General features: G+C 44.4%; 3 protein-coding genes and 1 long non-coding RNA gene across 9 annotated transcripts; 2 read left to right on the plus strand and 2 right to left on the minus strand.

The window, feature by feature from the left end:
• The first annotated feature begins 42,291 nt into the window (after positions 1–42,291).
• LOC128146374 (uncharacterized) lies at positions 42,292–53,217 on the plus strand. The gene is made up of 2 exons (XR_008236741.1): positions 42,292–42,372; positions 53,009–53,217. It is a non-coding gene; the product is annotated as an uncharacterized LOC128146374 (long non-coding RNA).
• Positions 53,218–69,197: 15,980 nt separating this feature from the next.
• SDF2L1 (stromal cell derived factor 2 like 1) lies at positions 69,198–73,575 on the minus strand. The gene is made up of 3 exons (XM_052797354.1): positions 73,242–73,575; positions 72,255–72,451; positions 69,198–70,241 (listed from the first exon to the last, which is right to left on the minus strand). The coding sequence occupies exons 1-3, from the start codon at positions 73,558–73,560 to the stop codon at positions 69,963–69,965; spliced, it is 795 nt and encodes a 264-aa protein (XP_052653314.1). The 5' UTR covers positions 73,561–73,575; the 3' UTR covers positions 69,198–69,962.
• Positions 73,576–85,319: 11,744 nt separating this feature from the next.
• Positions 85,320–100,915, plus strand: YDJC (YdjC chitooligosaccharide deacetylase homolog). 5 transcript variants are annotated; one of them, XM_052795939.1, is made up of 7 exons: positions 85,417–85,584; positions 86,203–86,375; positions 95,047–95,206; positions 95,953–96,052; positions 97,033–97,210; positions 99,359–99,710; positions 100,530–100,915. In XM_052795939.1, the coding sequence occupies exons 2-6, from the start codon at positions 86,218–86,220 to the stop codon at positions 99,708–99,710; spliced, it is 948 nt and encodes a 315-aa protein (XP_052651899.1). In that variant the 5' UTR covers positions 85,417–85,584; positions 86,203–86,217; the 3' UTR covers positions 100,530–100,915. The 5 variants fall into 5 exon arrangements, with proteins under 5 accessions (XP_052651898.1, XP_052651899.1, XP_052651896.1 ...); XM_052795936.1 differs by having other exon boundaries at positions 100,562–100,915; XM_052795938.1 differs by lacking the exon at positions 85,417–85,584 and adding an exon at positions 85,320–85,382 and having other exon boundaries at positions 99,359–100,915.
• Positions 100,916–104,027: 3,112 nt separating this feature from the next.
• Positions 104,028–121,310, minus strand: UBE2L3 (ubiquitin conjugating enzyme E2 L3). 2 transcript variants are annotated; one of them, XM_052795942.1, is made up of 4 exons: positions 121,184–121,310; positions 112,444–112,539; positions 108,315–108,501; positions 104,028–104,846 (listed from the first exon to the last, which is right to left on the minus strand). In XM_052795942.1, exons 1-4 carry the CDS (start codon positions 121,208–121,210, stop codon positions 104,692–104,694), a joined length of 465 nt encoding a protein of 154 aa, XP_052651902.1. In that variant the 5' UTR covers positions 121,211–121,310; the 3' UTR covers positions 104,028–104,691. The 2 variants fall into 2 exon arrangements, with proteins under 2 accessions (XP_052651902.1, XP_052651901.1); XM_052795941.1 differs by lacking the exon at positions 121,184–121,310 and adding an exon at positions 120,445–120,501.
• Between the last annotated feature and the right edge of the window lie 586 nt (positions 121,311–121,896).

Consider the following 121,896-nt stretch of genomic DNA (forward strand, 5'->3'; position numbering starts at 1 on the left):
TTTTTAAAATTATACCTACACAAGAGGCTCTTCCTTCTGCTGGCTGTCTCTGCCACCTAGCCTAATCCCAAAACTTTGTCTGTAAGTAGCGGAGTTGCTGTGTCACTTGTTGTGGCCCTGGCCTTTGAGCTGTGAGTCAATTTTGCATTATACATTTTGAGCTAACACCCACGCTTGTGCTGAAGTCCAAATTTGCCTTGCATCTCTACTGTTTGGAAGTTGCTTTGGGTCTGGATCCATGCCATAGCTCCCTTGCCGCCAGCTCCAGGCACACACAGAGTCCAGGGAAAAGAGCCCCTCTTCTCAACCAACCCAACTGCTTATTATAAAACCTTTTACCTCTCTCCTACAGGAGACCAGCAGCTCCCTTGCTCTTTACAATTAGAAGTAAAACCAAAACCATTCGGGTAGAAATGTGGTAGAAAGGAAGGAGTCTGACATTTAGTGTTAGCAACTGACTCTCCTGCTTTGAAGCTCTAAGCAGCACATTGCAGTCTACATTGGTATAAACTGGCTTCAAAAATCCTTCCAGATGCAGCCTACAGAGCTCAGCATCCTCTTCCTGAAGTGTTAACTGCGATATACACTGAGAAAGAGTCCCTGAATTTTGGTTCCTTCTGTAAAGCTCATGGTAGTGCCTGCTCAGCCTCCTCACCTGCCCTGGGCTCTCTGCACGCTTTTGCCTGGTCCCAAGGCAGCTCCATCGTTCCTGCATCTTTTCTCCCCACTTCACAACACTTCTGAACAACTGCAGCACGGTAAAGCATCCAAATGGAGAGATTTCTCCAGCATAAACTGTTGAGGATTTGGTTAACAGAATTGCTGCATTGTGGCTCTAGCAGCAGCGCTGACACCTTTGTGAAACACGCCCTATCAAGACTATTTTACTACAACAATGAAAACTCTTTACCTGGGTTTTCTTCTACAGCTGTGGCTACCTAACTCCACCTGGATAGTAAAGGCTGTACAACCTCCATTCAGACTACCTTCAATGAGTTTGTGAGCCCATAAATAACATCAATCAGCAACTGTTTTTGAGGTAGGGAAGTAACTTGACAGATTCTTTCAAAGGAGAATTAGGTTCCTAATTATCTGTGACCTTGCGTGTTTCAGAATCATTACAGCCCTTACAGGACATCACTTGTCTTTACTCTGTTCCTGCTTCCTTTGCATTCTCTGACATTTTTCCTATTGATTTTCAAAGAAACGGATGGGGTCACGCTGTGGCCCTCAGCAGAGAGGAATCCTCAGTACCTCTAGCAGCTCATAATCAGAGAGTGGAATGAAAAGCCATATATTGCAGGACCAGTTAAACTCTGAGCCCTGCACTGCTGCGTGGGAGATTGAGGCAGAAACAATGTCCATACTGCATTGGGGTGGACTTGCCAGTTAGGGCAATTGCCTGAAAAAATGGGCTACCACCCCGGGGAGCTGCTGGGATAATTCAGCCTTCCTGGGACCCTGATTGTGCTGCAGTTAAACCCATGCCTTGCAAAAGCGGTCAGGCACACAGCCCATATTTTCACGGATTTCCCAATTGCTTGCTACAGGTACTTGGCAGGAGTATAGCTGTAGCTCTTGCAACAAAATCTTAACAGAGCGGAGAGCTTTGTGCGGTGACAGGGTGGTGTGACTGGTCCCAAGTACTTTGAAACTGCAGCCATGTTTGCAATTTGATAGCTCTGGAGGTATTTTAACGCACAGCCTGCTGCCATCATTGTATCACCTGAAGGTGAGGGGAGAGAGGCTGGATGAGCCAGCAGCAATGTGGTATTTTACACATACATTAACTATGAGCTCAAGCTGAAATCAAAGAACAACCAGCTGTCAAGAACATTTCCATGGGAGGTGCCTGAGGTCATTTTTCCATAGTTTTCAGAATAACTCAACATCACTGCAGAATTGTCTGGAAAATATTGTGTCCAAGACACTTACTCACTTTCCATTTTTGAGCCTCCATGGGCGGAGTGATGGAAGGGGTTAACTGGGCGAGAGGAGCGTGAATTCTGGAGACATTTTCAGATACCTGGGGTACCTTCGGCTCCACAATGTTGACCTCTGACTCTCGAAGTTTATCAGCACATTCACTAATCAGGGGTGTTTAATGGAACAGCCACACGGATTCCTGGCATTCTTGAAACGTTATGACCCTGTCAGTTGTATGAAGACTAAAAGTCTCTTGCTTTTGAACTCACTAGAGTTTGCACTGTCTTAGAAGCCTTTGATAAATACTTGCTGGATTTCTTACCTAGCTGCTCTAATCTGCCCAAGGTCATCATTCCAGAAAAAAAGGTTTTATTTTGTGTGCATTCATCACTTAAATGGATCGAATCAATGTTTTCTCAAATTCTGGAGTGGAAAAAAAGCATTGTGTACCATGTTTATGAAAGCCAGCAGATAAAAGATTTATTTTCATGTTACACATGGGTTTTTTTGTATTCACTGTCAGTCTCTAAAGACCAGTGAAAAACAAATGTCAAATATGTTTTTCCACAAAAAAACCCTAACATTACTTAAATACACCTCACACAAGTACCCAAAGGTTTTATCAACAGAGTCCATGTGCATGTTCTTTCGTCACAGTTCACACCAGAGAGTTTAAACACCAAGTTCTGGATTCAGCTACAATCAGAGATCCAAGCCTGGCCGGAGGGATACGTGACCCAAACCTTGTCCAGAATTTAAATGGACCCAAATTCAAATCGGTCGAATTCCCCATGAATGAGGTACCCAAGTCACTTTTTAAAATTAAAGTAGAATTTAACGGTCACTTTGAGCACTTTAAAAATTTTACTTCAAGTTCAGGATACAAACATAGTACATCAATGTCCAAGTAAAACAGCTTGAATTTTGAGCAAGAAATATTTTTGTTGATTTTCTTGTGAATAAGCTCCATACAGAGCAAGCCTTGCTGGCACAGGTAAGACTGGATAACTCGTCAGTATAAGAAAGCCTTGTAATCAGGGTACTGGCAACAGGCAAAGAAAAGATGCTGGAAATATCAAGAGTTAACAGGTGACTTGATATGGGTGGCTGTCTCTGCTACAAGGCTTTTAAAAGCAAACAGTTCACATAATTTATGAATGGTTTCATAGGAAGGCTCGCATTTATCCCAAGGGGCCATGCCTTGGCATAGCAGACCTCCCAGGAGACTTTTCAGGTGGCTCTTCCTTTATCAACCTCATTTTATTACTCCTAGTTCTCTTCTTCTGCAGTTTCTCATGATATCTCTCGATATTTTTAAACTCATCACCTATTGGCAGTTTGTCATTAGATTACATTGTTCAGCTGAGCTACACACCCTCATTTTGCGACGGACAATGGCAAGAGCCTGACCCTTCACAGGGCAGAGGAAAAGTATATAAAAAGAACTGAGGGGGTCAGATTCTGCACACGGTGGGAGCTGAGATGCTGCTGTTAAGCCAAGCATTGAGTAAAAGCATCTCACTTGCAGGCTAACATAATGCTCACCCGTTGTGCCACACGCACCATCTTCCACATCTTGGCTTTTACCTGATGTTGTGAGGAGCTGAGGAATGGGGGTGCACACTGAACAAGATTATTTCCCCTGTACTCGACCTCACCAGCACCCAGGCAGATGCCAGCTCACACGTGGTGCAGCACAACTACCTCGTGTTTCCTGCCGAGTCCCCTTACGTGGGCTCAAAACCTAGGAGGAATTTTGTAGCAATCCTTGGGATGTCGTGCTCTCCTCATTACCTCTCCTGACCTAGCAAATGGGGGGCAGGGTGGGAGTGATCTTTGTATCTAGGTCAGATCTTAATCTTTTTTTCCTTTACTGCAGAATCACTCCCTCCCATTCCCCTCAGCTCTTTTTCAGGTTTGGCTTTCAACTGCTGGTTGAGCACTCGTCTATCATTCTCTCCTTCTGCCCTCTTCAGCCCAGGGCAGAATCATTTGTACTGAACAGGATGGCACTTTATTTACTGTCTCACGCTTTTCTTTTTCACCCCATCTATCATATCCCCACACCTGACTCGTGTAATACAATGAGATATTTAAAACCACAAAAACTGTGCAAACCAGATTTTTTTTTTTTTTTTTTTTTCTTACCTAATAGCAGAGCAGAAACCAGCTGGGGAGCCACTCATGTAAAACTGACTTTACCAGTGAGACTCACTTACCCGTTTCCAGCCTCGTGTTCCTCTGGCCGATGAGGCCATGGAGCAGGTGCAACCACTCTATCTTCAGTCCAGCAACTGCTTTACCCAGCATACAAGGCCATGGAGGGGGATTGGGCATGTCACCTAGCAGTGCCCTGGGCTCAGAGGCCAAGGGACCTGTCAACTTTTGCTCCATACAGTCCTGATGTTGGGCATATCTCTGCCGCCTGACCCCTCATCCTGCTCTGAACCGTGTTACCACGAACACAACATTCACAGTTTCGAGGTGACTGGTCCTGTGTTGGCCCACACCCTATATGCCAAGCCCTGGGCAAACCTCCTCCTTGCAGCCTTGATTTTCCCTTGGGTAAGCGGCAGTCCGACACAGAGGCTATTGCTGATAAAACCCTGGCACACGCCACATAAAGCTTTGAGTAGAGCAAAATATAATCAACAATTTAACAAGTATCAAAATAAAACTCAAAAAAATTACCACAATACAGGAAGTTGCAGAGCAATGGCAGCCACGGGAGGAAAGTAGGAGAATACCACAAAGCCCTTGAAAGGCTGCAGTGGCCGGGCAGAGACACGGCTCTTCCTGATCCCTCTCTCCCCACAGAAGGAGGAAAACTCACCTCCTCCGGTCATCCAGGGGCCCAGCCTGCAGTTAGTCACCCATTTTGGATGACTGCAAATACATTAATTTAGCCAGCTAGCTAGAAGAAAAGCTTTGAAAGAGGTATCAAATAAATCATGGAAGCCCCATGTATAAGAGCAGGCAGCGTGATGTAAAACCTCGGCACGGGCCAGCTGTGACGTTTTAACCCACCCAGGCGCTGGCACTTGAGAAATGCCAGAGAGAAAAGTTGTAGAGATGATTGCTAACTTGTACAAGAACTGCTGCTACGATCATCCTCTTTATCTACCCCTCTCAGGGCAGAAGGGGCTGGATGGGCAATCCCAACCGCTTTTCTTTTTCCCTTGTGCTTGTGGACTCTGATCCACAGCACGCAGCAGAGCCAGGCTGTGGGCACACATCCTCTCCCAGCTGCCAGTGTTTCAGCTGAGAGGTAGTTCTCCTGGTTTGCCCTCATTTCTCATCTCCACAGCCTCCTCCTGCATTTTAGAGAACATTGCTATTTGAGAGCTGAGCATCTTGTGTGGCATTCAAGAGGAGATGAGTTAGTTTAAAGCAGCAGAGCTGACCTGGCTCTTCTAATTCAGACTACGCCACAAAGGGAGCAATCAACTCCAACAAAGGGAAGGACAGCAAGTAGATCAGAGCTGGGGAAGGCTGGAAGACGAATCAGAGCAGGGATAAATCTACAGACACAACCGCTAACAGAGCCCTGGCTGCCAGACTCAGACTCTTCAATCAACAGAGACAAGTAGGTCCCATATTTTGACCACATACTTATTTGCTGTTGCAGTTTCTTTGGTGTGTGCGTACAAGGATGTGCCAGTGCCGAGCGGCAGGCAGGCTAGATGGTCAGCTTGGACCTCAGCCCATCTCTCAAGAAATGCATGGCTGAGCAGGAGACCTGCAGGGCAGCCAGGTCCTGGCTGGCATCTACCCCTCCCATCTCATCCCTCTCTCAACTGAGTGCTGCTCTCCTGGTAGAGGCTGTACATTGAATGCTTGGTAATGCTAGGAAAGTGCTGAGTTTTATTCCTTCACATTTGTTCTTTCCTCCCCAGTTCACTTTAGGGGAGGGGCAGAAAAGCAAGCTCTAGAAAGTGTTTGGAACCTGCCAGTCCCTTGGAGGCTGAAACATTTTCCACTCACATGAGTGTTACTGGTTTAAGACTATAGGGCAAATTGCTCATTTATGGCAAAATAGTGAAATGTTAATGTGCCCGTACCCCTGCTAAGGCTGCAGGATACTTTGGCTACTGGTCAAATTTTAATCATCCAAGCTTAAGTGAACAATTTAGCTGAAGTGAACAGTTGGTTTCGTGCTTCACTTACCGAAATGCTCTGAGCTGCGAGGCTCCCTGTTTGCTGTGCACTGGATGTGGCTTGCTCTCCATGCGTGCCACTTGTGTTTGCTGCTCCGATTCTTGTGTGCACTGTTAAATTGGAGCGGCGAGGGACTTTAAGGTAGACAAAGTAATAGCTGGGAACTTCAGTCACCACCCCAACAGTTGGCACTCATGGAAAGCACCACGATCTCTGAGAGTTCTGCAGAGAGGAGGCTCAGCTGGAGGATGGCTGGTTGGGTCCAGCTGCGCACTTGAAGGCAGAGGCTGCTTCCACAGCTTCTCTGCTCCAGCACCTGCAGAGTTCTCCCTCTTTTGCTTCTTGGATAAGAAGTTATTTTTGGCTGTGTTTTGCTATATTAAATATTAGCTCTAGGCTTTCCCCTATGTACTGTGTAATCCTGTTCTGTGTGGGTTTTATATATTGTTCTTTTGACATTATCACTATTGCATATTAATAAATTAAACTTTCAATTCATGTTACTCTCTTGGGCCAACGTATATTGCTAGGGGGTGAAAAGAAGGGATTAAACTGGCTTAAGGTGTTCTGCTCTTGTACCATGTTACAGCAGATGTGTAAGGATCAGCGAGTTTTCTTGGCTCCGAATTGTTATATTAATAGCAGAATTGTGGGGTCATAATTTTTATTACACTCTTTTAATAAGCTATTGATGCAGACACATTTTACACCTATGGGGAAATATAATTATGCTGGAACTGTAACATTGGATGTTCTTAGCAGAATATCAGAAGGTATTAGGAGGAGAACAAGCCTTCACATTACATTGAATGAAGTTTTAGAAAGCCTAGGGAGGAACAAAGGTTCAAGATAGAGAAAGAGGAGTACTAACAACCTGAATGTCTCTAAGTTTGGGCTTTGAGTTACTAATTAGCATAGCAATTGGAGAGCTGGTGGCATAGACTGAATTCCTCAACAGGAACATACACAGGTGCATGATGTGATGCTGCATATGGTCAACAAGCTCCGGAGAAAAGCCCCCTGGTAGAGTATAGCTTATGCTGGGGCTTCAAGACATATATCGCATCTCTGTCTTATCAAATGCAGTGGCAAGTTATGGAAAAGTGAGGCAGAAAATGAACCAATGTCAGATGCAAGAGTCCCATCAGCCAGCTCCAAAACAAGGGAAGAGCTAACGTTGACTGAAGGACTGTCTTTGAGATGGGGTTTGATGAAGTAAAAGAGATTAGATATTCTATGAAACCCCTCATAAAAAGCAGAATTATAGGGTTGAAAGCCGCAGAATAGGAGAGGCAGAAAGCTCTGAGGTGGGCAGCTACTCTGTGTTAACTCCCATGCACCAGATGAGCCAGTGCACATCCAGCTGCTCTGCAAACGCAGCCTTTGCCCAGCCACCTCCACTTCTTCACTTAAAAAAAAGCCAAACAAAACAAATGGAGCTGAAGCCACATACTTCCCCCAGAAACCCCACACCCTGTCAGGCTATAGCAGTGTGTCTGCTAGAAAAGGAGTCTTGTTTTGAACATATTTGATAGCTCTTACAGCCATTCTTTACTCCAGTTTATTTTGTGCTCGGGCAACCAACACCACAAGCCCTGCATCTGCACTGTCAAATATATTCTGTCCATGGCTTAAAGACACTTTCCCCAGAGGATCAGATGTTCCTGTAGCCTCATAATCATACAATGTCTAAAATATGTACAGTGCCATAAGTAGACAAATACAACTTATTTTTACTATGACTATTGCTGTTATTTTAGATCCTGTAGCACTACAGATGTGACAGGCTCTTTACAAACATTAAAGGAAGTCAGTTCCTTGCTCCGAAAATCTCACCAAGAACAGAAAGCTGTTGCCTTAACTCTTTTATTTTGTGGTTTAGCACTTGCCACCACACAACAGCTGAGATACAGGCTAGTTCTCCAGAGAACTTTGCATTTGTCCCCCAAACGGTGACTCCTGGGTTATGATTCCTGCTTGAAGCCCTGTCAAATGTATCTTAATTTGTTAATAGTTTTGCTCCATTAGGCTGACTCTGCTAAGAGGCTATAAAAAGTAATAGTCCATTTGTGAGTTTACTGCTATTAGCTGCAAGTGTTAATTCATGCGCAAAAAACTATATAGCTATGTACGTTCAGCCAATAATGAAGTAGAGGAGATTGCATAGTGGGTGAGGAAATTATTCCCATTGTAGATTTGGTGCATATTCATCTGTAAACAGTCACCCCTCCTGCCTCAAGAAAAAAGTGTTAACTTCTTGGTTTTAATCACACTCTGTCAGTTCTAATTGCTTCACAAACAACATCACAGGGTGGGTAATTGGGCCCTTCAGCTTCTCCGTCATAACAACGTGACTGCTCAGGAGAGGAAAACAATTCCTCACCCATTCCAAAAGCTAAAATAAAGCAAGTGATGGAAAGGGAACCTTCTAATTTCTGTGCAAGTCCTGACCTACCTGTGCAAGGTAACACATGTTAATGCTTAATTAACCAAGTAAGAACAGGGATCTCCCCAACGAGCTACTTGTCAGGGGATGCACAGACAAAATTATTGCATTTGGAAAAGTACAGACTCAAGCCTCCCACCTGCTTTCACACCCAGGCAAAGGAAGATGAGCTCATTGCCACCTTCCACTGCCCTGTTTGTCAGTGCTTTTCCTTTCCCCAGGACATACAGAGAGGAAAATGAAGCCTAGCAGGTGCTGGGCAGTAAATTTTTCTGCAGAAGTGCTCATTGCCTCCGCAAGCACCAACACAGCAGCCACCACTCTCCTGCCCCAGCATTGCCTGCCAGCACTGGGCAGAGCCTAGACAAGGGCCACCAAAGTGCCTTTGCAGCAGATCTGCAGCAGCATCAGGTCTTTCAGCAATACCCCCAGACAGGCTGACAGCACCAAGCACTGCTTCTCTCAAGTAAGCCCCTAACTGAGCCCTAAATGTTAGGGATAATTTTTTTCCACCAGCAAGAACAAAATTCTGCAAAACTAATATCCATCAAGGATACCAATTGAACTCAATGTTCCCTAGTCTTGTAGAGCAAAGAACTGTAGTTTTCTGAGATGGTTCCTGATCATATGCCTTTTCAGGATTCCAGAGAATGAGGAAAGCCTGATAGCTCAAAATCCCATTGCTGCAGCAAAATAATTGCTCAAACACATTGCAAAACTGCATCAAGGAAAAGCCCCAATCCCGCAAAGTGCATCCTGTGTGTGCATGCAACTTCACTTGAACATACAAGCCATGCTTCTTGAGAAGCATTTTGTGGCTTTCTGGGTACTACTACATCAGAACTGTAACACTAAGAAATTTTTGCCTGGCTTTAAATAGGAAAAATAAATGTGGCTGTGAAGATAAGATGAATAGGAAAACAAAAGAACTTATCATAGTTAAAGCAAGACTCAAGTGAGACCACATGGAATGAGACAACAGGGAAGCTGACCAAAGAAAAATATTACAAAAATGCAGGTCATATTTGATGGAACAAGATCTTGAAAATCTGAGGATGTTTGCAAAGCAGTGCTAGTTCCTGTGGGATACCAAGTACTAAAAACCTGCCAGAATTTGTTATCCTGGGTTAAAAAAAAAAAAAAAAAAAAGCTAACAGTGTTTCTAATTATTTTATTTTAAAAGAGTGGCAGCTCCCTCTGCAAAGGTCTCCAGGAGAAGAAAAGCAGGTTGAGACTATGGGTGTCAAGAAAACAATAACGAAGCAATACGCATGCAAGAATCTCATGCTACATCACACAGAGCAGAGAAAGCCCAAAGGAGCTTAACATTACTTTGTCTGTCCAATATATGGAAGCAGGAGACAATAAATCCCATTTTAGCATATATCTGGAGAAATGTTTATAAGCCCTAGGGAACTTATTCTCACCACACCCTATGAGAATGGAGAAATCAGGACTAGTTTTGTGACACAGTGGTCTGCAGTGGCACGTAGACACCTATTTTCTGTGCACTAGAGCCTATTTTATGGTCATATGCATATAAACTTACGGTACCTTCTCCCATGTCAAATCTGCCCTGACTGAAACTGTTCCAGGAATATTTTGTTTAATGCTTAGTCCCTGAAAAACAATATTTGCTGGTCCAAACTTCTTGCTTGTTTTTATTGGAATGAATTTTAAGAGGGTAACTTTTAATGATGTTTTCATTGAGTTCAACCTTGTTTGCATTACGTCACACCAAAATGCACTGCAGGAAGGTTCTTCATAATGCCATTATGCTATTAGTGATAGTGGGACAAATTGTGATATTTAAGTATCAACAGAAATAGCTTCATTGCCTTTCAGAAGAGATGGAAAAGGGAAGAGAAAAGGACAATCAGCTGATATGTCAAACATCCATATACAAATGATGATTCAGAAAGGGGATGTAATGGTACCGAGGCTAATGAGACACTACAGATAATATGAGAGACACAAAATTGAGTTCACTTTACAATCTGAGTGTATTATAGAGCTAATCAAGAGGAAGGAGGAAAACAAATCATTGCTTGTAGATGTTGAGGGGGGGGGGAAGTCAGCAGATGACTCAGTGCTCTTGGGTCATTCCAGTTTCAATTATCCATCAACCTGCCTGGAGAAGTTTGAAGAGCACTTTTAAAAATGTTCTAAGTGTGCACTATACTTTCTTGACTGAAAAGGCAAAACCAGGACAAGGAAGTGGGATATATTTCTAGATCTGCCATTTACAGCTAGGGAAGAAACAGAGCAGAAGAGGGAGTCTTGACAGTAGCTGATTAGAGAAGTAGTTGTGCCTGCTGCAGGGAAGCATGCATTCACATCAGCTAATACTGCCCTGTTGATCAAACTTTTTTTTTTTTTTAATAAAAAAATGTTTTCCATGTAGTAGTCTTTTAATAACACAAAGTATTTGGTTTTAAGTTTAAGGTTTACATCTCTTCATCACTCTGCTTTCCCTGTATGGGAAGGAACATACGATGATTTTACACTCTCTAAAGCACTCCCCTGCTAGTCAAACCTATGAAAGCGGCAAGCATCCGGCAGTCAGTCAGTGGAAAGATTTGAGAAACACCCACCCAGGATTCATATCTGAATACTAGAAATGAAAATGAGCCAGGCTCAGGGTGCAAACTTACTGTACCTCTGGGAACAGTACAGTGAAAACCTGACGTTTCTTATTGCCTGCCTGGGTCCCGTGCTTTCCTGAAAACTTGTTCTTAAGTGCTGAAAGCTAGAAACTCTTTTCATGCTTTGCTTTCCAAATTTCACAGAAGCAAAGAGACCATTTTGCAATTTCTGTAAAAAAGTATGTGATGCTGTCTGATTACATTGGGTATCAGCACTGGGAGACTCTGGGTTTAAGTTCTTCAGAGAAAACTATTCAAAAGCTTCTGTAACTGGAACTGATTCATCCTCTATAAAGTTAAAGAGAAATTCACTAAAATATTGTAGCCTCTTGTAGACAATGCATTATATCAGCCTGTGTGTTTCGTCATAATGTATTCCAAGTGATATGTGATGACAGCAAATCTGTTACCCATTAAAAAGGTGCTGAACACCAGCTTGTCAGAAGACTTCTTCCACCAGTATTACTCCTCATTAGCTTTTGAAACCTAGAAGTTACAGAACAAAGTTTGTGCTAAAGGCTACCACTAATATTATCATGCTGCTTTAATGCTGAAGTAATCAAATATGTGAAAACTATATTGCCATATCCTAGCACCACGTTTTTATCCTAAACATTAGAAAAGCACACACATCCTGGAGAGAAAAATGTTTGCAGCTGACTGATATTTATCTGAAAAGCATGATTTCCTCAAAAGCAGCTTGATGCATCTTCCTGCCTGCATGTCTCACACTGCTGGGGCTCTGATTCAATACTTGCATACTCTGCAAGTGGACACTAAGGGGTGTAAATTCATCAACTTCTACTGAACTCCATATTCACACACTGTTGTAAAGTTTGGTCAGAATAAGACTCCAAGCTTTGTTTATCAGTATAATTCTCTTTTCATGAGCTTGGAAGGGATTTTTTTGTAATAAAAATGCAGGGATTTTTTTGTAATAAAAATGCAGGGAGGCAGAATTAGTTTTATTCTCTAAAAAAATTTAATGGGTGTTACTTTTTTTTTTTTTTTTAAGAGGAGGAATTGATTTGTATTTAGGCATCAGGCATCAGACATTTTCCTCTGATTGAACTGAGTCAGGTGCATTCCACCCCAACCTTTGCACACAGAGGTTTTGGAACTAACTTTTAGACCTTTCTCCTTACATCAGCTAGCAAGACATCTCGGACATAGCCAGTTAGTCCTTCCTCAGGGAGTTCAAGATTCATAACAAAAGATTCTGCACATCAGTCATTTGGAGAAAAATGCCTCCATGCCAAAGTTTTCCAGTCATCTTTGGACGTTGTTTCTGTGCCTTAATACATCTGATGAAAAGCCTATAATAGACTTTTGTAGGATCTGTTTGGGGAGATAGTTCAATGCTATACATCAGAATTTGTGATGATTTAGAACTATTTTATAAAACAGATGAAGACTGACAAAGAAATTAGTATATCTCAGTATGATCTTGTTCCAAACGATGCTATTGAGAAACATCACACTGGAGCTTAATAACATGGAAGCAGAAACTTGTGGAATTCAGAGTTCCCTGGCAAAGCCACAGTCCCAGGCTGTGCAGAGGGCAGAACTGAGATACTGAATATCTGATAGAGAATATGATGGAACTCATCTGGTTCCATCTGAGTGGTCTCTTCCAAGTACTTGGGCAGTAAGTTTCTTAAGGTATACACACGATTCACAGGTTTGCTTGGGGCAGGAAACTTCCCCCCCCCCAAATTATTCCAGAAAGTATGTTATTAGAGCAGTCCATAGTCAGCATTATTCAGACTTCTCACCACCAGATATACTCACCTACCCTATAAAGGACTGAAGCCTGCCCATGTAGCTGTGCACAGCTATAACAGTAGGAGTAAGGTCTATCATGGTAACAGAGAAGTGGCTCTCAGAGCTTTATCTGCTTCCATGAAAAAAAGCAAGCCTTGGAAGAGATCCTCAGAAAGCTTTCCTGGTCAGACACAGCTATTCTTTGTTCCTGAAAAGCAGCTATTCTAAGACATCTCTTTCTAAGGACAACCCTGTGAGAGCGCATGGTAGCTTTCCAGTATTGACATTCTTTTACTAAAGGTAAAAGAACTTTATCAAGTAGTTGGGCTTTCCTGATCCCTTAAATGATCACTTGCAAATTCCTTCATATATTTGTAAAGGTTTTTAAAGAGATCTCTTTAAAAGAGGGAAGCACCAATGGTAGAAGACCTCCCTGCGGCAGGGCTCCCAGAAAGAAGATTTTATGCTTCTGTTCCCCAGTAGTCACCTTCAGCCTTGCTCTTGCCTAGGAAGTGTTGGAGACCTTCGCTCACATCTCAGAGTACAAGGAAGTTCCAGCATCATTTTAAAGGGTGGGAGCTGAAAGCAGGCACCACCTACAGATAGGACTGTTTATGCTGATGCAGGATGAATGGATGGAGATCTCCATTAATTGTAACCACTGCAGTAAACCTGGAAGTGTTTTCTTGTACAGAGAGATAGCAGTGCAGGCAAGGAGCTCAATGGGAGCCACGCTATAGCTGCAATTGGTTCTTTGCAAGGAAGGTTCCTGCTATTAATATCATTGCTATCATACCAGATAATACAGTAAAAGGCAGCAGCTTGCAGAAAGGCTTAGGCTAGAGTAAACTGAGGAGTACTCTTCTGATTACAGTGTGGGGTAAAGTCCACAGGGTGTTCTCATATCTCTGCAAGCTAAACATTCATCGTACACCAGGACAGTTCTGCTATTTGTATTGCAGTAACACCTAACAGACCGACCAGGAGTGGGGCTAGATGCTGTGTAAAACAGTAAGAGTCGGGCCTGCGCCTGCCTCAAAGAACAGGGACAAGATAAAGGTTGGGAAATGGGAAAAAACTGCTGTCCATCACAGTGTGCTGGGTCAGATCCTGATCCCTCCAGGGAAGACAGGTGTCCTGTGATCTGCCATGAAAGGCAGATGAGCTCCCCCTGAGAAGACAGTGATGCCGCTTGGGGCCAGTCCCACCCGTCCCTGGCAGTGCTTACGGTGGCAGAGGGATGTTGCTTGTCTCCACAAAGTTTTGAACCCTTCAAAGAAGTGCAGCTGTTCTCTTCATGATCTACTTTCAGTTCCTTCCTGTGAAGCAGCCCTGTGCAGCATGCAAGTCAGGGATGGAGAATTCCACCCCACCCACCCACCCCCCACCCACTTGAGCCCTTTGGAAATGGCTAATTTACTGCAACACGGGGAGAGAAAGAAAGGATAGTGAAATGCAGCCCAGCCTGGGCCTCAGAGCCATCTCAGGTTCAGGAGGGAAGGAAAGCACAAAGAGCTCAGAGACCCCCCAGTCTGGCTTTTTGCAGGACCTCAACATATCAGATTGAAATGGGCCTCTTTTTGCCCCTGGCTGTTCCTATAGTTTAAATGCTTTAACCTTTAAAGGTAGCATTCAGGAACCATGGTACTTAAGTGTTAAAGCTAACTTGGAGTGTATTTTTGCAAAGGGGAAGGAGTTTTACAGGGGCTTTTACCTCCCAGACTTGCATTTCATTTCAGCATAGGTCATGTGTGATGTTGGCTCTGCGTATTACCTGCCCATGGTCCCTCGTCTCACCAATTTCCTCAGTCTTGTCCTGAGAAGATCAAAGATTAGGAGCAAAGAGGATTTAAGGCTTCTTTCACAGTGGTGCTGAGTGTCTGCTGCTCCTAGTAGTTTTGATAGAAAGGGTGCTCAGCACTTCTGCAGGAGGTGGAAATTCATCTCTATCAGTGCTGCTCTTTGCCCTGGTCTTTAAAGAGTATTTGAGACACTGGACAAGAAATGAAGAAAAGCCTTTCCCTATCAAAAACCATCAAAACTGTCCTCAATTTTGTTGATACCAGCCCTCTAACTACAGCCCCTGTTCATAGCAGGCCATGTACAGCCTTTCTTCCTCTTGAAACTTTTTTCTTGTTCTGCCATTAAGTAAGCCTTACCCCCATGTCAGAAGTGTCACTTTCTCTCTGCTCATGTAGTTGCTCATTCAATCCCCTAATTCCCATTTTTCATCTCCCTGTCCTTTTCTCTCATTTCACCTCCACTGTTATTTTCTATTTCCTTTGTTTGCTCCTGTACGTACAGACCTGGGAAAAGGCGCTCTCTTGACATGATCAGCCTTCTGCCTCCTCCTTCCTGTTGTTTTCTAAACTTTGCTATTCTTCCATGTTGAGTGTCTTTTCCATTCCCCCCATGTGACTTCAAATATCTCCTTTCCACAAGCACTCTCAGGGATACCAGTGACCTCCTTACAGCCAAGCCAAAAGGGGATCTTTCTCTTTTTACACCTGTAGATCACATCCTCCTTGGACACAGGTTAGCGTTCCTTCTTTCCAGACCTCCTCAACTACTCATTTCCCCTTTCCTTGTCTGATGCTCAGGCTTCAGTAATTTCTCTTCTGTCCAGCCAGTACCCTGGCACTCCATGGAGTTCTGTCCATCTGCTATGCTGTATTATACAAATTTTTTCTGCATATTTTAACTACAAACAACTATCTCTGCAGGTGACCCCCCACTCATCTAGCAGTGAGAAAGGAGCTTGTTTTCTGGGACAATTCACCCGTTACAGTCTGTTTGCTGAGATCACCCACAATGGTATTGAGAGGATACATTTTGTTGTAAGGATACCTCTACATTAAGAACAAGATGCAATCAGTCCTTTTCATGCTCTGATTGCCATTAAAATAGTGAGGTTTGGGGTTTGCAAGCAATTACCTGCATTCCTTATATAACATGAATATAGCAAAATTTCAGCAGCAATCTCCCTAGGACAGAGTAGTCACTGGATAATAGGCGGCTGCCTCTCAGCCTGCCTTGCATTTGAGAGCAGGGCAGAAAGGTGAACATCTCTATATGCCATTACAAAACCAGGCTTCAGTACGGCATAGCAGCCAACAGCTTTTCAATGTTTCCATGACTGTATATCACAAAGTGCGTAACTGAGCATGCATACTATGCAACCAGCTCCACCCGCCAGGCACCCCAATTTCGGCAAAGCAAGAGCAAATATATTTCAGGTTTCTAGGTAATTCTCTAAAACTGGAAAACAACATGTGATACCTCCACTTAACCAGGTATAAACAAGTCAAACCTACTGCCACCAACACTTTAGCAAAGCCCTCTTACTCCTGTCACACCCCCATGATTTTACTATCTTATTTCTCACTTCTCTGGGCAGAGGAAGCCAAAGCAAGAGATTAACTTTATTAGAAGTCAAAGCAAGAATTATTTTGGGGGTTTAATTGCACATGGACATAGCTTGGAGTCAGGTCCCCAAAAAACACAAGACATTCCCCCCATTATTATGGTGGTGGAGCAGAGCCTACAGGTCTACCTCTTCTTCCAACTGAGAAATGCAGGCATCAGACTCACAAGCAAAACACAGGAGGTAAGACATATGCAAATTGCTTCTGAAATAAAAACAAAGATGCACAAAATGTCCTTATAACAGAGTAGCCTTAGCCCCAGCTGAGTTCCAGGTTAACCAACCCCCAGCGCTCACCAGATGCCTCAAAACTCTCTTTAAGCAGCTGGGCTCTCTCTAGAAAAGAGCAGAGGCTGTATGAACTCGGCACTGCTAAATGACTCCGATGCTTGAGACAAGAGCAAGCCCCACAGCCTTGGGATCCCAAGAAGATGCAGCAGTCGGCCAGAAAGCAAAGCAGCCTTAAATATGCATTTATTGCCTGTAGATCTGCACTAGATCACTAGTAACAAGCTTAAATAGGTTTTCAAATCAAAGGTGGTTGATTGCATTTTTCTGTGGTTTTCCTTTTCCTCTTTTTTTTTTTTTCTTCTTTAAGTAGCATTTTACAAAATAACCTTCATCTTTCCTAAATTGTTGTTTCCCGTCTTTCTCTCCTGTTGGTTAAATCTGGGCTGAGGTCTGATTGCTGTAGGACAGAGGTATGTTAGGAAATTTGATGCAAAGGACAAGAAAACAAAAATCAGAGGTATTTGGTCTGAAAAGAGGCTTTGTCCAAGACATAATTCTTGTGTGTTTAAGGACAGAGTAATAGATTTGGAAGGATAAGTCATATATCTTAGGATTTTCTTCCCTGCCCCCTTTGATTGATTAATTCCAGTCTCTTCAGATCTTTGCCTGTTCCCACAAACCTGGAATCTCAGGATTGTTTGATTAAGTCATGGTTACCATGACAATAAAAGTGCCTCTGGCCAGTTTGACCTTTGACTGGATTCAATTCACTGAGAGAAATGGACAGAGACTATAGAAAAAGCTTCAGCTTCATGTCCACTACTGCATAAAACGGGCTCTCCCGCACTTTCAGTGAGTGAGCTGGTCACCCTTTTTAAAATATAAATTGGGCTGGAAAGCTCTGGAAAGCATTTCTAAGGTTTTGGTTACTAATTTCTTTATGAATATCACTTCAGATATAAAATGCACACAATCATATGGTAGGAGACCTATTTTAAAATGTGGTGTTTAGCACAAGAAAAACAAAAGCTGAAACCAGGCTTCACATGCCTGACATACACAAACAATTTAAAATCACGTCATACACATATCCATCAGACATTTTATAGATATTTACAAGTATCTAGCCCTTTATAAATATGTAGACATGTATAAAAGCAGATTTCAGACTTAAGACTCATTTCTTCTGATCGTGCCCCACCCCCACGCTGCAGGCATTGTGTTGCTGTTGCTCATATAGATAATTATTCCTTTTCAAATACTTTCATTGTAAATCCATTTCAGCAAAAATAAGGGGGGGGGGGGGGGAGAGAGATTTCAAAATTAAACCTGTTATGCGATTTGTAAATGGGGCTGACAGAATGACAGCCGAGTGGCCGTTGCAAGGCAATTCATGCATGCAAGATTGCCAGATCCCTGGTGGGAGAGTACGCGGTGCCCGCGCACGTGTGGGGGCTCCACTTGTGCTCTTCTCCTGGCTGCTTTGCGCTGTGCAGTTCCCTTTATTTTATCGCTTTTCCTTTGCAAAGGAGGGAAATCTTTTCTGTAGTCTAGCTCAGAACAACAATTAAAGACAGCTAAAAAGAGGCCTTGCTTCTGGAGTCGTTGGCTCCCCAAAACACAGTGGGTCAACATCGTGGCAGACAGAATCAATGGCACGGGCCATTTGGGAAGAGTGGGCTTCGCTGGGCACGCCACAGATGGAGCAATGAACATCCCTTCCTCGGTATATCCAGCCAAGGTGAATGTTAGCCAACGAAATGGCACGGAGCCAAATAAAAGGAAGAAAAATAAACCCAGGCACTGTAAAAACAGAGCAAAAAAGAGTGTCTGGGCTGAGGTAATAGCTGCTTTGACCTTACTTGGGTAATAGACAATGCTAGTTTAAAAGACAGACTGGAGCGGGCAAGCTGGAACTTAGAAATTAATTTTCCCAGTTTAAGGTTTTTTTTGTTTGTTTGATTCATTTCTCATTTACTGTCAGGAAGTTCTTCCTTCTTTTCACCTAGTTACCTTGAATTCTGAAGTCATGGGAGGTAACTGAAGGGGATTATTTGAGCCCTCCCACATAGGCTCTTGGATGTAGAATCCTCCTGCTTTCCGTGCTGGCTGACAGGACCATATTCTGTCAAGTGGCACAACTTCAACAAGTTCAGTAGAGAGCTGTCATTGTTATAGGATTTTTGTTCCCAGATCAAGATTGGAAGAGATATTTCTTTGGGAGGGGATAGGGAATGGAGGATTTTGTCTGGTGCTTTTCTGCCCCCCCCACCCCCTTTTTTGGTGAATGATAGTGGGGAAAATGTCAAGAAATGTTTGTAGGAAAATGATCAACCTGAAGAAAATCTCTCCCTACTGGAAAAGCATTCTTGAGATAAGATTTTCAAAAGCACCTACCTGACTTTCAAGGAAAATAAACTCCTAGAGATCGTCTGACTTTGGAAAAACATATCTGAATCTTACTTCCATATTTCATAAGTGAAACTCTTTGATTTGGATGATGATGATTTCACCTCTGAAGAAATAGCAGGCACCCACCTCACTGGCTCCTTCACCATCCCTCGCCGCAAGATGGGAGAACATTATTAATGTAGAATTTGCCTGTTCCATCTCAGCCTTTCCCTCCCCTCATTCTTTTGATGCTGAGTGCTTCCAGTTGTGCCAGTCTGTAAACTCTCGACAGTATTTCATATTTTCCTTCAGTCTCTCTCTCCCTCTCTGTAAGATTTCACCAGCCTATTAGTGTTAGAATGTGAGTGTTTATTAAATCCAGATATCTATTTATCTACTGGTCTATCTTTATGCAATTCATATACATGCATGTCTGCTGAAGCATGGTGCTGGGTATAATGTTCCATTAGAGTGAAATGTTTATGTAAGGAAAACTGAGGAGTTTAGCTATTATAAACCTGGACACTGTCAGTTTACTTACAAGAATATCATATACAGTCCCTGGCCAACCTTAAATTGAGACCCTATCACAGCTCTCCTTTCATATCTGTCCCTTTTTGTCTTAACTTGTGGCCCATCACAGACAGATCATGGATTAGTTCAGATGCAACAAGAATCTTAATATTAGTGAGTACTATGATTATTGGCAAGACATTGTGTCTGTGCAGGGTGAGCATCAGACCATTTCTTTTTGTCCAAGAGGATATCTATTCCTACAACCTTGGAAAATTATCACACAAACTGTTACATCTGTCTCTCCCTCATAAATAAATCTACACACAGCTACTAACTTTTTTTTTTTTCCTATTGAATAAAAAATTACATGGCAAGCCCCTGGTCCTCATCCATCCAAGGTAAGCAGTGATTTGAGGAGGGCTAGGGAAGAAGCAAGGCTTGCTGGATGAACCAGGGATACTTCCCACAAGGAAAGCAATTTGGAAATACCTGGCTTTTCATACAGGCTAGATTCTCCACTCTGGGAAAACATGCTTTATTTTTAGATCCAGTAAATAACAGGATGTTAGGTGATCACCAAAGACAGGGACTTCTATGTTTAAAACCCTGCCAGCCAACTGTACTCATCTCCAGAGTAACCCTTAGCATAATCACAAACAACTGGTGTCATTTTAAACATAAGTGTCTGGCCATGGCTAGCAATGATATTAGCTGAGGAGAGTAAGAACCAGCCTCTTTCCCCTCTTGTCCCTGTTGCCAGAGCCTGCTGATCGCACGGTGGCTCTCGCTCCCGGCAGCGCGATGCTGCTGCCTGCCCGTTCTGCAGCCCAGCTCCCTCCTGCCTCACCCCCTGAAAGGCAGCAGAGCTCTAATGACCTCCCATGCACTCACATCTAACAGATACGTTTTTGAAAACAGAATCAGACCTCACACATCTATGACCACTTTAAAAGGCTTCTCACCGCACCTTCTGCTCTCTGTTCTCTACACTCAAGTGGAAGAATTGCACAAATATCCCCCCTCTCCCCGCCCTCTTCACCTAGCTCTTCCCGACAGCAAGAAAAACTTAGCAGAGCCAAAGGAAAGCTAAAGAAATGACTCTGGGTCCCGTCTGCTCAGGGAACGATTTCCATATCTGGCTTTTGCTGCTGCTGCTAGAGGACTGGGTGCAGCTTTGCTATCACTTCTCTCCCTCTGTGTCCTCTGTTTTCCATGGCTCCATGTGGGGAAGGATTTTGTTTGCTGAGTCAAGCCAGTCAACAGGAGAATCTTTCCATCACCACGTCCCAAAGACTGTCCATCCTTCCCTCTGCTGAATCAGTCTTGGTTCACCTCTTCTCTCTTTCTTTATTACTTTGTTACTCCCACCCATCAGATTTATGGACTATCTGTTATTGACTGGTGTGGGCTGAGTCATGCGAGGACAAATTTACAGGGATACATTAGCCTGTATGTGTCACAAATGGTGTATGATCAGAGGCTGGAGACAAACACATGCATCACTGACATGTTACTGGGACTTGTTCAAAATTGCATTGGTTAGTGTGGATACTCAAAATTGTGCAAGAGCATAACAGGCTTTTTCTCCACACTAAAATAAACAAACCACCGTGGTAACAAGTCACAATATCACACCTTAGCCTGGTATACCCTCATACCACCTCCGGGACAGAGAACTGAGACGATGTGGTATACCTCTGAACATGTAAATTGATAGCAGAGCCAAAAGGTCTACTCAGTCCTTAGATAAGCCAGTAATACAGTGGAAACTAGTTAGGAGGTTTTTAGCGTTCGTTCAGAAAAGCCACAACCAGATAAAAATCATTGCTTTGATATAAACTCAGTTGCTTTGATATAAACTCAGTCTACAAATTCTTAATTCATAACAGTTTGATAGGGCAGCCCTCACATTGAGAAGTTTTACACCAGATCACGTATCATCTGTCTGTGCCATTTACTTGGTGCTGTGCCAGGTGTAGCACAGCAAAGCCAGCAAAAACTCTGTCGGGTGCTCTGGGTAATTCAGCAGGACCACGACCATGTGGCCATACCCGATTTGGATAAAATCTGGGCTGCCAGGAGGTCTGGCAGCGCACAATAACACCCGAGTTACCTTCCTTTACTTGCTCTCATTGTGACTTCTTTAAATAAATAGTTGCAATAAGTTATTTTGCAAAAGTAAACCAAAAAGACAGCTACAATCCACTTACATTCAACTAGGAGAGCACAATACAATACACCTTCCTTCATGAGCCCCTCTGCTTTGTTACAGTCACCTCCTTTCCAGCAGCCACCTCTGGGGCTCTCTCTGTTCAGTGCCACTCGAACCCAAATGGGTTCTTGGGAAACGGTTTACATTCCCCAAATGAAAAGCTGAGGTACCTGTTGCTTCTTACGGTACTCATCTCTTCCACCAATTATTCCCCCACACTTTCACAGTCATGTTGCCTGCCCTTTGCTACTGTTCAGTCATCTCTTCCCTAATGCCCCTTTGGTGACTAGAAGAAAACAGAATAAGAGGAGATGATTCATACAAACTAAAACGGGGTTTGAACTTCCTTCAGTTCTGCATTTTTTCTGAAACAAAGATGGGGAAACTGCCAGTCCAAAGCAGAGCCTCCTCAACCACTGCATTCCTTCACTGCCACCCCAACATTACCCCCATTTTTGGGGGGAGCAAGGAGATTCACTGTTAAGAAACACCTGAGGTGATGAGTTTTCTGTCATTCTGAGGCCAAGGAAAGCCTCCGGCTTGGCTGGATGCGAGGTGGCAAACTTAATTCTCTTCTCTTAACTGCTTCTTCACTAAATCTACACTGCCTGTTAATCTCCTGCATCCCTGTAGAAAAGTCACGACTGAAGACTCAAGTTGTCAAAACACCACTTGTCTTTTCCACCAACGCTGGTGGAAGCATGGCTGCGCTCAGCCGAAGCAGAGTTGAGCTAGCTCTTAGAAGGTCCCTGTTTCCAATTTAGCACAGCTCCCAGGAGGTATTACATTTCCTGGTGCAGAGCAGAAAACGCTTTGAGATCCTCAAGCACAAAGCCTTGTTGTTTTATTCATTTGTACTGCTGAGCAAATTCTCTTCTCAAGGCTTCCAGTGGGGAAATTTCCTTCAGTTTCTCCATAGCAGAGTCCAGATTAAAGCTACCTTTACCCTTTTAATGTCTAGAAAGCTGATTCCTTCAAAGACTGGCTTGATTTCCTGTATTCCTGGAAGATCTTTTTAATTGCAAGAAATACTCTGTTCCTAATTACAAAAGCTTTTGAGCTCATCCTCTATTCTGTTGTGTTGTTGGCAAAGACCCTGGAAGAGCTCTCCAACCTGAAACTTCCAAGGAATCTATTAGGAAACCCATCACAGCTTCCAGATAACATGCTGCCAGCTTTATTAAAAGAGCAATGCTCGAGCAGGCTCATACTCGCATTGCAGTCATTCTTGGCACTCCTGCAGTCTCCTCCATCCAAGTATTCTGCGCCGCTCATTCCGCTAGCTGCCTCTTCCTACCATCCCCACAACAAATGTACACAAGCACCTTCCAGGATCACCTGAAGCACATGTGTTTTACAGCACTTCACAAATTGCACTTTATAAAGACTCTCTGATATCATGCCTGCTTTTCCAAGAGAGAAACCGAGGCAGGGAGCTGAGCAGAGAAGCAGCAGTCTGAGAGGTCTTTGCACCAGTGGACGAGGGCAGGCTGGCTGCCTTGTGAACCCGCGACAATCTCTGTGATGTTCAACATGTCTAACACAACTCTGTCCCTAAGCGCTGTGCTGCCGTTAACCAACCAGATCCCAGTGTTTTTCTCAAATTTTCCCCAGATTACAACCAGGGCAAGTTTGCTGCTGCTTCAAAACAATGTTTCTCTGATTACAACCTAGGCTGACAATTATAGTGATTTAAAACCAAACTAATTGTGAAGTACTTTGATCATGCTTAGCACAACTTGTGGTTTGTAGGCTGCAAATAGTTGAAAGGAACCCTTGGGTTCACAATTTCCTTGAATATAAATTTTATTTTGATACATAAGTTATGATTTTAATATTACAATTACCCTTGTGTTTGTTTTCCCCCTCATCCCATTTCTTCTTTGAATATTATTGCAGGTATAATTTTCTCTACCTAAGCTGAATATTTACCACACAATTTGTTTTAGCTTAAACCTAACTTTCCTTATTCATTTGCTTTTATTAAGAAGAATTTTCTAAACTATTTTTTTTTTACTTTGGTCTCAGTCATAAAAGTTTTTGTTTGGTTTGTTGTTGTTGTTCAAAGAACATGGGTTGGCAATGCAAATCACTTTCTTGCAGGGCAGAGAGGCAGGCATCCAAGCAGCAGCTCAACTGACTCCAGACCTGGGTTACTGTGAGGATCTCTGCTGGTATTACAAAAGTCCTACCGGCGATTTGGACCGCCCATGCACAGTTTTTGTTAACATAGTATGGGCAATAAATCCTTCCATTACTCTCTCCTTTCTTTGCATTGTTAAGAGCGTAGGGCATTTGCTTTTGCAACAGTGACAAGCTGCATCGGTTGGTTGCAGCTAAAGCTCCTCTAAAGGCTTCTTGCCAAGCACTGTACATGGATCTATATTTCAGTTCGCATTTGTCTGCAGCATTCCTTGAGTACAACTAACAAGGTAGCGCAGCTACTGACCCTCTTCAGTGAAATGTTACGTTTGCCTCCACTACATTCTGCTGCTTCTGCCCATTCCTGCAACAAGGCTCCATCCTGGGCCGCTCTGGACTTTTCCCGTCTCCTGCCCAGTGCGTGCTTGCTTTCAATGTGATTTCAGGTATGAGTGGCTGGTTCAAAGGGAGGTGCACATGTTGGCCCCATCCCCGAACTGGCGCCTCTCTGCCTGGGAAACCTGAGAGTTTCTGTCCTTGCTTATGAACCGTGACATCTGCGCATTCCTCGGGCGCTGACCCCCGGGGGCCAGAGGTCACCCCAAGGTCAAGCAGTTTCCTCTTTCACCACCAATAGAGACCTTGACTAGAGGTAAATTATGTTGCAGTTTAAGGAAATAATTTGAAACACTCTTGTAATTATAATAAATTTTGCTGTTTACATTTTAATCTTCAACCCTTTCACCCTCTGGTTCTCTTGTTTAAGAAAAAAAAGTGGGGAATTATATATTTAACAGAAAAACTCCTGCCATGGTGGACAGTTGAATAAATAACTGAAGTTCCAAGAACACAACAGCTCCAAGGTCTTTGTCTCCCTTCAGCATGAGCATGCACTTTTGTAAGTGCAAGATCTAAGTAGATCTTCAGATAAGTATGTTCGTGCAGTAAGAATGGAAACATAATATTGTGTTAGGAATGTCACGTGATTCCCAATTCTCCATGTTGAGTAACTGTAAAGTTACTTGAAGAAAAATCTCGAGCACCTTGCTCAGGCAAAATTCCAGTTGACTCCAATGAAATTTTGCAGTAAAACAGACTTTGAATCATGGCTATAGAAAGAGCAGCTGTTTTACTGAGCATACATTGTCATTTGATTATTTTCTCTTGCTGCTCACAAGTGCTGATGGGCTTGGAAAAATCTTTCATTCAGAGGAAAACGCTCAAATAATCACAATAAAGTCCTGTTAGTTTTCAGCTGGGTACCATGACTCCATCTGACATTTTAAAACAAGACCCTGCACATGTATGACCATTCCTCATTTACCTGATAGACACCATCATCTGAAAACTGAATTTGGAGCGACACATGGAAGAAGCAGAGCAATTACAGCAGTAAGGTCTATGGTGATGTTAAGAGTTGCAAGAGTGAACACTTGAGGAAAGCAGAGAAAACAACAAAACTACTTGGCACAAGACATGAATTCTCAGGACTAAAGCATGGGGCTTTCCTTGCAAGGATACCTGAACTTTGTGCCCATCACCACTCTGAATGAGAACGAACCAGAGCTTCCATCTGTAGGTATCAGGGGTTTTGCAATCCTACCTCACTCCAAGGAGCCTGCTTGTGCGCTACGTAGCAGAAGCACAACACAGTAAGGCCAAGGGAGCAAACAGAGCAAGTGCAATTGAGAGCAGTGTGCTGTAATCCTTGTTCTATCACAGACGAGATGTGTGTCCTAGGGCAGGCAACTTAACTTCTCTCTGCTTTAGCAATGACACTTGCAAAGCAGATACAACAATCACCTTGATAAAGTGCCTTGAGATTTACAATTGCAAGCTGCTACTCTTAGCAATATCGTGTCTGCGTTAGGTATTATTACAGAGTGCCACGCATTTTGAGAGCCTTGGATAACAACAGCTTATGAAGAGATAAACTGTGCATTCAAAAAAGAAAAAAGGAAATACAGAGAAATAACACAGGCTAAAGGTACTCACTCACCAGCGTAACAGAGAGGAACCTGCAGCAAGGAACAGTCAGAATAAGAGTGAAACTGCCAAACTTAAAATCTAACCCCCAGTACAGCGGGGCTTTCTGGGGAGGGAGTTCCTGTAACGGGAGGCTCAGTGCAGCTGGATAAGTGCTAAGGGGGTTTGTTTGCCTGCTGTAATGAATAGCTCACTAACACCAGGTGATCCTAAAGCATGGGCAAGATAAGGCACAGCACTGCTTAATGGAAAGAGAAAAGAAGGAACCACCGACCAATCAATTTTTTTTTAATCTTCGTGTACTTGCTCCTGGGCTGGCTCGGTCTCTGCCCCAGGAAGCTCCTGCCTGCCTGTCGATGCAGTTCTCTGCAGGGGCAGAGCCAAGGGGCAACTTCAGTTCCTCCCTTCCCAGAGCACAGCCCTGTTTGGGGCAGCAGTAGAGCTCTGGCTACCCCGCTGCTGACCCCACCCCGCACTTAATTCTGTGAGCTATGCATTTGATGGATGCACAGGCAGCTGCCTTGCTGTCCTCAACTGAAATAATCCTGTTCTGGTCTGAAGGGCTAACAGTGACAGGGAGCAAGAGCGGACCTCTTCCTCCGCAGGAGTATGGGAGGAAGGTGTCTCTTTTCTGCTTGAGAGCACAGGGAACAGCAAGACATTACCCTGAAATGTGGCAAGAGTCTATAGCTGGCGAGTGCCGTCATCCTGTTGGCAGGGCATGATCTAAGCCTCTTCATCCTTCTTTTTTCCTTCCTGGGGAACCCTTTGCCTGACAGCTGGAATAGGGTACCAATATCTTGGTCTCCTGTCTTGGCACAAAAAAGAATCCTCTTGTAGCAAGCACTGAGGACAGTGTCCTGTGCCTTTGAATAGATACACTCCCTTGAGACACACACGCAGCCTCCAGCTGAGCCAATGAAATCTGTACGCTTGTGTCCAGAACTGGAGTTTCAATCCTCACAGTGATCCACATCAATGATTTCAACAGAAGATGCTGTTGGCTGGAGAGGAACTGGAAACTCTCCAGACCTCAGTTCTGGGCTTTAGTGGAAAGTCTATTTCTTTAGCACTCTGGTGCACTTGTGCTGCACCAACACAGCCTGATAGTGTAATTCTACCTGCATTGAAAGTCAGCAGCAAAAGTCCCACTGCTTTCAGATGGAAACTGTTCCAAGCCCTTAATCTTAATTAAGTGTCCAAATTAGAAATGAATCAGCCTTCCATGTTCTAAGAGTTGAAAACAGTGATATTCTATGCCTTCCTAAAATATGACAAATGAACCATTTCTAAACACAGTGTATAAAACAAGACTGTACAGAAAAGCATTGAGCTGGTACACAGACAGTAAAACAGAAACTCCTTCACACTGGATGTTACTGCTAAATCTGATCAGCTCCCAGATCTGACCTTACTGACAGTCCGTACGGAGTATGGGAAATGAAACTTGGCTTCTGCAGTCCTTGCTTTTCATTCATAATGCCCACCTGTTGCTGAGAGATTTCTTAAAAGCAATCTCCATCTCTCAGTGCAGAGGACCTCCCAGCAATAGCTGGAGTTTGACTACAGGGACTGAGAGAGGTTTCCCCATCCCTAGTTTCTGTAAGTACATTAAACTAGATCAGTATCTTGTTTCGGGAGAAACCTAGGTAGATTACTCTTTTGATGTACTGTGGCCATGCCGTTGTTCCTCTGATGACAGGATATCACAGAAATCATGTAGGAGTTTCCGTGGATCCTCCCAAGGAGTAGCAAATATCTGTCATTCCTATCAGTAGTACTCAGAGACTCGGCAGCAGTGCGGATCCGGAGTCCCACTGCACAGATGTACATCAGTGGAGACAGAGTCTGACTCTACATTGCAATGAAACATTTTATTGTTTAACTTCTATGAGGTTTTAGGAAACAATGTAAAGCAAGGGAAGGCAAGTGAAAACCTGTCATTAAATAGGCTGGACCACATTTTTGTCCAGCCCTTGGCTGAACCCAGAATCCCTCAGTTACTTTCCCCAGAGGAGCCAGTGTCTCAGTCAAATTCTAGAGACAAGTTTCTCTGGGAATTCAGTCACGGGACTCCTGTCCTGCATTAGCTGCAAACATGAGACAAAAGGGTATAACTGAAATCCAAGAAGCCTGGACTAAGGACACGCCAGATTATGAAAGCATCAAGGTACTGTGATCATTAGCAATCTCAGTGCCATGTGTTAACAATACATATTTACGCAGATCCATGTTCTGAGGATCCTCTAATTTATTTTCCTGTTGACCAAGAGAAAATTTATAAGATTCATGCTCAAAACTTCAGCTCCCTCTCCCATTTTCTCTCCAGAGTGGAGAGCTGTATGCCCCCCCACCCAGCTAACCAGATGGCATAAATATGAGGAGTAGAGATCAAGATGTTTACTTTGCCCAGCAATACGTAAGTACAGGACGGATCAGGGTAAGACTTATCTGTGATTTTATCCTCCCAGAAGAAAGCAAATGTCCTCGTGACACACTCACAGGAATCCAGTATTGCTCCGAGCATTTTCTCTTCTTGCATCCAAACATGGATGATCATGCATGACCAAGTTGTAGTCACCTCGCAAGAGGGATGTTCTGCCAAGGGGACATGGATGAAGGGACAGGAGGAGAGATGGGGAAACATTCCCCTGCAGAACCTCTCTGCCCAGCTCAGGTCCAAAGTGCCAATGATGGCTGTCCAGCACAGGAAAGGCAAACCGAGCTTCTCTCCAACGAGTACCCAAATTCTTGCCCTTTCTTAGGAGAAGAGTTTTAGAAACCTGCTCCTTCCTTCTGTGGAGACATTTGAAGTCTTTACTCTCCATGTAATTGTGTGAAAGTTTTTAGGCTGGTCTGGAAGAAATGCTTCCACCCCTCCTTCCTGAGCATCCGTGTTCTTCTCTTACCCACCCTAGTTTTGATTCTTTTCTTACAATTGATTACTGTATCTCTGACTTTCACTATAGTGATTAGAAGTCTAACAGAGAGGTTTTTGCACCACAGGGTTAAAGACTTAATCCAATTTATTCTAGCTACTTTGTCTTTCTTGAAATAGCAAAGTTAGCTATTAAAATATTTTGGTAGATATTCAAGCAAACCCAAAACTCAGCTGGTGCTTAGGTAATCCTGTGGACCACAGGAGAGCATTGTGGAGAAGCGAATGGAGAGGGTAGCTGATTCATCTTTCTAACCTCCCCATTTCTATAAATGTCTGGTACTCAGATGAGAAGCAAAACATGCTGCCTGCTATCAATGTGCTGTCCTGGTCGCCTGTAAAGCAAAAACTGTTGTGTTGGGATAAACTCCTTGCCCGAGCTTTAAAGCAGTCCCATGAGTGGGAACAGTCGGTCCCAGCCAACAATAGAAGGAAAACCAGAGTGCAAGTTATGCACCCTGGCACAGAGGAGCAGAGCCGACATACCTCATGTTCTCTTCTGTCTGACTCCAAATGGACACTTAGCTGTTTAGCCGAGGCTGCTTGCAACAATAAAAGGGGTCTAACCCGTGTGGTGCTTGTCCAGTATAAACTTTAAGCACTCTCTCCTTTATTGAAAGAGCTAATCTTCTCCTGAATCGGTGCAAGCTATTTGGGCTCTAACGTTTCTCTCACTCACTCTTCCTGCAAGCCACAGAGTTCAGGAACCCACTTCTGCTTCTGTTCAGGCAGCGCAGATTATTCATGTCTCTGTTGCCTGACAACCCTTTTTAGCTCCTGTATCCCCATCAAATGTAGAACTTTTGTTCTGTTGTGTACGACAGTGCTGTCAGGAACCAATGTGTCCTGATGCACTTGACATCTAAAGAAGGAGGGAAGCACAAATTTTCATAGGAACTGAAGAAACCACAGCAGAGAAAGGAAGGATTTCAGTCACATCTCATATACAAGGGTTGCCTTACAATGAGCATGTAAAGCACCTGGCACCAGAAGCCCCCGCCTGATCCGCTGCTGGGAGGCATGGTGGCAATGCAGGAATAGCGGAAATCTCACCAGGACAGATATTTATGCGAGTGACCCGTTCAGCCAGTGAAATCATTTTGAACAACAAGACAGCATTTTTCAGTCTGAAGAAATAGGTGCGTTCACCCCAGCCACTATTTATTTTATAAGTGTCCTGCCTATAATGAAAGGAACAATCTTTCTTACCGTCTGCCTTACTGAGAGGCACATTTTGTGTGTCAAACGGTTTCAGAGAGCTAATGGCAAAGTGCACATTACTAGCCCAGCAGTGAAAGCATTTGTAAACATCATCATCATCATCAAAGAGGCCTAGAGCTGCAAAGGCTGTTTTTTGCCTTGTGAGTTTATGTCTGTAAATGACTAATTGGTAAAGTTTTATCTGCAGAAGGTGGTTGGTGGTGGAAGAGATTTACAAGAAAGAAAAGCAGGAAATAATTCATCTTGAGAAGTTAAATCTAATCTAAGATGTTCGTGAAATAAAATGGGCTTTGACAACAGGTCTATTTTCTTTTAAAAAATACATAAAAATACAATTTTACTTTTCATGAAATGAGAAATGGAAATGCACAGCCAGAGGGTGTAAAAAACTAGAAAACAGGTGAGAGTGAGACTGTATGTCTCTGGCTGTTAGACCACGCAGGAGACACCACGCAGGAGTGTTTTGGGATGGAGGAGTTGAGCACTTGCACCCACTTGCTGCACTTGCCATTAATTTATTAAAAACAAACAAGATACTGGATTTCAAATGAAGCAATAGCTCAACTGTGGAAAATAACCACTTGCATTTTATTGCTTTATTTAGTATAACCCTCCAAAAATTCTTCTTCTTTGAAATAAAACCAAAAAGAAAAAAAAAATGGTCTTGTGGCTGGAGAGCAGTGTTTTCCTTTAGGCCATGAAGTTGTTAAAATCATTTCAAATGAGCTTGGTGTTTAGTCTTCACTGCAGGAAACATTGCTCTACCTGTCTGAAATAGCTCTTATCAGGAAAATAATGCTTACTACCTCTGCTGAAAAATCAAGGGGTGACTCTTTAAAACAGTTATATGACCTTTAAAAAGTACACAAAATAAAGGAACAACAAGGATGTTGGAATCCCCATTAGTTAAATGGCCTCCTAGGCTTTCATTGGATTATGGATGTATTTAACTAATAGAAAACATCGCCTAGTCCGATTCCTGTCTCAGAAGCAAAATAGGGATAATTTAGTATCAGGAGTGATTAATGTCATTTACTTACCCGTTTTGTTATAGCTGTTACTGAATTTAAAATGCTACTCACAAATTAAATATTTTACAACCGTTTTGTTCCTAATTGGTTGCAGATCACAGATTTCCTTTAAACATAATGGCTGTTTAGGTGGTGGGGTTTGCAATGCACATTGTTTTTTCACAATCACTTTTGACATTTTGAGAATTTGTTTAATTTTGATTAATTTCAGTTAAATAAGATGAGCGTGTACGATCTCTTTGGAATGGTCTGTTGTTTCAAAGTGTGGTTTAAGTGCGCAACATCCTTTAGCTTATTAATTTGCACACTTTGCCATATACATGTTGGCCTTTAAGAGTCTGAATTAATGTAGCTTAAAGAGATGTTATCTTGATTGTTATTTGGATCAGGATAGTTTAACATACCCTTAATAAAAACAAATACCCTGTCACATAATGAGACTAAAGTTTTTAGGGATTTGTTTTGATGATATCTTTTAATGAAATGTTTAATTCAAATGAGAAATAGTGAAGCAGAGAGTGCACATCCTCTGTATGAGCAGCGGAGAAAAGATGGTTACTTTCTTCCAGCAGGCTAACGAATAACAATTTTAGGATGCCAGTGACTTCTGGAAGTTGTACTGAAACCAAGATAGGTCTGCCAAGAGCCAGGTAAGAGCAGTAGACAAACTTTATACTGTATTGGGGTCTACCCCTGTTAGACAAAGCTTATATGCATACTTGGAAGAAACCTTAATAGTTTGTTTTAAACATTATCAAGGTGTTCTTACTGTGTGATTTGTGGTTTGTTTGTTTGTTTGTTTTTTAAATCACAGTTGACCTACACCTTTCTTCTCTTACATTTTTACATGGGAAAGAGAACAACTGTCTGAGCTAAAACATAATAATGCCTGAAATTTCCATTGCCAGGTTTTAACAGAGCAATTTTTCTCTTAAATTCTTGACTTTTAAAAGGATTTTGGTGGTGTTCACAGCACCAAAGTACCTTCCTTCTAAGCTTAGGTCAAAAAAATGTGCTATCTCTGGTTTCTGCCACAAAGTGCAAGCCTTCCTCTTCACTGGTAATATTAAATCAAGTATCTGGAAGAATTGGTGAACTGATTCTGCCGTGCAGTCCCTTGCACTTTTCTCTAGTTCACTGTTAATATTGTCCACACAAAAACCAACTCTTCCTTGATGGCACTGTTAATTCCTCCCAATCTTTCTCTGCCTAGTGGAACTGCCCAGTCATGAAATCCTTCAAACATCCTCCGACCATTTGAATAGCGGTCCTTTTCTTGCCTTCCTACAGCAGCCTTGCCACGTGACATTTGCCCACCTCAAAACGTGTGATGTGCTACAGCAACCATGCGCAGGCTACATTTGCCCCTTCCTTTCCAAATTCAAACATTTGCTCCCTGATGATTCAAATATTGATTTAAACAGTCTTTGATGTCATTTGGGGAAACGCATTTGAATGTTTTAAATGTGGACTCCGTCCACTACAAGGAATACTCAGAGGATTGAGACAAACAGGGACCCTTTGCACTTTGTTAGCTAATGTCATATTCCCTGCAGCATTTACTAAAATCATTTAGTCACAAAGATAACATTGTGGATAAGGAATATTTTTAAATGTTTTGAAAAGACACTGTTATCTGTTTGATCTTAACAGATGACTTCTACAATCTAAATTCCATCTTCACCAATAGAAAAAGCTCCTATTCTGTAAGAGAGTGTTTATAGTGAACTGTATCTGAGTTTGTCCTGGGTTTGGTCACAGGCTCCTAAGAGGTTTCAGCTCTCATTGAAAAATTAGTTCTTCTTCTGGGTTGTTATTTCCCAGGTATAGATTTCAATTAGCATGAAGAAGCTCTCGTTCTCACATAAATGTTCCCAGCTACAAACTGGTAGATTTAACCAGGACTTCCCAGCTTCTAGGTGGATAAACACCAAAATTTCATTGCTATTTTTCCCCCATTGACATGAAAGGCATACATAAACATGCTTAAGAGCTAGCAGTGTTGACTGAAATATTTCTAAAGGGTCTTTTACACCTTAAGCACCCACCACTTTCCTGTGTTTAAATGCACAATGTCTGTGAGATATTAACCAAAGAAATTCTGTAATTGCAAAGATTATTTTTCAGGGCTTATTAATTAATTTATTTTCATTTTCCTCTTGTGCGAACAAAGTCTTGCTTAACTAGTTTGGTACCTTTCATTATAAGTGATGAAGAATGTTAGATTATAATTAAAGGTAGGTGCTCTGCTTGGTTAACCAGAGGTGCCTGGAAACTGGGTGTGAACTAACAAGTGATATTTTAAATATAATTGAACCTCTAATCCTTGATGGACTTGAATAATTGGCATACAGCTTGAGAGAAAACAATTTAACAAAATGCCAATATTAATTGTTTTGGATTTGTGAGAAGAGCAAACCACACAAGTTTTAAGGTAAGGGGAAATTAATCTTGAAACAAAGTTTTTAATAAATGTTGTTTAAAATTAAGCCTCACTGGTGCTAGTGAGCAATACAAAGATTAAATTTAACTTTGGAAGCATTCACTAAGGCTGCAAGCTTAAAACAAAGTTGTATTGGTTAACAGCTAAAAGCAATGGAAATGAGTTTTCAATTCATTTCTAGTATGCAATTCAGTAGCCATGCCAAGCAAAACTGTGAACACTTCTTTCTGCAGTTTTCTATTTCGTTTTGAAAAGACAGTTTATGAGATAGTCAAACTAAGAGCACAGCCACATGTTCACCCCTCTAAAACCCCCAAATTGAAGCTGAAGCTTCGCAAGCCTTTTGAACTAAACTGGTTTTTTGATAATCAAACCATAATTTCATAATTCCATTTGTATAGATCAGCTCCTTTTAAATACACCAACTGCATCTACACAAGTGTTTACTGGTGGGATTTTAGAGTTAAAAAAGGAAAGGCTGTTTTCAACATTCAGCAGAGAAACAAATAGCTCTGCTAACACTACGTACAGACTGCACTCACACCTCAGACAACACACAACTATTTTCATGTTTAGCACATATTTAACAGATACCGTAAGAAAAAGAAAACCTTTATAATGATTTATTTTCATATTAAATTCTTAACTCAGAAGTGAGATGTGACCCTTAGATAAATGTCCCATAATACCCTGCTGATTCCTCCCGTTTGGTTAGAGCTAACAGAATCATATTAATTGGCAACTCTGCTGGGGGGGTAAAGAGGTGGGTTTTTTCTTCAGTTACTTTTCTTGAATGTCAAACAGATTAGTGCACTAAAATGTCTGGGAGACAAACATGCTGCAGATATCAAACAAAAGAAATTCCAAAATTGTTTGTGAAGGTGAATTCAGTGAATGAAGGAAATAACTATGCTTTTACCATGCTCTCTGAACTGCAGGTCATACACTTTATTTTGTTTTAGGTTGATTCTTCTTTTAACTATTTGGAAAAAAACTAAGAGAGAGATTTGGAAAGAAGGAAAGAACTGATCCCAGATTTTGCTTCTGATTAAGTTTTGTGGATTGTCTTTATTTAAGAAAAAATAACCTGAATGTTCCTCTTGACACTAAAACAAAGAATGAGATCCTGAAATACTTTCAAGTGTAGGTTTTGTCACTGTAGTGCACTCCTAAAAAAAATCTTTCACAGCACAACTGTCTCCTCTCCCTGCCTATCTGAAAGAACATTTTAATTGTTTGGTACAACAGAATGATCCCTTAATTTTTGTTCCAAAAATAGTTTAAAGTACAAATCCACAGAATTTTGGAGATGAGCACATCCTAGGTATTTTAGGAAGGCATTATATTTTGTAAATATTTTGTTTTAAAATGTACCTACAAAACCTTGTACAATGGTGAAAGGATGAACTTCCTGAAATTAGCTAATCCTAAAAAAGATTCTTTCTATTTAAAATTTTGTTTGCTACTAAGAAACCCTGGGTTCTCTAAAAAGCAAATGTCCTGGAAACCTTCTTATTGCATATTCTGGACAAGATAGAAATAAGTGTTGCATATTAGTACGAATTAATTCAAAAAGTTTGTGCAGTTTGCTCTAAATAAAAATAACTAAATAAAATTAGGAGGCACTTGAACTATGATTTCAATAAATTTTTATGCTGAACTATCTAAAAGACGTGCTCTTTAATTTTAATAGTGAGTATTGGATAGAAAAAAATAATTTAAAATACTCTTTGTGGTTTTTTTCCGTGTACAGCTCCACTTAAATTATCTCATTCAAAGTAGTGCACTTTTGAACCAGTAAACTCATTCTTAAGTTAGTGTTAAACTGATAAACTAATTTCAAACAAATGTAACTCAGTGCCAACACATAATTTCAACAAGAAGCAGAATTACAACAACAAATACCAAACAAACTATTTGACTGTTTGAGCCTGTGTGAAATCTGAGAAAGGTGGGTTTCTCAAACAATTATTATAGGAACTTTGGGTTGTTTGTTGGTTTGGAGCCTTTTTCTGTTCCATTCAGTGACGTTACATTTTACTGATGGAACACTTTCAAGCTGGGTTTTCTTTTAAAATTTTAGATTGAAATGAAGCTTCAAGGCACAGCTATGAATTTTCTTTTAAATGATGACTAAGAATTACTTGCTTTCTAAGGAGAGAACATAGCTATTCGCTTTTATACCCATGCCAAACCTCTGCAGTATTTCTTTGAGCTAACCTTTATCCCCTTTCTGGACTTGTATTGGTCTCTGCTAGAAAGCAAGTCAGCTGTAATTACTTACAGGTGAGTTATTCCATACTAATGAAATAGCTCTATGAAAACGATGTTATTGAATTGAAATGTAGATGGCAGAAACACATTGATTTATTTTGCATGGATTTTTAAACGCTTAACAATCGCTCTCTCTCCCCTCAGTGCTAAAGAAATCAAGATCCAGCAGAGAGAGAAGTGAACATGAAGTTTACTTGTAAGTTAGACTGGTATCGTTTCTGCACGAATTGGGGGCAGAATGAAAAAGAAACTTGGTTCAATAGTTTCCTAGTAAAATGTCTCAATTTTTTATTTCCAAAAGCCTGGTGCTGGGCACAGCAAGGCACAGCACCCTTGCACTCCTACCTTCCTCCTGACACTAACTGAAAGATGAATTTGTTTACTCTGTTGTGCTTTTTTTAAAAGTGTGAGTAACTCCACCCATAACTCTGCAACTTCCCACTCACCCAGTCCTTTTTAACCTTTTAAGCACTGCTCCTGACCCTCCATCCTCGCTGCCACTGGAGCAGGCATTTTCAAGCCACATCCATTTTTATTGACCAGAACCAGACTGAAACCTCCAGCTCCCAACAGCAGCCCCCTCCGAAAGTGCCCCCAGCAGCTGTAAAAATAGGGGCTCTTTCCACACCGGCCCGCAACTGCCTTGGCCTTGCGTTGGCAAAAAGGAGCCAATTGCCCCTTGCATTTGTCTGCAGGAGGGGGTTGCTCTTAAGGGGTTCTTTTCCCCCCTCTCTCTCCTTATATATATATATATATATTATTTTTTAGCGGGGGAGGGACGGGGTTTTGTTTTGTTTTTACAGCAGCCATCCAGAGCTCTGGGTATTGATTTTCGGGCACATGAAAGGGATTTTTTACAGGCCTTCCCTGTGGAAGGGAGCAGCAGTAAAAGGTGATACCACCCACTCCGAAGGAATGCTGTGCATGCAATTAGGAGCAAGCTCCCAGCCAGGGGGTTAGAATTCAAAGCAAGGCAAAAGCTCCCCACCTCCCACAAACAACAAATCCATTAAAACTACCAAAGCCATCAATACTAATCAATGCATCCAGGGGCCATTAACTGTTTCGGTGCTCGGCTTCCTCCCCCCCCCCCCCCCCGCCCCTTTCTCCCTCACACTCCTCCCTCCGCAGCCGCGGGGGCCGCATCCCACTGATGAAATCCGTGTCCGTCCGTCCCCCCCGCTCCCGATTTGGGTCGGTAGCGTTTTGTTTTACCACTTTTCCCCGCTCCCGGAGCCGGTCGGGCACTCCCGGCTCTTCAACCAGCCTCATTAAATATCATTAAGCGCAAACAGACTTCAAAGGGCTGGTCAGGAGCTGGGCTCCGGCCGCCGGGTAAAACTCCCCGGGGCAGCCCCGACCGCGTCCTCCCCGCCGGCCCCGGGGCAGTCTCGGTACGGGACTGGGTGGGACTGGGTTGGACTGGGCTGGACTGGGGGGAGGCAGAGGCTGCAGCGAGGCAGGGCGGAGGGGTAGCAGCGAAGTGGTTAATCAATACCAGGGGCTGCAGGCAGGGGAGGGGCGGGGTGGAAGGGGGATAAAAAATGCAGAAAGGAAGGAAATGGAGGGAGTGAGAATTAGACTCACTATAAAACCTCCTCATTCTGATTTACAAAAGAGGGAGGGGGGAGAGATGGGGGACGAGGAAAGAGCGGGGGGGGGGGGAGAAGAAAACGTGAGCCAACAAGCACAATGCCCCTCTTTCCTGTAGCGAGGATGTTTATTGGGGTTTGGGCTAGAGCTGGTTTTAACTACGAGTCCGCAGACGCGGTGGGATCCGAGGGAAAAATCACATCCATGTAAAACCTATGGAATTAAACTGATTTTTGCATTAGCTGTGTCTCTCCTCTTTTTTTCCTTTTTTTTTTTCCCCTCCCATCCAATCCCTCATTCATAACTTGCATTTAGTGACTGTTTTTCTCATTCATGTTCCCCTCCCTCTCGGACACTGTCAAACCGAGCACAAGAGCCTGCTTTGTAGAGGTTTGATCAGCAGAGATTTGAGCTCTTTGGGCTGGCTGCATTTTGGTCACATTCAATCACTTTTGAAGCTATCGATTGGATATGTTTATGGAAACACGTAAGGTATTTTTGGCCATCTGCTAGCTAGGAAATGATTAAGATTATTTATTTTTAGCAAAAGGAACGAGGAGATTTCTCTGCCTTTCTTATTTTCAATCCTGCAGATAGGAAAATGTCCTTAAGAAAATATTGCAATTTTATCACTTTAAAACGATTGTTCTGTCTAAATAAAGATGTGTGTGGGGGGGGTGAGGTTGGGTGTGTTTTAAACTTTTAGAAATCGTTTCTGACAGCTTTTAAATTACTAAAACTTCAGAGGATGCCTTTTTGTTGTGAATGGTGCTTTTGTTTATATTTTTTTCATTTTAAAAATCCTTCAACAAACTGCATTTGTTGAAAAACTGTAAGAATCTGGGGAAAAATAAAGAACAATTTAAATTTCAGTGATATGTAGACACATAGATGTGGATAGAGATACACATACATAGACTGATTTTAAACTGTTTTATTCTAATGTGTCTGAATCAAAGCCCATTCAAATAAAACTTTTTTGTAAACTACTTGGGTAAAAATGTGGTGATGGTGAAATCTCACATATTTTAGGGGCAAGTTTTAGGGTCATTCAAATCAGTGTTTGGATAAAGGATCCATTAATTTTTCAAGTTTGTGTGTTAAAAAAGAAAAGTCAAGGTAGCCATGCTAAATGAGAAGAGAATTATGATTTTAGATGAGCTCAGAGGTGACTGATTTCCAGCCTCTCTGAAGGAGTGGTAGTGCTTTTTTTTGAAGTTGAGGCAAACCAAAAGTCCAATCTGTTTAAGTTTAAACATTACTAGTCAACGCTGTTCTGTGAACATGTTATGAATCTATTTGTTCCTGTCTCCCATGGAGTTTTATCAATTCGTTTTGAATCCAGCCTTATAGTTTTGTCCATAGGAGCAAATGTTTGCAGCTAGGGAGCTGGGAATAGAAGGTAAAACACAAAAATCAAATCTATCCTTCCTAAATGTAGCAATCTTCCACAAGGATGGATTTTAAAGTTAATTTATAACAGCCTCTGTAAATATCTTTGGAAACTTCTGTGAAATTTTTCTTGCCCTCGTCTCTTCTCTTTGTTTCTGTCTGTCATCCACATTCACAAAGCATATGTATGTTCAAGATCCAATTAAGAAGGTTTTATATGAGTTTGTACATGTGTTTTCACACAGATGATAACGGTGAAGCATGTTACTGTGCTGTTCGTGTGGGACTACGTTAACCTTGCAGATGGGAAGAGTGTTATGAAAGAAATCGTAATTAATAGCATTAAGAAGGTGATTAAAATAAAAACCGCGTTATTGCAGCAGGGGTCTCATTAAGGAATAGTCATGCCTGTCTGCCACAGATTTAAGAACTTTCAGCCACAAGGCCTTGAACTGAGGCAGCTCCAGTTTAAGCAAACGCAGCGGAGACTCCACCCCCAGTGACATCAGATTGAGTTACACTGCAAAAACACCCCAAGATCTAGAGGGGGAAAAAAAAAAAAATCAGCTTTTCTCTCTCCCCTCCTTGATGTTTAAAAATGATAAAAACGCCATTCTTCTCCGGCATTGGACGTTTGCAAGGACCCCTTCTTTAAAGCAAACTAACAGCAGAACAAATGTCTTTTCTCAGTCTTCCTTTCCAAAGGGAGGGGAGAGCACAACTGCACATTTGCAGCAAAACAACACACACACACGCACACACACAAAAATCTAAAGAATTCCCCAATGTCCCCCAGCCCCGAAACACAAAAATTAAATCAATCAATTCGGCATTATAGCAGAGCAATCCTCTTTTCACAGAGCAGGAAGGAGCCCCGTGGAAAGGGCTGTGGTACACAGCAACAGATCTGGAGCTGGGGACCAAGGATTGGCAATGGGGACCTTTTATTAACTTTACTTGCAGTTTGGCCAAAATTAAACTGACAAGCCCGTTTGGAACTTGCTGTAAAGTTACACATTTTTCACGTAAACATCCAAGGCAGTTGCCTTTCTCTAGGATGTGTCATTTCCTGTGTAGCTATAATAATATATTAAGTAAAGGGATAGCAATAAATTTACATATTTACATATATATAGATGCTGTGCATAGGAAAGATAGCAGGATGTTGCGTCTCTACAACAGCAGAAATCAGCAGAAAGCGTTTTGTTAAAAACTTTGGGAAATGACCACACTGAAATAAGAAACATGCTTCAAATATTCTTGGCATTCAAGACAAGGCTGGCAAGGAAAGATTTACGGACAAGTCAGTGTGGGACAGGAAAGCTTCTATGTTTAAAGATTCGGGGAGGTGGATGTCATGCTCAGGACACAGGTCACCAAAAAGAGCTACAAAACCAACTTAGTTCTTACCTGCTCCCCACGGGCTTTATTTTACTCTGAAACGTGCAATGCTAAACATTTAGCAAGGCAGTCATAAGGAGACTCTCTGGCGACCGATAGCAAGCTGAAGAAATTAACTGCAGGGATATAGGGGCTCACCTTTGCTCCAGGAAGGACATCTTTCCTTTTGCTGTAAGATATCTACTTTTTTTCCAGCAGTAAAGTGTCAAAGCCACAAAGGAAGCGATATAATTAGTGCTGGTACCTACTACAAACTGGGATCTCTGAAGAGAGACCAGTGCAGCTTTTCATATGTCTACCATTTTGAAATCAGAAAAACATTTTCTAACAGACAGAAGAATCCCTCTTGAATCCCCCCTGGCCCTTTTGAATTCACGCCCTGCCTTACATCAAACGCTTTTTTGCTGATTAACTGCACAATCAGGTCCCTGCAGATCAGGGGAAGAATGGAGAAGAGAAAAGCAACCTCTTTTCCAGAGAACAATACCATTATTTCAGCTCCATTGGACAGGAATGTGTGATTTCACAGCCCACTGCCCTTCTCTCCCATCTCCAAAAACACTGCCAGAGATCCACTGCTCCAAGTCCCCACCCATTAGTACCCAGATCCAGCATTTACAACTTGGGTTCAATATTTGTGCGTGGGGGGCTACGCACATATATGCATACATATATGGAGAAAATATCCAAATCATAACGAACTCCCAAGCCCAAGAATAGATACAAAGGAAGTTTAGTTTATTTTTAAAAATAGCTAATATCCTTCTTCTTGTATAACGTAAAATTCTAGTTCACACGCACACAAGTTATATTTTGGGGTTGGATTTGGTATGAAGGTAGTTAACAAATGAAAGGAGAAGATATTTTTAAATGGAAATAATTCCACAGTTTAGAGAGAAATACACTTTTTTCAAAGACACATTACTTAATAAAATACCAGTAAATACAGTTGTTAAAAAAAAAAAAAAAAAGCCTTTTTACCCACAAAAGTGTATTGCTTTCTCACAGCTTACCCGGCTCCTTTGCTGTTAAGTTTGCCTCATTGGAGTATGAAAACATTTTCATTTTACAAACATCTGTTGAAATCAATTGTTGAAGAGCTGATTCCACAGGAGGAACTATGTATTTTAAAGGGGAAGCAACCGCACAGTTGTGAGTTTGTTAGTTAACAATATGGCAGAAATCTTTTAAAAAGAGACACTCGCCAAGACATTTCCCCGTGAGAGAGACTCTCTCCCAATGACTCTCTCAGTCTTTGTTTATTCGTTTTTCAACCATTCCTGTGTTTTACAATTTGCAGGGCAAGAGAAATACTGGCTTCCCTCCCTAGCCCTTAAACTTTGATATCGCCTGATTTCAGCTCAACCGCGTGTACCAAAGGAAAACCTCTTGTTGTCATGAAAGTGCACCGAAGTGACCTGGTGGGTTTTGGTCGGTCGCAATTAAATCCCCTGCTTGGCTCAGCCCGCGGAGAGCGCGGCTGCGGGAGGGGAGCGTGGCCGTCCACGCTGCTGCCCGCCGGTCCGGGAGGGAGAGGAGCCGCCTCTCCCGTGGGCACGCACCCACGGAGCACCCGTCCCCCGCCCCCCCAGCAAACGCTCCCCACCTACAGCAATAATTACTTATTCTGAATTTGACAAATGTAGCGATTTGTTTTGCCCGGACAGGGCTTGCGGGAAAGAGGGTCGAGCTTTGAAACCGAAATAGACATAAAATAGCTGCAACCTCTTGGGCAGAGCAGCCACCCCCCCCCCCCCCGACCACACCTCTCCGATCCGGGACCGCTGGGGATCAGTTTTGTTCCCCCAACACCAGCACTGCCGAACAAAAGGGAGAAAGAGAGAGAAAATAATATTTGCTCAGGTCCCCCCTCTGTTCGCCTTTGATTTATCTGTTTACAACCGGGACCCCCTCAGTTGAAACAAAAAATCAATGAAAATGTAGTTGGAGAAAAGGCGGGCAAACTACTGAAAAAAAAAAAAAATTTGTGAATGGAAGAATGTGTTTGTGCATTCATTGTTAAAATAAAGAGCGTGCCGTGACGCGAGCAGCCGGGCGCCAATGGGCGAGGGGATAATATTTTTAAATATCCTCCCCGGGAGCCAATGGCGGAGGCGGTGGCAAAGACTAGCGCAGGGGCGAGCCAATGGCGGGGGAGGTATGCTAATGAGGAGTTGGTCAGGCAGGAGCTGAATGTCAACTAGTCAAAGATGGAGGCTGGAGCGGGGAGGCCATGAGGTTGGTACTGGAGGATTTGCCCACGTTTTGATCGATCAGGGAGCCACGCCGAGGCGCGCCCGGGGCGGCGGCGGCCGGCGGCGCGGGGCGGCGGGAGGCGGCGGCGGGGGGAAGGTGGTGGTGGCGGCGGTGCGGGAGGGGGCGGCGGGGGTGCGCGGAGCCGCGCCGCTCTCGCCGCCTCTTTTGCGCCTCTTTTGGCAACTTTCCCCCCCGCGGCGCGGGGATCCGTCCCTCCCGCCGCCAGGTACCGCGCAGCGAGCGGGGCCCGCCGGCCCTGCCGCCGCCCGGGGGCCGCATCCGCCTGCCCGGGCGGAAATGGCGGGAGCTGCGGGCCCCGGGGCGGGGGGGGTGGGGGGGCGCGGGGTGACGGCGGGGCGCGCCGCCGCCGCTCTGACAATGGCCCGCAGGGCGAGCGGCGGCGGGCCGGGGGTGCGCCCCCCACCCGGGGCAGCTGCGGGGGGGGGGGGGGGGGGGGAGCCCGGCGGAGAGAGCGGGGCGAGGCGGAGAAGTAGGAGGGGGGGCCGGTCGCCGTCGGCGCCCCTCGCCCTCCTCCCGTGCGGGGGCTCCCCGGCGGGGCCGCGCCGCCGGCCGGGCGCTTCCCGGCGAGGTTTATCCCCGCGGAGCTGGGGCGGGAGCCTTTTCCTCCCCCCCCCCCCTTTTTTTTTTTTTTTTTGGTAAGTGCAGCGATTTCCCAAGTGAAGTTCTCGCCGGTCGGTTTGCTGTTCTGGCGTGCGATCGATACGGGGTGTTGAAAGGAGCCGGCGGCCGGAGCCGCTCCGGGCGGCCGCGGGGCCGGCAATCGAAGCCGGGGGCGGCAGAAGCGGGCAAGCGCTGGCCGTGTCGGCCGACAACGGAGGGGAGAGGAGGGGGGACGGGTGCGGGGGTGCGTCCTCCGGGCGCGAAGTGCTGCAGAAGTACCGGGAGAGGCGATCGCTGGCAGGCTTGGCTGAAAATCTCTAGATAGTGGTGAGCTAATTTTTTTTTTTTTTTTTTCTTTTCCCTCCTCTCTCAAACATTTCACCTATGCAAACGCTTCTGAGAAATTGAGTGGGATCCCACGAATCAAATTCTTTTCGCCGGAGCCGAGCCCGCTCCCTCCCCACCCCCAGCCCCGCGCCGAGGATTGTGTTTCAGGGGAGGGTTTGCGTGTGCTGCCCGCGCTCATTGTGCCACGGAGCTCCCCGTAAAAAACACTATCCCCGTTTTTAAACGTAGCAGAGCTCCTATCTCTCTGGATACCACGTAGAACTGTTTTGCTAAAAGATCCTGTTTTAAGAACCCCCCTCTTTTTTTGCTTAAAACCCCCAAAGAGCGAGGCAATAAGTCACATGCTATCTCCAGCCAGTATTTATATTGGCTTAATATTTAAATCTCGTAAAACTAATGCTTTGCTTAAATAGTCCAGAGTTTTTGCAATAAACCAGGGTGCGCAGCCCAAAGTGTTTCTTTGGCATTCTTGCACTTTGCCCCAATTCCGCTCCGTTTCCCTCCAGTGTGTGGTCTTCGAGTTGTGTAAGGAAAGCTCGTACCCTCAAACACAAACCTGGGGCTCTGGAATTAAAAAAACTTCCTAAACTTTAAAGCACGTTTTTTCTTCTAGTTTTCTTTTTCTTTCCTTCCTTCTTTCTCTCTTTTCTTTCTTTCCTTTTTTTTTTTAACATTTCCAAACTAGCCTAGGTTTCTGGATTAGGGATAAATTATTGTACAAAAAAAAGGAGGAAAACCTAAAATTAAATCAGAAGATAAGAATGATACAGTTTAAGGTTCTAATTGGGTTGGGACGTTTCCAAATCAATTGGCTTTCTGTTAATACTACTCTGAAAATTTGACAACTAGAATTCATTTAGTGCATTTTCTCACTCAGCCCAAACTCCCCCAGACTTGAACCAGTTTAATTCATTTTAGCATTTGGTACGATTCTTACTTGTCTATACAGTTTATGGAAAGTTGTTTTCAAGCTTGGATTTCTTTGCATAGAATTTCTTTGCATTGTTTGAAGTTTGAAATCAAAGTATTTTATCATTTCTCCAGTGATTCTTATTTAACAAATAGTTACATTTTCCAGCTTTAAGTTTGAAATGCTTTAGAGAAACAAATGGTAAACAGTTTGAAGCCTAAGGACTAACAAGTTGACTTTTAAATGTTACTTATTGCTAAAATTATTTGGAATGTCTGATTTGTAATGATTAACTGGTGTTTTCTCCTTACTACCCATATATTCTTTTTGAAAAAGGAAAAATTACAATAGTAGTGATTTCATGATGCAAGTAGATTATTTTTAAAGGTCTCTCACACCTGGGTGGCAGTTGTTTCAAAAGCTTGTTTAGATGCTTGTGTAAAATAGCAAGACTTCCTTATCAATTAAAAATAAAAATAATTTAAGCTACCAGCAAGCATGTATGTAATAAATACCAAATATTTTACCAGACGATTCAGATGAAAGCAATAGAAAGGATATGAACTTCTCCTCCATTGTGTCTTTAAGATAATGTTTAATCCAATTCACTACACCTACTTTTGTAAAATACTGGGGTGCTGAAATGCAAGGAGGACAATCCCAATTCTGGTCTTATGTTTTCACATGCTCTAAATGCAATACACTTACCATTGAGAAGAAAAAAAAAAAGTCCCTAAAACAGTCTTATCTAAATTCTTGCTGAAGTTAATTCAAGATGCAGCTGTGAAATATTAAAATCTAATTTTAAAGAATGACATTGAAACAATGTGGTTGTTGAAGAAACTCCTTTTTTTTGAATGTAACAAATTTGTTTTAGAGTAAATCATGCACAGAAGGCCATCACTTGGAGAAGTTTCTAACTGATTTATCACTTATTTTGGAAAGTCTCTGAAGTATGCTGTTGTCCAGAGCCCTTTTTCTGTTGTACTACTGGCAATTATGATGAGCAGTGCAATATTAAAAGGGCATTGGCTGGCAGAAACATGACCCCCTTTAGCAGCCCACCCTCTTCAGAGTGGGCAAACAACCCTAAAATAGATGCCTCCTCCAGTGTATTTATGCACGTGTGTGAAATAAGGTTTTATACATGTGGGAGTGGTTTTAAATAAGGAGAGAGATTCTGGGTTATACATTTTTATATGTCTTTCTATACAAAGGGGCTGGAATAATTTCAACACATCCTATTTAAAACACAAGCTCCAAACATTTCTGGGAGCTTTCAAGGCATCACATTACCTGCTTTGTTTACCAATAACTTGTGAGTAATTCATTATTAATTTCTACACATTTCCATACAATTATCTACATTGAAATTTTATAATGATTTCTTTATAGTTTTTCCCCCTTACAGAAACTTTCCCCTATATGTTTAAGGTGGTCCCTATCAGTGTCTATAGGGATTCAATGCTGTTGATTTGTTTCTAAGAATCTGTGGTGTTTATACTGTGATTTTTGAGTGGTGACACACACAGATACATGTGAGGTTGAAGCACAGACGCTAGGTATTTTTGTACACGAGTCTCATCATTTCTGTAACATTTTCCATAGCAAATCAAATCACTGTGTATTTATACCATTCTATACACAGACACACACCACCAGCCTTTTTCATCTGTACTGGTCAACCACTATAAAATACACAGCACAATTAAGAAAACTTCTGAAGGCACAGGAAAGGGCTGACACTTTCTGTGATTTATTTAAATTGTGTAGTTCAGATTCATTGACTGACCAATTTGGTTTTTATGGAAACACATATGTTTGGGGATGCTGAATTATGTCCCTTGTTCTTTTATTCTCCATTACTGTAGCAAAATATTTTGTTGTATAAAACCTTTATAACGTACCGTGCCTAGGTATACTGGGCATGTAGCAAAAGACTTGAATGGTTTGTTTAACAAGCCATACTAACAGTGGTCTTTCTCTCTCTCTGTCTTTTTCTCTCTTTCTGTCATTTTTTTAAACTAACTTTTTGTTGTTGTTTTTTTACCTTGTCTAATTACGGTTGCAAATAAACTTTGTCATGCAGAGTTTTATTGAGGCTAAACATAAAAACGTTATTGTGGTTAACACTGTAATGTAACAGTCCCTTACAAAAGGATGCAGGGACAGCTGTGCAGAACGTGACAGTGGCTGCTGGTATCGCTGGCTCTGACAATGTTGCACTACTGTCTGCACAAATAAAGCAGTGCAATAATATTGTCAAAGCATTTGGTTCCAGTCCTAATACATCCTTTATGATCAGTTACTGTTGCACACCCAGCCCCTGACATTATGGGATTCTGTAGTTATTTAATGCATTTTAGTAGGGAACCAGCCCCCTGCTCTGATTCCTTCCCCCCACCACAAATGCTCGAGCAAGCGTTAAAATGTCAAGATCATGTAGAAATTGCCTAAAAAAAATCCCTACCCTTGTGTGTGTTTGTTTGTTTTGTGTTTAGGTTGAGTGGTCTGTATGGAAATTCCTTGGGTTTTGTTCCCCGTTTTGACTGCTTCAGTGTACAAAATGGATTGCCCTTTCTGCCACTAGCGTGGGTTTGTGTGTCCAAGTTGTAAAATAAAAAGCTGGCCTATTCACATTTTAAAGCCCTCTTGTCCTCCTTTAGAGCAATCACCACCTCTAAAAATATCCTGACCAGGTTTGAATATTTTCTTGCTACTGCTTTAAAAATCAGAGGTTTATGAACCTAAGGATGTTATTGTTGTGTATAGAATTCAGTGACTTTAATGTATACACATGTATTCACAGGCAATTTAATTTTTGCTTCCTATTGATGTATTTTTGAAGTTCCATCGTATTTCCCTTTTAGAGGAATTACTGTTAAGATTAAAGCAAATTGATACCTTCATTTTCATTTAAAAAAAAAAAAAGAAAAAACAAAAAAAAAAGAGTAGAAGGCACCTAAATAATAATCAATAGGTTTTGAAAGACAGTCTTTCCCTGCACTTCCCAATAGCAACATGGAGCGAGTCTGAGGGACGCCGGGATGGTGTAGGCCTAGGAACAGGAATATTGCATTCAGAATTGATCTTTAAATAACAATATGTTGGTGACTGTCACTCGCGGTGTAGTTGGAGGCAGATGTGGTATTTTCGCTTGCAGCTGCTAAGAAAGGGGTTTGGAGGGCTGGGGGATGGGACCTTCCTCTCTCTCTTTTTTTTCCTGAAGCCTTGAGCTGTTACCTTGGGAGCAAAGGGTGGGGGTGGGGAGAGCCGTCATATTGGAAATCAAATCTAGGTAAAGGAGCGTTTTCAGATTGCACTGCACATCCCAAGCCAGGCCGGGGTGTGCTAGTGAGCAAGCCATGGGGAGGCAGAAAATGGAGGACCACATCCTGGGGGTCGGTGTGCATGTGTCCCATTTTAGAGGGATGAGGGGAAGCTGAATCCTCAATAACGCACTCCACTTCTTCAGTGAACGAGGGAGCAAACAAAAGACACCTTTTCAGTCCCTCTATTTCTGGTGAGGAGCTGAAGCCTGTCTCCCTTTCCCGCCCAGAGGAGAAGGCTAAGCCTCCACGCCTGAACTGGAGGCACGGTGCTGGTGGCGGATGCGGTGCAGCTCCCAGGCCTCGGTGGAGGTAACCTGAGCCGGCATGGCTCCCTTTCTCTAGAGCTTTTCTTTTCATCCATCTCTCTGCATTGTAGCACAGTTGCCATTTTTGTGCGCTTTAAGGAACGGGGAGGCCTGTTTAGCTTTGGCACTGTCCCCTCCTCCTCCTCCTCCTAATTTTTGATTAATTAAAAAGTAGAGGAGAGTGAAACCTGTAAGGGATCTGCTGGGGGGGGGGGGTGTCTTCCCCCCGCCATCAATAGGAGCGCAAGAGTGACCAGAGTGGAGGCGAGAGGGGCCCTTCGCCACCCCTGGCCAAGGAGGACGGGCAGGCGGGTGGACCAGCGAGGAGCTGGAAGCCACCCCGGAGCAGGGCAGTGCTTTGTTCTGTGTGTGTGCGTGCTCGTGGAGCCCATCAGCGAGTGGAAGTAAGTGCTAGCGAAAGCCTTGGTGGGGCTGATGCTGGGCTGTAAGATGGCCTCTCAGACATGTGAGCCTGCCTTGTTAGGAGGTGGAGAAATCACAGGGGGAATAGATGCATACTTGTTTTCCTGCATAAAGTTATGTCTTTAAAAATAACATGGTCACTACACTTGAAAACCTCCCCTGGGCATGGGGGGGGATTTGAGGCGTGCGATACAGGGAAAGGCCTGTGCGGTGACAAGGGCCATATCCCATTTGCGGAGGGTGAGGGGACACCTTCTGAGGCCTCCTGGCTCCGGCTGGGGCAATGGAGCCCATGGAGGGCCCTTCACTGAGCACCGGCTCTCTTAAAGGCAGGCCCCGGGGATGCGGGGGGGCGAGGATGGGGTTCCCTGCAGATTTGGGCCTGGGATGGAGGTTACACATTCCAAACCCTCCCTTCCTCACTCTCTCTTTCTCTCTCTCTTTTTTTTTTTTAACCCTGCCTGGCTGAGGAATGTAACAGCACAAAAAAAAAAAAAAAGCACTGGAGTAAAGCAAAAAAAAAAAAAAAAAAAAAGAGAGGGGGGGATTCGGAAGCAAAGGCCCCTTCAGGAGTCTGTATTTGTGCAAGGGAAACCATTTGCATGTGTGTGGAGATGCCAGAGTTTGTCTCCAGTTGGGTCGGAGGGGGAGGGCGCGGGAGGAATGCGGGGAATCAGGTCGGGCTGCGGGGGGAAGGGCTCCGGCAGAGCCTCCATCCTGTTGTTGCATAAACTTGTTAAAAGAACCCCTCCTCTGTGGAGGCAGCACACATAGGGTATTAGTGTGGTGGAGGAGGCCAGACCTGCGCCCTGGCTACACAACCAATTGGAGCGGAAAGTGAAATCAGATGGTTTAAGTTTTCAGAGGGATTTTTTTTTTTTTTTTTTTTTTAGGGGGACTTTTTGAGTCATTGCATTGAGTGCTAGATCTGTGTTAAGGTCGCTCCTGCTCTCGCCGCTCTTGGGTGGTTTGGGGAAGGGAGGCAGCCGGGCGGGGGCAGGAGGTGCCGCTTCCCCTCTTGCGGTGCCCCTGGCCCCGGCCGTAGAGACGTGGGCTTGGGGCCCCGTGGAGAAATCGCACCCCTTACCCCTGCAGGCAAGGGGACGGGCGGTTCGTGGGCGGCTGGGGTGTGTAACGAGGGGAGTCTGTCCCCTGCCCTGGGGGAAGAGCTATTTGGGGGACCCCGAGATCAGCCCCACACGTGCTCCTTCCCCAGCCACGGCAACTACAAGACCTTTCACTTGCCCTGCTGTACAGGCAGGGCCAGAAGTGGGATCGGCACTTCCAAGGTGATAGGATTTAGCCCTATTTTGCTCCTGCATTTAGTACCACAAGTCTTTTTTTTTTTTTTTTTTTTTTTCCATCAGACAGCAGAGCACTGGTAAACACCATGCAGAAAAGCCGTATTGTGGGGTTACAAAGTCTAGGCTGTTTAAGGAGCTCTGTCATTCCTTTTAATGGAGCTCACTGACGCAGATCTGGCTTCTGCCAGCCGAGGAAATGTTGCTGCTGAGAAAAGGGTTATTGAAACCCACAAACTAAATATTATAAGCAAGAATCAAATGGCAGGACGTTCTGGAGTGTAATCCCTCCTGATTTCAGGAGAAGGGGAATGTATTGATAAGGGGCTGTGGGTGACAGAATCCCCAAGCTCTGTGGGTGAAACGCACTTGGGAAGGTGGTGTTTTCAGAGAGGATTATCAACCCTTACTCTCTGGAGTCTCTCACACCTGGACAAGTTGACTCTTGCATGGAAGCAAGAATCCCCTTTTTCTCTGGATGGATTTGTACAAGCTTGCTAGATAGACTTAAGGAGCCAGGACTGGAATGCTAAGAATTTTCTCTCTCTCTTTAAAAAAAAAAAAAGAAAAAAAAAAAGAGAGAATTAAAAAGGCAACACTTCCCAGTTTTAAAACAATGATAAAATTATTAAATAGGATGGAAAACTCTAAATCAGCTCTCAGCCTACAGCTGTTTCCAAAGTGTTTGCTCTGACCTTTGGTAATAGTGTCAATTCTGCTGCAGAAAATATATTGTAGACTATATAATGTATTTAATTGCAAGATGGCTTTTAAATGGTCTCCTTTCCTCAGGCGAGTGAAATGGCTGTGACCAGGGAAACAAGGCTGGACTGAAGCTTTGTTGCCCTTCTATGTTTTGTGAGGTTGCAACTGAGATGAAAATTTAAAAAACCCGCTTGCCCCAAGTGGCATCTTTAACCACAAGAGAAACAAACAAACAAACAAACAGCAACAAAGGGAAGGGGAAACGGCTCCCTAAACTAAACCAGGGAAGACAAGGTCTGCTCTCGCAAGGAGCAGAGGCCTCAGAGCTCCAGAGTCAGCTCACTAGTTTCTTTATCCCAAAGCTTCATCGTAAGGACACTTCAGTCTATTTGTCCGCTACCATCAGAAAAGGGGAGCTTAAACATACAGCAGTGACTCCACGACAGTGAAAGATTCCCCCCTTCCATTATTGAGCAACGTATAAAGTGTTATTTCCATACTAATCTGGGTGACATTTCCATTTAGTTTCTATAACTGTGATTAAAGGCGAGAGAGGTTTCTAAACATATCTAGAGATGCTGAGCCTCCTGGTGTATAAATAGCATGCATTTCATAATCTCTAACCCCCATATACATTCCAGAGAGTCTCCCTGCTATAGGACATAATGCAACCCAGGCTTTGCATATTGTTTGCAAACTGGGAGAATATTATTGGAGATTGAGTCAGTCTTATTTTTCTTGTCTTGTTAAAAAAAAAAAAAAAAAAGGAAAGTGTGGGGAGTCCTGTGCCAATACACCACTTGGAGATAAGGAAATTTTTGAGACACATCTAGGCTCTCAGCACAGATCCAGAATCATAAAGACAAAGTAACTTAATTGCCTTTGCTTGGAACTTAACTTGTGGCTGACACTTCTAATCACATCCCTTACCCTCTCCTGCCAGTTGTAGCTTCTGCAACAACTGAAATTCTTAAGTTGTGTAGAAATTGTCAAATCGTGCTTCCCCCCCCACTATTGATGCATTAGTAACGTCACTTGATGTGCAGATTTTATGTTTCCACTGTAAACTTGCCAGTGGGTTTGTCTCCTGGGCCATTGGAGAAGTTAAATTGTGTGTATTAAGTATAAGTCTTGTTTGAGATAACATCGAGGCTGAAGAGTGGAAAAGACATGGTAAACAATAAACAAAATAGAGACTGGACGGGAATAGATGGAAAGGTAAGGCTGAGCCTGGTTGCATCTTTTTTTATGTTCTCAGTCTAACTGGATGCCTAGGTTGCAGGGATTGTTGAGAAGCAGTGGTGGGATTAAACCTGAGGTTTTGCCAAGGTAACGAGAATACAGAAGTTTCATAAAACTCATTCTGAGCTGCTTACAGCAATCTCTGTGAACATGGCCTTTTAATTAGTGTGAGCAAAGGTTAATACAAATAAATAACATCGAAAAAAGATCCCTGTTTGTTTCCAACAAGCATCACAAAGGATGGGGAGAGGGAGAGGTTGGGACAGATTGGAGATTTTGTTTATCAGTCCATTAGAAAAAACAAACAATTAATGGCACTTCCCCTGTTCCCTTTTCTTTGGTGTGTCCTTGGTTTTCGGCTGCTTTGGGCAAGCCAGGCAACATCAAAGGGGACGCAGGGCTGCCTCACACCAGCATGCCAAACGCCAGGGATCTCTAATGGCAAAGACCAGATCAATGTGGCATGCATAAATTAGCCAAGAATCCATGAATTAGGGGATTGTCTCTCCATTACACTCCTATTTAATCCACTGGAAAGCAGGCTGAGGAAAGAGAAGCTTAAAGTGTCAAAATCATGACCTGGTTTGGGATGGCCTGGGAATGAAGTTTCCTTCCTCTTCCTCTGGACTCTCAAGTGTTCCTACGTGACAGATGCACTGGGGCAGGTTAACTGGGAGCCAGATTGCAGAGGAAGAGTCTAGTTGGCAAAGCAGCCCTGAAGCTGGAGGTGTCTCAGCCCCTCCCTGGGAATCATTTCTGTGCCTGTTAGTGTGTTCAACACTAAGCCAGCCCCAGCTGAAGATTGCGCCTTCCAGCCTAGGACAGAAAAGGTGCTGGGGAAAGGGGAGAGGAGAAGAAAAAGCCAAACAAAACAAGCTAGGGCAAAACACGCGTGCGTCTCCAAACACTGTTTAATCTGCGTGCATTAATGTGAAGTCAGTGCTGGAGAGCCAGCCCTGGAGATCCTGTTTCGCTTTCTAATTTTTGGTGTGTACTTAATCCCATGATTTCCAATGAAGGGAGGGATATTTTAAAACACTGGGCTCTCCAAGTAGGACAGCCTTAGAAAGGAAGTTCTCTGAGGGCTTGATGCCTGTTACTAAGGTTCAAAATACAACTATCAGTTAATCAAATAAATAGCACTTCGCAGCCTCTAACAGCTAGGCAGCTGATTCACTGAGGTTATTAATAAAGGAGAGAAATTTACACAGAAGAACAATGTGAGAACTGGGGATAGAGGTATAGAAACCTGAATAAAACCCACACTAGAGTTAATATGTCCTGGGAGAAAGGGGTAGTGCCCATGCACAGATTCTGCCGGGTCAGAGATTTACTCCATTCCTGCATCCCCACTCTCCCAGGAGCACACGGTGCTGTGATCCATAGGGCAGTGCACTGCTTTCTAACTTTTTACCCCTTCCCCATTTGCAGGCATGGAATGAAGCTCCCTCCAGTCACCTGCCGCAAGACACATTATCCAGCTTCCTAACCTTAAGGATGAGACCCTATCAATATTGCCTCTGCTTTTGTGATCAGGGTAGTAGTGCAATATTGCTTATAGGGTCTTTTCTTTTGAGGGTTATTCTTCACGGAGAGAAGAAAGCCACAGCAGGAAAAAAATAATCCTGTGTGCCCATCGAGTTAAGGGAAAAGTTGTGAAATGCCGAGCGTTGTTAGATAGGCAAGTAATTGTGCGGAGATGTTATTTGTGACAAATAATCGTGCTATTGTGGTGACTCAGGTTGCGAGTAATGGGCGTATTTTCGATGCTATCACACAGGATTCAAAACGGCCTCCTGTTTAAAATGCACAAGCGGTGATTGAAACCGGAGAAACCCATCACGGCTCCATTTTAAAATAGTACGAGTCCCGAGATGTTTGAAGGGTGCCTATTTTACATAATGATGTAAACACCCACCAAGGGATGGGAGGAGATACATAGCCACACTTGCTGTTTCTGTGCCTGATCCCAGCCCGAAAACCAGTGCGATGCGAAGCAGAGCACAGCACAAAGAGGCCGAGGCTCTCATCCCAATAACCTCCTCGAAACAAAGCTCATGCCTCTGCCTGGCGAGCACGGCCCGCCAGCTACAGCGCCGGGCTCCGCGGCCGGGCCGGGCCGGGCTCCGCCGCCCCGGGGGCCGTTCCGGGGTCGGGCACTGCCTCCGGCCCTTCCCGAGAGCTGTTCACCGAGGTACGTGGGAACGGAGCAGGGATGGGGGTGTTAAATCTCCTCTCCGCTTTGTGAGGGATCAGCTGGGGGCTGACAGCAGCCGGGACGGCCGAGTGGGTGGCCCTGCCTTCCATTTCAGGTGGTCCCCGCGGTCCCTTTCGGGACCTCAGGGGCCCAGGGAAAGGGATGGTGGGAGGGGACTGGGGGCCGGATCAGGGCGCGGCGGAGCAGCCGCCGCCGCCGCCGCGGGGCTTTCCGAGCCGGTCCCCGGGAGACGCGGGGCCGCTGCGGCGCGTCTGCCCGCGGCGGCCGGGCTGGGCTCGCCTCGCCGCCCCGGGGCCGTGCGGGGGAGGGCCCGGAGCCCTGTGAGGGCACCGTACCCGCTGCCTCCCCGTTGTCCGGCTGACCCTGCCGCTGCCCTCGGTTTAAACCCCCCACCCCCCCCCCAGCATCATTCCGGGGGGAGGCGGCCAGCTCGGGGACAAAGCCAGGACACCCCCCCCTCCCCGGGCTTTCCCTCCGTGCCCGCAGCCCGGCGGCCGGGCTGCAGGCCGAGGGGCGGCTGCTGGGCCAGCGCTGGGACCACCGGGCGGGCTGCCCCTCTTTCCCTGTTGCACTACTGTCACGGTCGCAGCGAGCAGTGCAATAATGAAAGGGCGTCAGTGCGCCGGGGAGCGGCGAGAGCCGGGGACGAGCCGGTGACAGCGTGCGGGGACGGGACGTCCCGCCGCCCCCCGAGAGCCACCTTAACGGGGGGGGGGGGGGGGGGCTTTGGTTGTGCAACTTTCTTTGTTTAAACACGCAGCGGCGGAGAGCGTGTGCGCAGGGGCAGGGCAAGGTGAGCGGCTCCGCGCACCGCCCTGCCCCGGGCCCGCGGCGACCGCCGGCCCCGGCCGCGCTCCCCCCCCCCCCCCCCCAGCCCCCCAGCCCGGCTGGCCGCGGAGCGTGGGGCAGGACGCCCCTCCGCTGTACCCGGCCCACACCAAATAAATAAAGTGACTCCCACGTCCCCTGTCGCTGCCTTTTCTTCCTGGTGGGTTTTCTTGCAGGTCACCAGCCCCTCCCCGCCTCCCCAGCAGCCACACGCAGATAAAAATCCATCCTCGACGTGTTTTTGTCCGGCGATCCGGTTTTTGTGGGGAGAGGTTGAAACCACTAATAGGAAAGCGAGCGTCTTCACTGTGGAGCCTGAAAAACGGGCTCCTGTCATGCCCTAGTGCTGGGTTCAGCAGTAGGGGAACACGGGTAGGGAAGCGAGTGCGTGGGGTGGGAGGGGAAGGGTTTGCAATAATGGAGATGAGAACAGCGCTCTGCATCTGGGAGCTGTGCTGGGAAGGCCAGGAAATAGCCCTTTGATTATTAGTGGCCGTGGTGAAATGGATACTTCTATAAAAGAGGGCTGGGGAGGGGTATTTCCTTTAGCAAAGGACCTTTCCACTCTGGCCTTTTGAACCTGCGCTTCTCCCTGGCACTGTTTCTGCTTCATCATGACTTTTTGCAGAGGAAGGTGAGTGCAGAAAGCAGGCTGGCTGTAGGAGAGGGATGCAATCTAATCCTGATGAACAGGCTTTTACAGTCTATGTTTAATTTCCTATTTCTTTTGGATTCTCTCTCTCTTCCGTCTCTCACGTGCACAAGCAGATATAAAAGCTGAATCCTTCCCTGCGGTCTTTCTCCCAGGGAAAAGTCAGCCCCCTCCCCAGCTTCACCTTCAGGCTTTGCGCACACAAAATGGCTGCAGCAGCCTGTGGGTGGGCATGGAGAGCTCAGGAAGCTGCTTTTCTTTTTCCCACCCTGCCTGCCCAGGAAGCCCTTCTGCTTTTATTTTCTGTGGCATTTTGCTCTTGCATAGCTCTGTGCAAATCCAAGGGGGTCTCCTATGTGTAAGCTATGCATGGAATGGGAGCTGGGGAGGGAAATGGCCAGTTTGCATGAGAAGGGGACCTGTCGGGCCCCAGTGTTTATTTTTTTGCTGACCTTCTGGGGATATGGTCAGTGAGAGCTGTGACAGCTGCTGGAAGCGGCAGGGGCTTTGAAGATTGTGAAGGTTGTGACCTCGAGGCCCCTTTCCTCTCTCTGTCCCAGGAGCTGCTGAGTCAATCAGGGAAAAGGGGAGGTGAAATGGGGGCTGCTCTTTAGCCATTTTTCAATCGGTGAATGAAACAGGAAAGGACAAATGCAAGAAGAAAAAAGAGCGATTACTTCCACTTTGGTGCATTACTGAGAAGGGGGAATCTCTCTTTGGCAAAAGATTATAACAATAATGGGAAACCACTGTGCTCCTAAGATCCAGCACCTTGAATAAAGGATTTAACTGGGCAAGGAGCTGATGGCAGATCAATAACAGTAAATTAGGGGGAAAGCCTACAAACTCCTCTTGGTTCAAAGCAAGAGGAAATCCACCTCTCATTTCCACCTGATACCAGCTCTAGATAAAGCAGCAGGAACATGTTCCCAGTTGGCCCACTAGTTCCCACCATCTCCTTGACCCCACACTAACACATCTTCATCTTTGCTGAGCTCAGCTGAACCCTAATGGCTGAGGTTGCAGAGGCCACCGAGAACGGCTGCTCCACACATGCCAAAATAAAGGGACAAAGTACATTGTGCGGGACTGTATCCTTGATGTGCGTGCGCTTTCAAATGGCACAAGCTCCCTTGGCAATCCACACTCCTGGGCAGCCCGCGAGAGGGCTCTCACCCAGCCCCAGAGCCCTCTCTAAGCCCAGTGAGTGGGGTTTAAGTCTTTTTCACTTTCTGGATAACATGATCCTATGGATCTTTCCTTTTAAAATAGTAATCAGAACAGCAAACAGAGCGCCTGGCTTCGGTTGACCAATACATAACAGAGGCAAAGAAGGCAAACAGCAGGCTTTTCAGTTAGTTTACACAGGGGGCACTTAAATACTGTATTGGTTACATAATACCATTTGGGGGTTGGGGTTTTACACATTCTTCTACTAAATATATCTGTGAGATTTGTTTTAAAGTGATCAACATAAATCCAGCCACAGCTTTGAGGGGAAAACTCCCACAATTAGACCTAATACCACTAGGTAGCTCATAGCATATTTACTAAAAACCAAGGCACAATAGAATTTCTTCCCTAGACCTGCTGGTCAGTACTGCACTCGCTCTGCTGCAGTCGAGGGTGTACGCTGCCTCTAGAAGGGCTGCCATAGACAGTCACTTCCCTACAGGAAGCATAAGCTGCTGGTTTTTAGGGCTATATCCTGCCACCGCTCCACATCCAGTCCTCAGGATTCATCCCAGCACAGACTGAAGACAGGATATGTTCTGGCAATTATAACAAAGTAAGTGCTAAGAAAGAGGGTGAGGCACATTAAAAAAAAAAAAAAAATCTAAATCCTAGCTGTGATTGATTAGGAGAAAGGTATTCACTGTTAACTCCTCCAGAGAACCCCATTCACATGGGGTACCTGCAAGTATATCCCCTTCCTGATAAGCCCTCCGGTAAGCATCCTGTTCCCATCCAAAGGGAGTAGCAGGTGGCCAAACTGCTCCACGGGAGGCTTGACAATGGCATTATCCACCCTGCTTTTCAGCTGAAGCCTGGCTCAATCTGTACACAACTTCTGAGACTCCAGCTAAACCCTTCCTGGGAACTGCAAGCTTCCCCAGGCAAAGCCTGGATCTAGCAGCCCTGTGTCCTTGCAAAGGACCCGTCCCTCCGCTCAGAAGTGAACAGATGGGAAGAAGATTCTCAAAGCATCAGAGCTTTAAAACCATGCTCTTCTCTTTAGTGTGTTGTCACCAGAAGCTCCACGGGCAGAGATCTCTGCCATAAACAGAACAGCGGGTGGGCAGCTAATTGAGAATGGAAGTTCCTTGGGGCAAACCAAAATAGTCTTTGTGGCACGGCATGGAACTAGGTACGCTGCCTGAGCTCAGCATCAAACATTGACTCAGTAAAAATCCTGCTTACTCACTCACCTGGGAGGTGGGCAAGCCCTTGTCTTGTAAAGCTCCTTAGGTCTTGTAAACCTCCTTAGACACACAGAGTAATCAGGTGACAATGATAAGCCGCTGTGCACAGTGCAAACTCGAATGTACCACTTTGCATGGGTGTAATAAGTCAAATATTTTAAAGAGTCACCCTGCTACTACTACAACAAACGGCAGACTCCTGCCTCCCTCAAACACTGATCTGCTGAGAAACAACAGCTTTACCAGGAGTCACTACCTCTTTGCAGGCAGTTTGCCCAATTAAAATCAATGGGGAGTTACACTGAGTGCGAAAGCCACCATCACATAGCACTAGAAGACAAACTGGTTTGTTCCTCCACTGTGAATCCCCATCATATTTCAGAACAAGTTTAGGGTGACAGCAATCTGGTTTTACACAGCCCACCAGCAGAAAATTCTGTTGCTTGTTTTCCTTTTACAACAGTTACACCTTTATCACATCTCTAAATTATTTTGAAAAATTCAAAAAAAAGGGAGGCTCTGCTCCAAGAGAAGCGGAAAATGAACGGCTTCCCACTCTGAAGAAAAAGGGGATTTCTGAACAGCCCTAGAGAAGTATGGAGGCCACCTTCATGTGCAAGCTGTTACAGACACCTAGTACCAGCAAAGCTAAGGATTCTTCACTGCCCACCCCCAAATACTAAGTAATTCATGTAGGGCATTTATGGCAGCATTTGGAGCAAGTGAAAGGGTCGTTTTGGTGTTCCCCTGTTGAATCTCTGGCCAAATTCTCTGATCAGAATCGATCCTTTCTTCCCCATCTTTCCCTCTTCACGCACAGACATCCCCACTGAAAGGTAAGTACTTACAAGAACAAAAAAAATTAAAACCAAACCAACCACCACCAATGCCCGCCCAAACATCTCTCACACATACAAAAAACCCAAACCAAACCAAAACAAAAAAAACCAACCAACCAAAAACCAAAAAAAAACCACAAAAAAACCACCAAAAAACCAAGCAGGAGAGAATTGAAATAGGGGCGGGGGGAATCAGCATAATATTTAGATCGGGAAAAGTGAAGCCGAACCGTTTTCTATTTGTACCCTGTGTAAGGCAGCCAGTGGGGTAAGGGGTCTTCTTTAAAGCCTCGACCAGCTGAGTGGCTCTTGGCACTACAGCAGGAAAACCCTTCGCAGGTGGGTTAAAGCCAACAGCTTGCCTGCCTCCCCCCTCCTGCAGAGGAGCGGTGAGGGAGGCGGGGGCCGGCGCGGCTCCCCGGGCCGGCGGTGCCGGGAGGGACGCTCTCCCCGGGCTCCGCTCCGCGCCCGCTGCCCCGACGGCAGGGCGAGCATCCGAACGGCCGGCGAGCGGGACGGGCAGCGCCGAGCCGCGCTGCCGCCGGCGTTAAGAAAGGGTTTCCGTGCCGGGGGCTCATCGTCGGTGTTCGGCGAGGGCCGGTGCGCCGCAAAGCCGGCCGAGCCCGACAGCTGCTGCAGAGCGAAACCGACCTCCGCGAACGGATTGCACGGGGATTTCGGAGGGTCTCTGGCTCGTGGCTCTTGAAAGGACCCCGTTGACAGTCAGCCCCGCCGCTTCGTTCGCACGGCTTCGTCCAAAGGGAAGGCGTCCAAGCCCGAGGAGCTTCCCCCACCCACCGGGCTAGAAGGGTGCAGAGGGCGGCCCCCCCCTTCTGTCGGGGAAGTCGTGCTCGAAATCACCGCCTTCCCCTCCGTGGGAGGCTGACGCAAAAAAATCACGTCCACCGGCCCTAGCAGAGATGGGGAGCGAGGCTCAGGGCGGTGCAAAGGGCACATCGACTAAAGCCACTTCTCGACATAGACATCTCGAAATATTTTTATTAACTTGGGGGCACACAATAAAATGGATTGGGGGGGAGGGGAGAGACGCAGCAGGAGGGACTGTTCAGCAAGTGTTGCTCAGGCTACTCACTCACACATTTCCGATTATTTCTGCCTAAAACAGCCCTAAAATCCAAGCACATCCTTCCCCGGCTCTTCTGTATTCAATCGTAAACCCTCTGATGCGCAGAAATGCCCCGAGAAAGCAGCCTGGAGGGACCCCGCCGCTGCTCCGACCGTGCCGCCGGGAGAGCCCCGCCCGGGCACCCCGGGGGGGCTCGGGGCGACCCCGCCGCCGCGCTGGGTGTCGTCGCGCTTCCCGCAAAGAAGCGAGCGCCGCGGGTCTCCCACTCGCAGCCGGTCGGTCCTGGAGGCGGAAAGGCGGAAAGCACCGGGCGGAGAAGGGCTGCGAGGAGCGGGGAACCCCCGTCACCCCGCAGTGCCGAGCAGGGGGCCAGAGCAGCCCCGGCAGGGCACCCAGCCTCCCTCCGGCCGGGCTGCGGCGGCAGCGGCCGTGCCCCGGCTCCCACCTGCGTCCGCTCACCCCGGAGCCCCTGGGCGGCCGGGCAGGGCCACGCAGAAGCTGCTGCCGTCGAGGGACAGGGTGGCCGTCGCCATTTTAACCTGCTTCGAGCAGGCCCACAGGAGAGAGGCAGCGGGTGATCTTCCGCCACTCTGCGGAGCTGCGGGGGAAGGACGTTGGGGAGGGCAGGGGTTCGTCTGGACGGCCCAGGGCATGACACCCAGCCTTCCTGCAGGCTTCCCGGCCACCAACCCCGGGTCGCAGCGCTCCGCTCACAGACAAGGCAGAGAAAACCTGTAATTTTCTCTTCCAGGTGGGACGAAGCGATACCGACACGTTGTTTGGGATCACTCGATTCTGCAGCTACGAACCGAGTGCTGGTCATCAGTCCCAGTCCAGCACCTTAAGCATAGTTCCACCTATTCCCACCAAAAGATCCTTCAACTTTAGCTAACGCTTTACTAGGATGGATCTTTTTTAGGTTAAGTATTAAGCCATTATTCTTCCGGTGTGAACCATAGTGTTTCTTCAGGCATCAGATATAAGAAAATATGATTAGTGTCAGGGTGGTTTTCTGGCAAGAACGATCTATGCTGGGCAACTTTCCTACGGAGAAGAGCACAGAAAGCAGCCTAGAAAGAGACGACCCGTTCTACGTTATTCTTTTCCCTTCAAAAGCACCTTTTAATGTAGCATCCCACTCAGCACCAGCCTTCCCAGCACCGCCCCGTACACCCAGCATCCCTTTCCCGGCGAGGCCGGTGCCGCGGCACGCAGCCGGCGCGGAAGCTCCGCTGCCGGTGCTCCGCCGAGGGGTCCCGGCCAGGGCCATGCTACGGGGCAGAGCAGGAGCTGCCCCGGCGGGCAGGGAAGGGCTGAGGATGCTTAGGCACCCTCCTCCGGCCAGCTCTCATTGTACATCCTCTCCACGCGTGCGCCCTGCCCCACGCAGCCCCCGCCCGCCTGCCCGGCCCCCTCCCACCGCCCTTCGCCTCCAGGTCCGCGCCCCTGCCCTGCTGGGGACCGCCGGGCTCGGAAACCCTGGTTCTCCGCATATTCACTTTGTTCTGATATTCTTCTCCACGTTTGGGACCCCGCTTTCCCGTCCCCGCAGAACACGAGCCGCCATCCCTTAGTGCTGCGGGGGAACACCGCCCAGGCGGGGCTCGCTCCCTGGCAAGGCTTTCGGGCGGCGCTGGGGAGGAAGCTATAAAAGCTGCATTGTGAAACTTCCAGTCTCGGGAGGGTTTTCGGGCTTTTCTCCACAACCCACCACAGCTCTCCCGGAGGAGGGTGTCCCTTCCACTCCAGTTGCCACTTAAAAAAAAAAAAAAAAAAAAAAATCACAATTACCTCTTCCTTTTTGGGTAGGGAGGAAGGAAGTTATGCTCTCCCAGCTGAGAATTTATACCCTACGAAGCAAACGCATCTATTCTGGCCAGTCCGGTCACCCCCCCCGCCTTGCCGAGCAGCATCCCCCCTGCGCTCCAGCGCCCGGCTTTAGCTCCAAGAAAGGCAGCTTTCCAAAGGGGCGACACGAAGCACTTTTACCCCCAGAGCTCAGACCGGGGGGCTCCGAGGCTGCTGGGATTTTTTAGCAAGGTTTCAATTAATCACTCGCACTAAACAGCCTCTCATCTCCTGAGGGAAAACAGTGGCCATGTGGGGAGACAGACAAAAATTTCAACATTTTAAGCTATTTTGCCCCGGAAACTGAAGTCTCTAAGCTCGACTGACAGCCACCCTCACCACCGTGGGTTTGTATTGCTGAGGAAACGCAGCACAACATAACCGTTTTTTGCTGTGCAGCTTTATAGAAAATTGCCTCCAGCTCGACAGTAATCATCTCCACACTCGCACCCAGCGAAGGCAGAGGTAGTGTGTTGAAAAGTATAATATTTGCAAGAGAGACAGCAGATGGTGCTCCCTTGGGTGCAATTTCAGAAGAAGCCTCGCATTCTGCACTTTCCAATATCTGTTTTAGCCGCACAGGTTTAATGCAATAACAACCTTTTTTTGACGATGGAGTCGCAAGCCCAGTATAAGATGCTGCTGTCACGAATCACGAGCCTTCCCGTTTTGAACAAGCGGGGAGGATACAAGTGGAGTAGACCGGTGATTGAACAAGTGCCTATACGATTATTTTATCACACCACACCCCGTGTGCCCGTCGAAGCCAGTAACCGAGCTAGATCAGTCTGTAGTAGGATGGGAACTGCTGGAGGTGCATTAAGGCGTGTTTCCCTCACAGTGCCAGCAGCCGGACAGGGCAGTAAACCCGCTCACAAGCCCTACAGCAACACGGTTAGAGTCTCCTTAAGCACGGAGCCCTCCGGACGTCCTCGATGCGGGACAAGCGCTCGGGGCGTTCGGCAGTGCCCGTGTGCCCCTCGGCTCCCTCTCCCGGGCAGGTACTGACGCGCTGCTCTGTTTTCTCGGCACAAGGAGGCACCGCTCTCCTTAATTCCCCAGCCCGGCGCCTCTGTTTGTAGCCTTTCGGGCTCTTGAGCTACTGGGCTTTAAACTCGCCACCTGGCTAGAGGCAGTCGGATGGAGGCGACGGAGGAACCGGGAAGGGACCCCCGCTCTCCGCCGGCCCACCGGGCACGGGGCTGCGGCGCTGCCCAGCGCAGCCCCCTCCCTGGGCTTCAGCCCCGCCACGGCCTTGCGGCAAAGCATCACCGCGCCCAGCCGGCGAGGAGCTCTCTCCCACGGGTGCCGTGTCGCGCAGCACCCGTCCTCCCCCCGCCCCGTCCTCCTGCCGGGAGCCGGGCTCTGCCCACAGCCCCCCGGGGCTCCGCCGGGGCCGGTGGCAGGCTGACAGCGGCGCCGGCACACGTGGCTCGGGGCTGCGCACATGAGGTGGGACCTCCCCGCTCCCCCCACCCCCTCCACCCCGCTGCAGCAGGCGAGGCTGAATAAAGAGACGACGACGGTGCCCGGCGGAGCAGGCAGGAGCCGAGGGAGAGGAGAGGGGGTAAAGCGCGGCGTGAGGACAGTTTTGGCTACGGGAAAGCGGGTCTGGGAGGAAGACTCCTGCCATCACCCGAGGATGGCCGTTAGCAGAGGCTGGCTCGCAAATACTGGTACCCGGGATGGCAGAAGGCTTCTATTCAAGATCATCTTTGCGCTAGACATGAAGGGATATGGGCAGGCGCTGAGAAATATCAGGCAGATGCTGAGAAACCGAAGTTGCACTGCCGGGCGGATTTGCAGAAAAATCTACGGCCGTTTGGCAAATAAACGAAGCCCTCGGCAGTAACTGCGCCGGCAGGGAGGGGAGCTGGAGCCGCCAGCCCGCAGTCCCCACCAAGAACGGCTGGCAGGGCACGACGTGGGCGACCCACGCAGCCAGCGGGAGCTGCAGCCCCTCAATGACGGGGAGAAGCCGACGGATGCAGCCTCCCACCGGCTCGCAAACCGATACCGTCTCGGTAAGAGATGGCAGCTCGGCTTTCATCCTAACGCCAAAGGGAAGCCACGGCAGATGGCACAGGATCGGCTCCAGGGGAAGCGGTCCAGGCAAAAGCCGAGGGGAGCCGGGTTACGCTAGGGACAAGATGTGTTCACGTAAGTATTACCACTGACCTGCAACGTATCTTACACTGGCTAGAAACAGATTGTTTGATTTTAGCTTTTGTTTTCGAGATCTCGCAAAATGCAACGGGATTGCTGTAGATGACGGCAGGAGAAGAGAGCTCCCTGTTTAACGATCCTTTTGTGTCTTTCCTGCCCCCACTGAACGAAAAGCGGTATTTAATTTTATGATACAGGTAATTGCCTTAAACGTCTACTGTAAGCAAACAGACTTCAGCCTTGGCCGCGCTTTATCGATCCTATAGAAAGATAGTAAACAGCAACGCCTAAAGCATCGCTTCATAGCCTACGCTAATGTTTTAAACTTCCCTTTCAAATAACCGAGTAGCACACGACTTGGCAGAGCGCACTTAACGCGAGACACGGCCGCACAGGAGGTCTTTACAGCAGCCCATCGCCTTAGCATTGTAACGCAGGGGAAGCGGATGTTATTTGTTCCCCCACCCCGAAGAATACACATTTGCAGGCGATCAAAGCTACGCTGCTGAAACATTGCTGAGCTGCCAAAGGCTCCCGATTCCCCGGGAGCCGGCCGGCAGCGGCGAGCCGGCTCCGCTCGGGCAGCGGGCGCGGCAGGCGGAGGAGCAGCGCTGACTAGCGGCCGTGCCGCTGCCGCCCGCCCGCCGCTGCCGGCCCGCTCCCTCCGGCTCCGGCAAGGCTTCGGACTCTAAGACGGAGATATGGAGAAAGAGGCACCTGTCCCTTTTTCCTCAGAACGGCCCTGCTCGCATCTACGCCACCCAAGTTTTTATACAGGTCATCTAAAGGGCTGTTTCCTAGAGAGGACAGAGTAGTCATCTGGATTTAAGTGAGTAGAAGACAAACTTAGTGGTAAGGGCTCTCTGTGGGGCACCTGCAAGCCCAAGGAGCAGTGGGAAGGCGTTTGCAGTCAGCCCGACCTTCCAGCATGCAGGGGCCGGGCAGGTAGAGATGGGGCTGAGAAGGCAGCAGCAGCAGAAAAATAACATCAGGTACCTATTGTGTTTCACGTTTAGCTGTGGTTTGAGTCACACTAGATTCACCCCAGATACTTCAATTTTCAGTACAGCACACACCTCTACTACTACTCAGTACTCTCAGAAAATGACACTTAGGTAAATAAATACATGACCATCATGAAGATCAAGCAAAGAACCTTAGGTCCAAGTCCAAGCTCAACAGTCTTCCAGACATGCAAAGCCAGCACCTGCACATTATTTTTATAGTTAAAAAAAAAGGAACTAATTAGGCAGCTTTATAGCTTGCACACATTCTGATTAATTTGTAATGTGTTTCCTGAGGGTTTGGTACCCTTGAGATGTCATACAGCTAACACTTCTAACCCTAATGAAGCAGGACACCATTTTCCCAAAGGATTGAAGGCAGCTGAATCCCTCAAACCGCAGCTTGAATCAATATCAGAGCTGTCATAAAAGGATTCCACTGTGAACTTTATGCTAATTTAGCATTACTACTATACCAAATATAGTAAAAAGTTTTTATTATCAGTTCAATTTGCTGCAATTTAAAGAGAAGCATTGAACCATGCAACTGCTGAAGTCTACTTTCACATTGCTCACTATATTCCCTCCTTGTCTCATACACACCCAAGGTAATTCAGTACTGTCCTCAAAGGAATTGGTTGACCATCTCTCAATCTATTCCCACACATTGCTGAAATTATTGCAAGTTTGATTAAAGAAACAGATTAGAAGGAGCCTAACCCTGGTGTTCCGTCTTTTGTGTAGAGTAAAAATAAGTTATTAGGTATAAATACTCAAGGTCCTGCTAAAGTATTTATAAACACGGGAATACTGAGACACTTAGAATGTCAGTGGGAAGAGGGGACAAAGTATAATATTTATTCCTCTAAGTATTTAAAATAACCTTAGGATCCTAAAGTTCATTACTGTTTGTGACTTGCATACATAATAAACACTACATACTCTAAGGTAAGTTTGAATTGCCTTGTTTCCAACGCAACTCCAAGTAGGTAAGGTTGAACATTTTATTCCTTCTTGAGGAAGCAAGCCATCCCCTGTGCTTCCTACACCACAGAATAGAATCAAGGAGACCATGGGAAGAAAGCACTTCCTTAGCTCCGAGTACTCCTATTTAAGGGTAACTTCTTTTTTTTTAAACTGTTTCCTTAAAAAGCTTAATGACACAACCATGGATGCTGTCTTGTAAGCCCAAACACATGGGTTCCTGAAAGACAGTTGACGAAACAGCCATGTTATAAAGCAATTAATTATCAAAGATATTTGCATGGTGGCCCAGAGCTGGATTCCAGGAAGATGAGTTTGAAGAGAAAACTGCAAAATCAAAAGGGCACAGATAAGAACTCAAAACTAGGAAAGAGGGGCAGGCAGCATCATCGCACTCTGCGTACACAAATCTCTCACAGGCTCTTAGCCAATTCCCCAGCTGCCAGCAGGGAACCTAACCAAAAAGCCAGCAAGCATGCCAACCAGGCAGTCAGGCACCTAGCAAGATGCTGCTGCTGGAAGGAGATATATCTAAGGTTCACCCTCTGTCTAGTACAGGTGTGAAACATGGTGCGTCCACAGTGACAGCTAGTGCTTCAGTGCTGGAGAAGAGAGGCAGGAAAAAAAGAAGGTTCAGCAAAACAGGCTTAAGAATACTGCCAAGTAAGCATCACTGTTACAGGGTTGTTTTGATTGTAATTTTTTTCTTTTGTTTTGATTTCTAAAAATATCTGCTAATTTAACTTAATAAGAACAGATATACCCAATTAGTATTCCCAAACATAATAAATTAAATGAAAACATTGGTTTATCTTTAGCCTCGACATTCAGAATGAAGAATCAATGAGCAGTACATCTCTTCTAGCACTTTCAAAGAAAACCAGTTCTCATTCATACTGACTGAGAAGTCAAAATGTGTGGCAAGTGTTCATATGTTGAGCAGTTATACAGAGCTTTAAAAAGCTTCAGGAAATAAGTGAACATGTTTGTAGACACACACACTTGCCTCCAAAATTAACACGTCTAAGGAACTCTTTGTCATTTTACATTGAACTAGATATATGCATATGTGTAAAATGCAGTATTTGACAAATTATTTTTAAGTACGTTTTAAAGTAGGTAGATTGTCTTTAGCAGTTATTCCCACTACGAACAACTATACATAAGGATCCCCCTAATTCTTTTCCCCAAAGCCTTTCTAGTTTATTAAAGGAAGAGTAACAACACTGGCACACCTTTTCAAAGAGTTCTTGTAGTAGCAGTGAGCAAGAAATTGGAAAGCACCTGTCAGTTATTTGAAAGAATTATTTTCTGCTAGCATCAGAAACCAAAATAGTTTTCACTTAACCTTGAAGTGTACAGAGAATTTTGACAAGAGGTATTACAAAATCTAGTTTATCGCCTTAAAATAAAGGGAAAGATGCAAAACAGTGTTCCCAACTTTCATATCTACATTTCTCAGTATTTCATGTTTTACCCAAGAGTCCCAATATCTTTAGGCAGATGATAAGTGTCATATGGAAAACAAACAACAACAAAACCAACAATATAAAAACTGGGGTTCCCCAAGTCTCTAGTCCTCAGCTGTGGGGGAAGGACTGAAAAGCTGAATTGTAAGCAGCCAAAGTAAATAAAAACCACCTGAATCAGGTTCTGAAATCTCAGTACTTCAGTTTAAAGCATAAGGTATGACATTAAACAGATACTAATGCAAGTCTTGTGAATCTAGAAGTTATACAGAAAGGAAAGCACATTAGCACAAGCCATCACTTTTCACAGCTGTAAGCTTTTGCACTTCCTACATGAACTTAAGACTTCTGTAGTCTGCATTTAGCATGCTACGAGTATCAATAGTTATTTTAGTACTAAATTAGACTTTTCCAAAGTAAGATGTACTTCAACTGGCCTTATTTAAGAGTCTTTCAGCACAACTTCTATAGTGATAAGAATTAGAAAAAAGAGAAAAAAAAAATCGATTGTGACACATGCGCAAGTGAAATATTAAGGCCAAGTGACTTTTATACTTTGGTCAGAATCAAAAGTGAAGGCAACTCAGTTCACAGGAATATTGTTGAATATATCTTTAAATAAGCCATTCATGGATACATGTGTATGGGGAAGCTTGATTCTTTAGGAACAGAAGGTACAAATTTTGAAACAAACTTCTTTGAAAACAAAGAAGTTCTCAAAACTGAGATCATAGTAGAAAGTAAGCAATAAGAATTAAAGTCAGTTCTTTCTCAGCCTCACCAAACCAATTTGGCTCTAATCCAGAACAAAAAGAGGAAGGTCTATTGAGATCCCACTCAAGCATAGTGAAGACAACTGATAAATACCTTTGCTAGGGACAGAAACATCCAGGCGGAGATAAACATTGGGTGGCGATAGTACCTGGCACACAGGCAGAGATGAGCCACACAGCTCTAGCCCTTCTCAGCCAACTCAGTATTCCACAGGTGCACATACACTAAGCCCACATGGTTTAGGCATAAAGCATTTAGCTCTTAGTGACAGACAAGCCATTGCCAAATTTGTTTCTTCCTCCTGCCAAACACTACCACTCTTTTTGTGTTTACTCATATACCAACTTCAAAAGAAAAGCCCTCCTTTTTAATAAAGGAAAACCAAAGTCAGCTTGTTTATGCAGGTTTGGTTTGCTTTTAAATAGTTATCCTTTATAGCTACAACTTCAATACCAATTAGTCAGGAATATCAGTGAACCTGAAACATTAATCACAAAGAAGTTTACTTCTAATACAAACCAGCAAAAGCCAGCTACTTCCTCTCCAAAATACCCGTAATCCTTAATACCCACATGCAACTAAGACTCATAGAAAAACAGTCTTACCTTTTTCTTCGAAGAAAAATAATCAGGTACACAAAACAACTGTTACAGAGGTTCCTTGTTCCATACGCTATGAGGATCTTCACTAGTAGTAAACCCGTAAATAAAACCTGAAGTTATTCTGTACAGCACAACTGCATGAGGTGCAGAGCATGAAGCACATATCAGTAGGTACGTTTATAAAGCTTAACTGCAATTGCCTGTTGCACCTTCTCAACACAACACTCCAACACTGCAGCATGTGACTGGAGCTGTAAAAGCAGTAAATCAGTTTCCTGCTTCTTTTAACTGATTGACTAATTAAGATCATAATTGGTAAACTATTTACACATGGAGACAAGAACATCTGAATTTTGACTTTTCACACTGATTTTGTGAGCTCTTCTCTTTAAAGTGAATAGAAAATGTATGGTACTTTGAATTTTAATCAGTATTTCCAGTAACACTGTGTAACAAACATTCAAGCATTAGTGTTTTTCTCTTTTCACAGAGGGAGAGGAACACAGAAATTCATAACTTGTTCGACGAAGGCTCCTTGCTAGTACTCCAGAGCATACCATTCTGTCAAAAATCCAGGACCAAACCATTGTCTAAGATTCTTTTTTCTCTTCTTCTGGATTCACACAAAACAACCCCACATGGCTATATGCCCTACTATTTATTCATCTGGATTCTCATACTGATCTTGCAGAATGACGTGCAAGTACAACATAAGTCAAATTCAACTTCCTTCGCATCACATGGAATTTTATAAAATTCTTATATTAACTAAACAAACAGTAGCTTTCTGCACCAGTTCATAGAGCTGAGCAGTCTTACCATTTGACAATTAGCAGTATTGCCACTACCAGAAATATGAACTTATTGGAGAAAGAGAATAAATTAAAACTTTGTCTTCTTACTCCAACATACAGTACACAATGAAACTCGTGAAAGACATTGGAAGCAATTTTCAAATGGACCACATTTTTTTTCTGGAAGGCCGAACAGCTGACTTCAAGCCATTCAAAAGACACCGTATTTGAGAACTATTTTTCCCTTTCTAGACTTACTCCATCTCCTCATTAATAACATTCTCTCACTAAGAAGTAGAAATCAGTTTCCAAATATTTAATTATAATTGGAAAAAGATTACAAAATACAAAGTTTTATTGTACTTGGGACTACAGAAATGTATTACTTCAGTTTTTCCATTTCCTTCCAATTAGAGACAAAGGAAGAAGCAAAACAAATGACAACAAAAACTAACAGATGTACAAACTAGTTTCACCAATTGAGCTTGAAATTCAGAAAGGATTTTGCCAAATAAATTTCAATGGCTGAACCTGGCCGATGCCATTCCCCACAGAAGTGCTGCATTCCTAGAATGAACTAATGCCCTTCAGTAATACAGAAAGTCAGTCACTCAGGCAAGGCGGGACTTATAAGAGACCAAGGATTAGCATCTCCGAACATTGGAGTAAGTTGAAACATTTTGGATCCTCTGTCAATTCAGAGCTCATCATGTTTTGCAGGGTCCGTACTGGGTTTGATGAAGACTCCCTCCATTGCTTTCCAATAGTTGTGATGATTAGCAGTAGGCATGCCATGAACTTCCCGTTGGCCTCTAATGGGATGGCCATACTGTTCCCCTGTTATTGAAAGGAACACCTCAGTTCCTACGTGCTTGAAGCGCACTGCATCCTCCCGCTCCCAGTAAGTCCCACTGCATTGCACAATCCATATATCGAGGTCATCTCCTTCGCCATCATCACCAAAGGCACTTACTTCCTGTTAGAGACACAAACTTCCTGTAGTGAAAATGTAAGCAAACACCTCCAATACAGACACAAAAACATCAACCACAAAGTCAGCAGAGTTGAAAGGCAAGGATGGAGAGGAAAGAAAAAGTGTTGTTGCACTGCTTTGCCAACAGTTATCAAATCCAGAAGCAGTAACTTTCTACCACTGCAATCTGAACAAAAAGTGCCAACAAACTCCAACATGTAATCTCAGCAAAAAGTGCCAACAAACCCCAACATACATTACAAATGAAATGAAAGAGGACTTGAGCACAGAGATCAGAACAATCCTTCTGAGGAAAAATTCAAAAGAAATTACACTAATGCTGATGCAAATTTTCCCCACTCAAAAGAGTTCGTAACTGTAGACATTTAGTTTTGTAGTATGACCATCTTCATAGTTACCATTGCAACAGTTTTTTTCAGCATGTGTTTTTATCACAACATCCCAACAATTTATCTTATTAAGTAATCATATTCCTTTTTTACTTAATTGTACCAGGCTTACAATTGGGTCAACAACTATTCTGGTTTACACTCTTTCTTCAGATAGACAGCTGAATAGCCTTTAAAAAAAATAAAGACAACCAGTAAAGCAAATGAATTCCTGCTAAAACAAAAGTCAGAGATTAGATTTCATTATGCACCAAAAAAAATTCCAAGCATTTCTAGAAACCAGATAGGCTAAGCTCCAACTGTTTAGGACTCCAGATAGCCTTTAATTCTTAAAAATCTGGTAACTAGAAGGGATGAACAACTTGAAAATAGAACTGCAATAGTTTGTATCTAGCAACCTAAAATTTTAGGGTCATGTTAATTCACGTTTATGTAGTCCAAAAAGTGTAAAAGACAACATACTAGTTGAAAATCCAACTTCTGTTAAGAATATGAAATAAAAGTTTGTGTTCATAACTACATCATATTTCAATAATGTCATAAGTTACAGTCCTATCATTCTCTGAGAAGTCATGCAAACTTTCCTTTTGCTTAGATACTGTGCAAACACATAGCAAAACCAAAGAAACACAATGACAGTTGCTGAAGATTTTTACATTAATGACAATGTTATACAAAATGTCTAAACTGATAAATGAAAGCCGGGGGAAGGTTTTAGAGTCAATCTGTTCTTTAAATCATTTTTCTAAAATGCTATTTTTCCATCACTTCTTTTGTTTTAATAACCAGATCACCTAGATACCCTACACAAAACTGGACCTTATTGATTCAGCCACTTTAATCATTGTAAAAGACAAACCTTTTTCACAAAGAGTCAGGTTTTCCAATTTTTTAATGACCTGTCTACATAGCCTGAAGAAAGACTAAAAGGACTACTAAGGACAAACTTCTGACAAGTTTGCATTATTTATTTTAAGTGAGATTTTCAATCTTGATAAGCGTTTGTCCAAGAACAGGACGGGGACCTAATTACAGTTAGAAATTACACTCTTCTAGCTATGTACAATACAATAAATAAATACTATTGTGAGAGCAGATTAATTTTTCCTGTGGAAGGAGAACAGATAAATAGGAATAGTGAATTAAAATAGGTATAGTGAGAAGATGACTGAGACCAATAGATTGGATCGCTAAGGAACTTGGATACAGGAATGCCTAGTGTTATAACACATGATTAGTTGCCTTGCTCTAGAGCAATCTTCACAATGTTGAGGGAGGCACCCAGACTCCAACGCCTTGAAAGTGCTAAACATTCAGAACAGTCTTCCCAGTAGCAATGGTGCAGATTAAAAAAAAAATGCAGATTTGTTAAAACTACTATGAAATACCAGTACTGGTGCATATTAAATTTTAGCACTGTCGAGAAGTTAAATACATTATTCCAAGATGCAGAAAAGAATATACTTGAACTCTGGATATGCATAGACATACTCTTTCTGGCAGCTGGTATGCAAGCCTGATTCTTCAAAAACATGAAAAACTGGAGAGAAGTACTGTCAGTAGCATGCACTATTTATACAAAAGCTTAAGATTTAAAACAACTCACTTGGTTATTGGAGAGCGGTGATGGGAAGTGATGCGTGTGTAAATTTTTTCCTGTGTTAACATGGGTAAGTCGTATAGCTTGCCCACATTTCACTGGTGTTCCGCGTTGGCAGCTTCCATCGCTCTTCCCACGAATCCGCCAGTAACTGTTAGCATCATCTGAAGCTTCAACTCCTGTCACCGACTGTTGCCCACTTCCTGTTTCAATAGAATTAAATGGCAGGAGATTTAACCCACTTCTCCAGCTCAAAAAGTCCTGAAAGAACTAAAGAAATCTGCTTTAATGTTCTCATGCCTTCATGTTTAAGAGATGCTTAATTCCCACAGTCTACTTACTGACTGCAATGGGAATGGAGGTACCAAATAATCTTTCAGACTGAAGAAGTTAAACATAGCATGTGTTAGTAGCTGCAAACTGTCAAAGTTCATGGTGAACGCACGAGAAGAAAATCTGACCCATGATGGATACTACTCACACCATCATGCCTTTCTCAAAAATACTACCAAGTTTTTTGTGTCCCCAAACAAACCAGCACCCTCGCTGCCAGAACAGACGCTGGGAAGGTACTGCTGAGGCCCCGGACACAGAACAGGGCTCACCTCAGGGATGCGGGCAATGCATCCCTGTCACATCCCCACTCCAGGACCTGCAGAGCCCAGCCGCAACATCTTTCTGTACCCCAGGCCTCAGCATCCTCCTCTCCCTGCCAGGCTGCCAGGTCTCCGGTGCACCCCACAACCCCATCCCTAGCCTGCTGCTCCCGCTGCACCAGGGACAAGAACCTCAGCAACCTCTAACCTTCCTCCTCCTCCTTCCCCGCCACCCGTCGCTGCCAGTCCCCCCGCCATTTTCCTGCCCCTCTCACCATTTGTCCCCCCAACGTTTCCCAGCTCCCGCCATTTTCCAGCCCCCCTCACGGCTCCCCGCCCGCCATTTCTCAGCCCCCGGCCCCTCAGCGCCGCGCCCCCCCGGCCCAGCCCTGCTCACCGGAGCCGTACTTGACCTCGTGCGAGTGGAGCCGCACGCTGTGGCGGGTGTTGAGCAGCTTCAGCACCGATCCGCAGGTAACAGCGCCCGGCGCCGGCTCCCTGCCGTGACACAACCCGCGCAGCAGCGCCAGGAGCAGGAGCGGGAAGAGGCGGCAGCCGCCCCTCATCGCGCCGCAGCCCGGCCGGCACCGCCGCCACCCCGCCGCCCTCAGCGGAGCGCGCTTCCGCACCGCCTCCGCGGGCCCGGCCAATCGACCCGCGCCAGCACCGCGGCCGGCCAATCCCCGACCGCCCTCTGCTCGGCCTCGCTTTCGCATTGGGCCACGGCTTAGTGACCTCACCGCCGGGAACCCTACAGCGGGAGGAGCTCATTGGGCCAAGGGAAAAAGGTGACCAATCAGAGCAAGCGGCGTGGCACCTCCCAGGGAAGGACGCGAAGGAGGACCGCGGCGCTTTTACCTCAGCGACGCCTGAGGCGGGTCCCCGGTGTGGGACGGGCCCCGTCGGCCGGGCCAGCGCCCATCGGGGCCCGCAGTGCCTCCATCCCCGGGTGCCTTTGCACCCGAGCCCGGAGCATTGTCACCCCCGGCTGCCGGGCACTCCAGCGGGCGATAGCCCTGAGCACCCCCCCCGGGCCAGCGCTGACAGGATTCCTTGTGCTTCCCTCACTGGGAGTTTGGTCTTGCTGCGAATTGGTTTATGTCGGAGGAGAGCAGGCCAGGTTTGTTACAGCAGCCCTCTCATCTAACATGTAGTCTGGGCTGTAATAAAAAACAGTAACCGGGTCACTCTGTTAAGGGCCTTGGGAGAAAACATGCTGCAAGGACTGGTCAATCAGTTATCATCAGAGGCAGGGAAGAACAAATGTCTTCACAGTAAGAGCACTGTCAGACATAAACCAGCTCTAAGGTTACTAGCCAGGTAGGGGTAATGGTACAGATACAGCCTCAGGGAGCCAGAATTGGCACAAATAGGTCAATCGGCCCATGCTGTTGCATTCAGGCCACTTCTAGCTCAGAGCTGGTGGGTGGCACGTTGCGGTCTACTCCTCCCTGCAGTTCTGGCTCTTACAGTTGTGTAAATATGCACCCATTTTTTGGATTTACAGACAAATACAAGAATGTTGAAAAACAAAGGAAATTCATGGTAGTGAACTGTCTTGCATAATAATACACCACTGGTCCAGTCACTTCTGGATTATATTAGAGCTTCTGATGATAGGGCATAAATACTATACAAAGAAAAACTAACAATGGTTGCTCTATCATTAAGCACTAGTGATCACATCTTTGCTTTTGGATTTGGAAGTTCACCTTCTGTGATTCAGTCTCTTTTGTGAAGTTCTATCAAAAAGAGATTATTAAACTCTATTCTGTATAAAAGACAACTGCATAAATTAACATACCTACTGTCCTTCATTGCATAGTTTTGCAGACTGAAGAATTCCCCCCCCCCCCCGCAAAAAAAATGCTTATCAATAGGAAGCAGCCATGGACAAAGGACACAGGAACTCCTCCATAGCCCATTACCTTTTGCCTCTGAAACTGCTCATTGCGTTGACCCATGTATCACATCACAGACAGTCTGGTGTGAGTCTCATGTAACACTCCCAGGTATACAAAGTAATTTAACAGAGCAAAAGCTTTTGACCTTCTTAGCAGCAAGTAAACAGGTAGAAGGGCACTTGGTATTCTGCATGTGCAACAGCAAAGAACAGAAACACTGCACTTTCTATTACAGGATCATTTAGAAAGCACATTAGTGTTGCTGGCTAGCGGAAACATCGTAAGATGCTCAGCTGACTCTCTCTTCCACCAGTCCTGGATCTGCAAGGCTTTTTGCTACCCACGTGATACTGCTCAACTGAATGGTTAGTTTTCTTTATGCTGGCTTTGGCCCATTCTGTATAGCTATACCTACATCTAAGAAAAACCTCCGACTTAAAAAGTCAGGCCTGCATTAAAACAAGCCCGAGTACTAAACTCAGTCACATACGTGCACATGTACATACACACACAGACTCGGTATGTTTTTCTGAGGACTAAAAACTCACTTCCTACTGCCAGAAGTAGAAATGTTTGTTCACAGAAGAGCAAAACATCACCCATTGATAGTCAAATGCCATATTTCTATGTCATTCTAAGAAGCCTTGCTGTTCTAACTAAGAAAACAGCTCGCATTTGCTGCTGCTGTTATAAATGGGGCAAAACCAGATGTCTGTGGTTGCCATTTTAGCCGTGGAAAATCAATCATATGGGGCTTTAGCTGGCACCTGTCTATCTTTCTGGGAGGTCGCTCAGTCTCGGTGCATTTAGTGCCATTTACATGGTGCTCCCTACAATGCTTTTCAGTTCTACTTTAGAAACATAATTGGGTTAGAACGGTTGCCAACAAAGAACCCCATCAATGCCAAACACCCGTGGCAATTAACAGCCACCTCATTGCTACAGGGCCCGCTATTGTTTCTAGTAGACTGCTGTAAGCTACAGGTGAAATTGCCTCAGAAATTATGCGACGGTGCACATTGGTAATGGAAACATCAGCTTTTTTGATAGGTATCTCATTATGATTCTTGTTTACGCACATGAACAAAACAATTCAACAGTGCTGTAAAAGGGGAGAATGCAAAATGTAACTAGAATGCCTTCTGCCTTCAATCACTTAACCCTGCAGTCCTTGTGCACACTTGATTTTCAAGGGTTTTGAAAATGCCTACCATTTCCACTCAGGTGCACCTGTAGGTATAACCTGGCCCTCCCTGAAAAACAGGTTTTAGTGGATTTGGCAGTGCCAAATGCTTTTAGCATACAGGAATGAGAAATCTGTGGCACAAGAAAATTTCAGAGGGCGTATGCTGGCCCAAAGCAACATATTATAGAAAAGGATTTTCCTTCTTTTTATATTGGCCTTTGTTAAACATGCTTTAAGCTTTCTGTTTGCTTTGCATGACAAAAGCAGTGACTGACAACTAAGGTAGCATAGCGGGCAACTCCTGGGCTTGGTCTACATCCCAAAAAGCACTGGTGCATCTTTGGGTATAGACAGCCCTTGATTCATGGAGAATACTGCAGTAACATCGCCTGGATTCTTTCTCAGACTGTCACTAACCTTAGGCAAAATAGATAGGGCACAGTTCTGAAGATATTAGTACCCGATACAAAAATAAGTCCACATGAGCTCTTCCATTGACTTTTCTCTGCATCTGGTCCTTTCTCTGATATCAGTAAAGATTAACTGTACTGAAATCAAGGGAGTAACAGTAGAGAATCAGGCCTGTAAACATTCTGTGTCTTTTTCTGTCTCCTTCTTTCACCCCACACTGATGAACTGATGGTTATAAACCTCACTTCAGATCAAACAATTGTATCCATTGGCATGCCTCACAACAGAGCTCTTCTAACTGTGACCCCTAAGTATAATACAAATAGTAAACAGTAGTAATAACAATAAAATGCTGTCACCCAGGGAGAAATCGAAATGACAAAAAAGATAGCTTGCCAAAAATTTATAGAATTACACAGTTTCTTATCACTCAGCCCAAGTTGTTTAAGGACTAGAGACCCAAAATCAGCTATTCAGATTTTTGCATTCAGTAGATATAATGTAAGAATAAGCAGAGTAAGTAAATAAGCAGAAGAGTGTTCACAAAAAAAAGTATGAGCATATACAAATTTAAATTGAAGAATTCTTCATCTGGGGAAGAAGAGTTGATGATTTTTTTATTGCTGTCTTCTGTTTCTAGTCTTTGAGCAAGAGAGGACTTCCTTGAAAATTCTGCAGAGTTCTGGCGATCTGCATCCAGTAACATTGTCAGCATCTCTCAGCTAATCTCCTGACTGATGCTAGTACTTCAAGATGGGATCTCCCCTCAGGGCTCCAAAAGAATTATTGTGCGTTTCCATTCAATCAGCTGAGATTTTCCAGGTGCTGTCAGTGATGCTGAGAGATGACAACAATTGCTGTAAGTGATCTGCCAGCTTAATTTACATGTGCAGTAACATTGCTGAGGAATTTCCGATGTTCTCATTGGTAACAGTTGCTCTTTTGTAGAAAGAATTATTTTCAGATGACAAGGAATACTCATGGTTCTACAGCTGTCTCTTCTTCATTTGTACTAGATTTTTTCTCTTATATTTCAGCAGTAGCCTGCTGTAGTGAGTCTTCTGTCTCTCGTAGTAGAGTTTCAGGGAAGTTTGGAGGCAGTGGTTCTGCCATCTCTGGCAGAGGAGTGATAGTTTGGTTAATGGATTTCTTGGTTAATTCTACTTTGCTGATACTCATTTTTTGTTTAGGCAAAATCTTTTTGTCCCCCACTTCTGATGTAAGCTTTTGAGATTTACAAGAACTCTTCAGATTTCCTTGCTTCAGCCCCGTTAATTTGTGCTGATAGCCTTATGCCATTGCCCTTCAGTTTTTTGAAGCCAAACATCATCTCAGGGTGTACCTTTGTAACAGGAACAAAAATAAATCCAAGCTAATCTGAAAGTATTTTTTCACAGTTAGATAAAAATGTGTCTGACTGAATTTCCAACAGGAGAGTCAACAATCTCCTGGTGACTTCTGAAAAACCTGTATCCTCCCAACTTTACTTTTTTTGCTTCCCCACTCTACCCCTTTAGGAAGCAGAGTGCTTAGAAGTAGAGGAAGTGCAAACTATTTCCAGCTGTCAAAAAAAAAAATCAAAGACAATGATTAAAATTTTATGCATTAATACTTTATATGTAAAATATACCTTTTTCTTTCTTTTTTTTCTTAACATGATGACCTGCCCCTGGTATCTTTAATTCATTTTAATAGCTCCTGATCAACATTTGTCAAAATCAGATTCAGGCTTAACTCTGCTCTTGCTTACAGAGTGTAAACTGAAACTGAGGAAGTTATTTTGAATTTGTAGACATGAATCGGAACTGTAGTTTTGATGACTAACTTTCTATTTCAGTGTAAGAATGTAAAAATGCAATGTATGTTATATCATTTCAGGCAGATTTTGAAATAATTTTGTGCTTAATGGGATTTGAAAAACTTCTAGACATCTATCTGTTTCAATGGTAGGTAAATATTCATGTAACTCTGAAAATTCCACTGAACATCTATGCATCTTTTATAAAATCTGCCCCTCTCTGACCTCAATAAATAAAGAGATAATTTCCTCTAGGTACCTTTATCTCAAAACCCAAAAAATTAGCTCCAGATAGTATAATAACTTCCAGAGAGGGCAAACTGAAGTCCTGAGTTTTGATGCAATCAAACAGTTAATGGAATCAGATAGTCTAGGTTAAGCTATTAATGCCCACAGTTAAACAGTACCTATTTTGGACCCATCATTTAATTGTCTAGTAGAAGGATTCCCTGTCCCCACTACTTTTTTGACCAGGCATCTTTATATATTTATTCTGCATTAGACACTCTGAAGGAAATGCAGCAAAGAGAAAATAACCCTCTGAAAAACGGGAAGGTGATTAAAATTCACTATCAATGAACAATACGTAGTCTCACTGAAGAGCAGAGGCCTGCTATCTGCATCCGGGAGGATTTGAGTTTGGTACTTAACAGTACGCCATAATTTAATGCAAGCGTCAAGTTATTTGCCTTTCACTAGCACCATGCACCTTGTCCGGTATTGACATTATTTTGTGCTGGTGTAAATTCAGATGATTTCAGAAAAAGGGAGAGGGAAGGTGATGGGTATACCACCTAGCTGGTCTTAAGCGGTGTGTGGGGAAGCCTTTTGACTCTTAGCAGATGTACCCTAGAATCTGGGGATTTCAACCCTTTTCAACACAAGACGGAAGAAGCCATTACATGCAGTAGATTGCAAGTCACAAGTAAGGGGACTAACCACAGGGTTTTGGTGTGTTTATCCAGCGTTATACAATTAGTTTTGAATCAGTTTGGAGCAATGCTCTTTGCTGCTTTCATCTCAGGCAGCAGCACCTGTGCCCCCCAGGGTTCAGAAGAGCCACCTCTGCGCAGAACCCACTCGCTACAATATCCGCTCCCTGTTGGGGATTTGGGCAAGCAATCTATCTGGCATGCCCCGCCATTGTGCACACCCAGATGTGCCCATCAGCTGCTCTTTCCAGCCGCCTTCTAAGCTGGGTGTCGCAGGGAAGGACGGGACCAGAAGCTTCCCTGCCTTCTCCGACAGCTGCACATTCTACTCTGAGCTCAGGCCCAGCCCTCCACGGGAGACCCTCTCAGTCGCTGTCAAGCACACCCAAGCTGGCAGGGAAGCCCGCACAGCTAAGCACTGCTCAGCAGCTGGGTGGGGAGGGGAAAGGCAACATGCTGCTCTTCTTCGGACTTCTCCTTACCGTTACCGTCAGCTCTCCTGGAAGAGAAAAACCTCGCCCTCGCCACAAAATGGCGCCCCACGTGCCTGGCTGCCTCCTACCCAGACAGCACCGCGCCAAATGCCGGCGGGGAGGGGGAGCAGGCGCTGCGCAAGCGCAACGGCCGCCTCCGCCGCGCGGCACGCCGGGAGTTGTAGTGCGGGCGGGCACCCGCGGAGGGGGCAGGGTCAGCGGCCGGCGAGCTGTGCCCCGCAGCGGGTCTGCACCCTCACGGGCCTGGGTCTGCACCCTCACCTGGGTCCGGTGCCCTCAGAGCACTGGCCCACACCCTCATCCCTGCCCCGGCCCCGCACAGCACAGAGGCTTCCTGGAAGACCGAGGAAACCCGCTTTTCTGTCTCACCCAAGGTCTTGTCCGTGAATTTTAGGAAATCCGGGCACTTGCGGTCCAGCTCTCGTCATAGTTACATTTCTTCACTTCTATTCAGGTTCACTGAGCTCAGATGCTGAAAATGACAGCTGATGAACACGTGTTCCTACGGCACTCTTGCATGTCACCTACCTCAACCTCTGCAAAAGCCCACTCATTTTCTTTTGCTTTCTGCACTAGGCCTCACCGCAGTGCCCTCCTTCATCTCCTGCCCTGGCCAACTGACCAGCCAGTTTTGTACCTGGGCTACAGATCATTTTGAGGACTGCAGCCTCGGAGCCACATGCTGCATTGGCTTGTTGCAGGACCTCCACCTCTGCTGCAAAGGAGGTTAGAATTGGCCAAGGCATCCCACTGCTACTAAGAGGAGACCGAGACAGGCACCAACAGCGTGAACACGAATGTCTTGTTTCCTCTGAAAACCGACCTCAGTAGAGGGGTGAAAAGGCTTTAATTTAAGCATTGCTACAGAAGCCACTGAACTTCCAACATTTTGCAAAGCTTTGAGGCTGGGGAAGAGAAGAAAATGTTAACAGCCTTTCATTTAAAAAACGGTTTTTACTTTGCCTCATTCAAACGCCTTTTACAATTCACACTTTCAACAAAATTTCATGCAAGGAAAAGACAAACCAAGTCCTACAGTGCTACCATTGTAATCCCAAATGAACTAACTCACTGCAGCCAAGGGAACAAGAAAAAGAAAATACATTTTTTTATGTCAATGTGTCAACAGACGGCTTGTTGGAACCATTAATTGTTAGGAAATGCTTTTGTGAAATACAGGAAACCTCTAAATCCGCTACTGAATAACTCAAAGTTCAGGGAAAGAAATTCAAGCTCAAAACCAGTGAAGCACTTGAGGACGGAGAGAGCTCCTGCTGGCTTCTGTGACTAAGATAAGGTAAGGCTGTGTTTTGTTTCAGTTAAGCTGGAAGATGCAGTCTGTGCTTAGTAAATGTCCTGGCTTATGCAGCTCCACCAGAAATGCTGGCCAATATTCTCATTCATGTCTTCATTGAAGAGGAGAGACTAGCCAGAGGAAGCCTGCCTTGCCTTTCAGCTCCAGGTTGAATTTGCAAGAGACTTTCCTCCGGACTACATGGGGGTTGGCTGCAAGGGCTCTTTTGGCAGCCAGCTGGGGTATGCAGGCTGCAGAGGAAACATTGTGCTGGGATCTGAGGGGGATGTGGCACAGTGGCAAGATTTGCTTGCTGGGGATTTTTTGCTTCCAGTCAGGGGAAGGAGAGCTGGATAAAGAGCAATGAAATCGGAAAAGCAAGCCTCCAGGAACTGCATTCAATATTTAAGAAGGATGTTACTGTTAATAGCATTAAACGCATACTAAGGTTAAGAAGGCTGAGAAGCCAAGCTTTGTCTAAGATTCTTATGCAGTACCTCTCACCTGTGCAGAGGCAAGAAGCATTGACAGTACTAGAAAGAGGCAGAAAACCCCAGAGTTTGCATTGGCAAAGGCAGGAGGTACTTGTTTTTGATCCATTACATTACTTCAGAGCTGTGCTGACTTCATCTGTTATAGTAATAGCCCTCATCAGTAAGTGAAACCTTGGGGGAATGTGGACAGGCTGTGAGGTTCATCTCCCAGAAGGGGAATAAAGTAGTAGTTGCACAAATATCCACTCTGAAATGCCAAGGGCACTGGAAACCCTTACAGAGCATCAAAAACTTTTCTGTAACAGAGACATACAACTAATAGTGAGTCCAGTTATCCCCAGGGTACTCCACCCCTTGAGCTGGAAGGTAAAGATGAAGAGCGTAACATACGCCCCCTTAATCCAGGAGGTAATAGTTAGTGACCTACTATGCCATCTGGACACTCAGAAATCTATGGGACCTGATGGGATCCATCCAAGAGTACTGAGGGAACTGGCAGAGGTCCTTGCCAAGCCGTTCTCTATCATCTATCAGTGTTCCTGGTCAACAGGGGAGGTCCCAGAGGACTGGAGGCTTGCCAGTGTGACTCCCATTTATAAGAAGGGTCGGAGGGAGGATCCAGGGAACTACAGGCCTGTCAGCCTGACCTCAGTACCGGGGAAGATTATGGAACGGTTTGTCTTGAGAGCGCTCACATGGCAAGTCCAGGATAAGAAGGGGATCAGGCCCAGTCAGCGTGGGTTTATGAAAGGCAGGTCCTGCTTGACCAACCTGATCTCCTTCTATGACCAGGTGGCCTGCCTAGTGGATGAGGGAAAGGCTGTGGATGTTATCTTCCTTGACTTCAGCAAGGCCTTTGACACTGTCTCTCATGGCATAGTCCTTGAGAAGCTGGCATCTCGTGGCCTGGATAAGTGCACTATTCACTGGGTGAAAAACTGGCTGGATGGACGAGCCCAGAGGGTTCTGGTGAATGGGGTGAAATCCAGTTGGTGGTGGGTCACAAGTGGTGTTCCCCAGGGCTCGGTGTTGGGCCCTGTTCTGTTTAATATCTTATCGATGATTTGGATGAGGGGATTGAGTGCACCCTCAGCAAGTTTGCAGATGACACCAAGTTGGGAGGCAGGGTCTATCTGCTTGAGGGTAGGGAGGCTCTACAAAGAGATCTGGACAGGCTGGATCGATGGGCTGAGGCCAATCGTATGAAGTTCAACAAGGCCAAGTGCCGGGTCCTGCACTTCGGTCACGGCAATCCCATGCAGCGCTACGGGCTTGGGGAAGAGTGGCTGGAAAGCTGCCCGGCAGAGAAAGACCTGGGGGTGCTGGTTGACAGCCGGCTGAATATGAGCCAGCAGTGTGCCCAGGTGGCCAAGAAGGCCAATGGCATCCTGGCCTGTATCAGAAATGGTGTGGCCAGCAGGAGCAGGGAGGTGGTTGTTCCCCTGTACTCGGCACTGGTGAGGCCGCACCTCAAGTACTGGGTTCAGTTTCGGGCCCTTCACTACAAGAAAGACATTGAGTTGTTGGAGCGTGTTCAGCGGAGAACAACCAAGTTGGTGAGGGACCTGGAGCACAAGTCTTATGAGGAGCAGCTGAGGGAACTGGGGCTGTTTAGTCTAGAAAAGAGGAGGCTGAGGGGAGACCTTATCGCTCTCTACAACTACCTGAAAGGGGGTTGTAGTGAGGTGGGTGTTGGTCTCTTCTGTCAGGTGGCTGGAGATAGGACAAGAGGAAATGGCCTCAAGTTGAGGCAAGGGAGATTTAGGTTAGATATTAGGAAAAATTTTTTTACTGAGAGGGTTGTCAAACATTGGAATGGGCTGCCCAGGGAAGTGGTTGAGTCACCATCCCTGGAGGTATTCAAAAAGCGAGTGGACATGGTTTAGTGGGCATGGTTAATGGTTGGACTCAATGATCTTGAAGGTCTTTTCCAACCTAAATGATTCTATGATTCTATTCTATGATTCTAACTACTAAATGATGGAAATGCTCACAGGAATTGCTAGAATGAAGATTTAGCAAGTTTTGTACAGCGTTTTAGCATGATTTGTTTGGAATTTCATTCCACATCATTTTTCGATGAGAAAGGAGTCACCAAGGGGTAGAAGGCTGTCTCCAGCTCTCACCATGATTTCCTGTAGTCAGTGCTCATTTACATATCAGGGAAGAGTAAGCTCTAGAAAGTGATGGACAGCTGATGTCCGCTCTAGATCCAGCAGAATTCTCCATGCTGCCCATTTCAGGGCCTACAGGGACAGCACAGCCTAGGTACCAAATTCTTCCATGAATAACATTGCTACCACCCATTCTACTTTTATTTTCCTCCTTCAAAGTATCAAAATACTCTTACAAACAATCATCCAAATCTTACCTGCCCCTCAAAGTGTCCTCAGGCTAATGGAAGCATTTTTTTCTGCTGCAGAGTGATTTGAGGTGGGAGGCAGAGGCCCTCCCAAAGTTCTGTAGCAGTTTGCTACATGGACTGCAATCGATGAGAGCCTAAAGATCAACAGGGCTGCAACCTACCTCGATTCACTGATTCCAAGTTCCTTATGAGGAAACAGACATGGAGAACCACTGGCTACACAGGTGTTCTTGCCCCCACATACAGATGTTTCATACCTCAGCTCTGGGTGTGAAAGCGGTGGAATTCCCTCTGCTGAACTGTGCTTCTTTGTCTCCACAAACTGATGGTCCTTCCTTTGCTGAGAAGGACAGTCAGTGTCTGGTTGTGCCTGCATATTATCTCCTTGACTTTGGGGCTTGGATACGCTGGCTGTCTTTCAGGAATTGAATTTTGCAGAAAGAGGGAACACCTGGCCTTTATGCACAGACAGCCCAGAACTGAGAACAGGGTTGCGGCTGCAATGAATGAGAGCTAAGTTAGCCCAAATGAGTTTGCCTTAGCCATGAATTAAGCAGCAGGACGGTCAGTCTGTTCCCACAGAAACAACCCTTGAAGCCTTTTCCAACCTGTTCCACCCCAGCTGCTCTTCCAAGAAGCCTGTGCTTGGCCTGACAGCTGTTTCATCTCTTCCCCAGCCCTCCTACCTACATATTGGCACAGGTTCAGACATGGAAATCGCCATCATCCATGCAAGGGTCCCAGTCCCAGTGCGATCTGGGACAGGTTAACAGCAACCACCAAGACAGCTACTCTGAATCCATGGACATGTTACCCTAGCACTTTCTGAACTACCACTCTCTCCCTGCCCCAAACATCAGTTTGTTGTTTCTTCTGCAGTAGCAGTAGCGGGTGAATATTTTGGGATAACATTACAGACCAAGGAGGAGTGTGTTCTACTTTGATAGAACTTCATCTTCTTCCACGGGTGAAAAACGCAGGCTGATCATCTCTCCCACTCAACATTTCTACGCTGCTCAGTGCTTTCACTTTCATTCTGGTAGATCAACAGTAGCTCTTCTGCAGTAAGAAAAAGCAGCATTTCAATGCCAGGACAAACAGCATTTCTACATGCAGAACTGGCTTACATCCAGCACTGAACGACAGCACGTTAGAGGTTGCCCTTCCTGGAGCTCTCTTCTGTTCTCCCTGCCCTTCCCCAGCCCAGCATCAAGAGCTGTGAGGAATTCCTCACCAGGGTTTACCGAACTGCAGCTCTAAACTCCCAGTGCCAGCAAACCAAGGCGGGGGAAAAACGAGCAAGTGGCTACTACGGAGGTCACGGATTGAGGGATTATACATTGATGGCATCGTTGGGATAATTAATTTTGCCCTGAAGCAACCAAAGAGCACGAACTGAACTGCTTATCCCACCCGCAGCTACAGGCGCAGGTCTCGCACCTCGGGAGTCTGGAGCAGAAGACCCCCCGTCCTCACACCGCTTAGCGCAGCGACCACCGAGAACCGGCGGCACAGCAAAGCGCCTGCCCCCGCGGCAGCCGGGCCGGGCCGGGCCGCTCTGCTCTGCCAGCCGCGGCCGCCGGGGGGCGGAGCGGCCGCCCCGGTGCTCGCAGCGCTGCGGAGGCACCGGGCTCTGCGGCGGGGCCGCCGGGAGCCGCGGGTGAGCGCCCGGCTGGGGCTGCTCGGCCCTACCGGGGGAGAAAGGGGGGGGGGATGCGCGGCGGGACGGCGCGGGCAGAGCTCCGCCGCCGGGGCCAGCATCCCCCCCCCCCCCCCGCCGCCACACACCCCCGGGGCAGCGGCGACCGGGACCGCTGCGTGAGCGGCGGCGGCCCTGGGCACGGGAGCGGGCAGGAGCGGAGGTACGCACCGCCCCGGGGTGGCGGGGGGCCGGCGGGGTCCCCTCTGCCCCCCCCACCCCGCCGCAGCGGGAGGGCAGGGCCCGGGCCGAGCCGCGGGAGGCCGCTCCTTTCCGGTTCGCCCCGGGGACACGGGTCTGCCGCGGCACGGCGCTGGATGGGGCCGGGGAATCGGTGACGGCGAGGCATCACGGCTGCGGAGCTGGCTCAGGTGCTTCGCACCGGTGGCATTTCACCCGGCACCGCGGGCGAGGGTGCGCAGCGGGGAAAGGAATTTGAACCCCCGGCACACCTTCGGTCGGCGAAATCAGCCCACGAAGTCCCTGACCCTTTTGTACACTCCGCACCTACAGCCGTACCAAGCGCAGGCGGGCCTTTGCTCCCCCAAGGAGAGGAAGGCTCTGGTGCTCTCACTGCAGGAGCAGGCAGGTATGGTGCGAGCCAGGCGGCCACATGCAAATCCGGCTACTGTGCAAGCTGTGAGACAGCAGCAGGCTGAGGTGGAGCAGGAGGAGTTAGTCGGGCTGAGTCATGATAGGGTTCGCCCCCGTTGAGCCTGTCTTCCTCGTTGCCTGTGATCTGCAGACTGCTGACATTCCGATTTCCCTCCTTTTTTGCTAGGGATGACCTCTAAGGATGCTTCAGGTGAAGCTCATAGTAACTGGAGATGACTTTGGCTATTGTCCTCGGAGAAACCAAGGCATCGTGGACTGTTTCCTGGCTGGTGCGGTATCTAACGTGTCCCTTCTAGTCAACGGAAGTGCTGCAGCAGATGCAGCCAAGCTGGCAAGGAGGTAAGCTACTTTCTTTAGCTCCTTTGTGGACAGCCTCCACAGGCCATCCACGCAAAGCCAAGCCTGTAAAATTTAGTGTTTTATAGCCCCAGTACAAACACTGTATCACAGCCCAGGCTGGTATAAGAAAACCGGATTCCAGGCATATTTACTAAGACGCTTCATAGTAAACCCAGTGACCTGCCAACTGTACCCATAATGGTTCTTTCTCTGCTATTAGCGACTGCAGTGCACCTTTTTTTCCCCTTGGGATAGAATGCTACTTACACAACTTGACTAGGAGAGTTTGGGTTTGTTGGACTTTCTTTTCCCACACTTCCAAAAGATGCGCCATCAGAATGAAAGTCCACGCTATATACCCAAAGCAAGCTGCTACCCCTAAAACTATTAGACCATAAAAGCACAAATCTTTAAATCTCATTTATTTTGATGCATTTCAGCCAGGCTGAACACAGGATCAGCCAGGTTCATTGCAGGATCAGGGAAAGTTGCGATTCTGCGAGGGCTAAGTTGTTAAGTCTGGGCAGCGGAAAACTTGGGTTTTCCACCCCAGAAACCTTTTAAAAAAGCACCTCAATATTTCTATTAATTCAAGGCTTGATAAATCCATTTGTAAAACCTGCATACATAAAGAGAGGGACGATACCTTGAACTTACCACTTTTACTCCTTCACGAACTTTTCAGAGAGGTTGCTGGCACAGTTGTGGCTCTGTAACAAATCAAATGCTATGTGTCATTCTCATAGGCTAGCCCAGCAAATCCTTTAATAGGAAGCATTACTTGTATTTAGAAGGTAAAACCCAGCTAATGCATCGCTCCAGTGTGGGCAGGCTCTTGGAAGCTGGAGTATGTTCTGAAAGAGAGAGCAGCAGGGTTCAGAAACAATTCAGGAAAGCAGAAAAGGAAAGGAGCTATACTGGTGCTAGAGGAACTGAGACCTTATGCTTCAAATACAGCTGCTGCAGAGGACGGTTGCATGAGAGTCACGCTGTCCTTGTTCTCCTTGAGCATCTCGCCCCAGTTTGGCTGTGATTTTAGGGGTACTTGGAAATTGCTTGCAGCTTGTTCCTTCTTTGATGTTGGGTGGTAGAGAAAAGCCAGGGTGTGGTGTTAGCGGCAAGCTGGTCTTCTGTTGAAAAGGTTAGAGATTACACACAAACATTGTGAGAGGAACTGCCTCTGAGATGATAAGGGGAGAGGTGGAAGGACACAACACTGTTGAGATGCCTAAAATCCTGTTAGTAAATGAGACGAATGTAAAACAGAGATAAAGCCAGCACTTCTCTCAGACACAGAGGCACCATGAAACCCTTTAAGCCCCAATGCTTGGGTAATGTTGTCAGCTATTTTAGCAGTGGTCTTTAGCAGGCTTTTAAATATAGAATCCACCTGGCCTCATTTCCATAGGCGGAAAGTAGGCCATGCAATCAGAGGTTTAAAAAACATCTTTGAGTCCAGGTCATGACACTTGTGCTGACAGCCGGTATGGGCGTGAAAAACCAGGTTGGAGGGCAGGTGACAGCAGAAGCTGCAACCTGCTGCTACAATTTCATTCTTTTGGGGAGGTAGTTTTGAATTGTAAATGTGAATGAAATGGATTTATATTTATTTCTGACAATATAAGCAGGGTGACTTTGGGAACATCTGTTCAGCACTGAAGATCAACAGCCCAGGTTCTGCAGTTCCTCATTTTTGTAACTCTCTGCAGCTGTATTCAGCCTTACCCACACATGGGGGAAGCGTTTGCAGGTTTGGGAAAAAGGGTTGGTCATGTTCTAATGCAAGCCCGACTTCAGGTGCTGCTAGTACACATGCACTTCATTGGCACCTAGGCATGTAAATGAAATCTTGTGTCACCCTTAACATGTTTGTTCCTCTGTTGCAGAGGTTCATGCAAACTCTTTTTAGACACAGATATCTAATAGGTCAGACTTACTAAAAATGTCATTGAGTCCTCCTCGTCATGTGGTGCAAAAATGGGAAAGTATCACTGTTGCTTGACTGCCTTGCCGCTGTTATTCCCTCTTCCCCCTGCTCGGTGTTGTCTCCCATCCCACTGTGAATATTGAGGCTTTGCAACATTTTGTGGTTTATGGGATGAAAGTCTGCCCTGTATTTTCTCCCCATGTTTGTATTCCCCCACAGACACTCAACTAAGCAAGTACAACATATACACACATGCATATGTGCTCAACTCCATAGCAGACATTTCAGCCTTGACCAGTGGGTGTAAGCAGGGAGACTGGATCTATCACCAGCTGAGATAAGAGGTTTGAAGCAAGTAGCTTGCTCTTTCCTGCAGTGCATTCCAGTGTTGTGGGATTTGGTCTTTTGCACACATGGTGCCAGGATTGTCAGAGTGCTGGACTATTTCTATGGCTTGTGGAGATTATCTGGGTGGCTCTTGATTAACTGTCTGTGACATGGTTGCTCGTCACTGCAGGTCTTGGGCTCTCTCTCCTCACCTGGTTTTCAGTTAATTGGACACAGGCAAAGCTAATTAGTAACAAGACAACTTTTCTTGCAGGATAGTCCTCCTTAAGCACCTCATGCTGCTCTGCAACATTAGGACTCAGCATCTTTCAGAAAGGAACACAGTTCCTCTGGAATTTCATTCTTCCCTTCATTTTCACCATAATTCTGTAGGCTTCTGGGTATACCATCTGTTGCCCTGTGTTTTGATTAGAAGCCTTGGCAGAAATTTGATCGTAGTCAGCAGATCTTTGTATCAGCTCTAATGCAAACTAATTGCAAAACAGCAGAACCAAGCAGTAAATAATACACCTTCCCTAACATCTAGGTTTTTGATCCTGGGCTTTTCTCGTTCACTGTCACAACTGGGCTAAAAGAAGGGACCCACTCACTGCAAAAGAGAAGTTTCAGCAGAGGTCTGATTCATCACCAAATGACAAACCTATTGATAGCAACTGCTAGAGCAGTACATAACCAGAACAGCAGGTGGGAGAACAGACTTCCATTGTGGTGGTTTTTTTTTTTTCCAGTAACTCAAACCTTTTTTTTTTTTATGGGGCATAGACTGACTGCAACTTCCTGGTTATCCATATAATATAATCTTGATTTTCTACTTACCAAGCCTCACCTTGAAGTCAGCCAGTCTTCCTGGTGATTATTCCAGAGCCTTTCCCAGAGATTGGAAGGGTTATTTTGTTACCTGAAATTAGTAGGTCCCTTCATTTTTCCTTAGAAACATGGAGATAGCAGAAATAGAGAGACCTAGGATTGTTTGCTGCCATGTTTTCCCCCCTTTTATCAACCAGCTCAGTTGTCACTGAGTATTAGGACCCTTTTCCAGATAATTATATCTAAATACTTGATGAAGAGTGACATATTTTAGAACACAACCTCAGTCTTCCTGGTTTTTCTGCAGTTTAAATGCTGAACATCAGCTACACAAAAGCTGAAACCCCCACAACATCTGGGTACATTTAATAGCAGAATCTAACAAAACCACATTTAATTGCTGTCTGTGTTTTCACTTCCTTTCCCATCAACACTAATTGCAAAATGTGTGTGTAAATTGTGACTTAATTCTGACCCTCCCAGTCAACATCTGACTAATCTAGAACTCTCTCATGCTTTCTCATCACCCTTTTATCTGACTGTTAATCACATAGCAGACAGTTCCACTGCTGAACTGTGTTTGGGTTAGGGGTGGGGCCCAATCTGAGGCTTTGAACTAGAATCTGAGATCTTATTAACTTTACTGGCAACAGCACTTTTTGCTGACGTAAGGTCATGGACACAGGAGCTTCAGTTGACACAAAGATGTAATTAAAAGGAAAGTCATGTCCCTAAGCTATATTACAGTACCACTTCTTAACACTGCAGAGGCTTTGGAGTGTTTCTTCCAGCAGAAATAAATCCTTAGCAGTAATGGAGCAAGACAAGATGCTATTTGAGGAAAGACAGTTAGATCTTACAGTTTGCTGAAGGGTGAAAGTGGGGGAGGGGGGGGAAGTATGCAAATGTCAAAATGCAAAAACTAAGAGGTGTACTTTTTTGCACAAAGCACAGCCTTGCTTTGGCTTCAGGCACTTGGATGTTTACTGAAGCAGGATGTCTAGATACAGATATTTACATGAGGCTCTTAATTGTGTCACAATTGGGCTGACACCTGATGAACCAGTAATTTCCTGGATAAGGATACAAGTGGGATGTTGAAGGTGGGATCTGTTTATCCATCAAGGAAAAGAGTAAGTGCCATGCTTATGCCAGAGCATGCAGCCTTCAGCAAGACAACTGGGACTGTGCTTGGCGCATCACGTAATTCCCACAGCCACTGCAACTGTTCCCAGGAATGCAGGAACTGCAAAGGGTCCATGCTGTGGCCAGGCAGAACCCGGGGCACTGTTAGTCATCCACCAAGCTCAGAAATGTGCAAAGCTGGTGGGCTCTTTAAAGAGTGACTCAGTATAGTAACAGTCTCCAGGAACCCTTTACTGCTAAGGATGTGAGTGAACAGGGATTGCAGCTGCGCAAAAGCCCATTGCCTCAGCAGAGACATTTGTTCAGAGCGTTCATGTGGCAAAACAAGCAACTACTTGAAAAGGAAGTATTTAGCTGATTCTATTTCCTCTCTCTATTTGATGACTGGGCTGGGCTTGCTGACTCAGAAATCTTTCCAGACTGAATTCCTTGTTACCCCTTGTAGCATTTGTTGTAAGGGTATCTCCTTCCCCGCCCCGCCTCCACCTTTACAGGGCATGCTGAGCAGAGAACCACAGAGCCAGGCTGGCTTTAACAGCCAACTTTCTCTCAGTGGAAACAGCTCACTAATGGATTAACCTTAGTGGCTGCAGAAGCTACTGGCCTGAACCTCTTCTCAACAAGCTCACAGACAGCCCAGTCTAATGCTCCTTATGCTATAGGAGTACACATGTGGAGACACTGTCCTTTGGCTTTATCAGGAGTGAACTGAACCCCTGTGCTAAATCCTGCTCTACATCTGTGCATTCTCCAGCACAGTGGGACAGACTTGCAAACACCTAGACATGGGCCTCTCCAAACAGATTGTGGAAGGGTCATTGCTGCTTAAAACAACCATCAAAATGAGTTTAGAGATACCAAGCAGATTCCTCAGCATCATTTTGTTTTGGCAACGCTGGCTGTTACTGCAGTGCTTTTACTGCAGAAACTAAACTGTTGCTTGAAGCTCAATGCCAATAATTTTATTTTGAATTTTGGGTGGAGCAATCAGCAGTTAGACTTGACTGGCAAATGTCCCATCTATAAAGGACTTAGGCAGAAGAGTGGGTATGAGGCCAAACCCACAACAGCTGAGCTCTGTTCCCAGTGTGGCATCACATGCTGTATAAGCTGCTTGAGCTGCTGGTCTCTGCTTCAGTATTTCAGCCAATAAAATAGCAGATACTTTACAGTCTTTGAAAGATGTGGGTAACTATAAAGTATGTTTGTGTAGTAGAAACAATCATCTACCTTCTGAAAAAGGGGCCCTTCCAGGATATTCCCATAACTTGACTTTTCTCCCTGTCTTTTTTACAATACAGCATGCCTTGGGATTGTTCTTTGGTTGCAGAAGCTACATTTCAGTGGTGAGAGGCACTCAGGAGCAAAAGTCAGTCCAGTGTGTGTAGTAATCAGTAGGAAAAAAGCCTGTTGGTTCAGTCTTAAAGCCGAAGCCTCCGGTCAGGACAGAGCATGACTGGAGCCCTGTCTCCCAAGGCACAGCCCAGCTAATTACTATAATGCTTTAAGTTTTGCTCATGTTTTCATCTCATTGCACTTAGAACTTTAGATACTCATGCAGTGCGTGTCAGGACGGTCAGGAGTAAACACCAGGCAGCAGGGCATTTGGTGCTGAATAGGAGCATCATTTGGCTCATTGCATCCAGAGGAAACACACATATTCTAGCTAGCAGCTAGCACCCTGCTGTGCCCACTGTGTTGTCCTCCTTCCCATATCCTTACAGCTTTCCCAGCATGCCTGCTTCTGTGCATCTCCCACAGATTAATATTTGTGAACAAGTTTCTCCTGTGCTGTGCTTTGAGTTTTGGTTTCAGTCCCTGTACACTAGAGCCATTAAACACTAGCAGTTCCTCTTCAGATGCCTCAGCATGGACAGTCTGTCAAACCAGCCAGGACTAAGTCTAAGAGAAAACTACTAAGATACTCAGCTGGTGTTAGCCAAAGCTCTGAAACATGCTCTAATGTTACAGTCAGAGTCTCCCCTTACAGCGAGAACAAGGCCAGCTCTCTCTGTACTTCCACATTCTGCACATTCCCCTGGTTTCAGCTCAGGCGGAGGAGTGGCTCTAATGTTACGCAGTGCAGTGCCTGGCTCCTTGGTGTCCCACACCTGTTGGAGGGGCTTGCCTTTTCCTGGAAATAGCTTCCCTCACAGCATTTGAGGCATTGCACAATTGGAGGTAGTTCATTCGATGCTCCTGGGAGACAGCACTGAGAGGCTCAGCTGTTCATTTCTTGCCCTCCCACAACACATGAGAAGGAGAGCACTCAACAAAAAAAGTCTTCCATCTGCTGATTCATGGTAACACATGAATCCTTTTTCTTGCAGACAGCAGTGGCTGTGGTACAAATAATGCTATCAGCTGATGCAGTCAGAGCTTCCCAGAGACATGATAAAGAATCTGGGGTGGACTTCTAAACAAACCCAAAACTAAACCACAGGCTTGCTCTCTGCTTTTGGGCTCATGCAGGATACACAGCAGGTCACAGGACAGAGGGGAAGGCCTCCTGCCACAGCACCCCTTCTACACTGCCTCCTGCCCTGCCATCAGCTGCCTGCTTAAGGGCCCCCACTCCCAATGACAGCATCTTCCAGTTCTTGTATTAGCAAGAAGTGAGAGTGCACGTCATGTGCTCAGGGCCCATGTAGGAAAACCAGATGAACATTTATTGTCAATTATACAATCAGGCCCTGCTGCAGAGAAATCACCAAATCAGAAAAGCCAGAGAGGACCTTTCTCTCTGTGAGCTGTTTTGCTCCATTAAGCAAACATTCAAGCTCCCTAAGCACACAGTGGACTGGAAAGACATGGACTCATTTTGTTTCACAGAGCTGTCCATACAACTTGACTCATAACATTTATGTCTTTGAGAAGGAGCAGCATCTAGCAACAGACTACATCATCCGCCTGGAAGCACAAGACATGGAAGAGCCAGGAAAAGAGACTTTCAGTCCTGCAAGGGCCAAAGCCTTAGGACCTAAAGGAGCTAAATGACTTTGACTTGGTCCAATCCATCTACAATCCTTCTGTCTCCAGTAACTTGGTGCTTCGCTAGTCACCTTCAGGGCAGCAGACAGAAGGGGAAGATCTGTTTTTGGCACGCTTTGCCTAAATGGAGATTGCTTTTGGTTTCCCCCTTGTGGTACAAGGGCTGTAACAGGGACAGATCATGCCCAGTTTTAGCGGCTCCATGCAGAAGTTCCAGGAGGAATTTAAAGCATCACAGACTTGTTGCCTTGAAATTAACTCTGCACCATGACTCAGACTGGCAGCACAGAAGGAACATTGCAGTTCTGTCATTTACTTACTGGGTCAGCCAGAGGCCAGGGGTTGTCTTGGAAAAAGTTTCAAAGCATCATTTTGGCCACTGATTCTGAGGATTTCCAGAAGTGCTAATGAAACTCAGCACAAATCTGAGCACTCACAGGTCCTGTTTTTATCGTATAGGGGAATCCACAGCACAGATGAAGAAGGAGACACCAACACTCTGCAAAGCCCTGTGGCCGAGAGCCGCTCTGCAGATACACTAGCTCCATAGTTCCATTTAATTTCTTTTTTCTTTTCCTTTCTTTTTCTTTTCCTTTTTTTCCCCTTTTCTTTTTAATGTTGCAGAGTGCAACTAGTTAATACATTGTGCCCTTGTGATTCCTTAGCAAGGCTCTGCACTTACACTGCCAATCTCCCTGCAGTAATCCTTTGTCTGTGCCAGAGAGATGCTACTTTGTACAGCTTAGCCTTGTCTCCCAGTGAGTGATCATCTGCACCAGTAGACAGAAACCTGGCCACTGTGGGCAATTTCAGCTGCAGCCTCTTGGACCAGGAAACCCTTAAACTCAGATAGCATTTACACTTGTAGCCTATGCTGTTGCTGTAACAGCTGCCTTGGGCACTGTTTATATGTGACTGGATTCTACTTAAGGGCAGCTTTGGAAGTTGTCAAGTAAAACTCAAACATCTCATAAATGTAGTATCTTTAATAGGGTGAACAACTCAAGGGAATACCTAGCAAGGGCCAATAAATTGCTTTAGAAAAGGGTTGCAAGGTCCAGATTTTTTTTAGTCACTAGTAACTGCAGGGCAGTTAGTAGTAGCATACAGTTATAGCATTTAGTGCAGTTACAGCATTTTAATGCAGTTATAGCATTTAGCCTGAGATACCTCGTGGCTGCTCTCTCCACGAGTCAGGGTGGGAAGAGTTGGGGGAGTCTCACAGACCGGCCCTTGGCAGACTGCACAGGGTTGCTGTTACCTGGAGATATTCTGCTCTGGTTGGTGTTGTTCTGTGTTCCTTTCTAGAAAAGCAGGAATACAAAGATGTACTCCACTGAGTACAACGCCACTTTTTAGATCAGTCCAGATCTTTCACTGAAATCTCCCTCTTTGGCCACAGTAAGGGAGGTAGAGATGCAAAGCTTAACAGGCATTTCATTTCTGTTACAGATACAACATCCCAATAGGCCTGCATGCCAACCTCTCCGAGGGCTCTCCTGTATGTGAGGTGCTCAAGACAAACTCTTCTCTGCTCAACCAAGATGGATTCTTCCATGGGAAAATGGGATTCAGAACAGCTCTATCAAAAGGTCTCCTGAATATGTCAGAGGTAGGAGAAAGCCAGATACAACCATGCAATTTGCTTCCCTGATAGAGATCAGCCTGCACTTATCCCAGCACATAACAGCTGAAGATCTTTCCTAGGTCCCAGCTGTGACTAAGCTTAGAGATGAACCTTGACTGTGTTGCCTGGCAGCTGGACCTGGCATTCTGGGTCCCAGGCCTAGCTCTGCCAAAGGTTCTGCAGCCTTTGAGAACTCATTCCTCCCTGCTTCAGTGCCTGCATACACTAATGTCCTGTTAAATACTTATCTGAGGGGGCAGAAGAGGCATTGGAACGGATATTTACAAAAACCCTAGAGATCAGTAAAGGGAAAATGCCAGAGAAGTGCTAAGTAGGCAGTAGGCTTTTCATCACCTTGTGAGAGGCTTTTGTTGTCTAGGAAGATGGCCGGTTTTGTCCCATGAGCAAGGATGAATGTGTTCAGGTGATCAAAACTGCCTATGGGATATAAGCACCCATTTCCCCATTCATTTTAAAGGGAAACGGGTATTCAAACAGCCTATGTATTTTAGAAAATCCCACTATCAGCACCATCCACATAAAGACTCCCATGCCTAAGGGAGGTTCTAGGCAACGCAGCGGCATTGCATGTCCTTTTATACATCATAGCACTTTGTGCCTCCCAGGACTGCACCCTGAGTACTGGCCAGCAAGGTCTCCAGCAGCCCCCTTGTGCTCTCCTCATCTCAGCCTGCTGACAGGTTTTGCTCTGACCCTTCTCTGCTGTGCAGGTGAAGCAGGAGCTGAAGGCCCAGGTGGAGCTGTTCCATGAGCTGACAGGTCACCTACCTCCTCACATGGATGGGCACCAGCACATCCACGTCCTCCCAGGTAAGAAGGGAGTCCTCTTCTTCCCAGCGCCGAGCAGGTGAGAGAGTCGGAAAGTCAGCTCAGAGGGGACTGACTCCCCTTGCCACGGCTCCCTGTTTGGGCAATAAACCTCACCTTAAGATACTTGCTCTACAATTGCAGTGTGAATGTTCCCACCTGGGCCCTGGGGAGACAGTCCTGCCCCGGGCCCAAATTGGCTGCTTGGTAACCTGGGTCTTCCCATAGCAGCACAAGGGGATTAATGGCACAAATGGTTCAGGTTATACCTTTTCCTCCAGGGACTGATAATTCACCTCAGCGTCCTAATTCCGTGCTCCCACCCACATCGAAGGAGGCAGACCAGGGCCAGCAGCAGACTGGCCAGTTTAAACTGGAATGCTTGAGTTTGCAAAAGCTGTTAGCTCCTTCAGGTGCTACAAGAACTCCATCCTGTCAGTTGTGTTTCTGCACCAATCTCTGTCTGCAGGCCTCAGCATGCTTTACAGAGATGAGCAAGTATCCTTTGTCCCTGTTTTGCAAATAAGGTCACTGTGGTACAGAAATGGAAAACTGAGTGAGCAAAAAAAATCCAGATTTCCCCACTCCAGCACTCAGCTGCCTCCAGATGACATTGCTTTTGGCAATTTACCCTCACAACAAATCTGGCTATGCAGGAACTTGATGAAGAACTTGTTCCTGACAGTGCAGACACCTCTGGTGCACTCTAGGACCAGCGTCACTAACTTAGAAGGGGTTGCTGGACTAAATGCTCAGTGCTGGAGGGAAGACAAGGAACCTTATAGCAGATGTTGAGGAAGTAGTGTTTCCAGTACAGAAGGGGACTCCCATCCAGATGGAGAAAACCATTTCAGCAGAAGATAAGCCAAATGGGATTATATTTTCTTAAACATGGAAAGACATCTCTGTGCTAACAGCTTGCAGGGGACATGATGAGCTGGTTATCTAATTCGTGACTATAGTGTCTCTGTTTTTACTTACAGAAGTCAGGCACGTATTTGCAGAGGTGTTAGAGGAATATGGGATTAAGTACACACGTGTCCCAATAGAGCCAGGCCTTCATAACTGTGACTGGATTCCACCATCCCTGATGGACTTTTATCTGGGAGTAGAAGAAGATTCTTTTAACACGGTGGATGTGTTTACAAGGCATGGAATAAGGTAAGACAGGTATTACTCATCCTTTTTTTAGTAAAGCTTTAGATGTTACCAGTTCCTGATAGCATCTTTTCAGAATGGAACACCACCTTTCTCTTTCTGCGTTGGGGCTTACAAGAAGGTTCCAGAGGAGTACAAAGTGCTGGGGGCACTAGGGCTTAGTAAGAAGTTTTGCTTGAACAGAGATGACTCACTTCTCACCTGAAAGGGATTGTTCTTTTCAGGGTATGTTTCTCAGCCTTTCTAGTGAAGCTGCACTAGCCTGGCATCTGGGACAGGAGGAGGCTGAAGTGCTGTATCAACATTGGAATTTTAGAAGTATGACCTAGGGAAAGTTTTCAAGAAATAACTTTTCATCTCCCTGGAATAGTGGAGAAAGGGTTTTATGTAGCAGGGAAGAGACTAATTAGAAACAAGTGTTTGTTGTTAAGGGGAGGCATGAAGCTCAGAGAGCTTGCAGTGCCACAGCAGGTGACCACTGCTCTAAGCAAACAATCTTGTCAGTGTTCTGCATCTCAGGGGCCAAACCCAAAAAGCTCAACCCTTCCCCCAATAACATACTTTTCTTAAAGGCTTAGACATGTTTTATGGATTAAAGACATTTCATTTGAGACCCTTGCAGTCACCTGTCCTTTGGGGCAAATTTCATTACTTTCTCAGTCTACTGAAAAAGAAGCTCTTGGGTTTTTTTTTTTGTATAATTGTTCTGAATGCTTGCAGCTGACTGGCATTTCACCATGCTCTTTCCAGCCAGAGCACACGGACTCTACTCAAACAGCCCATATTTAAGGGAGAGAAGGGCACAGCAACTCACAGAGCAGTTCATCAGGAGACAGTAACCCTCCTTTTAGAGCAGTTTCACAACAGGGGCAGTGCAGGGGAGTTTAGTGGAAACCCCGCATGCTCCAGGGCTCCCCGTGCTACCGAAGGGGCAGGGGTGGTGGTGGTCTACCTCTGAGAAGCTGCTGCTCCGGCAATCCACCTCTCCAGAGGCGCAAGGAGGAACTCGTGGGGCTGCCCCAGCTGTGGCCACCCCTGCTTGGACACGCACCATGCTCCACCTCGTCTCCTGGTGTTGGGGGAGGCGAGGAGGGACAAACTCTTACAAAATACACACGTAACATGAGGAAACCCAGGAAAATAAGAAGAGTGCGGTCAGCTGAAGTCACAGGGAACCCAACTCTGCAACTCAATTTCAGCATCTGTGCAAAGAGGGACCACACTGAGCCCCTGGAGGTCAGTTTATGATACTGGAGAGCGCAAGACTCTGCTTACCACATAGCAATGAGGCGTTAGCAAGTTTAGTCAGTTTACAGTTTAAAAAAGTTCAACTTTTTTTCTAAGTCCTGCAAGCTCTTCTCACGAAGAGCTGAGTGTTCAGCTGCGCTCTTCCTTGATTGTGCAGGTAAAGACTCTAGCCTTGGTTTCTTCCAAAAACTTTCTCATTCTGCCCTCGCATACACTTGCACAGCCCTCCTGGGCTTGTACGTGCCACGCTAGAAGAACTGAGGTGTGTAGCCAGACTTGAACAAAGAATTGTGTTGAAGCTACATAAGAAACATCCTCTAGCTGGTGTCCTCTTAGCTGTGTGGGCTTTAGCAGGAACATTTTGTCCAGTGTTTTGCCTTTATTATGGCTCTTTGATACATTCTAGCAGGATGCTTTGTTAGTAGGGTGGTTTTCCATTTTATTTCAGTCACGTTGTTTCCACTTAGCCGAGGGTTATTATCTAGAGATGGTTATTATTCAGGTTTTAATAGGCATAGGAATGGTAACTTATTTTGATAGCGTGGCATTTCTCAGTTTAGTTCTGCTCTTCCCTTTCATGCCAACGAAGTGCACCTGTAAGCTCACAGATGCCAGACAACCTTGTGCTGTGCCAGTACACGTAAATACAGTAATAGCAGCAGTACTGGGGCTTTGCTGGAACTTTCTGTCAGAGTGAAGGACTGCTGCTTTAAATAGTAGCCTGGTTTCAATAGGGAAAGAAGCAGCATTACTGGCTTGTAGTTCTGGTTTTACTTTTGTTTATAGTTAAAAGTCTTAAACCCCCTCTCCCATTTTCTATCTTAATTTTTACGTAAATTTTGATTCCTAATCCACTGTATGTAAGACACTCTTTCCTAACTACCTCGTTGGCTTTAATATCAGTGTTCCCTCCTCTGGCTACAGATGGCCAGACATTTACATAGGTTTGAGCACCATGGGCAAGAACATGTCTGTCAGCAACATCTGGAGCGCCATCGACACTGCCATCGTGGAGTTCACGTCCAAGGCATCCTTGCCCGCACACCCGACGCCACAGAGCAGGACAGTAACGATTGAGCTGATGGTGCATCCAGGGTACCCGAGTGTCCCACCCGTCGGCGGCTGTGGGGATGGACCAGACGATTTCTCACAGTCCTGGGAGCGCCTCCATGAACTCCAGACGTTAATTAAGCCAGAGCTGCAGAGCCATTACAAAACCAGGAACATCCAGCTTTGTTCATTCAAAGATCTTTAGGTAAACAAGCACACATACATACATACATTTATTCATACTCTGAAGATAGGCAGTTGCTAATGTCCCAAGAAGCCAGACTACCGTTACCAGTGTAATACCTCCTGGTACAGCTGACAGGAGCTGCAAACAGCCTGGGAACAGCATTAGGGTGTCCATGGAAGAGCAAAACCCTGTGAGCAGCTACAGGCAGTACCCCAGAGCCCTGACTGGCAGTTTTTAGGCCACAGCATCAGCTCTGAACGTGACAAACCTCATGTCACCCACTTATGCACCATTCCAGCACAGCATGGCAGCCAAGGCCCAGCCCTCCTCCCAGGGCTCAGTCCCTGCCAACGCGATAGTGAGCAGCACGGAAACATGGTCTGCTGCGAGGCCAAGGAGCACGCTAGCACCCTGAGGGTTCTGATCATTTCTCTTTTTGGACTTACCTGCAAAAAAAGAAACGTGCTGGGGAGCAAGCGCTGCTTTGGAGCAACCGCTCGGTGTAGGTTGCCCACGGGAGGCCTGGCAACCTTCAGCATTTGGTTTTCTTAAAGCACTCAGTCGTGGTCCCTTCCCCTCCACTCGTACCTGCCCATCGGAGGTGAGGGGCACGTTACCTTCAGAGCATTTCTCTGGTCAGAGCAGTGGGATCACAGGTTTTGCACAGCGGTGCCTGCAGCCAGATTCCATGTACAGCCTCAGCCAGCAGTAATTATGGCTCTTCCTCTTTATGTTGCCTCTTGGCACTGAGCCACCATAGGAAAGTAACATCAGCCACAGTCCTTTCAGAGAGGCTTTTCTTTCTTTTTTTTTTTTTTTTTTGGATGACTTTGCAAGACCAGCAACTGTTGACCCATCTGCTATTTCAGTAACTGCTGCATATGAGAACTCACCAGCAACTGTTCCTGCACTGCCCACTGCCTCTCATGAAAAATGCATGGGATGGCCGCGTACCAACTATGAGCAAGTCATCAAGTGGAGAAGGTCCTTGTATTTGTCCATTTTTATTCTTGTCATGAAAGCATTTGATCTTCAACAAGCCCTAGTAATACTGGTATGTTTGACTGCATTCTTAACTGTAGCCCTGTCACTCACATATAACTTTCACACAGGAAAAAAATATTTTAGATTGTTTATGCTCATTTTCTGTGCAAAAGTGATCTATTTAACATAATAATTTCTGTTTTTTTTTTATAATATTAAAAATTTCAAGATGATCATCATTCTTTTAAGTGAAAAATAAACTCAGGCCTTTTTCTATTGTAATGCTTCAGGAGGCTTTTGGTTTTAGTTATAGCTGGAGAGCAAAATGAACCCACTCACCTATCTGCTCCTGCTGCAACTGCCTGCGGAGTGCTGAAAGGACGTCTCTTTCTGTCATTAACGGGAACCGCCTGACCTTCCCTATAAAACATCTGTTCTGTACAAACATGAAAAACAACATCAAGGACACTTCAGAAAATATTTTTCCAGGTTCCTTCCTAAATTAACGTCACAATTAATTTGACAAGTTTGTTTTTAAAAAAACCCATCCACTGTACCGTGCAAGTGCCCCACCACAGAGCCAAGTCAGATGAGAGCAGCAGTTACCTTTTGGAATGACTCGATTTCTGAAGCTCGTCCCATCAGTGTTTGACGGCAAAGTTCCTGCTATGTGATAACAGAGAATAAAAAAACCCGGGAGATACTAGACCTGCAGAGAACAGCTGAAGTTCCAGAGCACAGTTAGACCCGTGAGTGCCATCTAGTGACTGATGGTATTTTATTCACATGCAGGGATAAGCCTGACGGCAGCACCGGTTACTTAATAGCAGATCTCAGCTTTTTACGTAACATGACCATATTTTGATGGATATTTTTTAACCTTATTTTTAACATTTAAATTGCTCCATATTCTAACCGATGAATTTTCTCTGATCACAACCATCAGGACATTACACACCTGCTGTTGTATGCATTTTCTGCTAGCTGAACACTGAAAACACGACAGGCAGTCTTACCTGAGTTAGTTCTGTATTGCGAACAAAAAAGTATTTTTCAAATTCCATATTTTTAAATGGACAGCATTAACCCCCCCAATTTTCTTTTAAATGCAAGGCAGTTTTAAATGGAGAAATGAATCAAGAACTACTAAGAGACTTCTAAATAGGGAACCCTTCAATTGCATAAAACATACAGATACGGGAGTTTCTCAGTGGTTCTATGAAAGCTTTAAAGACAACACTGAGTTCAAATTAAAAACACGCTCAGACTGCTACCTATGAATGTCATTGTAGCAGGATACTTAAGAAGAGAAGTCTAACCCCCAAATCTCTCTGAAAATAAGACCATGCCACAAAGCCTTTGAGAGCAATTTTTATTAGGGTAGCAGAATGGAATTGCAGAAAGCCTATACCAGTACTCCTGGGTGTAGTTTCACCAGTACGTTGTTTTTATTTTGGATATTAAACTGCACGTTTAGAATTCAGCATGGCTTAGGGAACCAGAGAGAACAAGAGCTTGATTTCCTGAGTTAACATAGGACTTTGTACTTTGATTTTTTTTCTCCCCAGACTTCAACCATGTAGTACAGTATTTGATCTCTGTCTTTTTTCAGAGGGCTGCCTACAAACAAAAGCCATCACTTAGGTTACATATCTCGCAGTTTAGAAATTGAACTATGAGGAACACACCAAGAGAACTGATAGCAATATCTGTCTTCTATGTGACCTTTGCAGATGAAATCAGAATAGCTGGTATAGCGCTGCCGTAGGCCTGTGTGAATCGACTGGAGTTCCTTGAATTATCCAGCCCTTCCAGTTCCCTTTCAATGGCATCCAAGTCACACCGATTCACATAAATGCAGTCTTTGACCTGAGAGGCTTACAACCAGAAAGTACGCTATTTACTAGTAACGAGGGCAGCAAACTAGCACTACAGTTTTGTTTTAAATAAAATTTAGAGAATGGCAAGTTTCCATGCCAACAGACATGATCAAAAGGTACAGTGACTCATGTGATGCAGAAGTTACACACTTCAGTTTGACAGATAATTTGGCATTATTTTATTATGAATCCGAGTGAGCATGAATGAAACAAAATCAGTACCAACTTTCTGCAAATGAAGACACAAAGATGTGAAAATTTGGTAATAGACAGTGCTCTCACAAGCCTGAAAACACTTAGGAAATGCAAGTTTCCGTAAATAAGGTGAATGTGGTTTAACTTTATTTACCTGCCAAAGAATCTGTCTAAGAACACTTAAAACATAAAATTTCTTAGCTCCCTAACTTATAAAAAAATTTACTTTCAACAGAGGTGAGGTACTGGGCTGTCATTGTTTACACTAAATTGGAAATGAAAGCCAGATGAGAGGGGTGAATGAGGAAATAGCAAATATACAAGACATTAAAACCAAAAGAGACCTACTGCTTGACACACTAGTTCTGAAAGGTTGCAAAGGTAGAGGCTGTATTGAAACTGAATTTAGGAGTACAGACAACCATCTGGGTGTGAGGGATTTTCTAACTCAACTTCCTGCACATCAAAATGATATGTGCTCCCAGATACCCATGGATTTCTGGAGATAAATCTGTTTGCTCAATAACATACCCAAGTTCGACTGGTGGGGAAGAGACGGCAGTTTGATTGTATGGCAGTTTGACTGAGGAGCTATGATCGTCACACTTTAGACCGGGGAAAAGACAGGCAGTCAGGAGAAAAGTAACAGTAAAGGAGCTCAATTCTGAACAGAAAGGGCTTCCTTCAGCATGCATAGGTGTGCCCTGGAGCAACGGGAAAACAGCTCTGCCTGATTAAGTTAGAATGATAGAATGATACTTGAAGTACTCATTAAATCATCTAACCTGTCTGTTTTTAAAACATAGGAACAGTAGTAGCAAAGCATACTCTGTTACGGGTTATTGCTTAATCCTATTCTTATACCATTTTCAGTAAGAACTGTACAGCAATTGGGCTGGGAAGCAGCACGAGTGCCATCCCGTAAAATGCAGATGTTTCTTACACATTCTGATGGAAAAATAGTCTAAGATGACTAGCAGTCCTGTCAGATTTAGTACTTGAATTCAAAATTAATATTTCCAAAATACCAACTTTTAACTCAAAAACCAGTTTATCACTTTGGTACCTCTTGGTCCCCAATTTCTGAAACTCTTCTAAACTGGTTGCAATGTCGTTCTGTGCACGTTTCCCTAGCTACTCTGCATAGGTATGAAGAATAGAAGTGAAAGAAGTTTGTGATCACATTCCACTACTCGTTTGCTACAGAATTTTTTTTCCAAAGTTTTCCCGAAGCAGGATATAAGCCATATTTGAATTCAATGACGCACACAAAAACTTGGGTTTCCCCGTTTAATAAACATTTTGTGGTAACATCAGCCAGATTTACATAAAGACCTGGACATTATTTCTGATTGGTTTTGTGGGGTTTGTTTGGTTTTTGTTTTATTATGTTACAAACTGAAGTTAAGGGGAACTTGCAACAAGTCCCACAAAGCACAGTGCAACATTTAAAAAGAAAGTAAACAAAACTGCCAAACACTCAATCATTTTCTGCCAGAACTGGGATATTTTTTCTAAGACATCAGTTTGGGAGGGGGATAAAATTCAATGAAGAATTAAATGAACTCAGGATAGTGGGAACTGCAAGGAAAAATAAGAAGTGACAGCCACAACCTTTTCAATTTAAGGGCAGAATATAAGTCTAAGATATTTTTGATAAATTCTGACAAGAAAAAGAAAACAGCATACTTTAAAGTATATTGAAGCAGTGATTTTTAAACAAAGAAAGCAGAACTAGAACATCTTAAATTTTAATCCTTTCTTTACAGGTTACCTAGCCCACTTTTGATTAAGAAAACTGTAGAAAGTTAGTAACAGCCACAAGTTAACACCGAAAGGTGGCACTTGTCAATTTTCCATAGAGTCCTGCTTTACGGGGTGTCTCAAATGCACTGCTCCGATCTTCTATCATACGTTGCTGACATCAATTGTGTCAGATTTTAGTCCACTGGTCGCTTTTCACCATATTTCTTTGTAAACTCTTCAGCGTTCTTACAGAATTTTTTACGGTCCTTAGAGTATTCTTCAGCTAGGTCAGCCCGGAGGGGATGCTCGGGCTGTGGATCATTCACCAGTGCTATGAGGGACTGGATTACTGTCAAAAGAAGTATAAATACCGTCAGAGACTAAAATGGTTAATTTTTAAAAATCAAAAAGTAAGCAAAATTCTCCAGTAAGAAAAGAGCTTTAACTGCATTTAAATACATCCCCATAAATCTAGGGTCTTTTCAAAAGCAGAGCACGAATAAGCTATAGCAATATGCCAAGATTTAGTTCAATGACCGTGAATGAACACCAGAAAATCGTATTTGTAAAAAAATCAACCCGAACAGAGACCAAAATACACTACAAATTATTTCCCATGTAACTGGCATCCTATCTGAAATACTCTCCTATGGCTAAGAAAGAAACTAAGTTTCACAGACAAGTTCATCTAAAAGGGATTGGGTAAAAATGGAATTTCCATCACGAAACATTTTTGTCCTCACACCTGTCACAATGATGCAGTTGTAACCAGGCCTGCTTCTGGAAACCCTTTTTTCAGTTTTTCTATGCCTCTTACTTCCCCTATAAACAGCAGACAATTCTTCCCTCTACTCTAAACTGCCAAATACATCCACTAGTAGAGATACACCAGGCAAACAAATGGGTAAGAACTGCAAGATGCTTTTCACCCCACTGTTTACAGCCATTACATCAATGTTCCCCTATCACTTTCAAAGGAAATGTCATTCCTAAAATAACTGAACTGTACTTGACATTTGCGCAGTGAACCTTGCACACTACAACGACACTTATTGCTATGTTTTCCTCATATACAATCTCACGACCATTTAAAGCTAGATAGGTCACAACAATCAGGAGTTTTCATATCCATCCGCTAAAAGGTACATGTGTAACGGGCAAGTCTACAGAAAGCAGATACACAGAAAAAGCATTTCACTGTACGACAATACTAATGATATTCCGCTTGAGGTAAGTTTGGGCTACCCAGAGTAATACAAAGCAGCACCCCAAGAGTTTTTAAAGCAAGTATAACAAAACTCTGTTAACTTCATGCATTGCACACTAGAGCCAGCTGCCTCCTCCTGAACTCACATAAACCACTGACACCTACACCATCCAGCAGCTGGGAGTTCCGCAACTTGGCTACATGCTGTGCAAAAAGTCAGAGTCTATTGTTTGTTCTGAAACTGCTACTTAGCAGTTTAACTGGATTCTCCCTAATTTTGCAATGTAAGTGCTTACAACACTTATCACTCCAGTAGATGCTAGAATACCAGAGCGGCTTCTTTCAGAGCATCAATCTTTTCACGCTCATACTCTTTTCCACCCTTACCTGATAGGAATGGGGAACATACCTCAAAACAGCTACTCAAAATCCAGAGAAGTATGCCTGTCGCTACATTGCTAAGCAGGAACATTTCTTACCACAAATCAGAGTTTAAACTGCAACAAACTATCTAAGGAATGTGGAATTGGTATTAGCTTACTTCGCAGAAACTCACCAGTCCTGGACTTATGACAACTGTCATCATATTAAGGACTACTTATGAAACTAGCATCAATACTGCACATGACAATCCCTTTTCACTCAGTAAAACATGCTAAAACACTACAGAGAAAGTGTTACTGTGTTATTAAGGTTATTTAACACACAAGCCAGAGAAAATTAGGAATGTCATAACAGAAGTTGCCTCAATATCCACAGCATTTTAAAACGCTAGTGTCACAACAGTGTTTTAATATTAAGCATAAATTAATAAAAAGTACAGCAGTAAGATGCACGTTTAGTATGTGAAAGGTGAATTAATGATTTATGATGAACCTAATCTCTCTGCTTTCTTGACACCTGACTGATCAAAACCAATCACTTTGAAGCCGTACTAATGATGTTGCATTACTTCCTTGAGAAAGGCCCAAGTAGCAAACAGACTGAAGTTTATTTTTCAGTGCAGAAGAGTTCTGGAGAAAAAGGAACAGACACTTAAGCAGGACTGTAGTAACATGTTGCAAGTTCATACAAGCATGTAGTAACAACATATGTTGACACTAAAACGACTTCTTGAAGAAAGAAAAGACAAACAAAAGACAGAACAGCAGAAATGGAGAGAGTTGCAATGTTTTGGTACCTAGGGTTTGTTCCAAATTCTGATTTTAGCATAGTTTTTATTCACTCTCAGATAAAAAGGGAATTGCTACTTCTCAGGGAGACACTGACTATTTCCTGCATGCAAACAATTGCTCCAATAGTTCCAACTAATGCAACTTGCATTTCAAGCTAGGTAGAGACATGTCGTTCCTTTACTTAAATCTTACGAGCTTTCCCTAGTTAAGACAACTACTAAGGCATTAACAGAAACCTTCTACACATTGTTTCCATTTCAGGTCTTTGTCCTGTATAATCTGGGATAAATCAACAACAAATCATAAGATCTTCACTGACCTATTTAACAGGTTCTTTTTGCTGCCACCTCCACTTTCCCCAACATACAACTGCTTGATCTTTTCTGAAACAACTACAGGAATTTACCTATTTTGTCTTTGGGGCAAGATCATGCAAACTGTAAGTACTTTTATTACCATACAGAAGTACAAAAAAAAAAAAGACATCTTAAGTACAGCATTGTTTACTATCGGGAACACAGTTCAAGTGAAAACAACCTTAAAGAGGAGCCTGGAAGAAGGAAATACTTTCTCCTACAGAGCAAGATACTCACTGTCATTGAAGCTCTTGCACTGGACTGAATGGCTACTCATTTGAATCAATATTATTAAAAAATACACAGTTTTTGCAAGGATGTTTGCTCTTTCTATATGTACAGTAATAAATGCTTAATATCAAACTAATCATCACCTGCCAGAAAACACAAAATTCTCACCCCAACAACTAATGGAAGCAACAATAGCAGAAAAAAAACTACTCAGATTGCACTCTCAGTCTGCCACTGAACCTGCTGAAACTTTTTTCCTTTAAATATTTAAATTCTTATCCAAAGACACTCTACACAGTAAGTCTCCCAGCAGTGATCTTCTAAGAACTAAGAGTTAATTTGTGTTATGAATTCAGGTTTTGTTTATGACTCCCTAGGTATTTCAAACCATACCTTCAAATCACTGAACCACATGGCAGAGATTATAAAATATACAAAGCCTCAAGGTTTTAGACCCTTTCTTTCAAACATCCAGGAATGTACTGAACACCTCTGGGTTATACAGTCACTGTTTAAAAAGAAACACGAAATAATCCCCAAACTACCACCAGAATTTTTAAGTATGCCAAGGACACTACCTTAATAAACTCTTCAGTCATGAAGAGTTTTGTGGTTTCCTGGAGGTGGAAACGCCACACATCAGTGTCATTACCTTACGTGCCAATAACAAAATGAGATCAAGAGTTGCATGCTGTGCTCACAACATGTGATTCATGACACAAACCTTACGACAACGAATATACCGTAAGAGCAGCTGCCAGCTGACAAGCTGAAACGCTATTAGCTTTATATTTAAATACAATACAAAGTTTCTTGATATCCAGTTTGTTCTCCACATGGAGTCCTACCTTGGTCAGTTTTGGTTGCTGGCTTCCAGTTTTCAGCACTAATTACTGGCAGACAAACCTGCCCCTTTTCATCGATGTTAGGGTGATAGATCTTTGTTTTAAATGTAATCTTAGGAGGTTTGAATGGGTATTCTGCTGGGAAGTTGATTTCGATTCTGAAGGCTCCTTTATCATACGGAGGATTGTCCTGCAACAAGAAGGCAGAATGTCAAGAATCTGGCACATTCTAATGGACACAATTAAGATAAAGCATGCTCCAGACTTCGATCTATCAAATGATCTCTTTTAAAGACACTTTCTTCCAACACATACTGCCACGTCCATGTGTCAGGAAACATCAAAACCTATTTGGTAAGAGAGAGGCAATACCACCTCTACAACATTTGTATTCACCCTGGAAAAAGCAGATTACCATTGTTCTGAAGTTAGCTGACATTTCCACAGGTAAGAGAGCATCCAATCCCATTTACTCCAACCTCAAGGTCCTATCTAATAAGTAGTTTTATTCCCAACTTTGTATTTCAAAAAACATTATAAACCCTTTCTGAGATACAAACAGGAAGCCTGACAAGGAAAATTGCTTTCTCTAAACCTAGTTATTTTACGTGTCTCACAACATGGTGGTACGAACAGCAAAGCAATTTGATTTGTCAGATTTCCCCATATGTTCCGAGAACATTTTTGTGCTGACTACACAAAAATCTGCTGAGCATTCATTGGTACTAAAGATAGATATTCACTGCGTCTGCTGATGAGAACATTCTGAATTTGTATGCAGTTTTAGCACCCACTCTTATCAGATCATTTTTGAAGGAGCATGATGAGAGAACCATGAAGTACGCAAAGTAGTTCTTCATACTGAAACAGAAAAAACAATGCCCAGAATCTCACTTACAAAACCTGTTAGGCTATTGATACTGCTTCAAATACTAACTGCAGAAGAAAGGCAGAAGAAAAATAAACCATTGCTACATTAAAAACTTACGAAAAAGCTTTAAAAAAAAAAAAAGCTGCACTGAAAACAGTAACTATGGCATGAAGCCTTTCCAAACACTCTGGGAACAAGAATCAAAGGATGAGAGTTTCCAGTTGGTGTGAAGTATAATCACACACATTCTTCATTAGCAACCAGACCATTCCCTGCAATCAAACCCACTCCAGAAGTTAAAAAAGGTTTACCAATATTTGGGGGTGGGGAGCATTCTATTAAAATATTGTTCAACAGAAAACATTTAATTTTAGTTTCATCCATATGGAGAAGTCTGGCTGTGCGTTTCTAAGAAATACAGCACAATTTCTGCAGTCAAGGGAAGAGGTAACTAGTGTGGCTTTAAAATCACTTTTTATCCAAGCAATCCTAAAAAGCTTTGGAAGTTTAACAGATAACTGGTGGTGGTGACAACTTAAGCAGTTAGTGCCCTCTCCCCCCATGGCTCACTTGTTCTTGCCTCCATCACATGCTATAATTTGTGAGGGAGTTCAGTGAACTGATACGGGAACTGAGCTGGCTTAAAAATGCTCATTTTTTGCTTGACTCTCAGTCAGAACAGTTCTTCACTATAACTCAACAATAAATTGAACGAAAAATGCATACAAATGGTTGCTCACGTTTTAAATAGACAAAACACAGAATATTCAAGGAATTAATTTCCAATTATTTGTTGTATTTATTTTGACACTGACAAGGGAGAGAAGCAGAATTATAAATACTGAAACATAAGCGACAAACACGACTCACATTCACCTGAAGTATTTTTGCTCTGCAAAAATTCATCCATAGCAAGCAGTTTTGATTAAGTGAAATGAAATTCATGGTACACCAACAGTACCTCTTACAAGAACAAGGAGTCTGGGGTAGATAGTCTCATTTGATGTTGAAATCAAACAAGTAGTGTACCTTTGCAACATACAGTACATAAACTACCTCATTCTACAATTTAGAACAGGAAAAGAAGTTGACAAGCTACCTTCAATTTGCTTCTCAATTGAGCAAACACCCTTAAAAACTAACAGTTGTTCTGAAGAACAAAACATGTTACATACAACAAAAACTTTTAAAGCAGTATCTTTCACAGTAATTCTACATGAACACTGTTAAAAATATTAACCTCTGTATCTTTCACACCTTCATTAAGAAGCTGACCAAAATAATGCCTAGTTATAGAGTTTAATAATCAGAAACTGGTTAATCCTACTAAAGCAGGAGTAATATGTCTTTAAACCTTAAGCAAGAACATTTTCTAAAATGGAAACAGCATGTAAAACTTCAAAAGCAAAAACTGGGGAAAAAAATTAAACTTGCAACCAGCTTGTAATATTACATTTTTAAGCCATCAACTCCAGCGTTGCAATAGCTAAAAAAAATTATGCTGACTAAAGCATCTTCTATAGCATATCCTCAAAATAATAAACTATACTACTCTTTGAATGCATAAAACACAACACTTTATTAATCAGTATAGGAAGTATAATTTCATGACAATATTCCCTCTTAACTACATCAGCGGTGAATTTAAGGCTATTTCCTTTGTAACAGGGCATATTATAAACCAAAAGGCAGGTATGAAGCACAGTTCACTGCATCAATGCTTAAACACTTGTGACGTTGTGAACCTTTGCAAAACAAACACTAAGCTTGTACTCTGGTGAGCAGAAACTGTTAAAAACAGATGCTGTACGGCACATATTGCTAATTTTAACAGGAACGAACAAGTATTTTGGTGTTTTGCTTTATTAGTCGTATTTACCAACCTTATACTGCTTCAAAGTATTATCAAAGCAGTAAACTGTTACACATGAACCACAAATATCAGAGTGGCTTATTAAAGCATATTGTTTCTCAGCTCTGTCAGATCTTAATGTCAAATCCTGCTTGCTTTTATTGAAGTGTAAAGGCCTAGCCATTATCTTGGCCTGTGAGATCTGAATTACGGAATGGCCTCCAACTAACAAAGCAGGGGCACTGCTAAAGAGATGTTTCAAAGTCTTCTAATAAAGAGATTTACACCAGTCAGTTGACCTTTCAGGTAGCACCCAAGGAGAAGCAGAACTGATGCCCTAGTGGCACAGCCTCTATTGCTGCAGATTTCAAAGTAGCTCATGTAACGAAGGGAGCATGGGCCATGGCAGTGGAAAATAAAGGACGTGAAAATCCAAGTGACTTCAACCAAGGAATTCAACATACTACGTTTCCTGCTTTCCCCTTCATAACAAATCCCCCTCTGTCTGACTAATACAGTGGTTATCTACTTCTATTAATCATTCTCTTAAAAGATTGTAGTGCTTTTAAAAAATAAAAGTGTTTGGGGGGGGGCATTAATTAATGCCTAGATAAAGAGACCCTCTTTTAAAGAGCTCACTTCTGAAAATCCAAACCTCTTCCTTGCATCAAACTTTTTCCAATACTCAAATTTTATTCTAGAAATAAATCTAGTTGATTTTAAAAAAAATAATCTATTAAGGAATAAACAAAATATTTCATACCTTAGTTTTTTTTCCTGTGAGGATGTAGATTTTGTACTTTAAGCTTAATGTAATAAACTACTGACCTCATTTAATTCCCCATTCCAACACCTCTCCCAAGTAACCCAGTGCCATCACTGAGACCATAGCCCTTGCCAGCTGCAGCCATGTGTTGCACCAGGCCTACAATTATGAAGCATCCAGGCAGGTATTGATCAGAGAAGTCTAGAACACCTTCCAATTACGTATGGATTTTTTTTCAGATTAGTTATAAGAAACACCTACTAATGTTACCAAACTTTGATAAAACAAAACACAGAAGACGCTCAAATAAAATGAGACAGGAAGTTCACACTATTTGCCCAAGATTACACAAGATGTCTGAAGAGAGACAGGAATTAAATCCAGGAGCACACTTCACTGCCCAGAGTATGTTTAAGATGGTGCAGTATAATCTATATAAACTTACATTGTATTTATAAACAACTAGCTTCTGCACAAACCTACAACTCTGAAAGCCAGGTTTTGTAATAATAAGAGATTCTTGCCAGGGTGCAAAAATTATCTAATGGTCACCGGCAGCACTACTAAACTGTGGATTTATGAGATACAAATGATCCTCATTTTATTTTAAAGCTCATTAGAATAAGAAGTAGTCTATACTCACAGGAACAATAAGCCCTTGCCAGGTCAATAAATTAGCTTCATCAACCTGGATATTACGGAAGTTTTTCATTCCACATTTGCGGATTTCTTCAAGCTCCTGAAAAGCAAGCAAAGTCTAAGTGTAAGTTAATAACAGTATTAAGCAAGATGCTCCTATTTATTTTTCAAAATGCTTAGAGGTCAGTGTGGGTTTATTTAACATTAAAGAAGCTTGGGGTTTTAGTGGTGGCAACTCACACAAATAAGAAATAAAATTTTGCACCTGTGAGAAGTAAAATTCTCTGAGACAAGGTATTAAAAACCCCTTATTTTTTGATGTCAGGAAAGTACAAAAATGCCTTGTTATTAACATAATTACAGACATGAAGAAGTATTAAAGTGCATTTAAAAAATGTTTTTATATCTCAAATGCAAAATTAGTGCCTCTGGTAACAGACTATTGATAACTCTGTGAAGCACAGAAATAAAGTGCATCTTAGGACTTGTGTGAAGGAAAACAGATTTGGAAGAACTATTTCGTAACAGTTTTAAAAACGGATAAAGTCACTGAACAGTCCAATTATTTCAACTGAAAACTAACAAATTCCTGCATGACCAACTTAAATTGATGCAAACCCAGAAAAAATAACAATCGAAGCCAAACTAGCCTTATTTAGACAAATCATTTGAGAAGATACAGCTTTATCTCTGTTTTGTACCTCAAAGGTAACAGTATATTATAAGATACCTCTCTTTATAGCTCTATCACTCTTGAACAAGGTATCCTTCTGCACCAGTCAAATCAGTTTTGATCAGTTAGTGACCCAGGTATCACCAAAACAAGTATTTAGGCATTTTTATATTTAAAATGATGTATAAGCCCTGGTGTAGCAACTTTTTCCCGGAGTATTTTGTAAGACTTAAAAAGAAACACCTCAAGGTTCCACTTCTGGTTTTTGCACAACAATTATAGCCCTTTGCTGTTGAATTCAGCAGTTTTATCTTTAAAGAGAATTTCACTGAATTCAAATTCAAAAGCAATCCACGCTGAAATATAATACTTCCCCGGTGCTTTCAAAACTGAAGCACATGCCTGCGTGTCTACATAGGTTAGGAAAAATGTTGCTTATACAGCAACACTGGTGCACTCTGCCAGCACGCAGCTCTTCACTGGGTACTAGCATATTTGCAAAACTAGACTGTATATTATTATGATAAAAACACCAACACTATACACTGAAAACCAAAAAAGATCAGTTTTCCTGATACAGATGCTGTACTGTCCATGTTTTGGTTTTTTTCTACAATAGCTTTATGTTCATCTTAGATCAAACCTTTCTGCATCTGACTGGCAGAGATTTAATACTTGCAGTAATCTCTTGCATAAACTTAGCATCATGATAAAATGCAAGCCCAAAGGGAAAACGAGATTTCCAAATGCACATGAAACAAAAATCACATGACAGCCACACATCAGGAGATGAACATTTACATTCCCACCCACTGCACCTACCAAAGCAAGAGCATACTCAGAACACAGAATTTTAACCTTGGATATTGAATTGATGCCCAACACAATCTTCACGACACTAAAACCGACTATTTAGTTTAGACCTCTGGATTAATCCCCAAATTCCACTGCTGTTAGATCTACACAATATCACAGACAGTTTGGGCTTTTTTTTTTTTTTTTTTTTTAAACAGGGTTAAGAGGATTATCCTATTTCCTTAAAGCAGAAAAACATACAAAAACCACACAAAAATAATCCCATGAAGCATATCTATAGGGATACAGAGCAAACCAAAATATTCAAAAGAAAATAACCTTTATTATAGCAGCCATAAGAGATCCTTTACGATCACTGAAACTGCAAATCCACACAGTGCCTTACAGCTGGCTTTGAGTGCTCAGTGCACAAAGCAGCAGGTCAGGGAGAGTCTGACTGATACCAGACTGACTCTTCCCCGACAGGGTCAGGGGAGTAACTCACTCAGAACAGCATTTTCAGCAGCTCACTCTCTACGCGTACGGAACGGTGAAGTCCTGGCAAACCACTACTCCACAGCATGTAAGAGGGTTAAATCCCATTCCACATTAGATGTAACACATCAAACACTGGGAACAAAGTAAGCTAATTAACCAGTAGGTATTTAAGCATAAACAAACACGCATCACAAGTGCCTTCACTCTAAAACAAGGAAAGGAAAGTGGGTTTAGACAATTTTCTAGTTACTATATTAAAAACATTATGGGGAAGATTTCTGTCGTATGTATAATGTCCCAGTGGGAGTGCAGCTTCCATGCAGAAGCTTTTAACACAGGTTCAGATGATAGCATTACACTGCTTCTGGTCCAGAGAACAATTGGCCAGACACAGAAAAAGGAAGAACTATGACTCTATAATTCAGGTATGTTATTAAGCTAATAAAACAAATTAGAAAAGCATGGCTTCACATTACTAGAAAATTAAACACCTACATTTTATAATTAGATTCAGGTTAAAAAATTGGATGCTGAACGAAGAAATGCAAGAATCCAGTACAGAGATCATTACAAAATTGTAAAACTCTGTATGAAAGCAAAGAAAAGTTTAAAACAAATATGCAAATTGCTGCCCATTTTCCCTCAAGTCCACCACATGAGAGAGGGAATTTAACAGCCTAGAAGACACTAAAGAACTAGCCGAAAATTATTTGGGACATCTTCCTCTTTAAACTGACACATGAAGCCTTTGCAGGAATTCACTTTAAAAAATCAAAAAAGGGGTAAATTACTACAGTGTTTCGGGACTATATCCTGGGCTGCTTCTGCTGCCTTGGGTCCTGCGGTAGTAACTGACAACCGAAAAACAGGATAGATGGGGATAAACCAGGCAACTCTTTTCCTCACACACAGGCAGGACTGCAAAGGTCATGGAGAATCAAGCCTACCTTAGCAGAGAATTTGCCTGAACTACATGCTTAAGAGAGATTCCAATTTATAAGAGAAGTTACTTTTCTTATAGTAGAAGTGTTTAAGATTTCATATGTCACTCCAAATTAAACACGTCCATGTTAGACTTTTGTACAAATAGCTTTTTTTCATACTACTATCCCCAGAAATACAATGTAGTACTATACTTACAAGTCATGCTTTTAGGGTTTTTGTGTCTAGTGCATCAGGAGTGGTAAGAGATTCACCATTCACAATTGAAGGGTGTGTGGGGGGGGTTGCTTTGGTTTTTTTTCTAGCAACTGCCAAAACCCATAATAAAGATCTAACTGCCTCAGAGCTCCAGAGGCAGACACAACTACAGTATAAATGTACTGTTAAAAAAGTGAATGAGCTACTAAATACTTTCAAACAACACACATTAAAAGTTAATGCTGCATTTAACATGGGCTTGAGCAACTCCAAAGGGACAAAAATTACTTTATGGAGGTAAAAGGATATAATACAGATATTTATTTCAAAATAATACTTAAGAGTCTAGGCAGACAGTAAATAGATTAATTCCTTTTCTTGTCCTCCACCCCTTAATTTTGTCAAGTAACGTAATTAAAGGAGCACAGGAAGAGTGTAACTAAAGGTTAGAAGACTGCAGTAAGAATTTCAATGAGTCGTCATTCCCCACTCTGTTATCAACCTTGCATGTGACCTTGCTGCATTGATTTCCCCATTTGTAAAATAGAAATGTCTTATTTCACGAGGGTCTCTTGAGATGTGATGTTTGTAGTTTGGATATGTTCAGAGAAAGTGTTATACACAGCACATGAAATGGAGAAAACACTTTCAGAGGTGGTATTTGATCTTCAAGTATAATGCTGAAGGTAGTCATAAAAGTACATACTACCTCCCATATATAATCAAGAAGGATTTAAAATTTTGATTTTTCAATATTGTGTAATCATTTGTGCTGTTAAAAGCAAAAATTAAATTTGAAATAAAAAAGAAAGGTAAGTGGCATCAGCTTAAAGTGTAGTCAAGTCTTCTAAAAACCCTGCAACTGAAACTGTTTTGCCCATGGATCTTTCAAGGTTTGGGACTTCTCTAAAAAAACAAGCACAGTGAAGACAAACACTTGTAAGAGTGCAATCCAAGTATATAGGAATAAGTGTAAGAGCTCATACTGACTTCAGTAAGTTCTGCATCAAGCACAAAATGCTATTAAATGCACAAAGAAAAAACAAAAGTTTACTGAAATAACGCTAAACCGTGATTCTCTACTGCTTATAACATACATTTACCTGTTTATAAATACATTCTCTAAAAGAAGTGTGACGAAGTTAACCAGGCTCCAATGCACTGATAAGGAACTGGCCAGTTTTACTTTCCAAATCTCATACAGTACAAAGAAGTGTTAAAACACCTTAAAATAAAATATAATTTTACAAAAAAACCCATAAAACCAACCCAAACCCCAAACAGATTCTAGCTCTTGTATAAACTATTAAGTTTCCTCTGCAACATTACAACCCTGTATACTCACAAGTCTTTATTTACTGAGTAATCCTACTTTTTGGCAAAGTATTTTCATTTGATTAAAAATCCTTTTGTCAGTTCTCAGTTTCAAAAAGGGAAAACGAACCAGTATTCTCACTTCCACGTAAGGACAATCATACATTGCTCAAAACCACATTTCCCTTGTTACTGAGAACCGGTGTTTGGATCAATTCGGTATTTGAAAAACAATTCTAAAGTTGTTTAAAACCCCTTTATTTGGAAGGGCTATGGTATTTACAACACCACAGCATACTGGAGATTGCAGGCCATCTAGAGCAGGTACCTGGGTGTGGCCTTGCATTTGTATTTTATCACAGAGTTCAACAGTTGCATAAATGTTTGACTATGCAATTACAGAAGCCAAGTAAAAAGAGTGAGATTAAAATAATTATCTACGTACCTCGCTTCATTTGTGAAGTGTTATTTACTCTTTAAATCTATTTCCAGTTTTTAATACTAAAGATACTTTTGAACATCTAAAAACCAGGAAACAAAAGCACAAATCTTCCAGACGCCTTAGCTCAATCACATTGCCGATCAACACAGAAGGGAGTAGCCCCACACGTGGGACAGGACAGCTTTCTCAAATACTACCCCAAAACCCCCGTTGAAGGTGCATCTCAGTACCACACATTACTACACCACCAAGTAAGTACTATGACTATTTAGCACTAAAATAGCCTTCCCTTTGCAACTACCCACTACCTCTCCACGTAGCATTTAGCTACAGATACCGCATGGAAAACGGCTTGTTTTACATTAGTGGGTGGCAACTGTGAAAAGCATTTCATTGAAATCGCTGGCATGTCTCTTGGAGACTATGTTCCCAATCATACATGTTTGGAGACAATTTGGTTTTTACAAGAACAGGTCGTGAATCAAAGTAGCTCCCTCAAAAGAGAAGCCTTAGCTCCTTTCCTAAAACAATTACTCCATATTTGCCTGTTTTTACCCTGAGAGATCGTCCATAACAACATATCCTTGACAAAGACTGCTTTATTCCCACCTCTAACATTTCACGAGGAGTCAAGATCTGACAACTGTGGCTCTTTGAAGAGGTGTAATGGTGGCTCATAGATCCAAACTCCACCTCAGATGTCATTGGAATATGATTCATTAGCTGTGTTTACTTCACATTTTTGCTAACCTAGGTGAGTTCCTGGAAAGGGCACACCTCCACTGATTGTTTTGTAAATCAGTAGAGAAAACTTCAGTTAAGACTACTTGATGGTATAAAGTTCTGCAAAAATAGGCCTCAAATAAGGTCTCTGGCCTAAGAAATGCAATTTGCTCAAACAGACCCTGAGATAACAAGATCATTTTATTCTTGTTATAACTTGACTTCATGTTTAAAATTGAACTGTACATGTACAATGGCAAAATTTGTAATACTACTTTCAGAAGGACATTTGCAAACCAAAGATACAAATGGCTTCTGCAATCTGAAAAGGACACCGATTTCCACCTGGAAGGTAGAAACTATACTTATACTCCCAGTTTTCTACAGGCAGACAGTGTGTTATTATGAACTTATAACATCCAGTCTCTTTGAGCCACTGTGATTAATATGAATAACATGATGCATGACATGAGTCCAGGAAAAATGCAGTACTTCAAAATGTTGGCAAGACCTTAAGGAAATGGGAATTGCTTTATTTTATGTGCCCTATAAAAGGTTCAAAGTTTATTCTTGCTTACTAAAGACAAACTTGATAACTGGCTCAAAGAAAAGACAGTTAAAGCTTATCCTAAATTATTTTAACCATAATTGAGTGACACACCAAAAAACTCTATTTCCTTTAGTTATAATCACTCATCATTCTACGACCCTGAGAAAGACACACCACAGACTCTTCTGTATTGCAAAACTTCAACAGTGAAAGACTTTTTAAAGTGGATCTGTGAATTTGGAACTTAAACAATGATATTGATACACATGTGAGTTTGGACCTCCAAAACATCATGCTGCAGCAATCCAGATTACATCATCTGTACAAGAGCTCTACTTTGTTCCTACTGAGATGAATGGCAAAACTCAAAGCCATTTGGGCTGACTCGACTCTCCAAAAAGCGCAAAGGTAGCTGCTTATTTAATAACCTTTACAAGTTGTGTGATACAGCGTCTCACAGCTCTTGAACTGGCATAAAAACCACACACAACATGCACAACCCACAAACATCAGGCAATTAAAACGAAAGTAAAAATGTAAGAGAGAAGTTATCAATGTCTCCTTCCTTCCTACACCACTCCCTCTGAAAAGCAACTGCCACACCATTTTTCTAGAAAACGAGGAGGTCATGTTGTCAAAAAAACATTTTTACGGCATTTTACTGAAAGATTAAAGTACTAACTAATGTTTCAGAAGCATAGTGGAACTGAGGAGGGGGGCTGAAAAGCAAGAGGCACTGCAGATATTACGGACAATTTTTCTTGCCTTTCAGATTTTTATGTTCTATTTACATTTAAAAAGAAGAAATAATTGGAAATATATTTTTTTTTTCCCCTACCAGAGTAGTAGTGATGTGGTTTTGAACAATTCATTTTTTCAGAACAGGCAGAAAAGCTGCCTTACAAAAAATAAAATGAAATGGTTGTTTACCGTCTGAAACTAAGGGAAAACTTATTTGAGTATAAAGCAACAGACATATTGATTATGATACTAAAGCTGTGACAAAACACAACAGCTATCAAAAATGAAATAAGAAAAATGAATACCATCTCATCAGGATCCTTAAGGACAATTAAAGGTTTATGCCTACTGATTTGATATACGTGAACGACTCTGCACACAATATATCTACTATTTAATTCTTAATCATTCCATAGCGCATTTAAAACAACAAAACTAGCCTTATGAAAGCACTGTTGAGCTATCGGTCTCTTCAAAAATAACCAAGTTGTAATGGTTAACTATGTATCTGCACAATTAAGGAAATACAACTTCAAAACCTGCCATCTACACGTCCTAGTGAAATCCCAGACCTATTAGGGATCCACATCCTTGAAGCCAACTGCAAGACTGATATTAAAAGATTAACAGAATCGCCCATGTAGCTGTCAAATCCTAGCACATGGTTACGTTGCACCCCACAGGGACAGGTTTTTTAATAAGGCTAAAACATCGCCTGACAGTTACAGGGTCTTTCCCCTGCGTTTCACAGAACTAGCCTGTGAAGTTCATTGGTTTACATTACAGGCCCTTTGCATGCAAACACTGTAGGGTATTGCCATAGCATTTTACAGATGACTAAATTTTACACCACTATGTATGCATGTCCTAGGCAAACCCCACTGCATAGAGTCTGTGATGTTAACTAGCAATTAGATACAACACATAAAATAAACTTGTATGCTTTGGGGGCAGTGGTTATCATCTTCTTTCTAAGAAGTACCTTACTCCTCAAACAAAACGATGAGAAACAATCCCAAGCAACATTTTACAATAAACTATACACGCTCTCGGTTAAACCCCAACCGAGGCTGAGTTTGCGAGCATCATCCACGCTTCAGAACAAATAGAGTGAAGAGAAAAACATTACCACGTCTGCAGCGGAGGAGGAAACTTCTGAACCCAGGTCCATATTTCAGTGTGATAAACCTCTTACTCATACAAGGAAGTGGTTACTCTCCGAAACAACGAAAACGAAATTATTTCATCCCTGAGCGTTTGGGGAAGGTTCCCTGCCGAGGGAAGAGCGGGGGGGGGGAGCGGAGAACCCCCACCCGCAGGGAGGGAGGCAGGAGAGGCCGCTTCCCCGCCGCCCGGCCGAGCCCTCCCCGCGGACAGGGCCGGGGACCGCGCCGCGGCTGCGGCACCGCCGGCGGCGGGGCGACCCCTCACGCCGCCCCGGGGATCGCCCCGGCCCCGGGCGGGGGCCGAGGCGTCCCGGCGGCGGCGTTTCCTTCCCCCCCCCCCCGGCCTCTCCTCTTTGCTTAGTCACCGCAGGAGCCCCCCGAGGGAGGGGGACGGGGCGGCCCGCGGCGGCCACCGAGAGCCCCGGCCCGGCCCCGGGCGGCAGCCGGGGACCGGCGGAGCGCTGCCGGAGCCCGGGGCGGCGGCGGGGGAGAGAGCGAGGCCCCTCACGGCCGCGGCCTAGGTGCCGGCTGCTCCCGTTCCGGTCGCCCCAGCCCGGGGTGCCACCGAAGGGGAGGGGAGGAGGCCCGCCGGGCCGCGGCCGCGGAGGCGACTCCCCCCGCACCCGGAGGGTCGCCGGGGCGGAGAGGGGTGCCCTCCGCCTCCCGCCCGCCGGCCCTTCCCGGCGCGGCTCTGGCTGTTACCTTCATCAGCCTCCTGCTGGCCGCCATCTTGGCTCTGCTGCTGCCGCCCCACAATGCATGGCGGCGGCGGCGGGCAGGGCGCTAAAGCCCTGCGCTTCCTGGGGCGGGCGGGCGGAGCTGGGCTCCGCTCCGGTCCCGCCCCGCCGGCCGGGAGCGGGGGGTAGGCGGCGGCGGCGGCGGCAGCGGGGGGGGGGGGGGGGGGGGGGGTCCTCGGCGCGGGGCCGTGCTCCTCTCGGCGGCGCCTGTGAGGGACACGCGCGGCCTCGTCCGGCGGGGAGGGAAGGCAGGAACCGCTCCGCGCCGTTCCGGAGCCGCCGCGCATCCCTCCCGCGGCCCGGGGAGCGTTACGCGCTGCCCTGGGGGCTGAGGGAGCATCATCCCCCCCCCCCCCCGAAGGCTGGTTGCCTGCCCGCCTGCCTTCCTCCAGGACCGGGTGATGTCTTTTGTCCGAGTGTATCTGTTAATCGTCGAGCAGTGCTTTAAAATGCTGGTGGTGCGGCTTCGTGTATTTGCTGTGCGTCACCCCAAATTCGGTATCGTCTTCCTTGCGGGGAAAGAGACAACAGGCTGTAGTTACCGGTTTATCAAATAAGCCTGCATTATGTCCAGAGCCCTTCACAACCTTCCTTTCTTTGTTTCTTAAAATACTCTGAAAACGGAGGGGAGGGAGTTCCCAGAGGAGGTACCTACCTGACCCACAGAAACCATCCCTG

This window comes from Harpia harpyja, chromosome 9 (genome assembly GCF_026419915.1).
Source record: "Harpia harpyja isolate bHarHar1 chromosome 9, bHarHar1 primary haplotype, whole genome shotgun sequence".
NCBI classification, from domain to species: Eukaryota; Metazoa; Chordata; class Aves; order Accipitriformes; family Accipitridae; genus Harpia; species Harpia harpyja.

Excerpts from the sequence above, each read along its gene's own strand:
- SDF2L1 (XM_052797354.1), bottom strand. The coding sequence starts at position 73,560 with ATGCGAAAGCGAGGCCGAGCAGAGGGCGGTCGGGGATTGGCCGGCCGC. Across the intron at positions 72,452-73,241 it reads CGAGGTCAAGTACGGCTCCG|GAAGTGGGCAACAGTCGGTG; the intron begins GTGAGCAGGGCT and ends CTATTGAAACAG. Across the intron at positions 70,242-72,254 it reads CACCGCTCTCCAATAACCAA|GAAGTAAGTGCCTTTGGTGA; the intron begins GTGAGTTGTTTT and ends TGTCTCTAACAG.
- YDJC (XM_052795938.1), top strand. The coding sequence starts at position 86,218 with ATGCTTCAGGTGAAGCTCATAGTAACTGGAGATGACTTTGGCTATTGT. Across the intron at positions 96,053-97,032 it reads GCACATCCACGTCCTCCCAG|AAGTCAGGCACGTATTTGCA; the intron begins GTAAGAAGGGAG and ends TTTTACTTACAG. Across the intron at positions 97,211-99,358 it reads TTTACAAGGCATGGAATAAG|TGTTCCCTCCTCTGGCTACA; the intron begins GTAAGACAGGTA and ends CTTTAATATCAG.
- UBE2L3 (XM_052795941.1), bottom strand. The coding sequence starts at position 120,486 with ATGGACCTGGGTTCAGAAGTTTCCTCCTCCGCTGCAGACGTG. Across the intron at positions 108,502-112,443 it reads GGCAAGGGCTTATTGTTCCT|GACAATCCTCCGTATGATAA; the intron begins GTGAGTATAGAC and ends TTCTTGTTGCAG. Across the intron at positions 104,847-108,314 it reads AGCAACCAAAACTGACCAAG|TAATCCAGTCCCTCATAGCA; the intron begins GTAGGACTCCAT and ends TTCTTTTGACAG.